Consider the following 142,681-nt stretch of genomic DNA (forward strand, 5'->3'; position numbering starts at 1 on the left):
ACAAAGCACAGTACACTGACAATTGAATGTAAACACAACTCTAATGCTTTATTTTTCTTTGAGTACTTGCATGCGATGGATATGCCCTGAGGAATAGAGTTAGATATGCTCTCGCTAAAATCATCTATAGAGACATTTTCAAACGGGCTGCTAAGTATTTTCATATCTTTCTGAAAGGTGATATGGGGCAGCAGAAGGGAAAATAGTATATAAAATAATGGCTCTGGATACGCTTCAGTTGGGCCATTACAGTATGACTTGAATGAACCGAGCTACATAGATACAGCAACCTCTTCGTGCCTCCTGGGTGCATTTTGCCAAAGAGTAAACCTTTTGACTTCCACAGCAACCCAACAATACCTCTCCCTTACAGCCACTCCAAAGGTCAGCTCCGAATCCTGATTTCAGATACCTCAGATGGCCATTTGCTTTGCTTCAAACGTGGTTACACCCCTTAACATCCAGAACAATCATGCTTTAAAAAAAAAAAAGTAAGCCATTCATGTGTGAACTTAATGCCTGTTACCAGGCTGCGAGGTGAAAAAGCACAACAGTAGGGACTGCAACATTTCCATTGAATTTAAAAACAGAAAAATGTTAGGATAACAAAATCAGTGAATAGCATATAGCTATCATATAACTATACACCTTCCCCCAGGGTGTGAGTTATTGACCACATTATTCACATCACAGAAGACAATAAAAAAAAGCAGTGGAAAGAGTCTGCAGAACAGCATTTTTATAATGCAGATAAAGTCCAGTATCAATATATATCAGAGATTTTAACTGGTTTCTATTAGCATTACATTACATGTACAATGCTGCAGTCAAGAGCCACAGAGACTGTGCTATTTATTTATTTTATTTATTTATTATTTATATTTATTTATCTAACCAGCGTGCACGTGCTGGTGAAATTGTATTATATTATATTATGGTATTATATTTAATTTCTCTTTGAAGATTTGCTAATACAAACTAGAGCCCATATTGTACATAAAAAGGGGTTGGATACACTTAGCATAGCAGGAAAATGCTTCTTTCTGAAGTCATAATGAAAAATGCCATAATGATTCTGTTAACATGTTTTGGGAAATGATAAGTTGCAATAATTGGAGCATATTGTAGCTGCAATGTTAATTTGCTTGAATGTGCCCAGCAATGATTTGGATTTAAGAAGTTTTATGAACTGTTTCCGGTAAATGGAGCATACAATGGTGTACCTTTCAGCCCGACTGTCTTTTTAGTCCCCTTCCGCCTTTGTCCTTATGTTTTTCACTCCTTTGTCATCTTTTCTCTTTTTTTTTAGTTTTCAGCTTGGTTGTATGTCCCACCCAGGGCACTGCAGACACAGGCTCCTTCATAGTCACGCCTACCTTTATAAAGCCAGCTCAGAGAAGGCAGTTGTACTACAATAGGATCGTTGAAACAGGATCGGAGAGATAACTCAATATACAATAACCTCACTGCTAGCAATATACAACTTGCACTTTATTTATACGTTTTTTTCTTGTGTCAGCTGGATTCAGAATTGCATTGTGTGGTGGGAGATTTCTTGGTAAGAGTAGCATTTTTATTTAAAATAGTAGCCTATCTTACAGTTTTTTTTTTAACCTTTTTCAAATTAAATAAATCAAAGATTAATCTTTAAGTAATGTCATTTACTATATCAAAGTTTTTTTAGGCAAGATATTTAAGTGCCTGCTTTAAATATACTGCAACCTGCACCATGTAATATTCACAATTGTGCATATTTAACTACAAATGGACAAAAATGAAAAATACACCTCTGCACTTGTTTTTTATTTTTAAAAAAATGTGAGGCCAGGGGAACCGACAAAAATAATCTAGGTCATATTTCATAGCTTACAGAATTCAAAATGTCATGCATACTTACATAAGATAACTGCAATTAAAAATAACATTATTTACAATCTGAATAAAAAACTTTTTTTTAAGTGCACTTAGAAAGTTTTTTTTCTGTTGTATTCTAGTGCAATTAATGCAAAAAATATATATATTTATATTTTTTTCTACAGAAGGAAGACAATGTCCCCCAAAATTGCATGGCTCCTGTTGCTAATAGGATTTCAGGCAGTTTTTTCACAGGACTATTATGAGGAGAGAGAATTATCCAAAAATCTGAAAAACAAACTGACTTCAAGTACAGTACAAAAGCATAATGGCCAAGGTAAGTTCCATTTTATGAATGTCTTTTTAATAAATTGTCTCTGTAACTTCATTTGTGCTGTCCTAACATGATTAGAAGCAAAGAAAATGAGACTTAGATGATGCCAAGGAATATGGCAATACACCGTGACTGTACTGTGGTTATGTGGCTCAGTCTCAGTGAATTAATACAAAAAAGTGAGATAAAATATTGTTATTAATGCATCCTGGATTCTATTGCAGAGATATCAACCACGTGGAACCTGAATGAACTTCAATTGCACTCCATTACGTGGATCTTTCCATTTCTTTTGGTTGTTTAAGTTATTATAAAATCACACCTGAGGCAAGGACTGTCTAAATCCATTCCTAGGTGTGGTAGGATTCATTTTATAGATTGTAAAGATGCCTGACTTCAGTTTATGTTTCTGAAAATAGTGAAATAAATAATGATAGGTCACACAGACAGATAGGTCTTGTAAGTGCAACATGTACTAAGTATAATTTTAGACATCTTTACATAAACTCCAGTACCAGTACCTTGGTACCCAAGCTTAAAACCTTAAGCCTTTTAGAAGATTTTTTATCATAATTGGCCTATTAATGGTATTACATTGGTATAAACCAATACATACTGGTAATCTGTTTCAGTACTGTGTTACCATATGTTTTAACACAGTTTGCTCCCTGGTTAAGCAAGAATAAGAACAAATATATGAGTTCATAGATTGATAATGTAAAAGTCCATCTGCAGGTATATTGTACGTTTCATACTAGTCTGGTAAAATTGACAATTGGCAAACTTTTTCCTGGAGCAAAACATATTCATTCTGACCCTTAAATGATACATGATGACTGTACTCTGAAAAAGTTCCAGAACACACACACTGAATGAACTTTCCAATAAAATATTGTTGAACTGTTTCAGCTCTTTTAGATGAAGATTGCACAGTAGAGCTGGCTTTCCTGGTGGACAGTTCTGAGAGTGCCAAAGACAACCATGAGCAGGAGAAGAGATTCACCATGGAGGTGGTAGATAAGCTCCACGGCCTGAGACTGAGTTCAGGACGTGGATTGAGTTTGAAGGCGGGCTTGCTCCAATACAGCAGCCATGTCATCATTGAACAAACATTCAGAGAATGGAGAGGGCCTGAGAACTTCAAGTCCCGCATTGCACCTATTGCCTTTATAGGACATGGCACCTACACAACCTATGCCATTACCAATCTCACCCAGATCTACTCAAATGAAGCCACGCAGGGAAGTGTGAAGATTGCAGTGCTTTTGACAGATGGTGTGTCCCACCCTAGGAACCCTGATATTTTCTCTGCCACGGCCGATGCCAAGAACCAGGGAGTCAAATTCTTCACTGTTGGGATCACTAGAACAGCTAAAGAGCCTTCTAACATTGCTAAGCTACGCTTATTAGCCAGCTCTCCAGCATCCAGATTCCTCCTCAATCTCCAAGATACTGGGATTGTGGATAAAATCATCCATGAAGTGGTGAGTGGTGAAACGCTTCTTTTCATAAGGTGTAGTTATGTGAGTTAACCCAAGAAACTATTACAAACAGCGTGCATTTTTATTCCCCTTATTTTTTTAGCAGTTAAATTATCCAAGCTGAGTTGATGAAGATCAAGCCAGTAACCTTGCTGTTGTCAACTAAACATGTTACCAATCATGCAACTCAAAGAGTCACATACTCCTCCCATTTACACCACACCGCCTATGAGGGAATCACCTCAAACACAGGCTGACGTCATTAGAAACTTCAGACATTCCTTTCAGCATATTTTTATAAATGTTTTTGTTTGTTTTGCATTACAATAGTGAAGTGACCATGGACATTTCTGTATGCATTTGAACCTTTTGACCTTTTCCTAAACATATAATTAGATAACTTGTAATCAATACATCATATCTAATACCGTTATGTAGTATATATTATATATATATATATATATATATAACTTGAATATATATTATATATATTCTAAGTACTGGGTAATAATATATATATATATATATATATATACACACAATAAATTCATATATAATATATTCACGACAACAATCAAATCCATTCAGGTGTAGCTCAGAATTTTCTTTTCAAATGAAACAAGATGAATTCACTCAATTTGGCTCCTGTTCCCCCCTGTTTTATAGATGAGGCAGTTAACCAGTAGTAGAAGTGTTCAGGTCCGGGATCTGACGAATGCCAATCCTTAATCATCATCATTATTCTACATTACTTATACTGAAAGTATGCTTTAAAGACCCTCCCTTCCCTAATTTAAATAATATAGTGCAAGGTTATCATTAGATGTTCGATATATGTTTCTAGGGATGATTTTCTTTGTCTGACATACAGTGAGGACTATCTTACTGTAAGTGAATTCAAGAAGACAAATGGTTTACAAGCCAGTGAAATTATTGGCAGGCATTAATGAATATATTATCCAATAATTATTTAATTATCTGCTTGATACCTTTGCCAAGTTGGTGATTTTGTGGTTTTTGCATGCTGTAGGTTGATATTCTAAGCTCTTTAACTTGAGTTACACCTAATTGAAAGTTAAGCTGCTGACCACCTTAATTGTATTCAGATTATTTATTTGTTTGTTTTAAATATAGGAACTTAGAGGTCTAAAGACCATTGCAAGCAGGATTTATTTATCTGATTGTTTTTTACTAATAGTTTATCTTTGACAACTAACTTTAGTTTTTTTTTGGTTTTTAATCATTAACTTACTGCATGGAGGCCAATTAGCATCTAATTTGTTCTCCATTTCTTCAAGTGTTTTGATTAACATACAAAAGAAAATGTTGTCTTGGGGTCTGACCTCCTATATCCTATTGTGACTCATTCTGACCATTAAGTTCTGGTTCCTATTTACTTGTCCATGCATTTTCTCTGGACGTTTAACATTTATAAATATCTGGATAGCAACCAAGAGACTGTATATTTCTAAACGTTTTTACAGCTGTAGCTTTCATAGAGTAGAATCCTTCCACTGAATATGTCATTGACAATGCAGACAAAAGTCAATCTTGGGTGATTAGCCTGGCAATGAAAACTTGGTGACTAGCAATGTCACATCAATCACATTGAAATACTGCTGGTGTAAAACAAAGCTTTACTGTTGGGGTACAAGCTGTTTAATTGCATATGGAATTTCAATATTACATTTCTATACAAATTCTACACTGATATGCAACTGCATTTTTAAATGCAGAAACATGGCATGAAATATTGAAGAATTAGTTCAAATGTTACTGAGTTTGAATTCAGTAACTGGTGAAAGCCCGTGTTATCTATTAGAGGTACATTGACAGATATGCTATTGAGATAAAAATACAGAGTCACACTAGTTTAAGTGTTGCATACAAAGTATAGGTCAGGGATGTCCAATCACAGTCCTGGAGGGTCATTCCACTTCCAACTTGGGCCACCCCTGGTATAGGTAATGCTCAAAAGAGGTACATGGCATTGGTGTTATTACCATCTAGTTAAATATTTGCATTGTGCATTACATTTTAGATTGTACTGTTCATTTATTATTATTTAGTACCCTGTAACTATTCATTTATAAAGCTTGAATTCCATCCTCTGTTTTTTAATCACATAAACAAGTTAAATGTGAAAATCCATCTCCATATCAAACTATCGCTATGTTCTAAAATGGATTCTTTATTTTGGCTAACCAGCAATTTAACACACAGGTTTAGGCACACATTCATCTGCGGTTCTTAGGGTTTTCATTCCATTGTCATTGCCTTGATAAGCTCTGTTAGAATGCCTCCAAAAAATGCTAAGCGAGCACAAAAAACTGCTTAGAAAACTCTTTATTCATCCTAGCCTTTTTTAATAGCCTGCAGTTTCTGAAAATACTAGGAAAGTTGCTTAAACGCATGCTAAGGGTCATGAGTACAGGTCTAAGGCAGAGGAGCATTAGGCATCTTCCAGGTTACTTTTTTGAAGCAGCATGTTGTTAAGAACTTTTCAAATGACTTTCACCTTTCAGCAAATTTTCACAAATATAATCTGTACAATTTATGCTTGGTTTAAGCAGCTTGCTATTTTTTTGACTCTTGACCATTTGTTTTTAGAATCTGTGTCCTCCAGCTGTGTACTTACAGTTTGGACATTGACCCAAAAATCACGTGGCAAGACCACACACGTGTAACACCCATGGGTGTTCTATGTAAAGCATGTTTTAATTGGCCTGGACTACCTTTCTGTACCTTTCTGTTCATTTTGACAATTTAGAAATTCCCTCACACATTACTCTGATTGTGTGGTTTAGGGGGGGATAATATTTTATAATACAACAGATTACACTGTACATTATATACAATTTGACACATTTTGTACACAGAATGTACCTGTGGTATTTCGTTTTTGTTTATATAGCGAATTTAATTTTTAATTTTTTTAAAATTTTTTATAAACGCTCCATTTTAAAGAATATTAAGGCTACCTTATTGAAGGTTGTATCTATTCGTTGTGGGTTATTTTCACAGGATTTCTCTTCCACGAGCTTCCCTGAGGGGATGAGTGTGATCTTTAGGAGACTTTGTAAAGTGGACTGAAAGAAGTTCAGTCCATGAGCAGTCAATTTATAGCAAAGGCTTTACTTAGTAAACCTCAGTACCATATGCATGCTTACGTTCATATCAGAGACATAACGTGGGTCTAACTGTTGGCTACCTCTATTCAAGTTGAAAGAGCACTTTCTCTTGCACTTTTTGTAAACACATGACAAAGCAAAGAGTGAGCAAGATGTGTACTCTCAACTTATTAGAGGTAGCCACTGAACACTTAGAAACAACCTAATAATGATGGTAAATACATTGACCTACATGGCTACATGATTCACTAGTCTTAACACTTCCACTGAAAATCGCTACTGTAGATTGTGAAAACAACACTGGTGATGAAAACAACATCCTTACATTGACTTTAAATGGATGGCAGTGTTTATATCAGCTGTCATTCAGATTAAGTGAACAGACCACAATATTTCAAAATTATACTGTGAGGTACAAGTTTCGGGTCGTTCTTTTTCATCTGTCTGTTGATGAGGTGATGTTCGTATGTATTTCAAAGAAGAGCATCAGATGTTTACATGGTGTGGATATAAAGCTCATGGTTATTGTGCCATGTGACTGGTTTACTTGTTTCTGAGTTCCTTTATGAATTGGGTCACTTTTTAATTAACTTTCTTTTTTATCTTTACAGGTAACAGTAGCTAATGAAGGGGTAAGTTGTATTATCACACTGAACTTTTGTCTTGTACAGTGAGATATCATTATTGTATACTATATTTATGTAAAACTATATCTAACATGTAAATCTGTTTCTTTTTCCTTAGTGCCCACTAGCTCAGAAATGTGCCTGTGATAAGGGAGAGAGAGGCCCAAGTGGTTCACCTGTAAGTGTTTATTTAGTTTCATCGAAATGCATGGATCGTAATGTTTTGTTTGTGCTGATTTGTTATCATTTGTTTCTGTCACAACACAATGCACAATGAACAACTTTAATCATGCAGAGTGCCATGCTTTATTAAATGTTATTTTTAAACATCAGTTGAAAAAACTATAACATGATGAGACTGGCTTTTGTAGGGAGATCGGGTATCTTGTATAATTCATGTCTATTCTTGTGAAGCTTGTATACTGTAGTTTCATTTTATTTGGGAGCATTTTAGGTATATTAGCATTTTGAGGTGAAAACTGTTTCAGAGATAATGACAGTATTTGCAAGCTTCAAATGTTCATAAATCATAATTCCGCTGAATAAAGAATTGTGGCAAAGTGGTTGCAGTGTGCAGGAGTGTCTTAAACACTGTAGTGCATGCAGTGTTTAAGATAATTACAGACAACAAAGTACTGGTGAATGAATTGTCTGGCCAACCAGTCCATGGCCCCTTTACACAGCTCCCTCACAGGTAGGGAGGGAGATTTATCACCAAGAATTATTCTGTCTCTGTCACAAGAATGTATTGCATATAGATGAAGGGTTAAAATATAACTTATCATGTGAAAGAATCCCAAAGCTGGTAATAACAGTCACCTCTGCTCTGGGATTGGTAGTAAAGGATTGACAGTGAGTTCCCAACACAGCTTGTGTACAAAGCAGAGCATTTTTCCAGCCATAAATACCATTTACAGCTAACTGAAGCTGATTCCAGGGATCTCAAATTGTACTTCAGTATGATTTGTAGTATTTGACAAGTTCTGACACATATTTTTGACATTAAAGAGTAAGTTGTTACAACTGTTTAAATAACTTACCTGTAATTTTTTCATTGTTAACATCCTGAAAACTTTTTACAATTATAATTTTAAACCTTGTTTCAAAGCTTTTTTCAAAATGTCCCACTGGGGTTTGAGATCTATCCTCTAAAACTGCAGGAAGAGCAATAAAAAAATAAAAACATAACAAGTCCTCTGTTTTTTTTTTTTCTGTACATCCTTATTGCTGTGTTACCTTTTAGACAATGTGGGCAATAATCCTTACACTATTCATGCACTAGAGCAGACTAGTGCAAATTTTGAAGCACTTTTTCTGAATGGATACATATTACAAAACTATATAAAAGTTAATGTGTGTGTTACTGGCAATTGAAAGATTTTAGTGGAATGTTATAGTTTTAAGAAGCATGCTAACCAAGCATTTAAAAATAGCACAACTTGGTAAAATAATGAATTTGTGGCTTTATAAAACGTGTGTGCATTTAACACTTCAACTTATAATACTAAGCATGGGTTAACACTTTAAAGAACACTACATTACATGTTATCATATGGCCACAGTATTCATTCCAAAAAATGATTACAACTGATTATAAGAACCTATATTGTCTGACTTAATAAAAAGGAATGTGAGAGTAAGGGTTTAAGCAGGGTTTCTCAAACCCAGTCCTGGGGACTCCCTGTGTCTTCTGGTTTTCATTCCAACTGAACTGGCAGTCACTTAACTAAACCCTTAATTGAACTAATAATTTGCTTAATTAAACCTTGTTAATTGTTATCAGCTCCAAAAAAAAAAAAAAAAAAAAAAATGCAGATTTTAAATGTTACAGCTAACTTGAAATCTTCAACTGTTTAAGAGCTGAAAACAAGTTAAAAAAAAAAAAAAAAAAAAGGTTGAATTAAGTAAATTATTAGTTCAATTAAGGGTTCAGTGATTGAGAGGTCGGATGGCATGAAAAGCAGAAGACCAGAAGGACTGAGTTTGGGAAGCCCTGGTTTAGATGTAGCCTCTTATCAGGACAAAAGTCCAATATGGACCAGCAAACCCCTTCAAGTCCTGACAGAATTGCAGTGATCCGTTCTAAATGATTTTCAGCACCCCTGCACTATTAGGAGTCTGGCAAACAGTCCTGTGGTGACATACAACTGTATGATCACAGACCAGATGTGTTTTTTTTTTTTTTTTTTTTTTTTTTGAGAGAGAGGTTAATAAGGGAGTCACACAACAGCTAAAGGATGCACTTTAACGTTTTGCAAAAATATCCCTGTCATTTATTTAACGAGCAGAAACAAAAAGTGAATGACCAGTGAGGGAAGGGGGAATCGCTTCCTTTTCGTTCCAGGGGCTGTTGTATGACTCCCTTATTAACCTCTCCTCTCCCATGTTAGAACATGCTCTACAAGTCAGTTTCACCTGCGCCAAGCAGAACTGTCTGTAATCTCATTCTCGCCTCCAGCCATTGTAACCTCTGTGACTGTGTAATTGTACCCTTGAGATGCTAACACTTCCAGTCGGTAAAGTTTCCAGGTGTACAGAGAACTTTTGTTATTACAGACACACACACACACACACACACACACACACGCTCTGACTGATGATTTTTATATATATATATATATATATATATATATATATATATATATATATATATATATATATATATGTACACTGTAAATATCACAAAACAATAGAACAACCCTCTGTAGTGTAAGTTCTGTAAGTTTATAAAATTAATCATGGATTCAATCACAACGATAACGCCTATTGTTCAGTGGTGATATTCAATCCAACAGTCCAAAGCCTTCTTATGTATATTCCTTTAATAATTAGTTTATGGAACATTGCCATAAATTCTTTACTTGTTCACTTTTGACCTCGTTATGTCATTTCTTAACATTTTCTCATGTTATTTCAGGGGAAAAAAGGTCGACAAGGTGATGATGGAGCCCCAGGTCCAAAAGGACATAAGGTAATTACATTTTTTAAAGTAATAAATGTCTTTGCATTATTATACAGATCTGGAATCTAACGTGATATCTGTTAAAGTTTTCTCTTCCTGTCAGTGATGAACACGAGACCCACAGCACAGTATAAATTATAAAAGATTAAGAATCACATCACATTTGAGGGGAAGCTACGCTGACTGAAACGCATCACTGCCCAATGCTCGTACTCCAAGTCAATGAAGCGCCATGATTTATTGTTGCCTACTAATTATTTTTTTGTTCTTTTAATTTCAGGGTGATGGAGGATTGAGTGGTCTTCCAGGACGAGATGGAGCAGAGGTAATTTACATTAAAAAGACCATTTAAACAACTTGAGTTGACATATTCTCTATTTTAGTGGAAATCTGTCGTATTGCACACTGTGTGCTACTTATAAAGTGTATTAAACACAATTCAGTATAACTAACATTTCTTCCAGCAGTCTGTAGCTGTTCTAGTTGTTCTAACTATTCTTTCAAGAATGCTTTTGTTACCACCAGGGGGGTAACTTCCACATTCTGATACAAATACTCTTCTGAAACATTACATAAGCCTCATTATCAAGATACAAGTCATATAGATGTTTGTTGAGTTGTTTAGTTGCCAGTAGTGGAAGAATTATACTAACCCCCAAGTATATTACATATATTCCAAGTATGTGACATACATTTAACTTGGGGTGGTGGATAAGTAACATGCGCTAACCCTATCCCTAACTAACCCAAATCTGATTAGCTCATTCCAAAATGAACTCAAATCCAGAGGCATGTTTCTACTTGGGATCCTAACAACCCAAGTTGATTGGTGCCCATGCTCAGTAACCCCAGCACTACATGCATGTAAATAGCAAGCTGTTTCCACCAGAGCAGTTTTTCCAGTTTTAATGATGAAAATGAACCCCACTAATAAAGTGTATGTCTTGAATAGTGTAAGTAAGATGAACTCCCCTTTAGTATTATTTATTTCCTTTTTCTAATGAGATTCCGTACTTAGCACAAGTCTGCATTTCAAAAATGATGTATTATAATTCCTAATAACCCTACTTTTCTGTTGCTGAATTGCAGGGCAAACCTGGCTACAAAGGAGAAGCGGTATGTCTTTTCATATTTCTTTGCAAATGTAGTACATTTACTGTGGTACCAAATTAATTTGGTTTATTTTACATTAAAGAAAGATTTATATAGAAATAACTACTGGGATGCCATAGTGTCTCCTTTTTGTCAAGTTGTTTGCCTATATTTAATTTCTGAATTTCACATCTCATATTGTCAGTTTTATATTCATATTTTGTTTTATACTTGCTGCCAATTTCTTCCAGAGCCTGTGTTAGTCATTTTTATAATTAAAACTATAAAATTTTGAAGCATGCCAAAATCAAGGTCCAACAAATGGCAAACCTCGTTGTTGTATTTCTTATTTAGAATGCCATTTAAACAAGTTACTTCCTGTCATGCATTCATTATTTCCAGTCTACTATTTTAAAAACATAATCTTCCCAAGCGCAAGTTAACGAGAACCCATAACTCAATGAAATGCACTTTGTTGTTAAGGGTGAAAGGGGAGAATGTGGAACTCCGGGAATTAAAGGAGACAGGGTATGTATTTTTATTTCATGTAGTTTATACATATTAGTTGCTGTTGTATTGAAGATAATGTGACTGTAAACAACTTAGGTAGCCAGTGAGCACCCATCTTCAATGTGCTGTTTCCTGTTATGTCCCTTTCATTGGGACAGTGTAACTGTCAGCCCCTTTTCTTTAGTGATGAAACTCAGCCAAGTAAAAGGCAAAGCCATATTCCAATGAAATTCAGATTTGTAGTTCATTCTACTTACGTTACGATACTAAAACCCAAAACAAGATTTTTTTGTCTGATTGTGCAAATAAGGTTATCAGTCTATTTGAAAACAGAACAAAAGTGCTGGAGTTGTAGAGACTAAATGTATAGTAGCTGACCATACCAAACCACCCACAGCAGACCTAAATCACTGAGAGCCTAATTTAACTGACAGTCAGTGTGGTTCACTATCCTATACAAATTGTCAAACTTGCAAATGAGAATGAGTTGATACAACGTATTTGGTGAATTAAGCACACATTGGAAATCTAGCAAGTAGCACAGTAATGTGTATTGGCTTAATTAACATGCAGTGTTTATACCTTTTTAGGGACCTGAAGGTTTAGCTGGTCCAATAGGAGTCAGAGGTCTACAGGTAAGCTTACAATATACAAAATGCATTTATCATTCAGACTAAAGAAATCACACGCATTGTTGTTATGTTTCCATGGTTTAGAATAAGATAGAATCTGTGTTCTTTTTCAGTTATTTGTAGTATATTATAGCATAACATCCCCCCCCCCCACACACACACACACCCCCAGTCATTAAGGAGACATTACTTAAGACATTCTTCTTGTTTTAAAGGGACCTCCAGGCCCACTTGGAGATCCAGGACCTGAGGGAATGCTAGGAAGGAAGGTAAGTTCTGTTTTATTATTAAAATGTGATCATCAGGAAAAAAAAGTGATGTAACTGGAATGATAAAGGTAACCTTTCTCTCTTAAATACCAGTATATGAGATGAAGACACATGCTTATCTTACCCGTTGCATGTTCTTTCAAGTATATTGGTACTGAACTGCATATGGGGAAGAAACTTTAGGAACATTTTTATTTTCAAAAACCCTTAATTAGTCATACTGTATCTGAATGTTTAATTTTCAATGCTCTGTTATGTCAAAACTAGAAATTGTGAGAACATTTTAAACTGTCTGTAGCTTGTTTAGTCCAGTTCAGATTAAAAGGAAGTCTATGAAAGACGAAAGGAAAGTGCATTGCATGCGACTGAAACGGAATGGAAAATTACCTATATGGTAACAGGGTACTGGGAGACAGTCAACATGGTTTTAGGAAAGGGAGATCGTGCCTAACTAACTTGCTTGATTTTTTTGAGGATGCAACATCGATAATGGATAATTGCAAAGCATATGACATGGTTTATTTAGATTTCCAGAAAGCTTTTGACAAAGTCCCGCACAAAAGATTAATTCTCAAACTGAACGCAGTTGGGATTCAAGGAAACACATGTACATGGATTAGGGAGTGGTTAACATGTAGAAAACAGAAAGTACTGATTAGAGGAAAAACCTCAGAATGGAGTGTGGTAACCAGTGGTGTACCACAGGGATCAGTATTAGGTCCTCTGCTATTCCTAATCTACATTAATGATTTAGATTCTGGTATAGTAAGCAAACTTGTTAAATTTGCAGACGACACAAAAGTAGGAGGAGTGGCAAACACTGTTGCAGCAGCAAAGGTCATTCAAAATGATCTAGACAAGATTCAGAACTGGGCAGACACATGGCAAATGACATTTAATAGAGAAAAGTGTAAGGTACTGCACGCAGGAAATAAAGATGTACCGTATAAATATCATATGGGAGATATTGAAATTGGAGAAGGAATCTATGAAAAAGACCTAGGAGTTTTTGTTGACTCAGAAATGTCTTCATCTAGACAATGTGGGGAAGCTATAAAAAAGGCTAACAAGATGCTCAGATACATTGTGAAAAGTGTTGAATTTAAATCAAGGGAAGTAATGTTAAAACTGTACAATGCACTAGTAAGACCTCATCTTGAATATTGTGTGCAGTTCTGGTCACCTCGCTATAAAAAAGATATTGCTGCTCTAGAAAGAGTGCAAAGAAGAGCGACCAGAATTATTCCGGGCTTAAAAGGCATGTCATATGCAGACAGGCTAAAAGAATTGAATCTGTTCAGTCTTGAACAAAGAAGACTACGTGGCGACCTAATTCAAGCATTCAAAATTCTAAAAGGTATTGACAGTGTCGACCCAAGGGACTTTCTCAGCCTGAAAAAAGAAACAAGGACCAGGGGTCACAAATGGAGTTTAGAAAAAGGGGCATTCAGAACAGAAAATAGGAGACACTTTTTTACACAGAGAATTGTGAGGGTCTGGAATCAACTCCCCAGTAATGTTGTTGAAGCTGACACCCTGGGATCCTTCAAGAAGCTGCTTGATGAGATTTTGGGATCAATAAGCTACTAACAACCAAACGAGCAAGATGGGCCGAATGGCCTCCTCTCGTTTGTAAACTTTCTTGTGTTCTTCTTATGTTCTTAAACCTGTATTTTCAAAATGGAGCCCAACCGCGTGTGCACCGTTGACTTTGTTGTGTCTTTCGTAGGGTGAGCGGGGTCCTGCTGGGCCGCCAGGAATTCAAGGGGAAACAGGAATCGGATTCCCTGGTCCAAAGGTAAAACCAATATTCATTCACCTAGGTAGTGAGCCTGAATCCCTGTATTAAAAAAGAAGACATATACCAAACTATTGTAACAAGGCCCTGCGTGCTGAGCGTTGCACTCACCCCCAGTTTGGTAGACGTTCCTCTCTGTTTTGTCCTTTTCCTTACAGGGTGATATTGGTTTGCAAGGCCGACCAGGTCCGGTTGGTCCACCTGGCATCGGTGAGCCTGGATTACCAGTAAGTAATCTTTAAACAAACTTTTTTTTTTTTTTTTTTTTTTTTTTTAAATAAACGCATAGTTTAATATACCTAGTTCTTTTTTTACGTTAACACACTTCAATTCTTAAAACTTTCTAAAAAATAAAATATTAAGTAATTTGTTTCATCTGAATCCTGCAAATCAGATTCTGATGGAGGTTTCTGATTGAAATTATAATTGCAATGCAATGGTAATATAGTGTAATTTTACCAGTGCCCTATCATGGGTACTGGCCTGTATGTTCTAGATGTGCAGTGAAAGCAACATCTGATATCCATGCAAACAGAGCACTTGTCTTTTTGTTATTCTTACAATGTTATTGTTATTGGTAATTTTATTTTTATTTTTTGCATCTGTTGTCTTAGCAGTCATATTGCACAAAAAATTGATTAGTTTCTTAAAATTATTAATATGTGGTTTGGAATTGTTGGAGACAATTATATTAAATATTAAATAGTTTGACTTTAAATAGTTTGACTTTTCATTTCTAATGTTGCTTTGCTTGAACCAAGGGACCTCCGGGGCCACAGGGTGTCCAGGGAGAGAGAGGGCAACAAGGAGAGGGCTTACCTGGACCAAAGGTATGAAAACATGCAGGACTTACCAGTTAGGGACACAGTATGACAGGAACACTGTATTCGGATCATTCCTTTTCATTGATGGCTTTTGAAAGCTTCCAGTTAGACGACTGTTCTACCGTTTCAGACACCCAATAGTTAAGTGTCCTTGTTGTTGCACATACAGTAGCAGCCAACACTGGGGCTGTTCAAGTTAGTTTTGCACTTTAAATAACTGTATTTCAAGACAGTTCGCAGAAGAGAAATTGTTTAACAAGATATCAGTGTTATGGTTATGGTTAGGGTGAATGTAATTCTATGAGCTACTTGTGTTATTTTCTATTATTTTTAACTCAAGGAGATGACGGAGGATTAGGGTTAGTGTTAGGGCTAGGATTTGAGTTAGAGTTAGCGTTAGAGTTAGGAAAATTGATATGGGTTAGGGTTAGGGTTAGGGTTAGGGTTAGGGTTAGGGTTAGGGTTAGGATTTGAATTAGAGTTAGTGTTAGAGTTAGGAGTATTGATATGGGTTAGGGTTAGGGAAAGGGTTTTAGTTAGGGTAAGGGTTAGGGTTAGGGTTAGGGTTTGAATTAGAGTTAGTGTTAGAGTTAGGAGTATTGGTATGGGTTAGGGTTAGGGAAAGGGTTTTAGTTAGGGTAAGGGTTAGGGTTAGGGTTAGGGTTTGAATTAGAGTTAGTGTTAGAGTTAGGAGTATTGGTATGGGTTAGGGTTAGGGAAAGGGTTTTGGCTAAGATTAGGATTAGGGTTAGGGTTAGGGTTAGGGTTAGGGCTAGGATTGTCTGATACATTTCTATCCAGTTTATTACCATTCAGGTTTTTGTATTCCTCTTTGAAAATGTGCATGTGTATTATTATATGGCCATTTAAATTTAATACATAACCATCCTTGAAGCTGGCATGTTTATGAAACATGTGGGAATTCATCATTATTGTGTAAAAGGTTCTATTTTAAGATATATAATGTCACAGACAAATTAATCTTTCTAAAATTATCTATATTTACAAGGCAAAACTGCCTATGGGCTATTCAAGTGTAAATATTGTGCATTTTTCTGGCTTTCCTTAATCCGTCGGAATGTACTTCTGTTGCTATGCATTTCCTCCAGCCTTTCATTTCCTGGCAAATCAAGTTAGCCTTCAGACAAACACTACCGTGTTGATTGTTCATTTATAAAGGGTTGCATGTTAATGCAAGCTGACCATTTTGGAGCTGTATAGTTATAGTTTATAGTTTTAAAGACTATATTTAAACACCTGCTTTAGTGAAATGTTACATTTTTCATTTTACAAGCCCTTTGTGGAAAATTATATTTCTAGTAAATATTTTAAACTAGAAAACACAAATCTTTTAAGACAAGGTAACCATGCAGTAATAATATCTGTTTTACTTTTAGTAGAATAATTATTTTACAAACTACTGAAACATGTATTATACATTCTCAACGAATTTCCCATCCAGCTTGTGTGACTATTACCTTGGGAGTTAAGCATCATATTATAATGAAATGCAATTTCATGACAAACATCTCAAAAGCAACTACTGTACTGTGAGGTATATAGTATATTATAGGCGAGCATTTAGAGAATGAAACACCTTTTTACGATAAATATTTCACTGGGTTCAAGTCAGAACCAGAAGATATAATAAATAATAAGAACTGTAGCATTGTCTTGGCAACTAAGGTGCTTTAAACACAACACTAGCTACATAGCCTTGGCACACTTCCTACTTGTTAAACAAGTCTAATCTTAATGCTATTTATACTAAAACATTTCAGCAGCTGCTGCACCTCTCCATCATGTAGGTCTTTCCATGTGGGCTGGGGAACCTCTCTATAATGTGTGGCACACATTATTATATTTAAGTTTCCATTAGAATAGGATTGCAAGACATATAATAAAGATCACTGACAGATATGGTAGCTTACTAAAAAAAAACTGCAACTGGGGAAGCAGTAGCCAATGTAAAAGCCAATGAAAGCCCTAAGCAGACAATATCTCTTGATACAAAAAAAAAAAAAAACGTGATACAATATCCCTTTTGTGTGGAGAGCAACATAACCTGTTTTAATTAAATGGAATGTATTATAATAGACAGCAGCCCCATGTAACAGAGTAATCCCATGTGTTTTTTTTATATATTTAAGCTGTGAACAGGATGAAAGTGTTCTGTTTTGTGCTGCAGGGAGATCGTGGGTTTGAGGGACCAAGGGGAACCCGTGGACAGCCGGGCGTTGGTATCAAAGGAGAAAAGGTAGGGTATAAATACATCAGACTGTGAATGGCGCTCTCGACAATGTGAACAATTGATATTGTCTGTAACAAAAGAGGTAGTGAGGGGAAGGAAAGACTTTAATAGGTTGAATAACTGCATTAGAGTAGCTGTGCGTTATTGGTTTCTCATAGCAACAGGGTTGTTGCTTCTGTTCATGAATGCAGCTGGGAACTGAACACTGTGGGAAAGTTTAAACTTGATAAATGAAAAAAAAAAATCTTCTTTTGCTATCACTCCGCTGATAAATGTTCTCCTTTAAAAAACAAAACTTCAAAAAGGCTTTAAAAATTCGAATTAAAAAAAAAAAACAACTATGCTTGGCTACAAATTTTTGGAGCACAACTTTGTTTCGGAAGACACACGTGTATATTTAAATTTACACTTTTAAAGGGATACTTTATAAAATTTACATTCAAATTCCCTTAAGCGCTCGCAAGGTTTTTAATTATCATTTTGCAACATTAAGATGATTTTTCTCCTTTCAAAAAATAGGAGTTAATTAAAGACTGGAGGATATGCTTTGAAAATATGGCCCTCTGTATACAAAATTACAGGGGGAACAACAATGTACATCTGCACACCCTTAGAGGTCTTTTCAGAAGCAGACCTAGGCATTTATTAAATCAATAGTTTATAGCTATTTTTTATAATAGCACCACCAGTGGTTGAACAAAAATGCTAGAAAGGTTAATAAGCATAATAAGTAATGATCTAAGCAGAAAAAAACAACAGAGAATAATATAAAACACACTTTTTAAATAGGCAAGATTATAAACCTAAAGGGATACTGTATTACATTTTCATAACATTTAATAATGCAATCACGTATAACGTGGACATGTTCATGTAACTGTATCATCCACTTCCCAGGTCCAAAATAACCAATGAAACAATTAACAAGCACAGAGAGAGGCATGCATCCATTTCCTTAGAAATCCCAGTCAGCCCCCTATTTTATTAGTACACATTGAGGAAATTGTACCCACCATCCTCATTCAGCAACATTCCACTACTCTCAGTTTTATTTACAGCCACCATTTCATTCAATAGCCATTCACGAGTCTCTTTTGTTTTCAGGAACACCTTCCCCTGTGTTCTTCAGTTCTTTTGTCTAACCCTTCCATATTTCACGGTTTATTGGAAGTGTTCCCTAATTTGATCCCATTGTGATCCTGTACTCGTATTTTAAAACATTCTTGTGGCTTTGAAATGTATGGATTCGGTATGAGGTTGTTTCAGTTTTTTTTAACCGGTGGCATTTTATGGGTTTAAAAAAATAAATCAAATATAAAAAAGTTAGCATGTTAGATAAAAGATGCATGTTTAACATCAATCTGTTACATACAGACTTCCATTCGAAATTTGTCAAAGTAGTTTACCGGTTTCTTTTACAATTTATACATGTCTAAAACATTTTTGTTTTGTTTTCGTTTTGTTTTATCCAGGAAATTAATTCAAGCTTAAATTTGTAAAATTGAACAGGGTAATTCTCAGTAGAAGTAATTGTATCATGGACAGCCTCAGATAGCTTCCTTTAATGATTTATTTATTTCTTTTCTTTTCTTCTAGGGTGAGTTCGGGCCTTCTGGTTTACCAGGGCCTATTGGTTTACCAGGAGTGGGAATTCAGGGTGAAAAGGTAACCTCCTTCTAAGCTGATTTCCATTTCTGTTAGTTAGGCTGGGTACAGCTTTCTCACTAATGTCACTTCTTCTGGTTCCAGGGGGTTGAAGGGCCAAGGGGGCCTCCTGGTCAGAGGGGTCCTGCAGGGGAGGGCTTTCCTGGATCAAAGGTATGGGTTTTATTTGGATTTATAAATCATTAACCACATTGTTAAACTGCTGATATCAGACCCTAATGTTTAGGATGCTGTGGTTTAAGACATATGTTGGTTTGTAAAGAACTACCTCCTAATCCATGCATTGAACGTTTCGATGATTTATCATGTCTGATGAATATTTTCTAGGGTGATCAAGGTTTGCCAGGAGAAGTTGGGTCTCCAGGAGAAAGGGGGGTTGGAGAGTCTGGACCAAAGGTATTTGTGGTCTTTTCTTATTTAAATGAAGTATGTGTTATGTCACACATGTTTAGCTGTATGGCCTAAACATAAAGACACAAAGACATAGGGAATGAGCATAGGAAAAACTGTATAATGAGGTTAAATAATAAAATTATACTGGAGATAAGAGCAGTGCAGTCTGTAGCTGGGGTACTCTGTGATCTCAAGCACAAATAGAACTCTCTGAGGTGTATCAAGCCCTAAATGGAAACTGGAAGCTTAGCAGATTTATTGCATGCACCCCTTTTCAGCAGAGGGAAGGGTTTAACTAGAATTTGTGTTGTTGCTGTTTTATTAAATATAGAGCCTCTATCTGAACCACCATCTTTTCAGAACTGGAGGTATGACAGTGAACCTCATCATATTCTTGCTTTCTCACTGTGGGTTTGATGTTAACTTCCCTTTATCTGAGTGCCTATTAATGCAATGTCCCACCCTGGAGCAGTAGAGAAATAATGGATTCCGACTATATTTTACAGAGGCCAGGGGACATCAATTTGCTATAATAGCAAATATAGAATTAGTTTTTAAAAGTATTGTCACCAAAGGGTTGTTAACCTTTTTTATGTTATTTTAGGGTGAACCAGGAGCAATGGGATTTGCAGGTGTCCCTGGTCTTCCGGGAGAAGATGGAGCCCCTGGACAAAAGGTATTCTTTAAATGTAAAACAACAGTGAGAGGTGACCTTCTTTGCTGAAGGAAAGTCATATTTGGACCATGTTGTATCATTAGTTTCCTTTGTAATGTTTTAAATTGCACTGTATATAAAACATAATGGGTCATATTTTTAAAGCATTTTTTCCGCTCTTTAATTAACTCCTACTTTTTTAAAGGAGAAAAAAAATCATGTTTGTGTTGCAAAATGAAAAACAGACCACAATAACTGTGCTTAGGGCTTAAAACACACAGCTTAGTAGTTTGGTTCTAGTTTTGTAAAATGAACAGCTGTTTTAACTCTTTCAAAAAATAGGATTTATTTAGACTGGAGTAAAGGCTTTGATAATATGGCTCATTATTGTAAACCACATTATGGCGTCGCAGTATTTTTAAAACATTGGCGCTCTTATAATGTATATCATTCTGAGAGTCACTCTTCCAGTTATGATTAGGCTACTGAATATTGGTCTCCCTAGTACTATGGTATAAGTATCCTTTTGCATTGTGCTTGGACTTTGTAACATACATAAATCATGCACTGGAATTCATTAAATGCTACCACTGGAACTACTTTACATGTTGTGGATATAGGACCACAGTTCCATTTTCACTGTACTGACTCTATTGTCATTTATATCCCTGGTGGTGATATGTAGAATATGCATCAATAGGTCAAATGAAATATTGTTGTAGTGATGACATGTTTGTATAGTTTCCTAAACATGTTGGGTTATTTGATGCAGGGTGAATCGGGTTTGGTTGGCATCAGAGGCCCTGAGGGGAATCCAGGAATTGGAATTCCAGGAGAGAAGGTGAGGATTTATCTTATGAACCCATTAGCATTGTCCTATACCAATATGAAATTGTTAAAATAACTGCTTGCTGCATTTCCTTGTCCGTCCTGAACAGGGCGATCAAGGTCAGAGGGGTGTTCGTGGGTTGCCAGGACCTTCAGGAATTTCTGGTCCAGCAGGCGCTAAGGTAACAACTAGATTCAATATAATCAATGCTTAAATAATATTGTAGGTGAATTAGATCAAATTCAGAATCTTACTAAACTGTATAAATCAGTGGGCAATAACCAAACATGTTTTTAAATTAGTAGAAGTACAGTGCAGTACGTTTACCACACTATGCTCTTTACATACTTTAAACAACCAACCTCTGTGTGTCTCCTTGTAGTGTTGAGCTTTGTATGTGCTTTTAATATGGTACAGTAAATGTATACACCTATGTATATGTAGCATATTAAATATGTAAGCAATTGTACTGTTAAAAGTCCTTTTGACATACAGGAATTACGCCATAAGATTAAGGTTAGGGTTAGGGTTATGGTGATTTAAATATTAAGCTCAGTGTTCTAAATCTCTCAGCTGGCCTCACTGAAAAGCCTGGCACTTCTTTCTGCACCTATGCCGGAATTATAATGAAAAGTGTTTTTGTTAATAATGATAATTTAAAAAATGCTTACAGATTGAATAGAGTGGCTATGTAACATTTTGCTTGTGCTCCTCACAGGGTGAACCAGGTGTGCCGGGACGTCTTGGGATGCCTGGCCAGCCGGGACGTCCTGTTATGGGACCAAAGGTAGTGCAGACCGCTCATTAAACCCTAGTGGAAATTACAGGGTCATATCCAGCAATGTTCCAGCACTCATATGAGGAGAATTTCAGTGAAAACGCGATACTGTGAAAATCTCTCCCCTAGAAGACAAGGAGGACACTGTACTAAAGCACACAGGTCCTCCAGTTTTAGAGCCATGTATTTAGACTCATAATTCCAAAACAGCATCAACATAAATAATAAATAGAGACGGGTGTATATCAACCTTAGATTTATTTAAAGGATATGAAATGGAACAAATACATTTCTTTTCCACACGATTTTATAAAAACTTTAAACGTTGTATGACACTAAGGTATTCTGCTTGCATTGATCATTTGAAACAGCAATTCTCTGCATGCCATATATGGCCATGTATATGATGAAACTTTTAATATACTGAGAACAGGGAGTAATCATATATTCATAACATCTAGGGCAAGCTCTGTATCATTGTTTCTCTTCTTTAACTCTAGGGAGATACAGGCCCACATGGTCCTCCGGGCCCTGTAGGAGAGACAGGATATGGACTTCCTGGTCCCAAGGTAAGAATTGTTTCTGAAAATGTAAGCTCTTACATATCTGACCCTCGTCTCGGCCTGTGTGATACAGTTGTGCCAAATTGAAATGCAAACACCACAGGTTTATTTCTTGTAACTTAACATACTGCTGTTTGATTAGTTTTACCTGCTGTTAAAATGACACTGTAAATGACACTGTTTAATACTGCAAGCACTACAAGTTGAAAATTCTATTTGGGATTTTTTTAGGGTGACCGTGGCAACCCTGGGCCCCTAGGGCCATTTGGACCCAAAGGGGAAGGATACCCAGGCCCAACTGTAAGTATACAGTTTATTCATAGTATTTGGCAGTTTGATATAAAATACACGGCTAAATTTGGTATTAATATTATTTCTTGCAGTGAATAAAGTTTCATTTTACTTTTCCCAGGGCCCCCCAGGGCCACCAGGTCTTCAAGGGGAACATGGACCAGAAGGAATTGGACTACCAGGATCGAAGGTTAGAATATACATTGATTGATTTTTATTGCATTTCTCTCTTTGAAAGGTGCTGTATAACTTACAGTTAATATATCTTTTTTTAGGATATCTTTTTGGTCTACCAATCCACATAGTGAACACAGATTGTGGCCCTTAATATTGTTTGAATGTTCAAGTATTTTAAATATTTCTCTCTAAAATGGATTCCTTTTCTGATGGAATTATCTTTTCTTTTTTACTTGCAGTATTAGACTCTTCTTGACCTATGTGATTTCTGTTTTCTTTTTTTTTCAAAGGGTGATATTGGCTTCAGAGGACTTCCGGGTCTTCCTGGTCCACCAGGTGAAGGACGGCCAGGACCAAAGGTAGGCCTCAAACAATGTGAAGTAAAGCATTAAAACAGAACAATGAAAACGTGGCACAGTATAACACAAGCAAGCATGGTAAACCACAAATACGGCACAGTATTGCACTGTATTGTACCTTTACCGTAGAAACTCTTCCACCATACTGCACACAGACACTGTGCCAGACATAACTCCAGGAACTTGACTGATACCCTATGTTGGTTTTGTTGGTTTCTTTAACATCTTTTTTATTCAGCTCATAATTGCTGTATGTTAATGTTGTAATATGATGTTCACGCTTTTCAATGCTGTTTCTATTGAATAAGTTTCTCTTTTTACTTTTTAGGGTGTTCTTGGACGAACAGGACCACCTGGTCCTCAGGGGCCCCCAGGGGAAGGCATACAGGGACCTAAGGTATGTCAAATAACTTTTGTTTTTGGCTCATTGATGTGAGTCTTATTGTGTGACCCAGAGTGATTCGCTCAATAGAGGAATGTTAGTTTAGTCAGTTTAATACTTCTGCTTTATTAAACATCAAACTCAGCATGCACATTTCAGAGACAACAGAGTGTGCAGTCTTCATTCCTTTGGTCCAACAGGAATCTTTAAACAAGGCTTTTCATACCTAACCTGTGGTGACATCATTCTTCAACAATTCTTTCTTTTGTAACTTTTCTCCATTACAATTTTGGTATCCTCTTGGTCTTTCAATTAAACATACTCACAACTCATGCATTTGACACACACACCCAGCTAATAAGATATATTACTATAGGAGATTACGCAGGGGGAGTACCAGACACCAACAACCTCCATATACTATACCCAAATAGGGAATGAATCCTTATCAGTAACTTATATTTTTCTGCTGATCTGCTTATTTTAAAAGCTGTTTTTTTTATCACTGTAGGGTGAACATGGACCACAGGGAGTCACTGGGCCAAGGGGGCCTCCAGGAGAAGGATTGACTGGGCCTAAGGTAAGTACTCCATAAATATAAATGTCAGTATAGCTACATTTTGGTAGCAATGCATACACACGTGTGAGCTTTAGTGTGAGTCCTTAATGTTTGCTAATGCATTGTGTGTTCTGTTTATCAAATATCAAATCAAACTGAGTTTAGGTACAGCATGTTACAGTAAGTAAGGTGGATTGTCTACTTAAGCCATAATTGAGAAAGGAGCATGTAGTCTCCTCCCTTCAGAATTAAGTCATGAGTGCAACATCCTTTTGCACGTAGGTATACGGTATAGGATGCTAGGACAGGGCAGGATCACATTATCAACATAGAGCAGTGCAGTACAGTACATTTCAATTAATATGAGGCACCATGGTACTGCATGCCGTAAAAAGTATATCTAGTACTGTGATCTGTTTGATTGTTGTGACTACAAGGATGTCAGCGGTCACAGCAAATAGGAAGCGCAATTTAATATGTTTGTTTTCCAGTGTAATCTGTGTTTTTCACCTCTGAACATTTTATTATTCATTATAGGGTGATCGTGGTTCCCAAGGAGAAAGAGGAAGAAGGGGTGATAAAGGAGATGGTGGTGATCCTGGAGTTGCTGGAGAATCTGTATGTATTCACTTTATTAGGGATGTGAATTCATTGTAAAATTAGGCACTTGGCTTATACTTGGGTATTCATTATTTTCTGTGACATTGTGGCAAAGTGGTTAACAGTGTGCAGGTGATCAATAAACAGACAGACAATGATAATCCAGGTGCAATACTGTTTTATTTTTAATCCATGTGTCTGATGACACAAAACACACAGTATATAATAACAATGATAAGCAATACAGTGGCATGTATTGCTTTACTGTAATCTACGGGTTGGTCCCAAAATAATAATATTCCCGATCTTTTACACTTACACGTAACACAGTGTATGCTCTAGTGCTCGTAGTACAAATACAGTTTATTGTGTGAACAAGGTGAAGTGTTGTCAAAGTTTAGTGCTGGCCTTTGCAACAGCTCCGGTTCGTATTTCAGCCATCTAAATAATAACAAACAGTATTTTCAGACAGGACAAGAAACAAACAAAACTCTCAAGATAACAACACAGGTTTCTCCTTCCGGTTCACATTTAACCATTACAAAGGAACAGATCACATCGCTCCGTTCCCTTTTGTACCGTCTATCATGATCCCTTGGTTAATGAATGCAACAGCTCCTCCCATCCGCGGCTGTCACATTGTTTCCCTTCCGGGTCGATGATTTAGTATACCGGTGCTCCGCCCCCTTTCAAGATGACCAACTTCCACCTCACCCTGGGTTGTCTGGCCCTCCAGTCCAGGGTACTTTGTTCCTTTTATACAGCGCCCGTACAGGTTGGGAGGGAGATGTATTACCAAGAATCACTTTGTCTCTGCCACAGACATGTATAAACTCCTTTGGCAAATGCAAGACTTGAATGCTGAGATGTTTATACATTTGTTTTATTCTACGACGGCATGATAAGTTGTGATAGTAAAATGAATTAGTTTTCTAGATGGATTTCTCATCTACAAAGCATGTGTGTTTATCTAGAAATGCTCCCACGTATGTGTATGTCTTATGTGCCCCTTTTAATTTTCAAATAAACGTTGTGAAATTAAAGAGTCAATAAGCCCATAAGTGTGCATGTACACATTATTAATAATTGTGTATGGTTTTTGTAATTTTAGGGCAGACCTGGTGCAAAAGGTGAAGCTGGTCTCACGGTAGGTTTATTCTTTTATTAGAACATGAATGAAACAGCAAACTATGTTCACAAGAAAAAAAATGAATGGGCTTTTAGTTTAACATGCTTCAATGAATCTATGCTCCTATTAAAGTGATACTGAAAACAAATTCAGGTGAATTATTTAGAAGTATTTCCCATGTCACATATTCCTTATTTGTGTATAGGTGTAATTCACAAGCATGTTATCAAATATAAGTGGTAGATACTTTATGATTCATAATGACTTCTATATGCATGCATCCAAGTGTACAGTTCAGCTTTTGGAAACTTTTCAATGTATCATGCTGGCTAGGTAAAAGAAGAGTTTGAAATAAATCCCATGATTGAGAGACACTTTTTTTTAAAATAGGGTTCTAGAACAGCACAAAACTGCCAGCAAAAGTTAAAAACATTCTAATAATGTTAATGTACCATTTGCTTTTCAGAGGGAAGACATCATTAAACTGATTAAAGAGATCTGCGGTAAGTTGAGTTACTTCCTTCTAAATAGGTACTTGGCCCAGTTATGCTTACTGTGATTAACTATGCCTCATAATACTTCAGGATTTACTGTTTTTATTTTATTTATTTTTTAAACAGGCTGTGGTGTGAAATGTAAAGAAAGACCTATGGAACTTGTGTTCGTGATTGACAGTTCAGAAAGTGTGGGACCAGAAAACTTTGAGATCATCAAGGATTTTGTAACCGCCCTCGTCGACAGAGTTACTGTGGGCAGGAATGCAACAAGAATAGGTCTTGTGCTTTACAGCTTGGAAGTCCATTTAGAATTTAACCTTGCCAGGTACATGACAAAACAAGACGTCAAACAAGCAATCCGAAAAATGCTGTACATGGGAGAAGGCACTTACACAGGAACTGCTATCCGCAAAGCCACTCAGGAAGGGTTCCACAGCGCCCGGCCTGGCGTGAGAAAAGTAGCCATCGTCATGACAGACGGACAGACAGATAAGAGAGAATCTGTTAAACTAGATATAGCTGTGCGAGAGGCCCAGGCAGCTAATATTGAGATGTACGCCCTAGGAATTGTGAACACCACAGACCCAACACAAGCTGAATTCTTACGTGAACTGAACCTGATCGCTTCCGATCCTGATAGTGAGCACATGTATCTCATTGATGACTTCAATACTTTGCCAGGTATGTTTAAGAAGAGTAACCATAATGATGAGACATAAACTGCATGGTTTACCCAACAGAGAAATAGACATCGTACAGTTTATACCTGGGATATTTAAGCCAAGATGGAGTCATTTTAATCCAGCTCTTTCTGTGAAATGAATTTTATAAGAAAATTATAACTAAGAAATTCTTATTTTCTGTTTTCTTCTTCTTCTTCTTCTTCTTCTTCTTCTTCTTCTTCTTCTTCTTCTTCTTCTTCTTAATAATAATAATAATAATAATAATAATAATAATAATAATAATAATAATAATAATAATATTGTGTTGTTTTGTTTAGCTTTGGAATCCAAACTTGTCAGCCAGTTCTGTGAAGATGAAAATGGAGCTCTGGTTTACAATCGTATTACAAATGGATATGGCAACGGTGGGGGCTACACTTACGAAGAATATCAAAATAATGTGAATGCAAGAGTTTCCAACCAAGGAGGAGGAGGAGGAGGAGGAGGGGGAGGAGGAGGAGAAAGGGTGCAGCTTGTACCAGTGAACCCCCACCCAGCTGTATCTGTCAACATAGGCAGGCCTCCACCAAGCACAGTACAGGTAACAACACATATGTTATCATAAAGGAGCTTTTTTGAAAATTGATAATCTGATTTAATATAGTCAATAAAAAACTTAAAAGAATAATATTACTGTAATAAAGCAGCAATTTGCTGTGTTCATCAAACTTTTTGCAAAGTGCTACATTTCTTTGTTTTTGAAAAGCAGCAAACCTTTTGTAATTTATAGTCTAAAAAAATACATATGCCCTGTCCTTTCTAAACAGTTGACAGTTGGCGACCATTTGAAATAGTACTATGTTTTGGGAACAGGCCTTAACATTTTGCATTTTATTTACGTAGAACAAAGTGGAAGAAGACTATGAAGAAGACTATGATGAGGAGATTGAACCAGTGCATATACCATCCAGCTCCTTTGTCAATTCAAGAGACAGTGGCATTTCAGCCGTCGATAGACCTCCAGTCCTTCCTGTGAGACAGTCTTTGTCTTCATCTCAGTCCTCCTCCTCATCCTCAACATCTTCTTCTGTTGTCATTTCATCAGGCTCCTCTTCTACTGTGAAAGTTATACCTGCAGTGAAGCCAGTTCTACCTAAAGGTAAGGGCTTTGTTTCATAAAACATGTCAAATAATAATTCTAGTGTGGTCAGTCCAGTTGATTTAAATACAACTGTCCTTCAAATCATTAGATAGAACCTTCTCTGGTGTTTTACATATTTTTTTTACAGACAAAATATATAACGAGACTAACCATTGCTATATGGTTGATTTTCATAACATTTTCATAAAATTTAAAATGTCTCAGTGGCGACCAATGCAACATACCTCAGTATCTAATGAAATAAGTGTATGGTTTATTTGGAGGCAGCATACAGAACTTTTCCAAAGGCTTTCATTAGGTATAAAGGCTATCATTAGGTATATAAAATAAAATACAAAACAAGCAACCTTAAACATCTGTGAAAGAGTAAAACATAACAGTGTAGGCTAGCGCATGTGTGGTACCAGTACCTAAAATGTTAACTATTCATTTTTGTATTAGAGTTTGCAGCTCTGGATCCCCGCTGCGCTTTAGGTTTGGATCAGGGTCCTTGTCGTGAATACAATATCAGATGGTATTATGACAAACAAGCTAATGCCTGTGCTCAGTTTTGGTTTGGTGGGTGCAATGGAAATGGGAATCGTTTCGACACTGAAGATGAATGCAAGAAAACTTGTGTGTTGACACGAGGAGGTATGATTTCAGGATCTTATTATATCTTTTAATGAGCCCATGATTTTACACTACATCTAAACTATCCCTTCTGCAGTACAAGTTGTCCACTGTATTTCTGCTTAGTATTTGTGCACTTTCACCATGCTTTTCTCATGGTTACATTATGCGTTAAACATAGTTTACCATGGTTTGCCATTTTTTATATACTCTACCACATCTCTCTGTGCTTTACAATGCTTGATTTACCATGCTTTCGCTGTGCTTTATTACATTTCTTTATTACTTTTCTTTTACAATGGAAAACCTTTAGAAGGGATCATTTGTGAATTAGTCACTTATGAGCTAATTACTCTTCACATTTATTAATGCCTTAAATAGCATCTCTCATGTGAAATATGTATGCTGTAAAATATAGTGATTATGTATAATGATTATGTGATTTTAATATTATTAAACTACATAGTGTTTGTTATTGGATCTATAAGTGTATCAGACTTTTTTTATTGATTTTGATTTTGAAATAATAAAATCATATATATATATATATAATATTCTCCCTTTGTTATTTAACAGACAACTGAAGTGGATCCACAGATCATGTGAACAGAAATAAAGTGACACACCTGAAGAAAACGTTTTGCTATCAATTTATTTTGCTATAAACAATATTTCACAAGTGTTAAGCATTTAATTATGCATACTTTCAATTTATAGTCTGTGTAACAAACACTTCTCAGGGCTTATTTTCAAAGAAATATTGTAAAACTGTTTTTGTTCAGGTTCAGATATTCATATTTTTAATTCAGGGACCATAACTCAAAGAGGTTGTCAATAAGCTGTATCACGCATATGATTTTCCTGTTACAATTAAGGTCTTAATTAATCTTAACACAAGAAATGTTCTATCAGCTAACATAGTAGCAAGTTCATGGCATATCCACCACATATAGAAGTTTGGTGCATGGTGCCATAGAACAAGGACAATATGTGGTGTTGTAAAGCAGCACTGTAGTTTTTTTTTTTTTATTAATCCACCCCTTACAAATGTTGTTTAAACCAATGGCCTTGTAATTCTGCAGGGTTTATGAAGAAGAAAGATTCTGCTTCTTAAATCTACAGGTAATCCCTGATAATGGCAAATCGCTTCGGGCAAAAAATTAGATTAACAAATACGTAGTTTTGACTGTTTGAATTAGAAATTTGTAAAAAAAAAAAAATATTTCATTAGATGTGATTTCATAAGTTGTTGGCAATGTCAATCGTTAAATCTAAAATTAAATCAATAAATTCAATTTTCTGATTAGTTGTGGATCTTTAAGGGTACAACTAGCTTGCCACAATAAGTTGGTTTTAAAATGTGTGCATACAATATGTATTAGTTTAGTAGGACAGCACATAAATTTGATGTAGATACCACTTCAAAAAACACATTGTGTACTTGCATTCACATATGAATTTTGTCTTATTGTACATGTTGTGATGTTTGTATGGTTCATGAGATTTGTTATGATATTTTTTTTTAATTTTTTTTTTTTTTACCTCATTTTTATAAATAAAATACATGGATTTCTAATTTGTATTGTTTTATTTATTAATGGAAACTTGAATTTGTATAACCCTAAAGGATGAAACTTTAAAACTTAATTTACATTTTAACCAGGAGTCTTTTAATTGTGTTATTTTTCTTCTTGTGTTCTTCTTTTCATTTGGTGAACTTACACTCATAAATTTCTAATCTTCAATGGATTTATTCATTTCTTAAACCCGCTGCTGGGATTAGGCTAAAAAGTGTTCCATTACATTGCAATATAACTGAGACAATGGACAATACAGCAGGTACGATATGAGCACTTTGATAGCCTTTGCTGCAGATTTCTACATCTTTCCTGGGCGCATTAAAGGTAAAGAATCATTGAAGAATGGTCACAAACCTGCCAGGAACCATTTAAACAGCTTTCACACTTGTCACTTTGAATCAGTGGGTGATCTTCCTACTGACAGTGTTCTGGCAGGTGTGCGCACCTCCTGTAAGTAAAGGTTATCAGGAATAACACAATTGCCCATCTATGTTTTAGTTGGTAGCAATTCAATCTCAAGCCAGCCCCAATCAGCACTGAACCATTCCAATGCTGATGACAAGTTTCAGACAGTTGCGAGGGGAGTTGGGGGGGGGGGGGGGGAGCTCTCAAAAAGAAACAAGTAGCTCAGTGAACAGTAGTTCACATAAAAGAACCCCACACAAATTGCTGGGTATATAGCATGCTCACAATGTGAGGCTTGCCACCACTATCCCTTAACTGGGGTGTATTTGATTTCAGTCTCCTTCCAATAAACAGGGTGATTGGAAAGCAAGTTTACCACATCAGCGACATGGTGCATTGAACTTACTTTCTAATCACCTGTACTAGCACATTTCATGGCCAAGAAAAATCAATTACGCAAGGCACATAGCTTATACATTTAAACTAAATATTTTCAAATGTCACAACTGTTAGTTTGTTTGGGCAATATAGCCAGCTTTACATCCATGGACAATTTGGGAATTGTACAACAGGGCAATCTAGACACCCAGAGTAGCACTTGTTGCTGATAATGGACAGTCCTCCAAAATGATGTTACTGCTACTTATAAACTAAAGGGATTTTGTCTGTTGATAAAGTGTCATTCAGTGTTACCAAAAAGTTTAGTTGCAAGAAATCACAGTCTATAAGCATCTTAATGGCTGGGTGGTCATTTATCTTCATTAGTGGTATTTCTGTACATAACTTCACATGCATGTAAGAACATGCTACTTTACATTACTATATTAAAATACAACAATATATTGTACCAGTAATGAACTGTGGGCCAAAATAAAGCACCTGACATGTTTTCCTGGACTGGAGATTCTTGTAATAAAATATATTTTATTATATTCTTTATAAATTATATCCACAGACACTTTGTAAAACACACACGTTGTTTTCGGTCTGTATTACTAATAAATGGTTTGAATACAGGACAATTCTGATGTGAGTAACTGGGTTTATAAATCGCTCCTGTTGATTTGAGCGGATTATTAACTTTGTCCAAGCCTCTTCCCGTTCAGATGTTGCCAGGGTGATGTGCTGACGCTGTGTCAGGAAGATTGACGAAAAAAATCCACGTCTTTTAAGGCGACCAATAATATAAAAATAAACAAACGATACTTATCATGGCGACAGTCTTCGATGCTCTGTGGGAAGATAGGGATGTCAGATTTGACATTTCACTGCAGTAAGTATTGTACTAGTTATAGCCAGCAGAACACAGAAACCGTGCATCATGTTTACACCCCCTGCTAAAGGGATTGTCATTGCATTATAACGTATGCGTGCATTATGTTATATATGTGTGTGTACATAAAGGTCAGTATAATACAATAATTACAGTAGATACACGTTTTGACTTGACTGTTGTTGCAACACTCGATTCCAATGGCGTGTTTTGAAAATTAAAATGAGAATTGATCATATTTCCATTTCCAGAACACATCACGACTAGTACAAGTCTATTTTTGGGCCTGTTTCCTTTCCACAGGCAAATGAAAACGAGACCTGGCGAAGTTCTTATTGATTGCCTGGATTCTATTGAAGATACCAAAGGAAATAATGGTGATCGAGGCAAGTTTTCTCAATTGCTGTTATCCCATACTAAACAGGCATTAACAGTGACGATACCACCAGTAGAAGTTGCAATTTCTCTTGCACGAGACCAGGCGTAACAGTTGAAGAATTCGTTTTTTATGCCACAAACGTCACATTTGTAAACTTGGAATGTAAAATAATAATAATAATAATAATGTTTAAATAATGTTTTGCAGGCAGACTCCTTGTGACAAATTTGAGAATTATCTGGCATTCATTATCTTTGCCACGAGTCAACCTGTGTAAGTATTCATTTCTCAGTCTAAAGTATTAATTTCTCAGTCTAAAGCATAGCCTGATCTTACAATTGCAATACCCCTTAAACTCCTGCCTGATATTAAATCTGTACGTATTAAAGTTTGCCAGTTTCTTAAGTGTTCCAAGCGAGGTTTAAAAATGGTTAATTTCCATTTTTTCCCCAGTTGGTGTTTTGTTATAATTTACAGGAAACAACCTTCTTTTTTTCAGCTGTAGGCTACAATTGTGTCATAAATATTACAACACGGACTGCTAATTCGGTATGTATCACCTGCCTATCACCTGTCTCTTTTTTTCATCATAATGAAAATAAATAAAAATAATAATATTGAGCTTTATGTAGTGATATATACACAGTGTGTGTGTGTGTGTGTGTGTGTGTGTGTGTGTGTATATATATATATATATATATATATATATATATATATATATATATATATGATTTATTATTTAAAGTCAGTCATACCTACATAGTATGTAAGATGTTTAAATATGTTTATGAATAATTATTATTTCGTATATGGATCCCTGTTTATCATGTGTTAAGGCATGCTGTAATAAAACGATTCACACAATATATACATCTGATGTTTTTGCTTTTTGTTTCTTTAAAATATGTATTTTCTTATTTGTGTTGCTTCAGAAACTGAGAGGCCAGACTGAAGCACTTTATATCTTGACTAAATGTAATAACACAAGATTTGAATTCATATTTACCAATGTGGTTCCTGGAAGTCCAAGGCTTTTCACATCTGTCATTGCTGTACACAGGTATTGACATGCTAATTATTACAACTAAATGTATTCAGTAAATTAATCTTGACTTGCTATTTTAATATGTGTGTTTTTATTAAAACTTAATCCTAGTCCATTTTTTTAATGGGGCAAATTCTAAGTCTATCATTCTGTGTACTACAGTACAGGCAATATGAGCGGAACCAAACAGTAAGTACATGTAGTAGTAATGCCGGGGCTCCTTAGCATCAATGTTCTAGTTTTTCATCAAAGTCTAGTTTTTACTGCTTTGTATTGTGTTTATTTTTCAATGTGTTTTTTATTCATAACAGTACAAACGCATAATGGTAGAGTACAGTATGTGAACGTCGTCTTCTTCTTCTTCCATTTTTTAGAGCATATGAAACATCTAAAATGTACCGGGACTTGAAACTAAGAGGGGCACTGATTCAGAACAAGCAGCTTCGGCTTTTGCCTCAGGAGCAAGTGTATGATAAAATTAATGGAGTTTGGAATCTATCCAGTGACCAGGTAATCATTGATTTGGTGATTGATTTTAAACAGGAGTATTTTCGGCCCACTAATATTTTCTTTGTGCCGTTAATTGTATTTCAATTTCTATTTCAGTTCTTGCTATATTACATCTCATGTTACCTGTCGTAAGCCCTCCAAACCTTCATTTTGTCCTTTAACAGCTACATATATATTTTGGTAACTTCAGAAAAAACAATTTACACAATTTACAAATGTACCATTCTTTAAACCAACAGTGCACAACATTACAAAGGGGTTACTGTATTATTGCATTACTGTTCTTCCAATTTAACGTACTGGTAGTTTGGGAATCCAGGGGTCAGAAAACGACTTAATAAATAATAAAATAATACACATTGTTTGTAATTATGCAAACGTTTTGTTTAAAAAAATGTTATTATAAATGTTTACATTAGTATAAGTATTGTATATTACATTGCTAAAATGCATGTTTCTGTTTTTTACAGGGTAATTTGGGAACATTCTTTATTACCAATGTACGAATAGTATGGCATGCCAACATGAATGACAGCTTTAATGTCAGCATACCCTACCTACAAATTGTAAGTATCAATAATATTGTGTTTTATTTGGACAATGTACCTTTTTTATATAACGTGGACTAACTCTTAAGACTGCTTACTTTCAGTCAATACAAAATATAATTATTTGTTAAAACTTTCAGAAACTGTGCTACCAATAATGTTTTCTTATTTGTTTTTCCTCCAGCGCTCAATCAAGATCAGAGATTCAAAGTTTGGACTGGCACTGGTAATAGAAAGTTCCCAGCAGGTAAATAGACTGTTAAACTGACATTTTTAAAAACATACAATCATTTATTTTAATGGACAGGTACTTTACAGAAAGCATTATGACTTGCAATTATATTTTCTCTCCTAGAGTGGAGGATATGTGCTTGGCTTTAAGATAGACCCTCTTGAAAAACTGCAGGATGCTGTGAAAGAAATCAATTCACTGCACAGAGTTTACTCAGCAAGTCCTATCTTTGGAGTGGATTATGAAATGGAAGAAAAGGTCAGTGACTACCATAAGTAATATTTGCCAATTGTATTTAAATGTTTACAAATTGTATATAAGGAGAAAACACTGAAAAGCAATGGGTTAATACTATTGTACCAGGGTTAATACTACTTGTGTCAAAATATATATTCTGTCAACTGAAATCAGTTTACCTGCTGTGTTCCACCCTGCCTGTAATGACCTGTCAGATCAAAATACAGTATTACTATATGTATTGTGAAAATGACAGCCATGCAGTTAAATGAAGTGGTTGCAAATACTGAAACTAATCATTGAATTATACAAGTTTTTCTTATCACCACATTTTCGTTTACTAGAAAAAAAATGATCGTAGTACCGATTTACACAACAGAAATTTTGTTTCTTGCCAACTAAATAAACATGATTGTTTACTTCAATGTAATGCGCTCTTGGCTTTTCAGCCTCAGCCACTTGAAGAGCTGACAGTGGAACAGGCTCAGGATGACATTGAAATAGAGCCTGATGAGCAGACTGATGCTTTTGTGGTGAGTGTCCAGCATAACAAAATGTCACTTTATCCCTGGAGAGCTTTCCAGTCTTTTTCATTCTCTAAAAATAGTGTTGCAGCTTAAATATTGTGCCATAAGCTTCAAGAAACAGGTTCTGACGTACTCTGATGACTGCATAAATAACATTATTGTTATTATTAATTACATATATTCTAATTTATCGACAATAAAACGTTAGAGGCTATGTTTGTTTTACAAAATATTCTGTATCCATCAAGTAATTTCATTTTAATGACTAAAATCATTTTATTTTCATTATAAGAGCAGATATCCAAAAAGGTATATTGTGTTTAAAGGTAAACATTTTATTGTTTGGAAAATAATGTGCTTTTAAAAAATTGAAAACACAAACTCAAAGAACACCTGTTATAGGAGAGCATCTGCCAAATAGACCATTTGTCTTCAAACCAGATTTTAGGTAATTTCATGCTGTTGAATAATCATGTGCTAAAATAGAACACTGATTCTTGATTGTGATAGCTGCTGTTATATTTTCTATATATTATTATTATTATTATTATTATTATTTATTATTATTATTATTATTTTTATTATTTAAATTAAATGTCGAATGAAAACGACTACCGTCGTCCATTAATATACATAAAAAAATACGGTCACACATATGTATCCATGTAAAGATCCCAGGTCCCAGGTAAAAAAAAAAAAAAAAAATCACGTTTTTTGTTTGTTTGTTTTAAAAGCAACAAGATCGCGAGCCTGTGTTTTCGGAAGAACTGGGACTTGCAATAGAAAAACTGAAAGATGGCTTTACTCTTCAGGGGCTCTGGGAAGTCCAAGGTTAATCTTTTCAAGTCACGTCACTGATGTTGGAAAAAATATGTTTTTGACGTTTAGTTCTTTTATTTATGAATCCACCATTGATGTAAGATACTGTACATTAAACTGTAATTCCTGTAAAGATGGAGTAAACAAAACAGTGCAACTATTTGTGCTAGCAAAATTGTGTCCTTTTATGTAGAATCATTTAAAACCTGGTTACATGTTCAAAAATTATATGTATGTATCCTACTTTAGTAGGAGGAAATGATACAATATTGTTTAATTAGCAACTGAACGGTACTATGCAATAGGTAACCATCAAGACGAATAGTATCATACTTATGACATGGTACCATACCTTGTATGAAGTACTTGAAGGGAACACTGAGTCATTTATGTTTATAATGATGCAGCAGCTATTTACATATCAACTAGAATTGTGCTAAAAATGGCTACATAAATGTTTCAGCTGTTGTTTTAGCAGCTGTTCCTTCAATTCACCCCTTGCGTAGAAACAGGCTGCTAAATGTAATGACACGTGAATGTACCTCCTTAAATTAAAATACTTTGTCATATGAATTCAACCTTCAATTTGTGAGTGATATAGCTCCAGGAAAGTTTCTCTAATCAGCAGTGATCGTGTTTTTATTTTTAAACGGATGGTCACAGAAGTAAGCACATACTACACAGCTGTGTCAGTCACCCTCATTCTCAACTGCTATGAACTATAAATCATTTTGAGAGTTGTTATTGTGGATATATCACAATACAATCGGTGGTTTAATATCGGTAAACCCTTCAAACTTATTTTTAACACTGAAAAATGAGGCACTGAAACAAATGAACAAACAAATTGTAGTTTCTGAGACTTGTATGTATTTGTATGATGTAGTTAAGATCCTGTAATGCAAAATAAACTAACATTCCACTATGGTTTTAATCTTGCTGACCATGACATGTTGTTGAATTTTTTTTCTTTTTTAAATAACCTCAGTTCAATTCTTCAGTGTTGATGACTGATGTATATTAAACACATTTAAAATAAAACATGAGTAAATAGTCACAGTTCCAGGGGCTATCCATCACACACACACACACACACACACACACACACACACACACACACACACACACACACAAAATAATTAGAATTAATTTATTCACAAAAAATAGTATACAAAAACAGACTATGTTTTCGTCAACTTGGAACCGTGTCAGAAAACTCTGGACCGCTCGACTGTCTGACACAGACTTGTATATCTATTTCCATAGTGACCAAAGGCAACAGTTGCTGCTTTCACTCTGACAGCTGCTGGAGTGGAACTCCTTTCCAATTTGGCCGACTTGAATTCCAGCATGATGGGGTGTGAATCTATATTTAGAAAGGTGGGATTAAATTGCAGGGGCTTCAGTCTAGGCACAGCACATTGATCTGCCTTTTTCCAGCCAGACCTGTGAGCCGAGAACAGCTACGGCCGCCTTCTTCCTTCCAAAGCCCGCTTTGTCCTCTGAATGGAACCCTCAAAGATCATGATAGAAGAACCTCGCCTGTACCAGAGTACGCTTCTACAAGATGGCCTTAAGGAACTCCTTGATGAGAACAAGTTTGTTGATTGCACACTCAAAGTTGGAGACAGAAGCTTACCCTGCCACAGACTCATCATGGCAGCGTGCAGCCCCTATTTTCGGGAGCTTTTTTTTTCAGAAGGTGGTAAAGAGAATATAAAGGAGGTTGTTCTTGAAAATGTGGATGCCAAAGTAATGGATGTGATCATTAAGTATCTGTATTCTGCAGAAATAGATCTCACTGATGAAAATGTACAGGAAATCTTTGCTGTGGCTAGCCGCTTCCAGATTCCCTCGGTGTTCACTGTATGTGTAAGTTACTTGCAGAAAAAGCTTGCACCTAACAACTGCCTGGCCATTTTCAGGTTAGGCCTTCTTCTGGACTGCCCAAGATTGGCATTGACAGCACGGAATTTTATTTCTGACCGTTTTGAGACCATGTCAAAACAAGAGGACTTCATTGAGCTTGCGTCGCATGAACTTATGACCATTATTGGAAATGACTCCTTAAATGTAGAGAAGGAAGAAATTGTGTTTGAAGCAGTCATGAAGTGGGCAAAACATGACAAAAAGAACAGAGTTAAGAGTCTAAGTGAAGCTTTTGAGTGCATCCGCTTCCGCCTAATGCCAGAGAAATACTTTAAAGAGTATGTTGAAAAGGATGATATTATCAAGGCCAATCCTGACCTTCTTAAAAAAGTCCAAGTCATTAAAGATGCCTTTGCTGGAAAGCTTCCTGAGGCTGGCAAAAAGAAAGATGAATCTGGAGAGGGTGTTGTGAACGGTGATGTTGGAGATGAAGATCTGCTGCCTGGTTACCTGAATGACATTCCTCGATATGGCATGTTTGTCAAAGACTTTGTTCTGATGATCAGTGACACAGCAGCCGTGGCATATGATCCAAATGCTAATGAATGCTATCTGGCAGCCATGACTGAACAAATCCCCAGGAACCATGTCAGCATGGTCTCCAAAAAGAACCAAATCTATGTTATTGGAGGGTTATTTGTGGATGAAGAAAATGAAAAAATCCCTCTGCAGTCATATTTCTACCAGGTAAAAAAACTAATTACACTAACGATTTAACATGCAATACAAATGCAGGATATTTGATGGAAAGTGGGAATATTAATTACCAAAGAGGGACTGGGTTCTTAAATTACAGAATATAATAAAGAAAAAATCCCAATCTGTAATTGATCGCCAGACCATGGGTGGTATAAATTATATATACTCAAAGTGGTTGAATGCATTCACATAAAACTGATTGAAATAGAGACGTCACTGGTGAAGGTCAATGTGTCTCTCCCAGTCATGCCTTCACCTGTCTAAGGGAACTTATTTTCTATATTTAAATAACAGAACAGCTTGTATTGTTAAAAAAAAAAAAAAAAAAAAAAGTTCTTACAAATTCTTCAGCTCTTTCTCAAAGTTAGAATACAGCATTTCTGTCAATACAGTAAGAAATAACAGTCTAGGATATTACAGGCTCACTCATTGCTAACACTGTGTTGTGTTTCAGCTTGAGAGCCTCACTGGTGAATGGATTGCCCTCCCTCCACTGCCTTCTCCAAGATGTCTATTTGGGATGGGTGAAAATGATAACCTAATATATGTAGTTGGCGGCAAAGATCTCCAGACTGAAGAAGCTCTTGATTCAGTGCTGTGCTATGATCCTGAGTAAGTTTACTCATCATTAAAATATTAGTGTGTTGAGAGTCAGAGCTACAAGGTTTAATATATTTGGGTGCAGTAAGAAAAGTCTGTATCAATTGCCTTTATAATGGTGAACGCCAAAATATGTGTGTGAATTATACAGTTGACCACCTTTCTGACCGGCTTGATAAAAGGACTATAAAGCTGCTGTTCCCTTTTTATTTTGGAGACAATATAAGGACTCTCTTAGTCAGTCCCTCTGGTAGCAGAAGATGGATCTCACGCATGGTTTGATTGATTTTATTTTATTTTAGGTCACTCAAATGGAGTGAAAGCAAAAAGTTGCCAACAAAGGTCCATGGTCACTCTGTGGTTTCACACAATGGATTGGTATACTCTGTTGGAGGAAAGACTGATGACAAGTAAGTTTATGGAGATTGTGAATATAATGGGGTTTCCTCATCTGTCTTAGCGAACATTCTGGAAATTTAAGACATTTGTGTAATTATTGATCCTCATTGGTGTTAAATAACACACATGCAACATTTGTTTTAGGTTTTGCATAGTCAGTATTTAATACAGCATGAATCACGATGAAGGAAATATTCTGTAGTATTATGGCCTACAATATGTTCATATAGAGAGAAACTGTTACTTTAAACACAGAAGTAATGCAACATTAATTAATTTTTCCTTAGAAAAACCATCAACAAGTTGTTGGTCTACAATTGCAAGAAGTCTGAGTGGAAGGAGCTGGCTCCCATGAAATCAGCCCGTGCTATGTTTGGAGCGGTAGTTCACAATGGCAGAATCATTGTGGTTGGAGGTGTGAACGAAGAGGGCCTAACTGCTGCTTCTGAAGTTTATGACATCGCCACTAACAAGTAAGGGATTTACAGCCTTTTCACTACCTCAATTTTTGAACTAGATGCCATATTGTAAAGAAACATATAGTATCTCTGTACCAACCTTATCCAGAAAATTATTTGTTTAAAACATGTTTCTAATCAGCATTCTAAAAAGAGAACATATGAATAATGCCTTAAATGTTAAAACAAATGCAGAGAGATATTTTTATGCATACTTCAGAAATTAAACTGTGCACGTAATATCTGACATGTGCTTTTCAGGTGGGAGGCAACAACGGAATTTCCACAGGAGAGAAGCTCCATTAATCTCATTAGCAGTGGTGGGTCACTGTATGCCATTGGAGGATTTGCCATGGTTCAGCTTGAAAACAAAGAATTTGCACCATCAGAAGTTCCTGACGTGTGGAAGTAAGTTTGAGAGGTTGTTTTTGTCAGAATATATCTGAACTGTGTCAGCAAAACCTATCTGCATTTACTGGCAATTTGCATTTGTTTAACCCTGCATCTGAAACAGCCAGCAAATCATGATACTGTATACGTGCAAACAGCTAAACAAACTTCACATATATAACATTGTTTACTGTCTTTTATACAATATGTACCTTTATTTTTTTTAGAGCATGTTTGGGAGATGGCTTTGAAAGTTTCTTTAATCTTACACATACTTCTGAAAAAGCTGACAACCAATCTAAATCAATAATTTGGCACTTCCAGAATAAAGACCAGCAGTACAAGAATATCACAGTAACCACCACCTGCTGGTACAGGGCAGTACTTTAGGTTTGCTGATGATAAGCCACTAGAATGTAACCCTTCAATATGTTTATTTGTATATGACCAACACCCTTTTCCTTTTCACCTCAGGTTTGAAGAGGACAAGAAAGAATGGGCTGGCATGCTGAGAGAGCTCCCCTATGCCTCAGGAGCCTCCTGCCTCTCAACGCGCCTCAATATGTTCAAACTCACCAAATTATAAGAGGCTTCTGATATTTTCAATTAGAATGTAATGATAACGCAGTGTTTTTAAAACAAAATATTTGCAAAAAGATTTTGTTCACACTGGAATTATTTCTGTACTAGCACATTTGTTTAAATGTTACTGTTCATACTAGTTTAGTTTTGGAAGTCTGCCCTTGACATTCATCTTGGTGTTTGTGCTGTGTGATATAATCTCTAGGTTTTAAAAGGACCATCCTTGCTGACACATTGTTTTTAAACTGTAAAAGAAGCATCTCAGTTTAGAAATGAAATAAACGAAATGAACAAATGACTACATTAAGTGGTTTTGATTTGTTCAATTTATTACATTTAGCGTGACGTCCTTTGATTATCTAATTTATGTAATACTTCTGTTGTATTGTATGTTGAATTTAGTTGAAATAAAATAAACATTTTCCCATTTTATACATTCATTTTTGTCAAATGTAAAACAGCCTACTTGCAACTAACAACAGTAATGGGTACCATTCCAAAAAGCAGCACTGCATCATGTTATAATCTGTTTTTTTGGAAAAGAATACACAGAAAAATATTGGAGTACAATACAATTGGCCACTGTGGAAGGGGTGTGGGTAATTCACTGACTAGGAGACAGACAGGTGTACTTGAAAACACCACACAGGTACCCAGTTTTATTTGCAAACAGTTCTTGCTTTTTCTGGCAGAGGGCACTGTTGACCGTGGGCTGCCTATCAACGATGATAGACAGCACCACGGAAATACCACAGCTGGTACACGAACAGCAAGTGCACTCGCAGGTGCTCAAAGAAATAATAATGAAAACAGAAGGCGAAAAGAACAACGGAAAATAAAACAGTAATAAAACTACAAATAAAAGGTGCTGCACTCGGCAGCCCCGGTCGAGCTACCCGCAACCCGGATCACCGTCAGTAGGCTAACTAGCCTGCTCTTTTACAATACGCCTGGGTCTGCCCAAGGGTTCCCCATCTCTCTGTCTCGCTGTGACTCGCCCTCTGGATCACAGCTTCCGCAGCTCGTTGAACTAAGTGGGCGCCAGGAAACAGCAGAGCACAGATCTCTAGCAATCTGCCAAGACCAACACGCCAGCAGTCAGCACAGATCTCTCCCTGTTACAGCCACATATACATTTATTTTATTATTTATGGTTATCTAATATAAATATTAAATAGTTATTTATAATGAAACTTTTTTTTAAATGCCACTCACATTATGAATTATATGTAAATCGCTTCTTTCGTAGGTGTTCCTTCCATGCATCCTGTGTTGAGAGTTCCACTGAGTTCCATTCAAAGTGAGGAATCTGTTGAAACAAAATTATCATAATTTCCTATGATGTGAGAAAATGATGTTGTGGTGCACAGTATTTCAATTAAAACCAATCACTGTGAATATGATGTTATTCCTGATTACACAGAAACCTTATTTGTCTAAAATGTGAAGTACTTTGAACTCTACAATTCTTAACGTCACTGCAGTTCACTACACCTACAACAAATTATGCTGCATTGTTCAGCAGTGTCTATTCCCTACTGCACCTTCTTCTTCTCGCTTATCAGAAGGGGGCTTTGATCCACATATGGGAGAGGATTCTCAAAATGTATCAAGTAAAATGTATCCTGCAGAGCAGAAGCTGCATAATTTAAAAAAATACATCCATGGAAAAAGTCATAGCAGACAGTAAGCTTATTATTAAACTAATGAAGTACAGAAATGCCCCGATAGGTGGAACATTTATAAGTGCATACATACATCACAAGTGCATGAAAATTAAAACTGCATCTTTACAACGTCCCGACTGCTTAGAAATAAGGCGTGAGCAAAGAAACTTTGGCATAGTTAATCCCTCCCAGAATCTCGCCCAACATTTTAGGAATTTGATGCTGGGCTGCACTTGCATTACCACAGCCTGAAAAAGAAGAAAAAGAAACTTGAACATTCAGCTACCATCATAAAACACTGTTATAAGAAAGAACAGCATTTAAGGAAATTACAAAGATGTCATAGCCTTCCAGGATTTATATATCATTAAAACATGTTATCAACACAGTAACAATAAAAAGCAAAGGTAACCAACACCTCAAGGGGGGGAACGTTTGGATTGCTGGACTGATGTTATTACAAAGATGTATATTAATGAGTCCTTCACAGTAACTGTTTTGCACAAATCCTGAACTATCTAATGTTACCCTAGGCAAGTTAGTTCACCTATGACTATAAAACACTCAATGGTAGAATATGTAGTAAAACTAAAATGACAGGGCTATTCAGATTCTGGGGGACCAGTCTCACATAATAATCTGTCTTCTAAAGGCTCTTACTAACCGTTATGTATCATTACTTTATAATTCCAACCCTAGCACTGGCTGATTTATAAATGGACAGACGGTTTTGTATGCTGAGCTGTGCTTTTGCATTTATGCACATTCAAAAAGCATTGTTTGTTTTCTTTTACTACATCACCTACTTACTTTCAAGCTGAGCGTCCAGTTTAGACAGGAAATCCACATTGAAAATGGTTCTTATTTATTCCTCTGGGAAACAGTCTGCAGCAGTCAGAGAGCATGCCAGCAGCACCAATAATTAATCTGATGAAAGAGACAGAATGTGACAAAATACAGTCCTTGATGAACACAACTATACCAGCAATATGTTAAAAGTAATGAAGAGCTCATTTCAAACTTTATCAGTGTGTCCACGCGTAAGGCTGGTGATTTTGTCAAGCAGCGGGGTACAGAGATGGTTGGTTCTTGTTAAGAAAATGGCAAGCCCCGGCTTGCTCCATTAACTTCTGAAAAGTGACTATCGTTTTTTCAAGAAGCATCTCTTCAGACAGTTCTCCGACGGCGTACTTGACACCCCAAGAGCAGGTCCAGACTGTCCAGACCACATCTGTTCAGCTTCTGCAGCAGTTTCACCTAAACGCTAGAGGTGGTGTGCCAGTAGGAGTGGTCGTTCTGAACCCACTTGGTAATGGCCACGGCAAAAGCATTTAAATCGCTCAGGTTACACGGAGGCAAGACAGCGTCCACTCCCTGAATGAAGATGACCACATAACTCAAGTGTACCCTCTGGTGATGAATAGCAGCACTGCACAATTCATCCCTTCATCCAGTACAAACATACTTTGTTCTACAGGAGATAAAAATTAGAACAAAATCCCATTATAGTACCAAGGAACAAACTCTGTTCAGGAGATTCTGCATAAATATGTAGATATTTCAAGAAATCACAAAAAAGGAGGTCCAGTAATAGCTTAATAAAATAAAAATATAAAAAGGATTTTAAAGCATTAGTTAGTTAGAAGCTATTTTAAAACATGCTAAGTCTAGACATACACATGTAAAACATGCACAAGCCCAAGATCTCATTGTAAAGCTGCTTTAATAATATACTTGTTAATTAACTGTGAGTTTCTGCATTCCATTTCCTCCATGGTCTCTACTACTGCTAAAGCCTGCTGACAATTTAGCTCATCAGCCAGTAATAATGCAGTACTTTCCAGTCTGAAAAAAACAAAAAGGAAAACATTTTGGCCCCATTAAGGTAACAAAAATAAATAAATAAATAAAAACAACTGCCCACCAATAATAAAATCTTAAAGCACACTATGGGCTCTTCTCAAATAAATGTTTAACTCACACATTAATCAAGAGCTGTTTTTAAGAGTATTGTATTTGTAAATGCTTGCAGCACAAGAAAAACTAAACTTAATTTGGACCCCATTTATTTATTTTTTCCCCCTTTTAATATTTACACTGCACCTTTCCCTGGTCTCTTGTGCAGCCATAGGCCTAAGTGCAGCGAAGAGTTTGGTAAAACTAACAGGATCAGTGCAGGTGTTGATAAGTTCAGTCAGCCTCTGCTTAGCAGCCAGCTGAAAGTCACAGTTATTGAATTGGAGAGACTGATAGAGGCCGAGGATAATGCTAAAATGTTCTGTGTCCAGCTCTTTCAGATTAAGAAGAAAGACCCTATTGCATTTTTCCAGAAAGGGCCTGTAACTGTACTTGACGTTACAGAGGGACCGGACGACTCCCCGGGTGTTACTGAAGCGGGACTGATCCATGGTGTCTAGGAGGCTTACATCAAACAAGACACCCACATGTGTTTCTTGTGGGTTAGATTCATGTACTGTACACTCATGAATGACTAAACCCACAAAATACTGAAACTCAGTAACACCATACAACTACCACCAAACCACTGACTCTGTAAAATTTAACAAACTCAATATTGTTAAAGTATTTACCAACTTTCGTGTTCTTACCCACACCTCTGTGACCAGCTCTTGAACCAGGGAATCATAAGGTTCCACACGTAACCTTTATTGAAACAAATGTTGAGGTATACATCATGTACCAACAAGTAAATACCAGAAGAGCTACACTATTAATGCAAATGACTGCACGCACATCTTAATTTACTGGTAGGAAACATAACAATAATGATGCTTGGCCAGTATGGCATGCCAAGTTATCATTTAGAGATACCTCGAAATGCATTTCAAGATATCTTAACTTGAATTACAGATAGCTCAAACTAACTTAATTTCAAGATATCTCAAACACATTTTGAGATATCTCAAATTCAATTCAATATATCTCAAATTGAATTTGAGATATTGCAAATTGACTTCCTGTCTAGTTCGAGATATCTCAAATTGACTTCCTGTGAAAATGCTGTGTTTTGAATGGACTTCAAACAATTTCAAACTGGACAGGAAGTCAATTTGAGATATCTCAAAATGAGTTTGAGATATCTGCAATTCAATTTAAGATATCTCTAAATGATTTTGCTTGCCATAGTCCAGTGGAAGCAGCAGTGTTTTTTTATTATTATTTTTTATTTTTTTATTAAATTATGTAGAATACTGCATTTTCTACATCTGATTTAACAGCACACAGCACAGGCCTGGCTGAGTGACTTTCATACTAGTGGAATATGTATGTGTGTGTGTGTACAACCATAGAACCAGGAAGAAAAACATCCTGGCAAAACAACATGGGTCTATAAGCAAGATGGCAGATATCTAGTTGGATTCAGCATTATGGAAAAGTTAATTAGTTTAATATATAAATATTAAAGAATATTCTTGAAACTATTTCTAGTAATTTAAAACATAACAAAAAAACAAACATGATAAACAAATGTGTGTGTGTGTGTGTTAGATTCTGTAATTTAGGTTGTGCTTATGATGGAGAGATACACCAAACTAAAATGTGTAGCTATCTAGTGCATTAATTTAGAAAAAATAAGTACAGAGACGATATTCTGCTGTCGTGTTTATGTTTGTAAGTCTAGTACTCCATCCCACCTCTAATTTACCGGGCACGGGCAAAGCGCGCGTCTACACGTACACATGTATAGAAGAAGCATACAGCAGCGCGCTGACTGGTGGATATTTATCCCAAACGCATTGACGTCTCTCTTAGCGCCATCTTTAGAAATTAGTGAAGGAGAAACAAACTGAATAATCTTCGTCTTCTTTCTTTCGGCCCTGGAGAGCAGCTAGAGGTTACCGTTGGCCACAAAACTATCGACGTAAGTAACAGTCGTAACTACATTGTATTGGGGGGATATATATATATATATATATATATATATATATATATATATATATATATATATAGATATATATATATATATATAGTAATTGTTTTTGCAAGACGACGAGGAGACTGACTGACTGAAAACAAAACGAAACGAAGGCCCAGGCCACGATCCGGGGACTCTAGTGTGAACAGAAACCGCAAACGCTGAATGAGCCCCGAACTGGGTAGCTGGCAAACTCGTGCTGGGTCAAAACGAAGAGATTTTGAAAATGGATTGAAGCATTAACTATCCAGTAGGCCACTGTGCAAAGATACCTCCATTAGTTAGTGCAAAGGCGCGAGTAAGATTGAGTGAACTGGTCGACTGACTCGTCACAGTACAATTTGATGCACAATGTTGCCAGGTACATATGATTTGTGTCGTTAACATCACGATCCACACACATACACATACATATATACGTCAGGAAGATTGCTGTAACTCTACGTTCTGGTCAATCATTTCAAGTTTGGGAGTTTATTATGTACGTCGAGTAACTTACATATTATTTATATAAAGCAATGATTTTGCATTTCGTGAAAAATACGGATAATATTATCACTATACCATACAAACAACACCTGAAGTTCCTCATGTGAACCAATTTGCTTCCACTCAATGAATTATTGTTACTTGTATTTTGAGCAAAGAGAAGTGGCTTAAAGTGAACTGAGAAATATTGCAAATTAAATGAGCGAAATACAGTATCCTTTTGCAACAACCAAGAATTGATTGTTTATTTTTTCAAAACTAGCTTATGTCAAAAACCTTAAATATAATTTTAAAAAGAGTCAAAACACTTAATGTATTTCAATAAAAACGTCTAACTTATGTATGCGATATCCAATATCCTAACTAAAATGTAAAATCATGTTTTTGTTTCGAAATATTCAATCAGTAAGTTTACAGTGCTGCAAAATTCTAAGACTAAACCAAACTGTTCTTTGCCTATTTTAGATGTGTTGGCACTATTTCATGTTGTATCAAAACACACTTTTATTATTACATTAAGTTATTTCAAGGGGGGGGGTAATTTTACCAAGATAAACGTTATTATTTAATGTAACCTTACATACCCCTTCTTTCAGGGCAAAATCTTGCAGTAACCATGGGAGTAAAGGTACAACGCCCTCGCTGTTTTTTCGATATAGCCTTCAACAATGTGCCTGGTAAGGAAAAACAACTTTAAAGATGCTTTTTTTGGTAATGTCTAGTAGCTGGGTGTACTTTTAAAACATTATTGTTGACTTTGTGCAACTTATTTCTTTCCTTACAGTGGGGAGAGTTGTGGTTGAATTATTTTCTGACGTATGTCCTAAAACATGTGAGAACTTTCGCTGCCTCTGTACAGGTACTGTAGTGTTTTGTAGTTGGTAAAGGTATTTAAACAAATTTAAAAAATCACTTTACTGAATTCTTCACATTAATTTATTTTTTGGTTTTTGTTGTAGGTGAAAAGGGAATTGGAAAAGGCACTCAAAAGCCTTTACATTATAAAGGCTGTCTGTTTCACAGAATTGTGAAGGATTTTATGATTCAAGGAGGAGACTTCAGTGAAGGTATAACCAAATCCTCATGTTGTAAAATGTTTCAGAAAGTATTTAGAATTTATTTCTTAACACTGTTTTTTTTTAATTTATTTATTCTATAGGAAATGGCAAAGGCGGTGAATCCATTTACGGAGGCTTTTTTGAAGGTATGGTTTATATGTAAACACAAAACTTTAAAGATCAATACAGATTAATTGACAAAAACATTAACTGCATTGGTACCCAAAATGTTATCCATTTGTCAAAATGCATTTTACACACCCTGTGCTCACTAAATATCTTTATTGTTTTTCAAAGACTACTGCAATTTTTTTTTTCAGTTGTCACAATGGGGAAATTAAAGGTTTGTGTTTTGTGATTCATCTAGATGAAAGTTTTTCTGTCAAACACAACAAGGAGTATCTGCTGTCTATGGCCAACAGGGGCAAAGATACAAATGGTTCACAGTTTTTCATGTAAGTACATTATTGATTGAGTAATGACTAACATAAGCATTAAGTTAGTATCGGGTCTTTATACCCATAACTAGTCCTGTTGATAGCAGTGAAAGCAGAAAAGATTTGTGTTTTATACTAATTTTAAAATCCAAATAACTTTGTATTTATTTTTATAGAACATTTCCCAATAAAAATTGAGACGTGTGTTTTTTTTAATTTGATATTCAATTTGGTTTTAGTTGAATATTTATGTAATGTCATTCAGTATTGATGCACATAATATAAGCTAGTTTTGTAGTAAATAATACAGCGTTTTAATGATTTGATTGTGTAAATAGCAGAATTAATTTAAAATTTCAATAATTGTCTTTTTTCTTTTAGACCTTCTAACTGTTTCTCTAATTCTGTTTTAACCCCCTACCTTTTTGACATGTTAAATTAAAAAGAACAACAAAGCCAACTCCTCATTTAGATGGGTAAGTACTTTATATTTGACTCAACTATTCCCAGTTAGAGGCTATAGTGGAATTATAGTTGTCATTTATAATTGAAACTTGCAATTAGGTCATGGAGATGTTTGTTTGTTTTTTCTGTCGAACCTTTCAACCTTGTTACAGGAGGCCAGATGTTGCAGATGCAGGTCATGGTTGTAATGTGCTTTCTATGTGATCATTTACATAGTTATGTTAGTAAAATGTATAATTGTGTTAAAACAAAATAAAGACAAGAAATAACTTAGGTTTGTTTCTAAGTGTATGATGGAAAATACTGTCTCATCACTTTGATTTCCACTCGGTGACTCATCTAAAGAGCAGTAAAATGCTTGGACGAAGATGCAGCGCTGCAAATAGTGTCATCTTTTTTTGTCCGTTTAGAGTTCATGTGGTTTTTGGTCAAGTGATCTCTGGCCAGGAAGTGATCAAAGACATGGAAAACCAGAAGACAGACGCCAGCAGTAGACCGTATGCTGAAGTAAAAGTTCTCAACTGTGGGGAACTTATTCCAAAATCCAAGGGTAATCTTCAAAACGTTTTATGTTTTTATTGTTTGTTTTATTAAGGAGGTACTTCCTTGCTTTAGTTAAGTCAATAGTGAGAGATGAGGGACTGGCAAGACTTTTCTATATTTTTCTATGGCGGTAAATTAGTTTTATCTAAGCCCTCTAAAACACAAAGGAATCATCTGATAAATAGACCTCTTGTAATAGCTTCAATAATATACAGAATGAATGCCATAAGCAGAGATGCCAACTGCTAGGTTTTGGCTGTAGCAACTATGGTTTTCATGCAGTTGCTACGAGCAAAGCCCTTAAAACTGTGACAGGTGTGCAATTCATATCGCCCGACGCCCGGGACAGCAAGTTTTGCTGTTATACTTTGCAATTTGTTCGTTCTGTTGTTAGAAAAACACTACCGGTATAAGAGCCACGCAAGTTTCTGAAAACTGAATTCAACACACAAACATTTTTAAAAAGTGTTTACGTCCCACCCCTATCACTTCTGATTGGCTAGCTGTTGAAAAAGCTGATCTTATATTGGTTACAAAGAAACACAGAAATGGCTGCCAAGAGAGCCTTTGGCAAGGCACAGACTAATCTTTTAAACTTAAGGTATTGCATTGTTTGTAAATTTAGCAAATAAGTGATACTGCTTTCTTAATACATGAACCTGACATTTAAATGCAGCAATCTATAAAGTTACAAAAAAAAACCCACCATAGTCGCTAAAGTATTAGTGGATTATAGAAAACATTGTGGTGTGTCATTTTTATGAAATTATTCTGGAGTCTACTTTTGTGGTTAAGCGTGTACTTGTTAAGCGTCTACTTTTTTCTCTTAGCAATGTTACTTGTTGGAATTTGAATATATATATATATATATATATATATATATATATATATATATATATATATACATGTAGACACACACACACAAAACAAAAAAAAAAAATAAAGAAACTTACTGAAATCCTTTTTTCTTTCAATTTTAGTGTTGCTAACCTAGTTTGCCATTTACCATATTTACATATTTTTTTTTAGATTTAAAAAACTTAACTAATATTGCTTCTGTTCAAATCTAGTAATTTGTTGGACATGCACAATCCATCGATTTGTGAAACTGTCAACATGAAGATTGACAAATATATTTATAATGATATAAATTAAATGCTTGTATATGAGATGCTTGTCTGTACAATATTTGATTAAAAATAGACTAAATCTCATGGCAATGCGTTTATTTATTAATTCATTTATGTATTTTTTCAGTGAGAGTAGTGCAGTGAAAGAAAATGACCTGAGTGTGCTGTTAAGTAGGTTCTTCCACTGAGCTGTTCGGTTATTTAACACACCCGTTAGGAGTTTTTGAAACTTATTTGTTTCTGTCATCAGCGAAAAAGGAAGAGAAGAAAAGAAAGAAGTTGTCTTCAAGTGATTCCGAGAGCTCCAGTGACTCGCATTCTTCAGAGTCATCATCTGAATCGGAGGGTGATTCAGAAAAGGAATCCAAGAAAAAAAAGAAACACAAGAAAGAATCTAAAAAACAAAAGAAGCAAAAAAAGAAAGACGAAAAGAAAAGGTGAGTGGTTATTTAATTGCCAAGGCTATTGGGGAAACCATCCCTGAAACAGAATGAGTCAGTGTAGGGCTTATCACCTCTTGGACCCCACTAGACCCCTCACTAAATATCTTTGTATCACTGAACAGATAATTGTCACCGCTAATTATAAGCAACACATTTTAATGAGTGCCACCTCGCGTTGTACAAGAAGACATTGATAAAGACTTTATCAAGTATTTTGTTATGGATAAACTGTTACATAACTTTACAAAAATATGAATGTTGGACAGAAAAGTAGAAATATTAACCAGCCATAAGACTGGCAATAGGGTGTAGAGCCTGCTTGGTTTAATTCCTTTAGGGTATTGGAGGGTGGAAATCTGCAGCTGAGCTGGTTCTCCAGAGTAGTCTTTTTGACATTTAGGAATTGTCAATCTGTAGTTTGATACGGAAGAACCTGCTTGCCACGCACCTAGTCAAACTTTGATGTCTGATTGCCATAGTAAAACTGGCTTGCAGCTTTTATAGATGTTATATAGACATTGTACTGTCTTTGTCCAACAGCCACTTTTTTTTTTTTTTTACTAACTAAATGTTTTGTCATAAATAGTTCTGGAGAGGAGAGTGAAGATGAAAAAAATGAAGCCGATCCCCTCTCCACTGTTCGTCCTGAGGAGATCCCTGCAATCCCAGAAAACCGGTTCCTTATGAGAAGGAGCCCTCAACAGAAAGAGGAGACGGAAAATAAAAAAGAAAAAGAAAGAGAGAGGTATGTGTTTGAATCTGCATCCCATGAACTAAAAATGTATATAGCAGAACATCTGGCTGTTGGAATTTAAGTGGTAGGTAGCTGGTCTGTTAAAACAGATTCAAACATTTTTCAAATACACTGCTGCATGACTTAACTATTTTAACATTTCTGTCCAGTAGCTTTTTGTTTAATCCATTTAAAAACAACTAATCGCTGTAATAGAAAAAAGACAATTTCAGGCTTATGTGCAGAATTGAAATCCATATATGGCGCATCCTCTATGAAAACTCTTAACGGATCACTCCTAACTGCATTTGTCTTTGTGCATTATATAATAATTTTAAGTGGGAATTTACATTATGTACCCATTTGTTAATTGGTTGCCAAACTTTGGCCATGATGCTCTAAAAATAAAAATTGCACACTGGAAATAAATAAACCAATAAAGTATGTTTAACAGTTTAAAAAAACCCCAAAAAACACAACTTTATTAGCTTTATATGATCCCATTTCATTAAGCTTGTTCACGTTGGGGCACCCCTGCATTAGTCATTTAGTGGAAGGGAGTAGTTCCTATTCATCTGTAATCTCTTATGCTATGTTCTTTAATCTTCAGAAGTAAAACTGCTTAGGATATAACTGTTGATATATATATTTTTTTCTCTTAGCAATGTTTTAAACTCTCAGCCGTCATCATATCAGAGAAGGCTGTTGGTAACCAGGTCTGGCAGGAAAATTAAAGGACGAGGACCAAGAGTAAGTGTTTACCATTTAAATTCATAACTTTGGAATTATTTTCAACTATAACCTAACAAAACTAAGTATAAAAAACATGTTTTTGGTAGGCTATGGCTAAAATAAATAAATTACTTTACAAAGGCATGTTCATTATTTTAGCGCTACAGAACGCCGTCCAGGTCACGGTCTAGAGATCGGTTCAGACGCAGTGAAACGCCTCCCCATTGGAGGCAAGAGATGCAGCGAGCTCGGAGAATGAGGGCTCCCAGTGGTGAACGATGGATTAAAGGAGACAAGTAAGTTTTAAAACTGATTTGTTATTCCAGGTTTCCCCTTTTAGATTTGTTGGGGTTTTGTTTAGGTCTGTGTTTGTTGTGTACTGGAGCCAAGGTTCATAATGAATTCAATTAAAGTATGCCAACTCTAGAAAATACTGTTCAATAACCTAGTGCTCATTAGGGTGTAATGATACACTAATTTCACAGAACGATATGCAGGTCACAATATGGTGTTCATCTCAATAGATAGCTCCTATTGCAGTATGATTTATTATGTAAAGAATGTGATGCACAGTGAATCGTTACACCCCTTGTGCCCAGAAGAAAACCCCAGTACTTTAACTGGGCTATGCACATGTACAGTAAAAATTGACTACAAATAGATGTTTCCAATATACCCATATTTAAAACCATCAATAACTTAAAGAATGTTCTTGGCAAGTTGTCACACTTGTAGCAGTTCTCCAGATGAGAATTCATCAACAAGTGTGAGATACGGTACATAAGTATGTACGGCTGCCAGTATTATAGCCCTGGCTATGCATCCCTATTGGCGGATAATTACTTTATTAAAAAAAATTAATAAGTAAAAATTGTTAATGTTTAGAACCAAGTTACTCAACTGCTTTTTTATTATTACAGGAGTGACTTAATGGAAGGCAATAAGGAAATGCCAAAGCCTCAAGGAAGAGGAAGGGAAAGAAAGACCTCGGAGAATAAACTCGAGACCTCAGACAGCCCCAGCAAAAGCAGGGAAAGGGATAAGAGAGCTAGGGCACGCAAATCCAGGAGCAAAGACAAGGAGTCGAGGAAAAATGAAGATAAAGAGGACAGACATGACAAACACAAATCTAAAAAGAAAGTAAAACCAAGCCGAAGTAAGAGTAAAGAAAAGAGAGCAAAATCTGGAAGTAAAGAGCGAGAACAAAAATGCAGTAAAGATGATGAAGAGAGAGCCAGATCACAAAGCAAAGGCAGAAATAATACCAAAGGAAAAGAGAAGGAAAAAAACTCTGAATCAGGAGTGAAAGAAATGGAGAGGAGTAAAAGCAAAGAAAGGGATGAAGGCAAAAGTAAAGACAGGTGTGCAAAATCAAGAAGCAAAGAGAGAGATTCCAACAAAGAAAAACATGTAAGATCCAGTAGCAAAACCAGGGAACAAAGCCGAAGCAGAGACAGAGGAAAAAGAGCTCAATCCCAGAGCAAAGACCGGCAGCAAAATAGAGATAAGGAGGCAAAAAGAAGAGGCAGATCAAAAAGCAGGGAGAAAAAGCGATCTCCTGAAAAGGCCAAAACAAGGGACTCGAGGAGGAGCAGAAAATCAAAGAGTTCTGAACATGAAAGAACACGAAGCGCTGATAAAGAAAAGAATCAAAATAAGGAGAGTTCACATCATAAAAGAAATAGAACCAATGATGAAAGTCACCAAAAGAGATCCAAAAGCAGAGACGGCAGCAGTTCTGACAGTAAGGATGAAAGAAAGGCAAGAAATAAACGTGGAAGAAGCCAAAGTCGAAGTCCCAGCTCAAAAAAAAAGGAAAGTAGTAAAGAGAGAGTATCTTCACATAAAAGTAAGGAAAAAGAAAAGAGAAAATCCTCCAGTGAAGAGAGGAATCAAAAGAGCAAGGAAAAAGATAAAAACCATAGTAAGGAAAAGTATGACCGTGAATCAAGCCCAAGTACAGATTAGAGTGATTAACCAAGATGAACTGTGATTTAATGGACCTGTAGTCTGTTGTTGTCTGTAATATAATTGCAGGCGCATTACAGACATGTCATCTTTTTAATATACTTCAGTTGGCTCTTTAGACAATCTGCAGCTTGGAATATTTGTAATACTGACGTTTTAATAAATGTATAAGTTTTAGGGGGAAACTTTTTTTGGTGTGTTACAGTAGATTGAAGTTATTTTTGGTAATGCTTTACCTGGCTACATTTATTTTAAACTATACAGGACTATCTGTGGACATCAAGAAGTGTGCTGATTTACTGGAATTCTTTGAGACCTGATTCTAAATTATAAGGTGTCCATACCTAGATATTTTTGTAACATGAAAAAGTATACTGTAAATACCCAATGTAAAGTCAGAATGTAAGATATGTGACCTAAAAATAATGCATTTTTTTGTTTAAAGCATAGCAATACCAGGGCTTGATGTAACAGAATTTTTTTTTTTTCTTTTTTTTGTGGCCCACGACGTAGTATGTATTGTTAGTCTGTTTCTTTAGAATCCACTTGCAATACTGTTGAGCAGGGCAGCTTTATTGTATTGTTAATTCTTTACAATGTTTGTTGTTGTCTGCTCTGATTGTAAAAAGCACGGTTCTACATCTGGATCTCTAATACTAATACCCATATTCAGCAGAAACCTTCGAGTTCTTAAGCACAAAGTGAGCACTGGCCTGCTAGTTTTTTTATTTTTATTGTTTTCCCTCAGAACAAGGGCATTAAACTATTTTTTTTTTTTTTTTGTGCCATTTCATTGAGGTTCATATAATTACTTTGGGACAGTAATATGATTTTTATTGTATTTTAGCCAGTTCTCAGGACAAGATTTGTAGAAGTACTACACCAATTTGAGATTGAGATATTTTGTAAATGTGCAAATTCATATATTGGTATGAGGCAATTTTCCAAAATGTTTTTAGTACAGTATAATTGATGCTATTAATCCGTTTTGAGAAACTGCTTTTAAATTGGGGAGGGGAGGAGAGAGGGGGGGTTATAAATTAGTTGCAAGGATTGTTCCTTAATTTCCTGATATTAAATGCATATGTGTTTCCGTATCTTGTTATTTTTAGGGGCGATTCATGTGTCATCTCCATACTTGACTGCTTGCATATTTTCAGTTTCTGTATTGGTGATAATATCACCAACAAAAACTAACTTTAATTCATACTTACAAATTGTTTTCTATAAGTGTATTTCTTTATTTCCATTACCAGTATTCTGCAGCTCACTGAAATGAAAAGTGCATTTTGTGACTGATTTCTTTGAAAGAACAGTTTTCAATTTTTTTCATCCATATGAAAACCCGTCTCAAAATAAAGATTTTTTTGTTTTCAATTTTTTAGTATTTCCTAGCATTTGTGCCCTTTAGTCAAAACCTAGGTATAACCCTTGAACTCTCTCAGTACAAGTTTAAACAGGTGGGTTAACATTCATAACTTAAGAACTGATACAGAAGAGAAATACAGCATAATTTAAGACATGTTTTAATAGGTTAGAAGTTGCATTTATATAATTGAGATCCTACCACACAAAAAAAAACAAAAAAAAAACAAGTAAATCAAGATCATGAAGTCGTAGAATATGCTTTCATTAAGGGTGTAATTCCCACAAAAAATAACAGTCTTGTTTTTTTCATCGTAGAAAATATGGACATCGTAAGTCATACTGAAATGAGACATTATTTATTACTAGCCGCGACCCAGTTTTACCAATGTTGTTTGGTCCTAAATGGTACATTCGGCTAGATTTGTGGATCTCATCTGTTATGTCTCCTTTGATGTCTTGAGAACCGAAGCGGTCACGATGATAATTGGGCCGTCAAGTTATCAGTAATGTCCCCCGAGCTCGAACCATTTGGAAATACTTCTCCTATCCTAGGCGGATACAATCCAGATTATGTTTCGCTTCCTACTGAAGTGCAACGTCTACGAAACCTTGACGATGGAAACTTCTCCTACTTCCTCAAAACGAATAGTTACGAGGTGGTTGTGCTTCGAATGCCCAACAGGTACCTTTGAAATGTAATGCTTTCTATTTTTTCTTAATGTTAGTGAGTTACGTAACCGTCAAAGCCTTTGTGTTTATAAAGCATTCAGACTTATAGGCAGGGGTTCACAAAACTGGTATGCAGGTGAACCAATAAAGACAAATGCGTACTTCCACATTGTTCTTTAAGATGCAAAGGCATGCCGTCAGTACATTTAACAGGAAAGCAATTTTCATAAAGGCAGTGAGGGTGCTCACGCTTGCAATGTGAGCCATACCTGCCTGACTGCTGGATTTTTCCCCGAAGCCATGTTCTCCGGGCTCTCAACAATCTCTAACTAGTCCCTCCCAGCTAGTGCTTTTAATTTAAAAAAATGGAGTGATAGGTGGAACCATTCTTTTAATGGGCACTTGAAACAACCAATGATAGCAGGGATCTCTATTAAACCATCCAGTCAAAGAAGAGGGATGCATTTATGGGGAGTGGCGGGGGTGAGAAGAGGTGTTGATATTTGAAAGCTGTTACATGTGAGTTTAAAAAAAATACATTTACTTAACCATTTTACTTAAAATAATATATTTTTTGCCCTCAGTTCTATCCTTACATTAATATTGTTATGTCATTAAGCTATTGTGTTTAACAACAAAGTGTTAGGGTTTTTGCTTTTGAATCCACAGGGCATCAATATGGTGGTAGGACATTGAAATAAATAGAGAATATGTGATGATTTGTTAAAAATGGTAATAACCAGCAATGCGGACTCCTACTTAAACATTCAGAAACTACTGTGGTCTCTGACACTGCCATCCCAGTTGTTTGAACTGTCAGAGGATGAGGTGGAGCTAGACAATGACTTGGATGATGAACACTAATTGCTGCATACCAAACCATTTCTGCTGGTACTCACGTGAGAACATAATGTTAAATGAAACAATCATTCAAATTATTTTTATTTTAGATCTGCCACTGTACATTCAGACAACTAAGCAGCTGCCAAGTAATGTCATTATCTGATCACATTCTAACAATAGTCTTATTAAAATCTTATATAAAAAATAATATATATATATATATATATATATATATATATATATATATATATATATATATATATATATATATTTTTTTATGTGTGAGTTCCTTTACATTGTACCATTTGTTGAACATGAAGGGCTTGAATCTTTCTATTCTTTTCTTTCATATTTTGTTGTTTTTCCCATTGTTTAGCTAAAAAAAGCCTTAGCAGCTTTTTGTTTGGCAAGAAGCAATTCCACAGCCTGCAGTCTCTTCTTTTTGTTAAATCTGTGGATGATTACATGGTTTCAGTCAATTCCAAACAATTTTCAAATTTTACAATGTGAAATCCTAACATCCTGAAAGGCATATTCCCTGAATATGACATGAATACCTGAAAGTGTACTAAAAATGTAACTGGACTAATTAATGCAATCTTTGTCTTGAGAAAGTAGGGCCCCTTTTCTAGCAGACATACTGACCTGTGTGATACTGACTGAACTAGGTGACCAGGGCCAGGTGGCATCTGGACTGGATTAGGCTCGGAGAGGACAGTTGACTTATGTACAGATAAATCACAACTGCAACAATAAGCTGTTTGACGACAAGGAAGACATAAAGCACGTATGTCCTGAGTGGAAGAGGACATCAAACATTAAAGGAGCGTGAGTCTTAAGATGCAAGATATAAATTACCTCATGCAGAGTGCAGAAAAAAAGACTGAATATCCAAGAAAAACTACACATTTTGCACTAAAGGTGCTGTCATTCTGCTAAGCAAAGCCACAACTCAGGGACTCCAACCAAGGACAGACTCAAGAAACAGGAAGAGAACTTAATGCTACCAAAGGCAAAGAAACCAAGGCCAGGTGGGAGAACTTCTACTGCCGTAAAACTAACAGAGACTATATCAAACGAACAAGTCTGAAGCCCCTGTATAAAAAAGTGACTTTGCCTGGCTACCTGCATGGCTAAAGATTAAGCGAAGAGGACAGAGTGGACGGCCGCTGTTTGTTGATCCTATCAGGGATTGAAGACTTTGTTGCAGAGAGGAGAGCCTTTCACTGGACACAGACTGAGAGCCAAACCAGCTGACCAAGAGTCTATGCTTCAAGAAGCCGCCGAGTATAATTCCAGTTGCAATTTCCTCTCACGGGACTAAATTAATTAATTAACTGTAGAACATTCATAGAATGTAACTAATAATTGTTTAATTTACACATCTTATGCGTAAAATAACTTTTTAGTGAAACTTGATAAAGGTTAACTGTAACTAATTTACCCCATTTTCTTTTTTTTATGAAGAACTTCTTGTTCTTACAATGCCAACCACAGAATGAACTGCTACAAGCTAATGTCCAATATTTTGTTTTCATTTTGATTTTTTCTTACTGTATTTTCATGAAAAATATTTACCATTGTTACTCTGTGTGTGGCAATGGATTTCAGTTCAGCTATCCTCTTTTCTTCTTTTTCTTTCAGCTTTCTTTCTTCCTTTGTCTCCTGCTCTGCTACAGCTCTAGCAATGATTTCATCCTGCATCTGTTTAGCTAACAGTTCAATTATCTGATCTCTCTGCTGTAGCTGTTCTCTACAATAAAAAGTAAATTACAATAAGGCAACATATAATTATAGTATAGTGCTCATATATTAATAAAATATAAAACGTAACTAGATTTTGTTCTGTTTTAATTGCAACAAGCCTAAAGTAGGACATTGCTTCCGATATATCATCCATAAGTATCAGTACTGATTCACACTATACTGAAATAAAACACACTAACCTGAATAACTCTGCCTCCTTCTCTTTTCTCATTTTTTTAAAATAATTTTTCCTTTGCTGTGGAAAAAAGATTAATGGACTCTTGTTCTTCCTCATACTTCTGTTTTTCAATTGCCTTGAGGACATCCCTGTTTGACACGTGGTCCTAAAACATTTAAATGAATACTGTTAGACTTGGGCAAAAATCAGCAGTAGACTACATCTCTACAAAGTGGCCCTAGGAGCAGTTTGGACAGACAAACAAACCTTTCCTTGAATTGTCGTAATCAAGTTCTTATTTTAGACAAAACTTTTACCAATTGTTTGTATTTAGTTAAATCATGCTAATACAGAGAAAGCTTAATCATCTTAAAAACAAAACAAAACAATGAAGAACATAACATAAGGAATTGTTTAAATCAAAACTATTTCCAACAAATACAAGGCTGGGGTTGGTATTATTCAGCACCAAGAAGTATTTCAAATATTCCTCACTATTTTAGAAAACAGACATTATGGAAATCCCTGATTAGAAACCGGTATCGCTCTACCCACCATTGTTAATAGGTTTTGAGAGTCTAGGCAGCCACTGACTCACTGTATGCGACCCTGAGCAAGTCACTTAACCTCCTTGTGCTCCGTCCTTCGGATGAGATGTAAAACCAAGGTCCTATTGTAAGTGACTCTGCAGCTGTTGCTGCTGCATAGTTCACCCCCTAGTCTCTGTAAGTCTTTTTGGATAAAAGCATCTGCTAAATGACCAATTAATAATAATAATACTGTTAGTTGGAAACCTACCAAAAAAGCATTCATCAATTGTTTTTTTGTTCATGCTTCTGATCCTCCAGTTTGCTCTTTTGTTTCTCCCTCTTTTTTGCCTTCCAGCTTTTCCATCTCTTTAGCATGCTGGTATTCTTTTACTCTGAAATGAAAATCCAATAATATTTAAACATTTTTCTGTAAATGTGTTTGATTACAAACACATTCTATACATAGCTGCCATTTCATAAAAAAAAAAGTGTCTGCAAATTATAAATTTAAATATATATATATATATTATATATATATATATATATATATATCACACTCAGTATCTGAATTAATGTGTCAGTGACTAATTAACAGTTATTGTAAATATTTGTGTGTTTGGTTTTGAAATATGACTCCGTATATCGTGTGTCGTTCAATGGTTTTGACATCTACAAAAAATAACCGAATTAAAGGTTCTACAATTTTAGTTCAGTATTTAAAAAAATAAATAAATAAATACTGAGTGGAGAGGATTAAAAGTTTGTTAATGAATAAAATTATATATTTTATCTTTCTCTTCTCTTGTTCTTCAATTTCTTCTCGTAGCTTTTTTGCTTTAATTTTCTTTTGCCTTTGACACTGAATAGATTAATTAAAATTAGGACAGCATTATTAAACATTCATCATACAAATCAATAGTAATTAAAGTAATCCTAAAACGCAACTTAACATTACCTAAAGTACAATGATAATGAAAAAAATGGTTGGTAGTATAGTTAAAAGACATTTTTCTTACTGTATTTATAAACTGTTGCATCTTATGTTATAAACTAAATATGCTAGGTAACTGGTCACAAAAAAAAAAAAAAAAAAAAAAAAAACACCAGCAATGGTGTTAAACCAGTGCTTAAGCAATTCCTTAGAACATAAATGCAGCACCTCCTTTTCCATTTTTTTTTTCTTGGATTAACTCTGCCTCTCTGTTCATTTTGTTAAGACTTTCTTGCACCCTTTCCCAGTCTGCTTTTGGAAAAACATGAATCTGGCAAAGATCAGGCAGTTGCATTGGTAAATTTGCCACTTCTGACCTTTTTATTCCTAAAAAAAAAACAAAAACAAAAAATAAAAAGAAAGAATACATAATATCAATACTAAACTTTTTGTTTTGTTTTTTTTTGTCATGCACCTCTGTTAAAATCACACACTGCTGCATCAGTCTTTGTCTGATACCTGTACGTACTGGCTTCTTCCGCAATTCATCTGACAGTCATGTACATTTGTCTCCCCCTTTTTAACTGAATTACTGTATCATGAAAAGAATAACTGTACACATAACAAGTTATTAGCTATTATCAACAAGTTAAATCTATAAATTAAACGGGCGAAGATAACTTGTACAGCTGGTCTTCATTCTATTATCCATAACTATAAGACCCAATCATTGGACATACAATAGTTATAAAAGCAAAACGTATAACACAGGGGGGAAAGACTAAGACATGAATTTGACTTTTTAAACATAGCTCGTCTTTTTTTTTTTTTTTTTTTTGCCAATAGCTTGACAATATTTGTATCCCATTTGTATTTTACAATACGTTACTAACAAAGAGGATATGTGACACATTTCATTGGACTAACTAAATCATACTTAATCACAAGCTTTCCAACACCTCAAAGGTCCCTTCTTCAGGTGAAAGTAGGAAAGAGAGATTAACGTTTACATTAAAAGGTGGCATGGGAACTTTAACAAAAATAACCAATTTTAATAACTTTATTCTAATGTGAGGAAAAATAAAAACTCTGCATCAAAAAAAAAAAACAAAAAAAAAAAAAAAAAAAAAACAGGATGTGCGGCCGCACAATAAACAAAGACAAAATAAGAATTTCAAAGTTTACAATATACTCTTTTTAAGTTCGCTTTTTGTCTACTTACGCGTATTTGTCCTGCTGCTTCCCTTTCGCCTGCCGTACTGCACAATACATGCCGACGCAGTTGCCATTTCAAAATAAACTATTTACATAGTTTAATACTGAATCATAGTTTTAAAATATTTTGATACACAAAAACAAAAAACTGTCGCTTAAGAGAACATCCAGCGTGGCTTTGTGTGGACTGTGTATGATCTCTTAGCAACGTTTGTACCGGAAATTCAATAGACGTATCATTTGTTTAGGAAGCCTCAACTGGACAAAACAGAGGATGGGGCGGAGCTAAGGTTAGGAACAGTCACGTGGTTTATATGTAGGGAGCATACTGTAAGTATCTTTGAGGTAAGCATACTTCGCTTAAAAAACTATATTTCTTAAACGTAATTTATGTTGATGGTTTGCACTATGCATGCTTCTGGGTTTTTTTTTTGTTGTTTTTGTTTTCTGCTGATTTCACTAATGGTTTTACTTGAGTGTGTGTTATTATTTGTAATCTGTTACTCTCACAAAACTGTACCGCTGTCCAGCTGGAATCTGTAATCTAACCGCTAATCCCCAGTTAAAAATAACACAGAAAAATTGGCAGTCGCTTAAACAGGCTTTCCACGTAAAGGTGACCTCTGAAACTGGCACACGCCCATTGCATTTGCAACAGTCTTATGTATCATGCTCAGGTCCTCATATGAGCTATTGATATTGTATCTAACTAACTACAAAATATTATTAACCGGTACAGAGCATTTGCGTGTTAACGAGTCTGTTTAGAGACGACTAGTCTTTCAGATACCTACTGTTACAAAGATGTATACAACATTGGAAATATGTCACATCTATTTTTTTTTTTTTTTGTAGGAAGGATAGTTTCTAAAACAAGAATACTTGCTTCCATCAGACAATGAAAACTCTGTTGGTGTTTGACTTTGACCACACAGTGATAGATGATAATAGTGACACCTGGGTTGTTAAGTGCACTCCTGAGCAGGATTTACCAGACTGGCTCAAAAACACCTATCAGAAAGGGCACTGGACTGAATATATGGGAAGGGTTCTCGCTTACATAGGGGATCAAGGAATCAGAGAAGATGCAATAAGAACTGTTATGGAAACTCTGCCTTATACAGCTGGGATGATTGATCTTTTGAAGTTCATCAGTCAAAACAAAGAAAGAGTGGACTGCATAATAATTTCAGACTCCAACACAATTTTCATTGACTGGATTTTACATGCAGCTGATACTCAGTGTGCAGTCGACAAGGTTTTTACAAATCCTGCACATTTTGATGACCGAGGTTACCTCAATGTCCAGTGCTTTCATTCTCATTCCTGTGCACAATGCCCTGTTAATCTTTGCAAGAGAAAAGTATTGGAAGACTTTTTAGAGAGACAGTTAATGGCGGGTGTGCAATATCAACAAACCGTTTACATTGGTGATGGAGGGAATGACCTTTGCCCCATTAAAAGCTTAAAGAAATCTGATGTTGCTATGCCCAGAAAGGGGTATTCGTTGGAAAGGCTGATTTCTAAGGTAAATGCAGGTAATTCAAGACGCCTTGAAGCTCGTGTTGTAGGCTGGTCATCAGGTCTAGATATCCTCAATGAGATGAATTCACTAATGAAACAGTCATGTTTGTAGTGCAGTTGTAATATTTGTCTGGTTTACAAAGCTTTAGCTCACGGGTCTTCCAAAAAATGTTTTTTTTCAAATAAAGTTTGTTATAAAGAAACTGCTTTAGACAGTTGTTAAGAAGCCCATAACGGTCTACAACAGTTTCATGGATGATAAACTGTATTTATTCATAAATATAACTGGATTTATTCATAAATCAGTTTGCATTTTTAGGCCATAGTAATTCTGGGTTATTAGCTTGTGCATAAAAATATATATTTTTATTTTCAACATAAGCCTTGTCTACTTAAGAATGTGTTCAGGAAATAAATCTGATTTTTCTTTCCACGTTACTTGCAATTCCCAAGAAGCCAGTGGATACAGTGTCTGCAATAGTCACTGGGATTTGCTGTAGTAATTGGGATCTGTGTGTATTCACTCACTATTGAGATTTTTAACTGTGTAAAATCTATATCCGTATATCTCTTTCGCCCTTTCAAACTTTTCTAGCAAATTTTCACAAATGTAATTGAATTGTACCAAATAAGAGATATCACCTTGAAGTGAAGTAATTATAAGATGGCTCTTTTGAGAAACAAGAATAATGATAATGATATTTTGTATTTTAAAACCCTTTTTCTTGAAGAATGTGTTTAAGTCCTATGTCTTGTTCATGAAATGCTTGAATGAGCCTCAGTTTATAACTGACATGTAAAACAAATAAAAATACTGTATAACTTTAAATGTGCAGAGTTCTGTTTATTACAGTATGATATAAACCAACTTTTACAGCCATAGCACTGCCCTAAAAAGGCAACTGACATATCAATCAGTCAATCTTTATTTTATATAGCGCCTTCCATTGTGGACCACCATCACAAAGCGCTTTACAAGATAGTGAGGAACAATGCATAATACATTAAAAACAGTGAAATACAGGGCATAGTACATTAAATACAGTACAAGAAAAAAGAAAATACATTAAATACAAGGCTAGTATTGTGGATGCATGTGTCACACAGAATCATACGAATAAGATGGAGTGAAAAACTTACAATAGCAATTTAGACAACAGCTAAAAACAGATATTGTTGGGAGCTACACGCACTAAAGCTGGGAGAGAGTTCCAGAGAGTCAGGGTCATGAAGCTAAAAGAGCGCTCTCCAAGTGTGGTGCACTTTTGCTTGGGGATAACAAGCAAGCCAGAGTTGAGGGCCTCAGCTTGCGTGCAGGGACATAGTGGGTCAGCAGGTTGGAGAGATACTCTGGACCTGTGTGATGAAGGGCCTTGTAGGCAAGCAGGAACATTTTGAAAGAATTCTGAACTTTACAAGTAGCCAGTGCAGCTGGGCAAGACGGGGTAATGTGATCATGTTTTTTACATCTGGTAAGGATCCTAGCAGCAGCATTTTGAATTTATAGCGTGTGATGAAGGACCACCATTTTCAGTAGTCGAGTCAAGAGGAGGTGAATGCATCACAGAGATCTCTGCATCTGGCAGGGAAAGGTAGGGACTGACCTTTGAGATGTTTTGTAGGTGCCAGAAGGAAGATTTGACTACAGAGAAAATTTGGGCATCAAAGGAGATCCAGAAGTACACCAAGGCTTTGTACAGTGAGGAAAGGCAGCAACAGACAGTTTCCAAGGTTCAAGGAAGCAATATTAAGATTCTTGAGTTGAGTTTTTGATCCTACTAGAAGTTGTTCATATTTGTGTTGAGCTGAAGAAAATTGGCAGACATCCAGGCCTCAATGTCTTGGATGCAAGCTGAGAGCCAGACCATGGCAGAGGGACATCCAGGATCTAGTTTTAGGTAGAGCTGGGAGTCATCTGCATAGGAGTGAAACATGATTAGTATTGTTGGGGATGAATCTGTATGCCACTTGCCATTGTGAGTTTCTTGAGGCAGTATACACATAATGTAAATGTAAAATCAGTGTACATTAATTGTAAATAGAGACATAAGGAACAGATGGTATGCAGTTTAATAAAATGATGTGAATCCAAAATGGGATTTAATGGCAATAAAAAAGTACAATTGGTGTTGCAGGAACTTGTCTATGATAATTCTTTTAAGAATATACATCAATAGTTAGCATAGTTGGCATGGTGTTATTTAAGCAAGGGATCAATGGAAGGTTTGTGGCTAAAAGAACACAAGAAAAGAAAACAAGATAATTGTATTTAATGTAGGCCTACCTTTGTTCACTTCATTACACAGAATATTCTACCACTGGAAGATATCAGCCAGTTGTTTATGTGAGTGTGTTCAAAGCTTTTAAACAAGAGATGAGAGATGCCCCACAATGGTCTACTCTGGTATCTATGGTCCTGAGATCAGGAAGAGGAACAATTTCACCCTACCCTGGGTCTTCACTAGCAAAAATATTTTGTTATAATTTAGCTATTGTTTTACCCTTTAACCCTTTGTCAACCCCATCAGAAAACAAAATAGGGAGTAGTCCATTCTATTTTCTCCATACAAATCCACAAAGTTGTAACATAAGAACGACTCACAGTACTGAGACATCTCTTTTAAAAGTAGTCATATTGACCTGTTGAAATATTGTAGCTTTAAAATAGTGGAGCCCAGTAAGCTTGTGACTACCTTTGTAGGTCTGTACGTGACTACAGGTCATTCATAAGATCCCTAGAAGGTATGAGGGTTGAACAGCCTGCTTTCAAACACATTTTAAAGGCAGCAAAGACCAGAGAGTGACAAAGACCTGGACAAGGAAATGTCACTGGGTACTTTGTACTGAAAAGTAATGGAATCAATGGGAGCTGTGCAGTGTAACGTTTGTCCTATTAAGGTTTTTTTTTATTAAATAATTCCAAAAAATATATATATATATATTATATAATATATATTATATATATATATATATATATATATATATATATATATATATATATATATATATATAATTTAATTGAACTGGTATCATTAAAAAAAGTGACATTAGATTGCACTAAAAAAATCTTTGTAACATGCATGCCCCATAAGTTTGTATACGGATGATGGGCCATTCTGTGATTTCACACAGATATCGCCATTTCTTACAGGGTTCCATCAATGCTTTCCTGAATTATTTAATGTCATTTGAAGGAAATCTGAGATGGTGAATCTTGGTTTTAAATAAAAAAATTATCCGATGGGCGTACATTCTAAATACTTTACCAGATGAGCATTCATTTATTTAAATTCTAAATAATGCCTCGTGAATAAAGCTGAAACTGTTTTCTTAACTAGAAAAAAGCACTGAAAACCCAGTAGCTGGATAGGCGGGGTTATTCCTAATTGAAGGGGTTGTCCTTGCTCACTGGAGTTAGCATCATATGCTGCAAAAATCAGGAGATTCGCGTAGTTCTCCAGTGTTTTGCGTTGAATTACAGAACAAGGAACCTGTTGAAGAGCCCTAAGTTTATTAAAGTTTTTAGTAAAAATAAATAAATAAATAAATAAAATCGCTCTAAAACTAAAAGTTCAGTAAAATGGCTTTGGCAACAGTCCGAAGAATTTTAATAAGTGAAACTGTTGATCCTTGTTGCAAGCAGATTTTGCAAGAAAATGGCATTGCTGTTACGGAGAAACAAAATCTGAGCAAAGACGAGCTGATTGATGAAATGAAGGTGAGATCGGAATTTAAAGTTCACCGTGCTTTGATTAAGACATTAAATATATAAATTGTAAGTACTGAGTGTGTTAACTTTTTAAAATATTTTTTCCCCCTAAGGCCTACCGTAATGGATACCTGCAGCTTTTAAAATATATTCTAATTTGGGCGTGCGTATATATTACAGCAATTGTACATTTCCGCACAATTACAAAAAAAATAAATAAAAAGGGCTTTATAAAGGATCAGATCTGAAGTTCACATCTTTTTAAAACGGCTCCATATTTGCAGTTTTCACGAAGTTTTTTTTTATTTTTTTTAACATGTCGTTTTTAAATACCATTATTAAATTGGGCTGCATGATAAATTTAAATACATTTTGAAAGTTGCTGTTTGCTGCTGTTCAGTTTCCCTGCGACAGCAGTGGAGCCTTGGGATTGGAATCTCCGCCTTTTCCAATCTGATGCAACAATACCTGGATATTTCAGACAGCACATGGAGTCGATATTTACCAGATGCATTAAACTAAAATCGCTACTTGCAATATTTGATACGCTATAAGGTTATACAAATGTACATTTTGAATGCATCACTTAAGAATTTTTTTTTTCGTGTGTATACCTGTAATTATATTTAATGGATTTCTTAAAGAGCAGAGGTAATATTTTCAAGTTTGCACCAACAGTATTATGAGATTTTATGACCGATTGTCCACATCTACTTAATTTTACTAAGGCATAAATGTAACTTGTACAACTGTTAATTGCATCTTGTTTCAGGGCTATGAGGGACTTATAGTTCGTTCTGCCACCAAGGTCACTGCTGATGTCATCAATGCTGCCGAAAACTTGAAGATCATAGGCAGGGCAGGGACCGGTGTAGATAATGTGGATGTGGAGGCAGCAACAAAGAAAGGCATTATTGTGATGAAGTAAGAAAAAACAACGTGTTCCTAACAAGAGAAATTTGATGTTAGAAATTGTAGCGTTGTAATTAATGACAGTAGTTGTAACGGTTTATAATCTCTGCACAGATTTGAAATCTCTCACTTACAAGCAGTTAGCAACTGATATTAAAGTTGCTGTACTTGGCACAATACATTGAATTGTTAATTGAAATTACATTTGCATTATTATCACAATGTTCTCAGACAGTAGTTAAGATGACACAGGGGGCTGGTTTGTTCTTTGTTGAATTGCATGTATTTTATATGCATAGTTAGTATAAACACAGCCTGAACCGTGCACCAAAAATGCTGTCTGATATGCATGTGTCATCTTTTGTCCATTTTGAAGTACTCCCAGTGGCAATACCACCAGTGCTGCTGAGCTGACCTGTGGAATGATCGTAAGTCTGTCCAGGTAAGGCACGTTCATCTTTCAAATCTAGCACCTTTTTGTTAATGCCATGTTTTATTTCCTAAATTTTTTTTCTTTCACCAGTACAAAAATCCTCAATTTCAGTCAAATAAGTTCTATTGAAATGTTTGAGTAGTTTCTGGTAAGCGTGTATTACTACAATATAATGTACTGTGTGTTTTTTAGGCAAATCCCACAAGCTGTTATGTCAATGAAAGCTGGAAACTGGGATCGTAAAAAGGTGAAATTACAGATATTGCTGCCGCTTATGTGAATAAATTCATTTTAAATTCAGAAAATCATTTCTATTGGCTATACTCAGTAATACCCAACTTGACATAAGTATGATTGTTTTGTTCATAGTTCATGGGGGCAGAGCTATATGGCAAAACTCTAGGAATTGTGGGTCTTGGGAGAATTGGAAAGGAAGTAGCTATTCGAATGCAGTCTTTTGGAATGAAGGTAAGAGTGCTGTGCTGCACTGTAGGGAATATCAAGGGAGACTGTATTAAACCTCTGTGCCTTGTCAAAGAAGTACATTACAGGGATGACCTCGATTTGAGACACTTTTTTTATTCTGCGTAGCTTTGGTTCTTCATATGCTTTATGCTATTTTCATTCAGAAGTGTCTGCAGAGACATTAGGAACCTACAATGTACTTCAACATATCTTTTTCATACTGTAGCTTAAGGTCAAAATGCCTATGCACTTGGCCCTGACAGCAGTCATAGTTATATTAAACCATGCCCTACTTCTTAAAACAAATAAGGTGCTAGTATATGGTGATTACAGTTTTACCACATTGTAAACCTTCAGTAATATGCTATAGCGTGTTTGGCTTTTTATTTGTACAGACTGTAGGCTATGATCCTATAATTCCTCCTGAAGTCAGCGCCACATTTGGAGTTGAACAGATGTCCCTTGAGAGACTGTGGCCACTTTGTGATTATATCACTGTTCACACGCCTTTAATGCCATCTACAACAGGTATGTTATCATGGCTTTATAAATGACCGTGCAGCTGCAGTCAAAAGCAGTGGCCATTGCAGGGATGAAAATAAGGCTTTGCATAGCATTTCACCCATTCCAGGTTTTACTTCGAGCTTGATTAGCCCCAGTGTATAGCTAACAAGCTCATGTGTGTCTTATGAAACTCAATAGTAAAACCAAGAATTGATCAAACTGCTATGGAATGGGAGTCTTATTTCCATTCCTGTATTGCGGAATTGTTTAAATATTATTGCCAAACTGGGTTTGATTTAAGAGCAGTTGTTGCTGTGGTGGTTAAGCAAAGAACCAAAAGATCTTCATGACATGAATTATGTATTTTAGTTACTTTTCTGTTAACATCTTATTCTAGTTGCTTGTACATCTCTATCCTCTTTCCAGGGTTGTTAAATGATGAAAGTTTTGCCAAGTGTAGAAAGGGAGTAAAGGTCATTAATTGTGCCCGCGGTGGCATTATAGACGAGGGTGCTCTACTGCGAGCTCTGGAGTCTGGGCAGTGTGGCGGAGCAGGACTGGATGTGTTTATTGACGTGAGTAGAAGAGATTGATGTTGAACATTGTCTTTTTATTCATAAGCACATGTCATTATAAATAAAGTTTACTGTAGCAATATAGCAACAAAAATGTGAGTGTTTATTGAAAGTCGGACCCTGAGGGAAAGTATTATACTGCTATTTCTTTCCCTCTGTTTAATACTGTGAAGGGTCAAATTCAGTAACTTCAAGCTACAAGTTACAGGTACTTGAATGATATTTACAAAATCAAGTTTGACACATTTTCTTTCTACCAAAGCATAAAGTGTCACAATTCTGAAAAGCCACCTGCATCTACCAAGTTATTATTTTTTTCATTAAATACAAATGAACTAAATCGGAAGTTGATGAAAGCATAGAAATGCAGTAGTAAGGACAGAGTCACTTGAGATTTCTCAGTTTAAACATTTTGACATTGATTCAGGTATTTGAACTTGCTCTGTTTTTAACCTGTGCGTGGTGGTTCAGGAACCCCCTAAGGATTGGTCACTTGTAAACCACCCTGGTGTGGTCAGCTGCCCTCACCTCGGGGCCAACACCAAGGAGGCCCAAATACGCTGCGGGAGAGACATTGCAACACAGATTGTCGAAATGTTGCAGGGCAAATCCTTAATTGGGACTGTAAGTATTGCATTTTGTGCACTTTTATATTTTAGTGTGGTTTTACAAGTTGGGAGGAGAACATGCAGTAGCTGAACATCACAGGTGCACCAATTTTCCACCATACATAAATTGTATGTAAACTGACTGACTACATACAAGAAGGTCAAGCTGATCAAAGTATCAGTGTGAGGGCAGATACAGCCAGGATGTGTTGCTTAGGGTTTTATTGTCTTGTTCAATTAATCGGGAACCTTATAAAATGTTGCGCTAAAGTACATAGAACATCCTTGAAAACAGCCCGTAAACACCAAGGACATAGCCTGGTCTTGATTTTGAAATACATAAAATAAATACATTCTTAAATAGTTTTTTTTGTTTTTTGACAGGTGAATGCACAGGTCCTTACAGCTGCTATAGCTCCTGAATCTAGACCTTGGATTAAGCTTGGAGAAGCACTGGGTTCGGTGGCCAAAGCTTGCGCCGGACAAGTGAAAAGCCAAGTTCAGATTACAGCACTGGGTATGTTTTTATTAAGGTTGAAATGGAGAGCTAATGATGTTACTAGAGCTGGGTTCACTTATGACCCATTTATGTGTTTTTTTTTTTCTTTTTTAGTACTGCTATTTATTTGGAAGTTACACTAATCCTTCAAAGAACAATACCTTGCAGTTTGTCTTTGCACACTGTCAGAATATTAAGAAGTTAACAACAATGCACTTAACTGTGGTAGGACTCTGGTCCAAAGCAAGAACTGGCATGTGTTCCTATAGCCTGGTTGAAGGGCTGTAAACCAGTCAGGGTTAGTGATTGCCATGGGATAAAGTCACTCTATTGCCAAAGAATCTAATGCATTGTTATCAGCCCTTCATCTACATATTGGGAAAGAGGATTTATTGTGATGAGGTAAGCTCAGTCCAGAAAAGGGCAACGTGTTGAATTCACTCTCTGTTATACCTTCACAGGACAATCCCTAAAGAATGCGGCTGGCTATCTGAGCGCTGCAGTGGTTGTTGGACTGCTTAAGGATGGCTCAAAGAGTGCTGTTAACCTTGTGAATGCACTACCCCTGGCAAAGGAAGCTGGAGTAACTGTATGTTGTGTGTTTTTCAAATCTTTCCTGAACAAGGTCTGTTTTGAAATTCAGTGGACTGGAGATGTTCCATCCTCAGTTTCCATTTAAGAGACAGTGACGTTGCAGAGGCGTGTTACAAGATGATAACGGAAGTCTGAAGTAATTATTTGAACGAGGGAGTTCCGTTATTACCGGGGAACACGCTGCAACAATGTTGTTATGGCTAGTATGATTCAGCTTGTTAAAATTGTTTATTTATTTGTCCCGTTTGTCTGATTCCACTAGTCCTACTGAAAGAGGCCACGTTTGTGAAGCTTTTCATCAGTAAGCAGTGGTTTCAGAACAGGTATCAGTAATCGGTCTCAACAGTTCTGTTTTGAGCAATAACGGAACGGTAAACCTCCATAGAAAACAATGGGAGAGCAGTGTCTCTTGTTGTATAGTAATGAGTAAATAATAATAGATAGTTTCATACTGTTTAAATGTTTGTAACAGATTTTAAAATAAAACTAGATGGGGGGTGGGGAAGGTGGGAAATCAATTTATTTATTCTTGCCACCTCTGAATATTACCACTCCCCTACTGTAGTTCAACTTTCTAAGCCTCACCCCCCTCCCAGAAAGTGAATTGTTTAAAGGTACCACCTGTTTGACACAGAGGGATATAGTGGAGCCATTGTTTCTACAAGCAAAGCAGGTTTTTAATTGTTGCATATTAATCCATAGAATATAAACTCCTTGAAGTGTACTGTAATTTGTGTTTTAAAACACTGGCAAAATTCATAATTTAAATCTTTTTAGAGTAGTGTCTATGTACTTCATAGTGTTGATGTTTTTCTTGTCTTCTAGTCATAGTCATCACTGAAAATCAGAATCGTAATCAAGTTGTGAGCAGTATAACAGCACTGTTGCCAGGATTCAGCGTTCTCTTTTCTGCTTACAGATTGCCAGTCACCACAGTGATGCAGCACCAATGTTGGCTCAAAGAGCATGTGCAGTAGAAATATCTGCAAACGGTGTCTCTCACAAAGTGGTGGGGTCGGTTCAAGGAGATGTTCCTGTCCTATTGGAGCTCAATGGAGGGCTTTTCAGACACCCAGTCCCTCTCACTGGCAACCTGATCTTTTTTAAGGCCTTGGCAAGCCCTCAGCTTGTGCCTTCTGTTGCAGGTAAGATACTGTTTGAGAAACAACAGTTGTTGTTTTATAATAGTAATGAAAACATAGTTTCTATTCATTATCTACACATTCCTAAAACCCACACAATGTTTTATGATTGGGCAAACATAAAATAAATTGATTTCAACACAAATTTCAATACATGTTGGGCAAACTATATACATACACACTAGTATTTATTAGACAGTTTCTGGACCATAGCTAGAGCCCCGTGTTTTTTGCAAATATGAAATAACATGAAATTGCGCAGATGTATAATTTGGAGTGAGTTGTTTGGGAATTCAAATTGTGGTGGAAGAGAAGAGACATTTGTTTCTGAAATGTCTAAACCATGCATAACAATTAAATAACGACGTGCAGAATATGCAACTGTCGGCTGGGATGGGAGTCAAAAGATACCGTCGTTAAGCGTCATTCGCTGTTTATTGCTTTTGGGGAAAATATGGCTTGTTTGCTTGTACAGTTTTGCATTAATATGCTAATTCTTTGTTTTATTTCAAGTGGTGCAAACTTTGCATTGGAGCAAATGCTGTTTTGGTTTTGAATAGATTTGAATGAATGAATCTTCTTTGCTTGGTGTTTTAAACACTGAGAAACCTCAAGCTTGTTGTATACTGCTTCAGTGCAATGAGGTTGAAATACAAATCCTGTCGTCCTTTTTTATGGATACATTGCTGTATGTGCAATTGATATGACAGCCCCACAATAATAGGGCAGTGTGTGTGTGTGTGTGTGTGTATGTGTGTATGTATATGTATATATATATATAAATATGTAATCATTGTATTTTTATAGAGGGCATGGGCAGTATTTACTGTAAATAGGCAGTTTGATTAAAAAGAGTGGCAGACTGTACATTACCGTTACTGCTGCTAATGAGAAATTATTGTAACAAAGTTATTTTTCTGTGCAAGGCCTGTTTGTCAAAAATATTTAATAAATAATATGTATGCAGTTAAAACGTGATGTATAGTGTTATTGATATACATCTATCTATCTGTAATAACAACATTTGTGAAAAACGAAAAATGATCAGAAATAAATAATAATTTCGCGGGGCTCTAACCATTGCTTACCATACACTTAGCTATGCCATTCTTTTAAGAAAACGTTACCCATTCCAAGCAGATTATGGCAGAGCTGTTCCTCATCTTTATTATCTTTCCTCCCAGGTGTGCTAGCGGCTGCTGGTCTTCAGGTGGAGTTGTTCAGCACCTCTGCAGCAATCGCAGGAGAGCAGTGGTGCAGTGTGGGAGTTTCTTCGTTATTAGGAGACCTGAACACATTGAAAGTGCACGTAAAAGAAGCACTGCAGCTGTCCTTGTAGATTCCAGAGATGCCTTTCACATCATTCCATAGGTGTCCTTAACGTTCTCTGTCACATTGATATTGCTGTTGGATTGACAGATTCCTTGGTTTGCTTCATAATTTAATGTGTATTAACTGTGGCTTTCAAAAACACGTTTTCGTGACACTAGTTAACAAGAAGTCCCTTTAGAGCTTTGCTTTAGTTTTCCAAGCTTCATTTTCACTTTGACTTGGGTGATATCAGTTTTTAGTGTCATCATTTAAAATGTCTGTCACCCCCTGCATGGCAAACTTGATAACTGCCTTAAATTTTCGTCATCTTCTCAGACTTTTATCCTAGACCCCAAGCTTCCTGTAAACTGTTTGAATTTCATTTGGGTATAACCTGATACTATACGTTTCTCTCTCATTGTAAGCTGTGTGGGTTCAGGTGGAGTGAGTAAACAGAGTATTTCCATCAATTTTTTAATAATTTAAATTGGCATGTCTGACTAAAGACACCAAGTTTACAAGTTGGCCGCAGCGATATTTAGATCTGTTTTGGTCTTTGAAATAGGCAAAATAGAGGAAAAAGGACTTTATCTGAAGTAAAGTGAAAATGATGTATGGAAAACAAAAAGACATAGAAACACAATAAAACATAGTGATGCATTTTACATAGTGTTACTGTGACTACCAGTGTTAAATGTTTGAAGAGTAAATGTATTATGTTAAGAGTAAATGCCAAAACATGAATAAAATGAGTTTAGCTTTACTCGAGTTGTGTTCAGAAATTTTTCCCAGATTAACGGCATTCAGACTTGAGAATGCGGCTGTCACATTCCAGCGGGGGGGGGGGGGGGGGCGGCACGCATTGAAGAGTTGCATTTAAATAGTTCAAGAGGGTAATTTAACAGTAAAACGTGTTGTCAAAGGAAATAACTTGAGTGGACCCATGAAGTTTATACAAGCACTATCAATGCAAGCAGATATCAAAGAAGATCAAATACTTATTCTTGGAATGATAAGTGTGTGTGGTTGATACAGAACTATTTTTGAAGAGTTGTGAACACCCTTAACTAGTTTGAGGAAGAACGGAGTAAACTGGAATGGAATGCATCAGTAACATCTACCTGGGGGTAATTTGTGAGAGAATATTGATTGTTATTACCATTTGTAATCAGTTGAGCACCACCAGTTACTTAACAGATCAATTGATATTTGTCTTGACATGACAGAAGCAACATGTGAAGCTGCATCGAAATCCGTTCAGAATTGCATTAAGAAAATGACAAATAAAATTGTTCTTGATGTACCATAATTAATGTAATTTTTTAATACATTTAGTGTCTTAACATAAAATGTAGTGTAGCCCACATGAACATGTCACATTTTTTGTTTGTTTGGAGTCCTGAAGCCTCAAGGATGTATGAGTCTGTGAGAATGTGAACCTGTACAACCAAATAGAGTAAAGTGGGAGTCACCTAGGGTTTCATTTTTAATGGACATGCCTGTTGGACACTGCACATTTAAAATAACATCATAAAAAAAAATATATATATATATATATATATATATATTATATATATATATATATATATATATATAGTACTGTGGAAAAGTTTTAGGTGTGAAAAAATGCTGTAAAGTAAGAATGCTTTCAAAAATAGACGTCAATAGTTTATATTTATCAATTAACTAAATGCAAAGTGAGTGAACAGAAGAAAAATCTAAATCAAATCCATATTTGGTGTGACCACCCTTTGCCTTCAAAACAGCATCAATTCTTCTAGGTACACTTGCACAAAGTCAGGGATTTTGTAGGCATATAGTCAGGTGTATGATTAAACAATTATACCAAACAGGTGCTAATGATCATCAATTCAATACGTACGTTGAAACACAATCATTAACTGAAACAGAAACAGCGGTGTAGGAGGAATAAAACTGGTTGAGGAACAGCCAAACTCAGCTAACAAGGTGAGGTTGCTGAAGACAGTTTACTGTCAAAAGTCATACACCATGGCAAGACTGAGCACAGCAACAAGACACAAGGTAGTTATACTGCATCAGCAAGGTCTCTCCCAGGCAGAAATTTCAAGGCAGACAGGGGTTTCCAGATGTGCTGTCCAAGTTCTTTTGAAGAAGCACAAAGAAACGGGCAATGTTGAGGACCGTAGACGCAGTGGTCGGCCAAGGAAACTTACTGCAGCAGATGAAAGACACATCATGCTTACTTCCCTTTGCAATCGGAAGATGTCCAGCAATCCCATTAGCTCAGAATTGGCAGAAAACAGCGGGACCCTGGTACACCCATCTACTGTCCGGAGAAGTCTGGTCAGAAGTGGCCTTCGTGGAAGACTTGCGGCCAAAAAGCCATACCTCTGACGTGGAAACAAGGCCAAGCGACTCAACTATGCACGAAAACACAGGAACTGGGGTGCAGAAAAATGGCAGCAGGTGCTCTGGACTGATGAGTCAAAATTTGAAATATTTGGCTGTAGCAGAAGGCAGTTTGTTCGCCGAAGGGCTGGAGAGCGGTACACAAATGAATGTCTGCAGGCAACAGTGAAGCATGGTGGAGGTTCCTTGCAAGTTTAGGGCTGCATTTCTGCAAATGGAGTTGGGGATTTGGTCAGAATTAATGGTCTCAATGCTGAGAAGTACAGGCAGATACTTATCCATCATGCAAGACCATCAGGGAGGCATCTGATTGGCCCCAAATTTATTCTGCAGCATGACAACGACCCCAAACATACAGCGAAAGTCATTAAGAACTATCTTCAGCATAAAGAAGAACAAGGAATCCTGGAAGTGATGGTATGGCCCCCACATAGCCCTGATCTCAACATCATCGAGTCTGTCTGGGATTACATGAAGAGAGAGAAGCAATTGAGGCTGCCTAAATCCACAGAAGAACTGTGTTTAGTTCTCCAAGATGTTTGGGCCAACCTACCTGCCAAGTTCCTTCAAAAACTGTGTGCAAGTGTACCCAGAAGAATTGATGTTGTTTTGAAGGCAAAGGGTGGTCACACCAAATATTGATTGATGTAGATTTTTCTTCTGTTCACTCACTTTGCATTTTGTTAATTGATAAATATAAACTATTAACATGTCTATTTTTGAAAGCATTCCTACTTTACAGCATTTTTTTCACACTTGCCTAAAACTTTTGCACAGTACTGTGTGTGTGTGTGTGTGTGTGTGTGTGTGTGTGTGTGTGTGTGTGTGTATATATATAGTATATATAAATTGTTTAGAATTAGTTGATGACATTTTTATATTAAAACTTATTAATAATAATACATAAAGTGGCTTTGTAGACATTTAAATTCTGTCCAATATGAGAACAGAAGAGATGTTGTCTGAAAAAAAAACAAAAAAAAAACAACGTAATTATGGATGATTTGAATCCTAATAGGATTAGGGGAAAATACCATGGCAACGAATGGGAAAGACTGGGATAATAGCAAATGTGAAATGCCACCGACAGTGTGTGCATACTGCATCTATGCACTATGCAACAATTCATATTTTGCCTTAAAAACCTTCGATAATTATTTCACTGTTAGAAACAAGATATTTGCAATTCAATGTATGTAAATTGTAGCAGATTGTAATGTAACCAAAGCAGCTCACTAGATGAATCCTTCTGTGCTTTTGTTTTGTTTGGAACATCCTCTTCTCATATATATGGCAGGATAATCTCTCCCTGGAGGGACTTTTGCAATGACGATGGTGCTTCACTCCAACCTCACACAACCGGCACCAATGAAAGAGGCATAACACTGCCCAGAATACACAGAGAAGAATGACAGCTGAAAGCAGCTCCCAACTATACACAGATACCAAAATAGGACTGCGGTCCTCACATTCTAACGATTAAGTGCACTCCATCTGGCAGACAAAGTCAGGCAGTCCTCGAGAATCGCTGTTCACAACCAAGACGATTGCAAATATTGGAAACAAATTGATGATGATTTATATTATTAAATTCAAGCAGTGAGAATACATCCCTTCAACACGCCGTCTGCCAAGTTACCAGGTAAGGAAGGCTATTGTTGTCTGTGTGTTTTTTAATTATGACCAGGCTGCACACCCCCTTGCTATGGAAAATAACAATATCAATATCAATAGTTGGTTTCTACGTCCAGATGCATATCAATATTACAGTTATCTTGGCGAGAGCCGAGTTCAAATCAGCATGACGTTTTCACATCTGCTTCTCATGTAATGGAAATCGTAATGTTGTAAATTACATAACCTTTTACATGGCTCTCCAGCGACATTGATCCGCTCAGCGAAAATGATCCAGTACTGCTGAAACTAGGTCATGACAACACATTATTTATATAATATATATATATATATATATATATATATATATATATATATATATATATATAGATATATATATACACACACACACACACACACACACACCACACACACACACACACACACACACATATATATATTTGTTTAACAAATTGAATTAGACTTCTACTTTTAAAGTGAGTGATAAAAAAATAAACATTTGTCACCGCTTGTCATTTCTGCTAATTGGTTCTTATCTGCTAATTGGTTACTTTAAATTTCTATATTGTTAATACATATAATATGTAGTCAATCATATTCAAGCACTTATAGATTAAATGGCATTATTCAAATGTGTCAAATTATTTTACATTTTTTTTTATTACATTCATAGTTTTCAAAGTTACTGTTATTCATAATGCATTACATGTATCATTATAATGTATTTTAAAACCAGGGTTATAACCACTCAAGTTTGATTAATCATATTCTGATACCTTATCTTAAGCTAATATTTAATGTATTATTTGTTGGCATGACTGGCTTGGTGATTGAATGCAGCAATTAAATAATTACCATTGATACATTACACCATAAAAGTTTTATTTTTTTATTTTTTTTTATTGAGCGGCAGTTTGTTTAGGTGCTGCTACCATCCATAAGATACTGTTATTGTGACACCCACACCATTAAATACTGATGTACATAAGTAATTCATGTGTGCAATGAGTAAGAACAAATTAGTTAAACCATTTGTAATTTCTTGCAGCCATGTCAATTAAGGAACAAGAATGCTACACGTATGATTTTGCTGACCCAGCTCACCCAGCAGAGTTCTTGGATGCTTTCCAAGAATTTTACCTTGATGGCTTGTTCACAGACATTACTCTCCAGTGTGCTACTGGAAAGAAATTTCAGTGTCACAAAGCAGCTCTGTCTGCGTGCAGCACTTACTTCAAAGCGATGTTCACAGCAGACATGAGAGAGAGATCCAACAACTTGATCAAGCTTTCAGGCATTGACAGTGATGTATTGACTGCTCTGGTGAATTACGTGTATACATCCCAGCTGAGAATAACTGAGAAGAATGTCCAAAGTCTTTTGGAAGCAGCTGATCTACTTCAGTTTGTGTCTGTAAAGAAAGCTTGTGAGGAGTTTCTGGTCAGGCACCTAGATGTTGACAACTGTTTAGGGATGCATTCTTTTGCAGAGTTTCATGTCTGCCCTGAACTGGAGAAAGAGGCCAGGAGGATGATGTTGTGTAGGTTTGAAGAGGTCACAATGCAGGAGGAGTTCCTGGAACTGGACTTTGAGAAATTAAGTTACGTAGTGTCCAGAGAAAACCTCAACGTCTGGAGACAAGAAGTTCTTTTGGAAGCTGTCGTGAAATGGATCACCCATGATGTGCAAGCTCGGACTGGTTATGTGCAGGATTTGCTTTACTGCATCCAACTGGATTTGGATGAAATCTACCTGAGGACGGCCCTCAATCTGCAGAAAAGATGTTTACTGGGCAGTGAGAAAAAAGTCTACTCCTTAATCTGTCATGGTTTACTATCCACTCGGAAAAGGAACTTTGTGAGATCTAAAAAGTTGACCTCTAGCATGTATATTATTGGAGGATATTACTGGCATCCACTCTCAGAGGTAAATGCGTGGGACCCACTTACTAATACCTGGGTCCATGGAACTGACATGCCAGATCACACGAGGGAGAGCTACAGCGTGTCACTTTTGGGACCAAACATTTACGTAACAGGGGGTTACAGAACAGACAATATTGAAGCTCTTGATACAATGTGGGTTTATAATGGAGACACTGATGAGTGGAAAGAGGGGTGCCCTATGCTTCATGCTCGATATTACCACTGCTCGGTCACTTTGCATGGCTGTGTGTATGCTATAGGAGGATACAGAGGGGGAGCGCCTGCACGAGAGGCAGAGTTCTATGATCCTTTGAAGAAGACATGGACCCCTGTTGCAAACATGGTGCAAGGTATTTCGGCATTCTCTCCTTCAATACAAATGTTTCTGAACTAGATGTGAAAATATATAGTAAAATATAGCATTGGGGCCTATTTATGAAACGGTACCTTTTCTAATTTCTATAGGCTTAGCATTTATGAATGTTTACAAACACTTTGAATATATTGTGAGTTTTATAAGTAGCCCACACAGTTACTACCAGCAGTGTTATATATAGGGTTTTAATGATAAAATGCATATAATTACAATAAACTTACAATAAGTGTATAGTTGTGCATTCTTATAGTGGCACTGCATATTGGTATATTGTATGTTAAGATTTTGTGTTGATGTCTATTATCATTTTCCTTTTAGGCAAAGTATTTAGACTGCAACATATTCCTCATCATCCATCATTAAATTAAATTAATTAATCCATCATTAAATTAAATTATATAACCACTCTTTCTGTATGAAAAAAAAAAAAATGTGCTTTTCTGACCAGGTGTTGGAAATGCCACAGCCTGTGTTTTACGTGATGTAATCTATGTAACTGGAGGTCACTATGGCTATCGGGGAAGCTGCACCTATGACAGAATTCAAAGATACAGGTCGGATCTCAATGAATGGAGCATTGTTACAATAAGTCCACATCCAGGTACAGTTTATAGGTTGTTATTAAATGAAAAATGTTTTTCATATTGTTCAATATTGCCTTTTGATTTTTAACTTTCTTTTTCTATATTACACCCCTATTCTAAACCTTATGTAATCTTTATTAATGGAAACGAAGCACATATCAGTATAGTCTCTTTTCTCCTTTATTTTCACTCTCTATTAACTCTGTATACAATGAGTTGCTTGTTAAAATCTAAACGTAAGGCATAATGTACAAGTGTTTCTTTTAAGAAGCTTTTAAGTCCTAAATTGTAATCTGTTTTCAGACCAATGTGCTGTTTTGTCCTGGTATTTAGTTTATGCGCTAGTGGAAAACGATTAAATTATAATTTGCATATTGCTTTTTCCAGAACTGTTGCCTCGTATTAATGGACTTACTACAGTAGCTTCTGTTTAAATCAGTTTTTGCAAAACAAAGTTTAAAGCCATTCACCTAGAATTAATTATTTATGTTATCTTTATGTCAATTCCTTTTAAGATTGTATGCCCACCTAACTCTTCTTTGTCCCTGGCTAAATAGATTTAGTTCTTTCAGCCTATCTTTGTACCTCATTCCTTAAACAGTGGGATTACTACATGTGCAATGCATTTAAAAACACTTAACATTCTGAGTATACATTTTAAAAGAGAAATGTTAATTTATTTCCTTTTAATGTTTTTTTTTTTTTCTGTGTAGCTTTTGACCTAAAAAAAAAAAAAAAAATTAAAGGTCAACGCAATGGGCAAAGCAACCCCCTCATCACCTATCCCTTTAATCCCAGTTTGTAGCTTGTCTCTTCATGGCTGAATGCTTTTTTGTCTGCCCCAATAAGCAGAATAGGTCCTGGGCAGCTTATGCACAGCCACTGTACAAAATATGATGGAGGCACTGCAGAGTTTGAAAGCCTGTGTAAAATTAAGTACTAAAATAAATACCATTATAAAGTGGGTGTATATGCAACATCCTGAATACAGTGTAGTTGTTTATTAACCTGATATATTTTATTTCCCTGGGAAATTGTTGCATTTGTATTTAGTATAACAATTTTACAGTACAGTTATAATGATGGATATTTGACTGTTTAAATGTGAATCAACAGGGTTTATTATTTCATTGAAATACAGGAAGTATTGTAAAATAAGTTATCCTATGGCTGATGAATGCTTAAGGCAAAATAAACACCTACCTCCAATAGACCTCCATAATTGAAAACTGAATTGAAATGGCATACATGCTGGCTCCCTATCATCTGGTACTATACTAGGGGGTTGAAAGACAAAGCCTAAAGGACTTCCAGTGAAGCACAGTGGAAACTCCCACGGGTGCAGTAAATCCAGACTATATGGTAGACACAGGCAGTGCAGCTGAGATTATTCAAATCTTCCAGCATGTAAATGCAACACCCAGCAGGCAGTGTTTTACATGAAATGAGTTGAAAAAGAAGCAGTTTGATAGAATGAGACTCTTGTGGGGTGTTTCTCTACATGTTTCGTACTGTATAAAATAAAGACTTGCAGTTAATTCTGCCCGGTACAATTCAAGATCTTCAGGACCATATTATCATTTTTCTGTTTCTGGAAAATAACATTTTTTTTTTTTTTTTATAATCTTCTCTTCTCAGAGTATGGGCTGTGTTCTGTAGCTTTAAACAACAAACTGCACCTAGTTGGTGGGCAGACTACCATCACTGATTGTTATGACCCAGAAAAGGACGAATGGAGACAGATGGCTCCGATGATGGAGAGGAGGATGGAATGTGGTGCTGTTGCCATGAATGGATGCATTTATGTCACAGGGGGATACTCCTACTCAAAAGGAACCTATCTTCAGAGCATAGAGAAATATGACCCAGAACAAGACAAGTGGGAAATCGTGGGCAGCCTTCCCAGTGCCATGCGATCACACGGTTGTGTTTGTGTTTACAGTGTGTAGACAGGATGCTATGCACTAGTTCTATATTGCTGCCCAATAGGAAATGCTGGCTATGAAGTTCTGGAAGAATCAAACAGGATATGCTGTAAAGAGCAGTGGCTAATGAAATGTTAACTACTGCACTGTTCCTTCTCACTCAGAAGGCACCTGGATAGCATACAGTTGATACAATGCCATCAAATGGATAGCTTCTTTCAGTATGCTAGTGTACATTTTAATTGGAATAAATGTTGCATCAATAAAGAACCCACTTCTCAGGACTCTTTTGATACAAATAACATTTACCGTACCTTAACTAATATTCCTTTTTCATCTCTGCAAGTGCCGATAATATATTTTATAAGTCTCTTTCCCCTTACAATCAGGGCTCAGGAAGAACAAAATAAGTTTTGTATGTTAACATGCTTCATGTCTGAGAAAGAGACCTACCTGCCTTTGGCAAAAAAGTCACAAGAAGACCACAGAGTATAGAAAAAAAAAAAAAAAAAGTGGTGTAAGACCCCATCCATTTCATGCAGTGTGTACAGTCCCGGGGCTGCTTCATTTTTGTAGAAATGTAATAACTTTAACCAACAAACACCCTTAATGTGCACATTTGTAAGGCAAATGAAGATTGAGGTGTTATAGGGGTTTGTGGACAGGCAACACGTCACTTCTTGTTTCCAACCAAAACAGAGGGAAAACTAAAGTAATTGCTTTAAGTCAGCATGTGACGCTTCACACATTTTGCCATATATTTGGAGAACTGCTTATTTAATTGTCATCAATCTTAGTATTAAGCTTATTTAACATATGTTATTGAGAGTTTCAGATTCTAGGAATACAGGGGGTGTCTGTCCATTTATCAATCTGTCTGTGTCACTTGCATGTTTGCTAATATCTGGAGAATCACTTAGCAAATTAAACATGTCAATGCTAATTCGTATTCTGTACTGTTCTGTACACACAGTTGTTATTTCATGGTAACAAATCGTAGTGAAGGCTCTAATGTTGAATTACAGCTGTGGCAAGGGATGAGTGTTACTGACCTACTAGAAGCAAAATTGAGAGGCAAATGCTCTGGGTATTCCATTGTCAATGGAAGTACCAGTAGATCACTTGTTAATTTTCATAGAAACCACAGTACAGCAATTACAATATTTTATATTACTGATTTTATATTTGAATGTAAATACTTTTAAGTTAACTTTAAAAAAAAAAAAAAAAAGCCTATAATATGTTTATTTACAAAATGGACAATCCAAAAGCACCATTTTGTGATCTTGGTAAATTTTAAAATACAGTACTTATTTTCCTCACTAGGGGGATATGACAAGGCATGAATTGGGAGCTACATTTGTTGTGAGTTCAAAGATGATTCTGTAACACTGAAGCATTTTGTCGTAACAGTTGGACACACATATCTGTTTATGATAACTTACTCAGTATGGTATGATATTTGATATGAAGATTTGTATTGGGAATTTTTTTGTAGGATTTTTAAAGAATGTATCTATTAAATGGTAAACTATAATAACTGATAGATTTCATTTTTCTAACCAGGTACGTGAGAACATTTGTAGGGATTTCCTGTTGAAGGAAGTTTGTGACATTGTATCTTTGTAACATATGTTCTGTAGCACATGACAGTTGTAAAGTGAGTGACTTGCCCCAAAGAATAATCTTGCAGTGGAGTAGCAATGGAGTACTGATTCCTTTATTCTTTATTTATTAGGATCGTTCTTGACAAGCTGGGACTGGTATAGCACAGTGTGGGGAAGCTCAATTTGTCAATGTATGTGCCTTCATTGTGGAAACAGAAAGAATTTGGTCTTTTCAGTGTCAGCCTGGTAACCTTCAGCCTTTAAGAAAGAAAAAAACGTTTGGCATGAATAAATGTGTAATAGACTTAGTTCTAATATTGTACATGATGTACAAAGCAATACATTATGACAAGATTATATGTCTACAAACTTTTTATTTACAAGCAAACGTTTACAAGCATTTTATTTTATGAATACAGATATTTTAAGTACATTTGGTCTATACTAATTAATCTATACAGTGGCAGATCTAAGTAAGATCATTGTTTAAATCTTCATAAGAGGGAGACTTTGACAAAACTAACAACATGTGTGAGTCTCCTAGGTATATGTTTGTCTTTAAAAGTAAGTAAAATAACATGTTTGGTTCTAAATGGTGGTAGTATTTAGATATGTAACTGTTTATATCTATTGAATATTCCTCGCTATGTTTTACCATTTTGCTTTTGAATAAGCATTAAAATGCAAAAGAGTTGTGACTTTTTCAATAGTGGAGTATTTCTTCAGACTGTCAGTTCTTTAACATTTACCATCAAAAACATAAAATTAGCTGGTTATACTTTTTTTTTGTTTTTGAATACTTGATCTTGTTACTAATGTTAGTTCTTTTTGATTTCATTCACAAATGATCTATTTAGAATGATTTATTTAGGATTTAACAATATTGTACTATGTATATCATAAGATTAGAACTGTTGCTAATAGATTGTATGGGTTGCTGTTTTAGATAATGTACTTGAAATATGTTTACAACTAACAGTGAAACTTTTGTATAATATTTATATAAGGTGAGCAAGTTTTTAAATGTAATTTTTGTGGGAATGTAGGACTGTATATTAATACAGTGCAAATTAATTTGTAAATCTAAAATGCCTTTTCTTCTGTAAGAAAATAATCCCATGAATTTACTGGGCTGCATGGACATTTATTTACGGTACAGATTGTTACCAATACAATTCAGTTTGAACAACGGAATAAATGATTGCATTTAATAAAACTGTATTTACATGATTTTTACTATGCATTTGAGGTGATGTTCTCTGTCATCTTTTTAATGTTGCATAATAGTTGTTGCGTGTGCAGAGCTCAATTTACCTACTTGTCTTTCAATAAACTGTTTTTCACGTTATGATTTTTTGTATTCATATTTTACCTTCACAATTAGTTACAGGTAAAACAAAAATACTTGTATATTATTAACCTTATTATTTGTTATGTAGGTAGCATTGAAGAAGAAAATAAATATATATATATATGGGGATATTATATCTATATATATATATATTATATATAATATCTCTTATATATTATCCCTATATATCTATATATATAGATAGATAGAGAGAGATAGATAGATAGATAGATCGATAGATAGATAGATATGTATATAATCCTGGTAGGTTAGAAGCGTGGATACAATTTAGTTTTTTTTAGTGGTATGTTAAGAAAAATATTCAGGTTAAATATTCGGTAAAAAAACTTTGTAGGTAAATAGGCTGAAATTCCTGGATGGCATTAAAATGAGCTGAAACAGATTATTATCCACATGTGAGAAAAAAAAACCACTACTTTTTTTTATATTTGTTTGTTTGTTTGTTTTACAAATCACATAGTGTGTTATAAAATGATATATACCCCTTAAAACACCTTAAAACACTTAGAATGTGCAGTTATAACGTTTGATTGAATAGAGGCAAAGAACAGTAGCTACGTTTTGACTGAATTCCTCCCCACCCCACTCAATATATGCGTACCACAGCAATGCCTTCCACATTTCATAGTACACAATTAAAAACATCATCTGTCAACAAAAGAGCTCACTGCCCTCTCCTGCCAAAATCAAACGCAATTGTATATAAAAATAATAATGCCGGTCCGTCCTCAATAAAATGGAATCCAGAGAATACAGTCTGCTGGTTATTTCTAACATCTGATAATATACCCAGTTGCTAAACAGCACAAGCGCAAAGCGTGCATGTACAGCTCTAGTACCGTGTAATGACAGTAGGGGAGGTGGAACTACATTGTCCAGGATACAGTTCTCCGTACCACAGTGGCTGCTGGGTTATGTGTATCCTTTATAAACGTGCTCAGCAACTAGAGGCGTACATGTATGTAAGCTAACAGAAGTGAGAGAAGGGGATAATTAGCACAAATTAAACAGGTAAAGTGGCAGATCTGTTAAGTGTTTGTGTTTATAAAATACTTCTGGTGAAAAACGTGTGCTGCATTCGTACAAATTAAAATGCGATTTTTTAAAATTTTTATTATAATGCACTTTGTTTTGTTATACACATGGCCTGTGAGTCGTCGCCCCCCCTCCCAGATAAAAAAGAAAAAGCTATACTTATATATTCACATTCTTCGCTGTTGAGAAGACGTTTGTCGTAAATACAGTATTGCGTTTATGTAAATTGTAATATATAATTTATTTATTGAAAATTGGTGGTAAATCAGGGTGGTAGTTTCAGCATGACCGGCTAATGTACGTACGACACAAAAACGTGGAGGCCTCATGTTTAGTTCCGGGGAAGTCGGAATGTCCTGTGCACTTTCCTTTTTTATAAATAGGTAGCTGGACTCTTTAAACTTTTATATTTGACCATTTATCAATTAACTGTTAATATAGCGGAATTAGCTAATGAAAAATCTGTATTTTATGGTTATGTTTGAGGCTTAGTAAAAGTGCGCTCAAATGTAAATTTTTGGTGAGGTATTTAAATACTTTTAAGCTTTGCATCTGAATTTTCAGTGTTGCGAATGTGGTTAAGACCACGCCATCTGATGTATTATGTGGTTTGCAAAGAATTAAACTATTTTTTCTTTTGGGCAAACTGAATTCAGTTCTTTGATTCAGAAAATGGCAGAAAACGGTGCCCAGCAAATGTCTCTTCTCGAAAAGAAAATCGGTGATCAAATTGAGGTGAGCACACCTTTTGCTTAGCTTAAACATTCTGTTTAACGTTTTCAGGAAAGCATTTCTATGTACAGCAGCAATGTTTGAGGCATTTTTCCCTTTTTGTTTTCTGTCAGTATTACTTTGGTGACCACAATCTACCTCGAGACAAATTCCTTAAAGAACAGATCCAACTTGACGATGGATGGGTGCCACTAGAAACCATGATCAAATTTAAGAGGTATGAACTTATATATACAGGTACACCACCAGTGAATTAACGCCTTGTGATGCTTGCATTACATTTCTGTGTGAATACTAGACAGAGAAGGAGATGTGATACCTTTTTTGGTGGACAAACTAAACTATTCACTACAAGCTTTCAAGACCATAAGAAGTCTCTTCAGGTGAAACATGACTTTATAAATATAAACTTTTTTGTTTTACAAATTTCAGATTAAGTTGTTTAACAACAGATTTCAAAGTAATCCTGGAAGCCCTGAGCAAATCCAAAACTGGTCTCATAGAAATCAGTGAAGATAAAACCAAGATCAGAAGGTCTCCAAGCAAGCCCTTGCCTGAAATTAATGACCAGTACAAGGATGAAATCAAGCACAGATCGGTCTATGTTGTAAGTATATTTATTACAAATGCAACCAGGGAAAGTAAAAAAAATAAACACATTTTATAGAAGAAATATCAATGTTATTCCTAACCAGATATTTCTTGAAATATCCACCAACACCTGTCAACAAAGCTAAATAAGACTGGTGCCAATGAGATGTGACAACCTGCTTTTTACATTTCAGAAAGGTTTTCCCACAGACATAACCCTTGATGAGTTGAAGGATTGGTTTAGTGATCAAGGCAATGTTGAGAATATTCAAATGAGAAGGACTTTGCAAAGGCAGTTCAAGGTAAGGGTGCTTTTTTTTAAATGTAGTTAAATTTAGTTAAAATCCTGTTAAATGGTCATCCATTAATACTATTTTTTATTTTAGGGCTCTGTTTTTGTTGTGTTTGACACTGATGCTTCCGCCAAGAAGTTTGTGGCGCAAAAGGACCTGAAATATAAAGACGCAGAAATGATTGTACTCCTAAAGTATGTATATATGTACTTTCATTTTGGCTAAACAAATTGCTTGTAATGGATGGATATGTAATAAATGCAACAAGGCAGAGTCAATAATTTAATATGAACACTAATGTTAGTTGTCTAATACAGTAGTTGCAGCTGTCTTATCTAGATCTACCTGCTGAATGAACATTGATACCAATGCTGGATTATCCTGAATGGGTACCATTAATCCCTTAAACTTGAGCCTAATTTTGCCTATTTGTATTATCACTTCTAACTCCTGTTCTACAAGGATTACATCAATTCTCTTTCTTGCTAGAAAAGTTTATACACTGACAAAGTTATTGCTATATATTAAACTCCCCAAACAAAAATGCATAAGTCTTATTTATTTTGTTGCTCACTGAGAACAAAAGACCTGAAGGACAAAATTACACTGCAAAATTAAACTTATTGCTTCTGAACATAAGTGCAAAACTTTAAGAGTTGTGGCACAGAAAACCTTGACATGAATTTCTGAAAAATAGATTACATGTTGGTAAAACAGTCTCAGAAATTGTATTTGCCAGCTGGCAATACCATTTGTGTCCACTGTGAGCCAGTAGAGCGCTGTGCAAGTCCTGTATTGACAAGTATTGTTTCCCTGCTGTGTTTGGAAAAGGAATGCTGTTACAGCACTGAACCCAGATAGACACCGAATGTAGGGATGGGTGTTTCCTGCAAGAACTACACATACGGGCAGCCTTTATGTCAATGGAAGCGCAAAGCATGTGCTTTTAAATGCTGTTAAAAATGGAACGCTTCATCTCTTGAAGCGACAGAGTAATAGTCAAGAAATGAAACTTGGGGGTCGGACTCCTGTCTTGTGACTCAAGCCTGAGATTCGCATTGCTGTAGTTTCGCTTTGGAACTTCTGATACAGACATGTTGTACGTCATTGGAAAGCTCTAAAACTACACTTTCCAGCAAGCCTCATAGGTGCCTATTATGGTTGAGATTCTTTTGAATGTCTTGCCTGCGGGCAGACCCACTAATTGTACAAGCGTAACGGGTTTTAAAAGCAATAGTATTTATTTTCATGTTTTAGTATTTGCTGCTTGACCTCGCCTAATTGAATTTAAATTTCATGATGGTGGGCTTTTTTTTTTTTTTTAAATAAAGTACTGAGAAATGCCCTGGCTTCTAACTTTAAAATTTCATTTTCAGAGAAGATTACTTTACCAAGAAAAATGAAGACAGAAAACATCACAGAGCTGAAGTCAAAGCTAAAGCAAAGCAGTAAGTGTTAAAAAAAAGTCTATCATTAGACTGGCTATCACTACCACTTCTACTGTTAAAGTAAGCCTGTTTTGTCAACGATCCTTTTTAAAGTACATGGCGCTAACAAAATGCTATTTAAAAAAAAAAAAAAAAACGCAGTATATAACAATATATTCCTCCATTTTAGTGAAAAAGAGGAGAAGCAAAAGCAGGCAGAAGATGAAGAGATGGTAAGAATGCATGGAACTGGACATTTTAATTGGGTCGTAGTCAGCTTGTTGAATGTTGGGAGAATGCTGGGTTCCTCCCAGGAAGTTTATGCAAAGGCAGCTTAACAAAATAAATTAACATTAAGGGAATGGCAATTGTGCCCTGTTGGGGAATGCGTGTCCCTGTTGACTGGGATATGGGGTAGACTGCGTAAGCAAGAACACACAGACGTTGGTTGTACTGACAGAACCAACGCCTCGGGTGTGTAGTGAGGCACGAGGCTCAACTGAATCCAAGAGTGTGGCGTAGGTGTTTTTCTGCACCAAAGTGACCTCAGAATATCAGTTTGTTCTGTAAAAACTACAGTATCCTACTCATAACTTTTTAATCACCAACTTGTTTGTAATTTCTCTGCAAGACAAACTACATCCATATCATAGATAATAAGCACATTGTTTTTATTTGTATGGGAATTACAGTTGAACTAAAAACAAAACCACCTATATGAACTTCAAGGACTGCTGTTCTGTACATAGTTTATCTTGCATTTTCTTTTGGAACTGTACCATAAAATGTTCTTACTATGTGTACATTTAGTTTGTAAATTACGTGCTAGATTGAAGCGCCTGTCTCTTCAGGGACGTTACATGTACGTAGTCAGCGTTGCATGTCTTGGCTGGGGTTTTTTTTTTTTTTTTTAAAGTAGGGGCAGAAAAAACCTTAATGTTTCTTTGATGGCGGCGTTTATTCGAGGGCGGCCTCTATTATAAAGCTGACATGACGAGGGCGTCTTTAGAGGGCGGTGCCAAATTGAAGTAATACTAATATGAAGTAAACTTGTTTCCTACATAACATTATGTAAATTTGACTACCCATTGGTTGTACTGTCCAAAAGTTTCACATAAATAGCTATCCAAGATCACATTATTTGTGAATTCATTAGCTTATTTAATGGTCCACTTTTTTTTTTTACTAGTACTGTACATACATGAGTGGCTAGCTCAAACAGGTTGCCTGCATTTCAGAAGTTTTTCATTTTGAAATTATTGAACATACTGTATGCCCACCCCCATTACAGAAATCATTGGATGAACAGACTGGCTGCCTGCTGAAGTTTTCTGGTGAACTTGAGGATCAGACTTCCAGAGAAGACCTTCAGGAATTATTTTCTGGTCATGGAATGATCAAATGGATTGACTTCACCAGGGGTGCTAAAGAGGTGAAACCAAAATTTTGTTGCAAAACAATTTAAATAACCAGAGCTCGGCTTAACCTTCGAATTACCGTACTGTTTTGTGTGTGCAAGGATTACTTCCCCACATATCCTTGGTGATGGGTATAGTGAAGGTAGCAGTATTAACCTTTTGTATATCTAGCTGTGTGCTTGTATAATTAAGCACTGTATTATTGATTTTCATCTGAGATTATATAGAACCTGTGTGAGTTGTAATTAAATGTGGCTTTGTTATTTGGTTTTACTTATTTAGTGCAGTGGAAGTAAAATGTAATGCTTTACTAACTCTACTCCTCCCCCAAATGCAGGGTACCATTCTTTTTAAATCCAATGCCAAAGAAGCACTTGATAAGGCCAAAGCAGCTCATGGAGCCAACTTGCAAATAAACAAGAAGGATGTGACCTGGGAGCTGCTGGAAGGTGATGATGAGAAAGAGACTTTAAAGAAAATAATTGAAGACCAGCAACAATCATTGAACAGAAAAAAAGGCAGAGGTAATGAGATTGATTTATAGAGGTGGTGGTATTAAACAGTGCGTGTGAAAATAAATTGGACCTGATGCGCCTGACAAGCTCTGAATAAATGGACTGCAAAGGGTTAAACGCCTTTGTCTTGCAGAAAAAAAGTTTTTGCTTCTGTCCTGAACTGTTTACTAGTTCAGATTGGATGTATAATATTTAATGCCTTTTAATGATAAATTTAATTTGTCCCCAACACTCTTACTCAAAGAAAGTAAATATTATCGGTGTCGATAGAGTAAGATCAGAAGCTTTCACGTGACTTTTTTTTTTTTGTTGTCGGACAGACTGTAGAAACGTTAGAAATGCGTTCATCACAGACATGGGTTGCTCTAAATGCACAAGATCAGTTTACACTTATGTCCAGTAGATTAGTTGCTCTTCTTGGGTCATGTTTCAGTGCAACTCTGGGTAATAGCATTTGATGTTGAAATTATGAGATGGTTTTTTTTTTTTTTTTTTTTTTTTTTTTTCCTAAAATATAAATAGGAGGCCGGAAGTTTGGAGGAAGGGGTGGCCGACGAGAGAGGGGTGGAAGAGATCAGGGAAAATTGCAGTACCAAGGCAAGAAGACAAAATTTGAAAGTGAAGATGAATGTGATCCAGGTACACCAACTTTTTTTACTTGCATCCTGTTTTAATTGTTTTAATAATCATTGAAAAGGCACATTCTTGTTGAACATTGGACCTAATTGATTAAAACTTTCTTCTGCTTCTCATCCCCAGAAACGGCAAATGTAGAGAAGAAAGTAAAGGATGAGGAAGCTGAGGCACCAGTCTTGGAACAACCAAAAACAGGTGACTTTCTATTGCTGGATCAATTGTACATCACTTTCCGACCCCCCCCCCCCCCCCCCCCCCCCCCCCCCCCCCCCCCCCCCCCCCCCCCCCCCCCCCCCCAGTTTACTTTTTTATACTTTTATGTTTCAGGCCAGGCTAATGCATTTCATAACTAGTCACCTTTTTGAAACTATATTGGAGTATTTATTTATTTATTTATTTATTTTTTTTTAGAAGAAAAGGAAAATTGAGTGATGTGGCTTATGCAGGCAAAATTGAACTTGAGTCTTTCGGTTTTGTTTTGAACTTCACTTTTGCAGTTATTTTTTTATATATTGCACACCTTTTGAGCTGTGAAGTCGTCTCTTTTTTTTTTTTCCTCCTAGAACCTGCAAGTCCAAAGAAGCGAGCTCTGGATGATGTGAAGGCCGAAGGGGTTGGTGAACCAGCTTCAAAACAAATGAAAACAGAAAATGGCTCTGGGAAGCAGTAATTCCAGTGTAAAGAAATAAGGATTTTATTTTATTTGTTTTAATCCATTCCATCTGGGCTTTATTTCATAAATTGTATGAAGTCCACCTCAATGTCAACCTGCAACAATAAAGACGACTGTGGTTAAAACACTTTAGAAAGAAACAAAGAAATAGTCTTTGCAATGTACTGGAGCAGAAATAACAGTTGCTAAATGTGCACTCCAGGTTTCCATGGCACTTGGTATTTTCTTTAACCAGAAATGGGTGCCTGGCTAACCTGTAGCATTTGTGAAATCTATAGCCTGTGAAGTTAGGTGCAGCACAAAGTGCCCAAGTCTTTTGTAAAACTTAGGAAGTGCTGTTTTGTGTGAACACATTTAATGCTATGAGTTATTTAATGAGCCTTGCATTAAACTGCAGGACTGTAAAAGATATGTTCTTACTAAAGCGCTTTTTTTTTTTTTTTTTTTTTTTTTTTTTTTGTGCCACTAGTACCTATTTCAATATGCATGTGTTTGGAGTGTACTGTAGTGTGTGTGGTTGGGGGTTTTTTTTTTTTTTTTAAATAAAGCCTTGTGTGACCATATAACATGTTTTGAATCTTGGTCAAACAGATGTAATGTGTTGCATAAATAGCTCTCCTTACGAAATATTTCTGCATGCAGCTTTTTTTTTTTTTTTTTTTTTTTTTTTTTTTTTTTTTTTTTTTTAAAACCATTGGTTATACTGTACAGGTAGATCCTAAATAAAACTGTTACCAATTGCTTATCTTTCAAGCAAAATATCTTTTGGTGTGTAAATACCACGGGACTAGATTAGTGTGTGTATATGGCAAACGCTATAATGCAGCCTTACAGACTACTTTTTATGGAACTGGTATGACGTTGGTAAGTCGTATCTGAGCTGTAGTTTCTTTCAGTATTGAAGTTAGTGTACTCCTGGTAAATTGAAGTTATTTTACATTTAAAAATCAACCACACAGACTGTAGCTTTCTCACCTGCTATTACTTGCATCATCTGCTTTTTTTTTTTTCTGTATATGCTGAAAACATGTATACCGGTTAAGGATAGCATTGTAAGTATCTTCAACATTAAAACCTTCTCATGTAAGTGAGTGTACAACAGACTTCTCGTGTTGAAGTTTTGTGTAGGGAGTACACAACACCTGTTGCCATGTTTAATGCTGTCTTGAGAAACTGCATGTCCAAACCTATCAATTACAAAATTAAACAATTACATCTCCTAATAAACATCCACCATTATGTCCCTTTTCAGAAACATTTTTGGAACAGCTCTTTAAAAATACAATTTTACTAATTTAAACAAAATGATGTGATCAGTTTTAAGAACTATACCAGATTTGTAATTGAGAATATGGAGAAAATAAAACAAGTCGGTAAAAATGTGTTTTACTGTTCAGAATTAAGTTACATAGGAAAATGAACACACATCACCCAGTACCTTAAATGTTGAATTTCCTGTTCAATTAGTTGGCAATTATACCAGTTTTTCAGAAAGACATTTCTTTTTTTTTTCAGCAACAGATTATTACAACTGTCCCTTTATTTAATGATCTGAATTCATTGATTTATACAAATCACTTTTAGGCCATGTTGACTAAGACGCACCTACACTACTTTGCTATCATTTAAAAAAAACTAACTAAAGTTTTTATGAAGTTTCCATACTTTGTGTTTGGTTCCAAAAGGAGGGTTCATTATTACTGTATCAAACCTTTTTGAGAATCTATTCGACTGTAATAAACATACATTGCAATGAATCACATCTACGTTTGGAAGGTCAAATTGTTCAGTGCTGCTGCTAAATATTTCTAATGCATCTTTATCAATGTGAACTCCAACACACAGCCTAAGAGGAAAAAAAGAACACATTACCATCTTGTTTGGAATATACAACTTCTGTATTTGTAAAACCCTTTGCAGTCCATTTATTCAGAGCTTGTCAGGCACGTCAGGTCCGATTTATTTTCACACTCGCTGTTTAAAATATATATTTTCAGAGTAAAACAGGTTTAAAAGGCAAAAGCACACTGAGTACTGCATCTCCATCCAAGCCCCGCCCCTTGTTCGATGTTTTCAAATACCTCTTTATAGATGTGCATACTGATAAATCCTTTCATTTTATCACCAAACTCTTCGATAATGCGGTCCAAGTCATTATTTTATTACTATAACATAAAAAAATATCCTCTGCAAATGTCCATGATATTCTTTGAGTGCTGGATGCAGAATCAGCTATCTCCTTTGTTTATGTCCGTGTTATCTATGTGGTGCATGTGGCTATCAGACACGCCGTACAGCATACTGGCTTCAGTACCTCGGTGCATGCTCAGCCCTTGGTACTTAGGTGCCTCGGTGCACTTGGTGCACACGGTACCAGCTGTGCACGGTGCTCGGAATGCACATGTCTAGTACCTCGGTGTGCTTAGCAACCTCGATGCGCGGTACATTTGGTACTCTGAGCATAGTGCGCATAGCACCCGCAGTGCTTGGTGCACGCTTCGGTGCCTCTGTGCAGGACGGTGTGCAGCACCTACAGTTTAAATACCATGGCGACACTGCAAGGATGGGCATTCATTATGTGCACGGTGCTTGGGTGTCCAGCATGCCACTTCGACCCTCGGGATGAGACTTTCTGCGACATCTGTGTGGCTTTTCAGCCCCAGTTGTTTCGAAATAGGCTTGCCAGGGCCAAGGTGGTGGAGTGTCCATCCCCTGTGGCTGAAACGTCACCGATCATGGGGCCCAGGTCCCAATGACCGCCTCCAATTGTCCCAGAGCCCCTCACAGGATATTCCCTGCACACAGGCTCAGTTGCCACCTCCTCGTAGTCGCTGCCCATCTCCGCAAGTGAAGCAGGTTAAGCACTCGAGACAGGAGAGGGACATGATGGACCTTATGGCACAGATGGCCCAGGTCTTGGAGTTATTGGAGCAGCAGCAGGCTCCTGCTGCTCCGGCCGCAACTCCAGTTCCGCCAGTGCCAGCCACAGTACCAGCTCCTGTCTTCCCCAGGAGAGCTCAGGTTGAGCTTTCGATAGTGGCCTCCTGGGGCGAGGACTCTTTCCCCCACACTCTCTGCTGAGGCAGAGCCTAGCTTTGAGGTTGCCTCAGAGGCTAGTGTCCCCCGCTTTCGAGCTCCATTTGGGCTGAGCCATGCCGGTCCGTGTTCCGGACTCAGCCCTTCCCATTGTTCCCGGATTTAATGAAGGAGGTGCGTTCCTCCTGGAATCATCCGGCCTCAGCGCAGAGTGTGCTGAAGCAAGCTTCCTTGGAAGGTGCGGAGAAGCTGGGCCTGGCAGGTTTTCCCCCTGTGGATTCCACCATTGCAGCCTTGGTTAACTCTCTGCCTGTGGTAGGCTGACGCAAGGACCCTGCATGCCCAAACCCACCGTGCAGGGTCATCGAGACGCACCTGAAGCAGGCTTATGCAGCGGAGGTACAGGTGACCTGCCTAGCAAACACGGCGGGTATCCTGACCACCTATATATAATATATACTATGGGAAGCCCTGCTTGACCCTGTGGCTTCCGAGTTACGCCAGCGTGCTCCACCCCAACCTCAGCAGCCCCAGCAAGGTCCCTGAAGGCTTGTGGCCTCAGACCCATCCTTTAACAAAACATCAGCTGCAATATTGGTGCGCTTGCACCTCAAACACCTGGGTGTTCCCCGGTTACGCGCTACAATTCTGCATAGGGCCTCCTCCTTTCTGAGGGGTCACAAATACATCTGTGACAGACCCTCTCCAGGTCTTAGTACATCAGCAGAAAATGGCTGCCTTGCTGTGCAAACGAGCCATTCGTCTCGCAGACCCCATCTCCCACAGAGAGGGGTTCTACTCGAGATACTTCCTGGTACCCAAGAAGGATGGCGACTTTTGCCCCACCCCTGATGACCAAATGACCAATTTTAATTACCTTTGACCTAATTTGTCTATGTGGGGAATGACCTAGACAAATAATTTCACTAAAGCTTGTATCAAGCGCTTTGCAACAAGAAATAATAAAACGACATGCCCTTGACTCCAGCTCGTTGCGCACTTACGCTGGAATGACCCTTGACTGCACAATCGCTTCTTCATTTATTGATGCTTTTTTTTCCCCCCAAAGACACGATTATTATTTTTTTTTATTTTTTTTTTACCATGCTTTTTTAATCAATGATTTATGAAATACATGTTATTAGGTTCTTACCTGCAATATGTGGTCTTGTTGGACACTGTTCTAAAAGCAATTTTGGTTCCTCAAAAACATCTACCTGTTGTAAGCAACTTTCCAGCTCTTTCAATTTCATCTTTTTCATTGTTGAAGCAGGATTTAGTTATTGCTCAGTTAGAAATACTGTCATTTAAACACTATTAGCAGCTGCGAGCCTAAAAGAGAGAGACTAATAACAATTATGTCAGGCACGCACACACATTCACCTGCAATGGCTGTACATTCAAAATCAGTGCTATCAGTACTATATAAAAAATAACTGATGACTATGACATACAATCGTATTTACAGAATAAGAATTAGCAATGAAATGTTTAATCACAATGTTGATAAGTGGTTCTCCAGCGGTATGCAAACGTGTACAATAAGCGAGACACACAGACAGAGGGATGTCTATAGCCCCAAAATATGATAGTCACAATGACTTAGACTACATGATGTTACTACCAAGTTTCATGGCAACTGGATAAGCGATTCTTCAAATACACTGTATATGGAAAACTCATCCCAAGCAGAAGATAATAATCTGATTCAGCTTCAAAAGATTAGAGAGAAGGGTCCTCCATGGTTAATGAACTTCTCAGTATTTATTTTTCAGTAGATTCAATTTTTTACTTTTAAATCGCCAGCAATAAATTAGCGTAGCAGAATCTGTAAGTCAAACTGGGGTTCCAAGAAAATGCCTAGCCCCACCCCCCCACCGGGCTGTACAAAATACTCGAAACCCTGTTGTGAATTCAGTCGTGTGTAAAATATGCATTGCGACAGTTACAGATAATATATCACAACAGTAAGTTATAGTTTATTTTTCTTGTTTACGATTTATAAAGATGTTATATCTTACGTCGATTTGAAAACTTCACGAAACCGGGTTGTATATTTTCACGTATAATGATGGCTTTTGCTGTCTTCAATCCTTTGCCATACACAATTATGTCTTTGAGTGCATCGATTTCGAATACACTATTTAAAATAAAAAGGTTCTATCTTATCGATAATAAATACCAATGTATTTTATCAATACTAAGCCCCATATAGAAATACAGAAATATGACGCGCTCCCTCAACAAACCAATACAGGGTGTAATACGAAAACATTCCCGAGTCAAACGAAGAATTGCAGAAACCAGTTCCTGACTTTGTTTTTGGTCACCAGGTGTGCACATGTAACTAAGTAAGGTTTTTATTTTGTGTTTTAACATTTTCCTTGCGATTAAATCAATTTCGCTAACCGGTCTATATGTTTAAAAAGCACATGTTTCCACGTTATGCTTTTGACAGATAAAAACGGTGTTAAGGCCAAGTACATATATTTTAAGCAAAGGTGTTGTGAGGAAAACTGGTAATGGATGCGTTATTTATAAGCGGCAACAAAATGATTTTTGAGTAAAACTTTTTCGCTTCTTTCCATTATCTTTGGGACAGCTGCGCATATTTAAGCAGTCCGTCTTGCTTTCTTTTCTGAACAAAGTACCATTCGTTTAGAATTCACTGTTTTCTTTTTTGTGTTTACTTTTTGGTACAGCAACCACGTGTATTTACCACTGTACATTAGTAACATTGTATGCAAATTACAAGTAAAGCTGAGGGGTCGGGTTAGGCTTAACTGTGCTATTTACTGAAAAGTTATGCCCAGTAAAGACGACATTATTTCTGCTGAAGAATGGGCAACTCTGAACTACAGGAGTGCTTGTATATAAAATTATGTATGTTTCATTTTATACCCGCTTACCCTGTGAAAGAAAGGCACACATTAAAGTCACGCTGTCACATTAGGTGAGTGTCCTTCAATTTTATTAATTTGTTCTGTTTTGTGAAAATGTCATTATCTTTTAATTAATTTTAGGTCTTCTATTTCCGTAGGCGTTGCAATCGCTAAACCAGCGTATTTTTCTTACAGAATCGTTGAGTTAATCTGGGAGACGCCGGTTTAACAATGCAAATGAGTTGCAATTTTCAATTTCATATTGACATGACAAGAAGCAGAATGCATCCTCACTTGACTAAAATGACCAGTAGGCTAGTGTCTGGCCATTTAATTTAGATGAAAATGTTTGCTTATATAGAGGAAAACGTGACACGTATCACAGGAACTGAATGATAACAACATGCTTACCGAATGACTGTTTCCTTGCTAAACACACCACAGTCTCCAGGCATGACATTACCTCGGTGAGATACCGCGAGAAAGGCCGAGAACTTAGCAACAAGACAACAAAAATAAAACCTGGACAACAATCCGGAGTACATGATGGCGGCATCGCTGCAGCGCCGGGACAAGAAATCCACAGCCTCCTATCTAAAGGCCGAGCTTAACCGGACAGACAACAGCTCAGGGGTCCACCAGCTCCAAGAGCTGCTGGACAGCGTATTGAATCCAGAGAGGCCGGCAGGAGATACCGAGGCCTTAGAATGGTGCAAATCCCTGCTGGCCGGAGGAGAAGGTTTCGAGGAGTTCTGCAAGACTGTTCGGTCCTATGATAACGCCACCTTGTGCGGGTTGGTGTGGACAGCCAATTTTGTGGCGTACCGGTGTCGGACCTGTGGCATTTCCCCATGCATGTCCTTATGCGCCGAGTGTTTCAACAACGGGGACCACACAGGACATGATTTCAATATGTTCAGAAGCCAGGCTGGTGGGGCCTGTGATTGTGGTGACAGCAATGTCATGCGTGAAAGTGGGTAAGTACAGTAAGTTAATTGGTACATATAATACTAATTACAGCAACCCCGTATCGGGTTGACAGCTAGTTAGTAGTTATGCACTAGCACCCCCACTTCACAGCACCGTGCTGGTACAGCTGAGTTAAGGGTATATGCAGTCTGAGTGACTAGGCTATATTCGGGAGTTGAACATGAGTGTTCTTGCGTTTCTGTGTCGCACCCAGTTTATTTTTAACGATCACATACACGCGTGATATTTAAATGACATGTGGTCCTGTCACGGCCAAATCCAAGCATACTTACTAGGAGCCACAGAGACGGTATTTTATAGTTTTGTTTTTGAGTTGGACGATTTCATTATACTGCATAACATCCTTCCAGGAAGTACATGATATAATTTTTTTCCTATTTGTTATATACTGGCCGCATGTCAGGGAGCTACAGCTGTTTGTGTGTTGAGCAACTACAGAACTGTGGCAATCCGTGGTTACACACACAAACACTACCAGTTGCAGGGTTGTGTTTGTAAGCAAGATTGCTTCATTGGTCAATTGCCAACTGTATTGAATTGGAGCTGAAGCCCACAGTGCACTGTGAAAAGTTACTGTGTATTTTAGGGGCAGTCGACAATTCATCTCCTTGTTTAATGCTTAAATTAGATGATGGTGACAATTTATGCATTGTCACCTAATGTGAGTGAGGGAGACTAATAACACAACTGACTGGAAGTTAAGATCTCCAGTCCCATTTCCTGACTGCTACAGTTCTGTCACTGGTAAATCTGTAGTTTCTGATTCTGTATGTGTGGTCTGCAAATAAGTGACATATTCCTGACCTGAGTAATATTATGCTTCTTTAGCAACTTCAGTTCAGAATGTTTTTTTTTTTTTTTTTTTTTTTTTAACATTGAAATGATAGAGCATTGAGTATTCATTTGCATGCTGTAATGGCCTATGCTTCAGACAGCCTATCACAACAAAGTTGACTGTGATCAGATGTGTATGTAACTCTAACTTGTTTGGCTTTTTTCTAATCAAGCCAGTTGATTGCGGAAATAAGTGTTTTGATAGTTTCATAAAGGTATTTTTCATATCGAATATTGGAATTCATAGCAAGCTATCATGTAGGCTGGCTAACAGGTTTTTGAATTGAAGAGTTTGTTTTTAGTATTGGGAGAGACTTTACTGTGCAAGAATAACTCAATTTTAGTGCTTGATATTACTATTGTATTGGCAAACTAGTTATAGCCTTGATCGTATTTTGTACAACATTGTAGCATATTCCGATGTGGACTGGCATTTTGGGATTATGTCAAGGATTTCTTTTTTTTTTTTTGGTAAACGGATTGCATGTACTGTAGTTAGCTTACAGGTTGACTTTATGGGCTGTGCACGAGATTACAGTTTAACCCATCCCATTTGCAGTGTTGTTTTTTCCCTCTTTCCTATTGTTCCATTCGTAATAAGACCTGTCTGCCCTTGGAGCTCAGCCTCGAGGTCCCCTGTGATCAGGGCATGGCAATACCAGCTGAGCTGTTGATTGTAAGAAAACGTGCGATTTTCCTGGTCTCATCTCCCCTTGAGTAAAACTCAGGCTCCTGGCTGCATGCCCTCATTTTGGATCATAACTTTTTGTTCCCCTTACCAAGTGTTCACCTTTTTTTCCCCCTGTGGTTCTGTCGGTTATCAAAATTTTTACAAATTCCTTTAGACAAAGAAAAGCAACCTCAACTTATTTTATTTTATTTCTTATTTTTTTATTTAGGTTTTGTAGACGACACAGATCAAAAACTGGGACAAATGTTCCTTCAGTCCCCAGAGAGCTGTTGTTTATGTCAGAAATGGTTCTTCCTCAATTCATCATATATATCATTCAATATTTGAGGGACGGATACAGTGAACCAGGTAAGGAATTAACTTGGCAAAAACACATGTTTTCAGATGCACGCCTCTGCTGTTTTGAAATTTGTCCTTGCATCACTGTTTACTTACTCAGATGCCTTACACTTTGGTGCGTTTTACCTCTTGTCCTTAATAATTGTGCAATTTGATACTACAGTATATTAAGGAAGCATACTGTAAATTGAGTTATTGAGTAGCAGAGCCCAGTAATTTTGAGGTTTACAGCATGAGGATCCTCTCCATATTTGATATTATTAATATTAAATGGCGTTTAGGAGACTTCAGGTCTGCAACAGTAAATGATTAAACAGTATCTAAGACTTTAAGATGTAGCATTTTAGGCCAACCCCCCCCCCCCCAAAAAAAATCTTTAGGCATTAAAGCTCAGCATAAGTGATGTTAAAGTAATATTATATGTTTTTGTGTGTCCATACATAACATCAGGTACAGCATCAGAGAGGGATCTTCAGAAGGTTCTTCAGCAGCTGGAACCACAGATTTCATTTTTGGAAGAATTAACCAAGATGGGAGGAGCCATGCGAACAGTACTTACAAAGATCTTAACAAACCAGCAAAGCTACAAAGACTTGACCATGGGTAACTTTATTAGTTGCTTTTCATTAGGTTTCCTTTTCCACATACCCAGTGTTGTGTAAGTTGATATGAGTCTGTGCAAAGGGCAAAGTATAGGAACTGTATAAGATCTGTAGAATATCAGTTTTGTCTGCAAGTGACGTCCAAAAATCAAATGCAGTACTCCTTATTTATTTTAGTATCTGACTAACACATACATAAAAAAAAAAAAAGTCTTTTGCCATTTTTTTTGTTCATGTATGTCCCACTTTTTAATGTAATATTTGCTACTTTGCATACATTTTTTTATGTGAGTGACATCTTCATGATGATATTTTTAGACCCTGCCGTTTTGAGAACTTGAGTTCTACTACTCTGTTGTTCAGGGATTGTGACTTTGCTGAAATTACTAGAAATATACAGTATATGGGTGGAAAACTGTAAAGCAGGCATTGAGACTGCTGTTATAATTTACATTGTCTATTTAGTACAAATCCCAGACAAAATCACAACAGTAAACTTCATTGCAATTTACTGATCTAATACCAAACAACTGGGAACGTTTGTCTGACCTATCTGTGTTTTTGCTGATGTTGTTCTTTGAATAGAAAAAAAGCTTCTTAAGAAGTTAGATAACAACATTTCTGACCACTAATGGTTGAAAAAATGCATTTTCTCTGAAGGACAAGAAGAAAATGTGCATGCAAAGAAAAATTATGACAAGTACCTTTCAGCCCTTAAAAGCTCTGGATTGGTGTCATCAGATGAAAAGAATGTGTCGGGTGTAATCGAGCTAGCTGCAGGCGCTGGTGCCCTAAGTATTTTAGGTAAGGTTTTATTTATTTATTTCTCTTAACGTTTATATTTAAAGATGGTTTTTTAAGCTTTCAGTTAAGCACCAACTTCTCATGTTTGGGACAGCGTTATTGCTTTACTTAATGTATTTTACATGTTTATCATGTAGCAAAACATATAAAGGTCTCATAGTAAAGTGACCACTTTTTAATGTTATATTTTTCAATGTGAACAATAGTAAAATCTTTAAAGCCATGGTAAAATGATTTTTAACCAAACTACTGCCCCAGATTTTCTGCAGATCTGTTTGTTTAGTATCAGGATGGAAAGCATAATTTTAGAACAGATTATTCCAACAGTGAAGGCTGAAGATAACAATTTAAAGAAACAATGCAGAATGGTTTAATGACTTCCTAAACTTGTTGTTTTAGGTTCAGCAGCAGTAGTCAGAGACCCCATTGAGTCTTCTATAGAGGTCAGTTTCAGTAATCTGCGCTAAACTGTGAAAGAAAAAAATATAAAATGACAATGGATACTTATAATTGTTAAAAAAAAAAATCTGACTAACATACACGTGCGATATGAATAATACACACACAACATGAACATCAGTTGATTACTGTAGTTATTTTGACTAGTGTATTTTTTCAGAGTGTTACAGAAAATTGGTCAGTGTTTTGTGTTTCAGTTTGAAATTTGCATTTGTGAAAGGAAAATAAAATTGGAAATGTTACAAACTGTTAAATAACTTAATCATTTAAGGAATTGTTTGTTTCTTTTTTTTTTTTTTACTTTGACAGGTTTATTTTCCTTTTACAAAAAATGATTGTATTTTTTTCTGATGTGTGGTATGTAACACAGGAAAACAGACATCAAAGATTGAATGGAAGCAAATGTAAATTATTGATTTATTATAGGTAGGCACTATACTCTGCATCATTGTAATAATCTCTTTTTGCAGTTATGCATGTAAAATAATTGGCAACAGATAATGACAAGAAAATAGTTGGTTGTTATATTTCCTTCCCCTGGGACACATTTTTTGTTTAATTTGCTTTCAGGTTTACTTAGTGTCTGTATTTACTGAAGTTTACACACACTGTACTACCAGTATTGTAATTTTTACATTTCAGGATGACCCAGATGGCAGCCAAGGAGCTGGACAAAGAAAGAGGGTGAAACTAAGCAGCAGTACCAAAGGTACCAAATTCCCCAAATCAGGGAATACTTTTCTTCTATTTACTGTAGTAGGGAGATGTTTAAGAAAACACACTTGTAGTATTCCACCACTTTTTTTTTTTTGCAGATCCATCCATCATGGATGTCCTGAAACACAAATGTTTTTTAGAAGAGTTGTTGTTTTGGACAATAAAATATGAGTTCCCACAAAAGATGGTTACTTTTCTACTGAACATGTTGCCAGATCAAGACTACAAGGTACTGTAACAGCTTTTGGGTAACATGATGGAAGACTTTACTTGATGGTTCATTTTCTGCTTACTTTTTACCTTTTTTGAAGTACTAATTTTTTATCACTGGCAATTACAAATGTTGATCCTTAGATTTTTTAAATTTATTTTTTTAATACTGTGGTATATAAGGGGCTTCTGATTGGCGCATCCAGTAAAGGCGCTCCATGTGGAGTGCAAGATGCACCCTATAGCCTGGAGATCACAGATTAGAATCCAGGCTGTCACTGCTGACAGTGACCGGAGGTTCCTAGGAGGTGGCGCACAATTGGCTGAGCACCGCCCGGGTAGGGAGGGCTTAGGTTGGCAGGGCAATCCATGGTTTACCACACACCAGTGACCCTTGTGGCTGACAGGACGCCTACAAATCTGCAGTGGAGCCATTCAGATATGTGTTGTCCTCCGGCACTAGAGATCTCGTGGCTTATCTGTGCATTCTGCAGTGTGAAAAATGATGGATTTGCAGGAACACGTTTTGGAGGACGTGTGTTTCAGCCTCTGTCTCCCTAGTTGCCTCGGTGGTAAGCTCGGTTAAAACATAATAATTGGGCATTCCATATTGGGGAGAAAACCAGGGTAAAAATAAAATACTGCGATATATGTTGTGATGGAGTATTTGATGATGATTAAATCTGGTGTTTTGTACTATAGTTCTTTCTAATATGTTTTTGTTTTCTTTTTGCAGATTTCTTTTACAAGGACTTTCGTTCAACATTATGCATTCATTATGAAAACTTTAATGAAAAGCCATGAATCAGATACCATGTCCAACAGAATTGTACATATTAGTGTGCAGTTATTTAGCAATGAAGAGTTAGCTCGTCATGTAACAGAGGAATGTCAGCTACTGGACATAATGGTGACAGTTCTTCTTTATATGATGGAAAGTTGCCTTGTAAAGAGTGAACTTCAAGGTAAGTCAGTCTATGTACAGTGAAGGCCAGGGCTTACCAACTCAGTTTGTGTTTTTCTTTTTCTTTTTTGCATGTACTGTAGTTCTGAGTAATAGGCATCAAAATGGGAGGAATTACAGGTTGACAAAGAGGTGTGGTCAGCTAAACAAGAATTATTTGTTTTACTTGTATGATTGTTCAATGTTTGTTTTCTTTAAGAAAGTGAAATGCAATTTTTTTAATGTCTTTTTTTCAGATGAAGAAAATAATCGCCATGTGGTGGTTAACTGTGGAGAACCTCTGCTGAAGAACAACACATACTGGCCTTTAGTTAGCGATTTTATTAATATTCTCTCACACCAAAGTGTAGCAAAGAAATTCTTGGAGGATCAGTCGTTGCTAATGTTGTGGATGAGTTTCGTTTCCTTCTTTCAAGGTGAGCTAAGTCTACTCAAGACAGGCCAAAGGAAAAAAAAAAGAAAGAAAAAATAAACTGGACAATTAATTCTTCTGGTGTGATTTATTTTTTAGTATGTTTTAAAGAAAAGTGTAATTGTTGTTTAAACATTTTTTGATTACAGTTGTCCCATTTCATTGATCATATGACTTGTTTGCTGTGTGAAAAGAAGAATAAACTGGAACATTTTGTCTTATTGGATTTTTAACATAAAATGAACAATGAAACCGGAAGATAAATACTGTTAAAAACAAATGTCTTCGCAAAATTCACCTAGAGAGGTGTTATGCATGATAAATTGTTTCTTTTTTTAATAGGAATGAATTTAAACAAGCGAGAAATAAATGAACACGTGGAGTTTGAATCGCAAACATATTATGCAGCATTTGCAGCAGAGTTGGAAGCATGTGCTCAACCAATGTGGGGACTCTTAACGCATTGCAAAGTGAAGGTAAGGATGTTGGGTTGGACTTTCCACTTTCCCTCAGAGTTCTTTCTTTATGTTATTAATCCCAGTTTAAGGGACGTGTAATAAGAAAATAAATGTTATTGAAGAGTAAAAGGATATTGCACAGGTGTAGTTAAAGTGTGATCATATCCTTAAATAAGTTGTGCCATATTTATAGCATGGTTGAAAATAGGTCTTACTGCATTTCAGGTAGACTAAATGCTTCACTATAAATATTGTTTTCTTTTTTTTTAATTAACGCTGTATATAAATTGGCTTAAAGATAATATATATATATATTTATATATATATATTATAGATATATATATATATATATATATATATCTATATATATATATAGATTTATATTCATTTTTTTTTTGTATGCAAGTTAAAAAAAAAAGAAATAGAAAAAAAAAAAAGTTACAATATTAATTGGATTAGGAGTCAACAGAATTGTCACAATAGAGATGAACAATCATTGAAATCTTGATAATACACACAATAAAGGAATTGACGTAATGGTATTTCCTAGAAAAAGATTGTAGGTCTATTGTTTTGTCCAATCGTATACAGCAGACATTTGTTCTAATTGTACACTATGATGGTAGTGTAAAAACCTATCCAGCAAAGGAGGAGGAAACACTACAGCTCTGGTTTGATTCTGTCAACTTTGTGGATGAGGTATTTTCTCTTTGGTTAGCACATTGGTGTAGATAATAGGCAATGGGTTTGAAGTACAATAGGCATGCACTTGTAAAGATGGTATCTTTTTTGCTTGAGATTATTTTAAATGTAGACATTTATTTATTTATTTTTTGTTGCATATAACAAATTTGTTTTCTTTTTTCCAGCCGGCTCCTCACCAAGTGTCATTTCACTTGCCCCTTCATCGCTATTATGCTATGTTTTTGAGCAAGGTAAGTTGACTTGCACGTGTAACACCTTGATTTTACAAAAAACTGGCTGACCTGTCAAGAAAAGAAAAACAGTAGCTTGTCAAAAAAGTGCATTTTGTGAACCGTTGCTTTTACTTCTAACAAAGTTTATGCATCTAAACAAAGTACATGCCAAGTTGATTTGCAGGTTTCTTATGAACTTTATTAACTTACATTTTTAAATTTGTTTGCAACATGCTAGTCACACCCATTTGACACCGAATTGGCTCATACTTTTTTTACTGGTTATTAATAGAATTCTTGTAACAATTTTGTAGAATGACTTGTAAATTTTACTGACTGCATGATGAGATTCAGTTTTTGAATTTTTGTATATGAAGCAGTAGTTGGCTAAATTTGATGTCTAAGAATTTTTTTTTTTTTACTTTTTTAATAGGCTGTGAAGTGCCAGGGACTGGACTTGGACAGCCTTTTACCAGATCAAGAAATGCTTATGAAGATAATGATTCATCCACTTCAGATTCAGGTATTGTGATTGTTGATTAAGCAGGAGATGGAGTTATTGTTTGCAAAGTGGCATACATGCACATGTCCTGTATACATTAACCCTTCTCCAGCAGCAAGGGGTGCTAATGTACTTCATTCTGCTTAAATTGAACATATTTGATAACTGTTTGAAGAACCTGGGATATCGTGACTTGTTAAAATGCTTACTTTTTTTTTTTTTATACTAACCATATTCTTTAGGGGAAAATTGTTTTTCAAAGAGAACGCGGCAGTGGCGTAGGTACTTGCCACTTGCGACACTGTAAACCTCAGTCCCAACCAATGTAAGCTCTGATCCGTGAGCTGTTTGCTTTGCTGCCCGCCTAAGCACACTTAAAAAAAAATAAAAAGTCAAACAAATATCTAGTTATGATTGGGCAGAGTCCTGCCGTTTTTACACCAGATTCAGCCTTCGACTCCTTTTGATTGGACAACGAGTGTTCATGTACTGTTCAAACCGATGTGCGATGACACGTCAAAGATTAACATCGAAATTGTGGCCTCAGGAGGCAGGCGAAAATGCAAAACATAATTGGCTTTTATGGTGCATTTGAAGATTTTTATGGAAATACAAATCACTCAAAGGACAAAAATGGTTATTGTAGCTTTTGAAAAGTAAGGCACAACGAAATTAGTTATTGAAACCTGGTTCATTGTTTAAAATATCATGAACAAAAGACCACAACAGCGCATTTCTCTCTGGCCACAACATCGCATTTCATTTTTAATTGACCAACTTTCGTTAATAAAAGGTAATCCACGTCTGGGAGGTTGCTAGACGTCCTCTGAGGGCACATGGTTTTTAGTCCCGTGCAAATCATGACTTTAAACGGCAGAGATCTATAAAACTGAGATCTGTATATACTCGACAAGTTTACAGTGAAAAACAGGATGATGGATTTGGGGATCTAAACATCAGGAAAGTTAGGTTATTATTTCTGTTATTTAATTTGTACTGCAAAGTAGCGGTTCTAAATAAGATTATTGATGTGAAAAATCACGGTTCTTAATAGGGCGATTACTTTAGTTCATTTTTACCTACAGAAACCTTTTTATAAATTATTACACATCTGCAAAAATCCCCCCCCCCCCCCCCCGAAGCAATCCAGGCTACACTGCTGGCACATGTTACATGTTTCTGCCTTCCAAGGTTGGCAAAAAACATACATTGTTCATATAACACAATCACTACTACCTCCTGGCAGAATAGATTGTTGAGAGTTGCAGGGTTGCCAAGGGAGAAACACTGTATTGATTCTAAAATTTTTGATTTAGACCTACATATTTATTTTTTTAAGCCAATAGTCAGTTTTCATTTACTTCGAACACTGCAGTATTGAAAAAATATGATTTTATTATTTTTGTCTGCCTTCAGGGATTTGCAAAAATGGCTTGTCTTTCATACCGTACTGTATAGGCTACCATGAGCGCTCCTATTGACTTGCAGAATAGTGGTGAGAGTTGCAGGGAAGCTTGGATAAATGTATAAAAGGTATTACTTCTAAAAATATTGATTTAGCCCTGCAGACTTATTTTTTTTTAGCCCTGTGTAGTAATGTTCAATCTTAGAGTGAGTGTTTCCTTCCTGTCTGCTCGGTTGATTAGTTTCCAGCGCTGTATTTGATTACAGCATTCTTTACAGTGCACTGCTTATTACCTCCAACAGGGTTTTAAAAAAGATGTCTTCCATATACCAGACTACCACTAATGTGCAGCCCCTGTAATCCCTGAGTGATATAACAGGCAATTCAGAGTAGGCTAAATGTGCTTCTAGCTATAGGACTTTAAAACTTGTATGCATAATACAACTTCATATTGGTGCACATGTATGTGTTGACAAACTGTGTTTTATTTTTTAAACTAGATTTTCTACATGTTGAGTCCCCCACTACAATATAATACATTTATCTGTGCAGTTTGTGATATTTTAAAGACATTACTGTTTAGCACTTCATGTTATTTAAACATTTTTTTTATTTTAACTAGTTTTTTTACTGTTTTTGTTTTTTGGTTTAAATTATAAGTTAACCGCATTTATTTATGGGGTGCACTTAACACTTTCTGTAAACTACTATGTTTCACTATTCTGCATTCCACCAAGACTTATTTTTGATTCACAGAGGTGTTACAGCTATGCTGATCATGACACATAGGATCTGTTTTAAATTCTACTAAGGGCTGCATTTCCTTTGTCATATGGTGCTTTGGCACTCCAGTTAAAACCCCACTCTTCGTGGGAGCATCACTTACATGTGTAATGTTTTTGCCATTTAAGGGTGGTGTTTGATCAACTGATAGAGATGGATTCAGAACAAAAGTTTTGAGCCCCTAGCTGGCCAACAAGTAGCTGCGTTTTGGAAAACTTTGGAGTGTGAACACTACATTTAAAAATGTGCCATTTTCATTATTACTGGCTGATGGTCAAAAAAACTTTTTTTTACCTGTTCCCTGTGTGAAGTATCCTGCTTTTTTTTTCCCTCAGGCAAGCCTTTCAGAAATCCATAGTAATATGTGGGTCCGGAATGGCTTACAAATTAAAGGTCAGGCCATGACTTACGTACAGTCCCATTTTTGTAACTCTATGATTGACCCGGACATCTATCTCCTCCAGGTAACGACTAGTAGTTAATTGATAAATATATTTTTCACAAAATAGAAAAAATCCTTTGGTTTTACAACTTTATTCTTTATTCTAGATTTGTGCATCACGGTTAGATCCAGATTACTTCATTTCTTCAGTCTTTGAAAGGTAAAAACAGTATTTTATCGATTTTAGTTTCATTATAATTTTAGTTTTTGTTTCTACTTTTGTATTTTTTATTTATTTATTTTTTCACTCATCATGGTGCAGAATTTAGTTTTTAGCAAATGCTGTTCTGTGTTACCAAATAACCTTTTGTATTTTCAATGTAGATTTAAAGTTGTGGACTTACTGACAATGGCTTCACAACATCAAAACACAGCGCTTGATCCTGAACATGAAAAACCAATGTTGGAGGGAGCCCTAACATTTCTTGTGCTATTGTTGAGCCTTCGCATTCACTTGGGTAAGGACAATAAATCTAACTGATACACAAGTAGAGGGTCAAGTGGTCTAAAGAACAAGCCTTGCAATATAAAAGCAATGTGTGCTTATTTATTGTTTTTAATTGGCAGATCAAACTTTTCCCAATCGATCATAAAGCGCAAGAACATTAATTGATTAATATCTGCTAAGACCTTTTAGAAACTGTATTATGAAGGCTGGTTTGCAATTTATTCTTCACGGCTGTTGACCTACATTGTTACAAGAAACTTGCATGCAGGGTAAGATGCTTTCATAACCTTGGTATATATATCTAAAGTGGTTGTATTTCAATCTGATCACAGCAAAAGCTCTCATGACATCCTCTTTGTTGAGGGATAGCCCTTCAACCTTAAAGTAAGTGTTCCATGTGAATACAGGCTTGATTTCTTTCGACCTTTGTTCTTAAGCTGCATCCATCCATTTGACTGCAGTGACTTTCAAATTATTCGCTCACGGACAGTGTGGATGCAGTACTTTATGCATATGCAGTATGTATTTGCCCCCTAGTACCACAAATGCTTTTTTATAGACTATGATATTGAACAGTGAATTGGAACGCAATGTTAATGCAAAGATTTGAATGTATTTGTTTTCGTCATATCTTAGTTCACACTGCCTATTACTGTATAGTCTGATAAGGACATTGTATTTATAATGACTGTTTTGCTTTCCGTTTTGGTATCGTAGGAATGGCAGATGATGATATTCTCAGGGCAGAGATGGTATCCCAGCTGTGCATGAATGATCGGACACACAGCTCCTTATTGGATCTCATATCCTTTTCATAATTTTCTTTAGATTTTAAAATTTGTATTCTATATTTTAGAAGTTTTATTTTTAAATGCAGTATAACAGTGCACTAAACATCAGTGTTTACTTTCACTCGCTTTATAAAGAGCATTTACAGTAAGTGTCTCAAATAATATACGGTTTAATTACAAAAAAAAAAAAATAATAATTAAACCCAGCATTGCCATTTGGTGCGCCCACTTCCAGAAAATCAAAGACACGTCTAGACCTCAACATCCCCTCCCTCCACTGTAACCTCCTAACATTGTTCAGTAAAGGTCTCTGGTATATTTGCAATAAAGGTAAAGTCCTTAACAATGTTTTCACATTCCTGAAAATCCAAATCCAAAAAGTGGTACTGTTCCCGGCAGTTCTAGCTTTGAAGTCATGCTTTCAGCTGTTGCTGATTTTAAGGCTCCCGTTTTTGAACCTGGAGGTTCTATGCAACAAGGAATGTACACACCTAAAGGTAGGGTATGAAAGACAGTGAATACAATCGGGGGGGGGGGGGGGGGGGGGATCCAATGTATAAGTATCTAACTACTATTTCAATTAAATGTTTTTTAAACACATTATTCAGAGGAACTGTAATGCCTCAAGCAGTCTGCAGATGGAGCCAAGTGTCTGTATTATTTCTTGGCTTGCCATTTAGCTTTGAAAAATAACTGACTATGTATGCATTTGCACAGGAGCCTGGTTTCTTCTGTCAGGAGTTTTATAACATGTATTCTTGTATATGTTTTAAAGCTGTTTCATGGCATCAAATATAACAAGAAAACATCTTAAGGGCCCTAGGGCTAATGCCCTTGTATGCTCGAAATTGGAAACACTTCTGTGTGCTTACGCTTATTTTTCTGTAAATGCACATTTATTTGTGTCTTTTTAAATTGAAAAACATGTCAGACCTAGTTAGTTAATGACCATGCTTTTTGGGTAACATTTATATGATCAAATCATCTTTTAAAAATGCATAATTTCCTAAAAAATAAACAAACTGGAATATAAGGGGTGTTTTTTTTTTTTTTTCCTCACTTGTTTTTGTCATGTAGTTCCCAATAGGACTACTTTTTTGTATTAGTTAATTGAATCTACAATTAAAACAGTAATCCTCATTAGAGTAATTGGAAATAAGGCACTGTGCTTTACAATGCATCATATAATTTAACATTACATTAAATAAAGTGTCAGTTCACCATTCCCGCAGCACAGCCAAAAGGGGGCAGGCATTGGTTAGATTTCAGTGTTCAGATTTATTATCATAATAACGTTTAGTATTATAATAATTAATATTACCATGATTTTAAGGTCTATGCTTAAGATTTTTTCCAATTTATTTTAAGCTGAAGTCTGGGAAAAAGAATTTGACCCGATCATGGTAATTCTACGAACAGTTTACCGCAGAGACGTACAGACGGCAATGGACAGATACACAGCATTGTAAGTGTTCAAAAACACACTAGCAACTAGCAAGAAAAATTTAAGGTTAATTTCCTGAATATCAGAGTAACTCCAAGATTTTTCTGGGAAGTACATGTGCTTCTACTACAGATCTGTGAAGAGAATTGCTTTCCTGTCTCTAAGGGTGTACTGTTCTAATATTGTTCCTCACATTTGATATGGTTTGGATTTCACAGCATTGTCCCTATTCCTGAAGGAACACGACAAATCCTGTGTAGTTGGACATACAGTTTAGCTGCTCAACGTATTTATTCCGTCCTTCCTGATTTAACAGAATAAGGCTTTTTGGAACATGTAAAGAAATAGAATATGCAAGTGTCTTCTTGAAGTGCACTTAACCTTATTAGGAAAAACCCAGATTGAATATAGCAGGTTGGAGGGCTGCTAGTCAAGAAATGTACCTGGCATTTTTGTGTTAGTTTGTGACTGCTCACTTAAAGCACATTAAACACACTGGCATGTGATATATGACCTGCCAGCCTGGCTAAATATTACATAACCTGTTTTCAGGAACAATTTAATTGCAAATGGAGCAGTCTTATCCCTTGGGCCATAAATGGCTATTAACTCTGGGTAAAAAAAAATAAAAAATCTGTGGGCTGTGCTCTCTGAACGTTTTCTAATATTGAACCGGTAATTGTTTATTAATGCAAAGAAAAACTATTAAGATGGAATTTTGGAAGGTCATACTTTTACTTTATTACAAATATTTCATTTTTCAATATTTTAGTTTATGGGTAATATAATATTTCAAGAAAATGCATCAAGATTATAAACTGTAGCTGTTAGTTTAAAACTGTTACCCATCCAAAATACATAGATATAGATCTAGACAGATACTGTATCAAAAAATATATATCTTCTTTAAGAATACATTTTCTGCAGGAAAGAATCCATTGGTTTACACATGCATTTTTCTTTTTCTTTAACAGTTTGAAAGAGTCTGGAATTTTTTCTGGAAACCCATGGCCACCCTATAAGGAGAGAACACCTTTACATCCATGTTATAAAGGTCTTGTTAGGCTGTTGCACTGTAAAACATTACACATTGTGCTCTTCACCCTTTTGTATAAGGTAATTCCAAAACTTGAAATATTTAATATTAATCTGTGTCTTTACAAAACAATTAAATAATACTGTGGTGAAACGGGAGACCACAAATCTGACTTGTATTTGTATTTTTTAATTGGATGCTTTGACATGTCTATATCCAAGTTCTTTTTATTTATTATCTTTTACTTTTAGATCTCAATGGATCATCAAAACATGTCTGAACATGTGCTTTGCATGGTCTTATACTTGATTGAATTGGGTCTTGATAATGTGCTACAAGAGGAACCTGAAGAAGAGGTATGATGTTCTTAAAATCTAATACTAAGAATAAAATTGCTATCTCAATTAGTGAAGGGCTCTTTTTCAGCGAAGTATAGTTCTGTCAGCATGGCTTAACTAAATGATCTAGTCATGAATATGTGTATGCTGATCTGAACACAATGTATTAAATATAATTTTTCACCTTAGAAGTGCTCCTATGTAAATCATAGTGTGGCTTTGTATGTTGTGGCAGTTAGGAAATTGGTAAATATTGGTTACTTGTGATAAAAAGAAAGAACACAGAAATGAAAGTATTTTTAAATGCACAATTGTGGAATGGCAGAATAAAGAAAAATGAAGTCACCAGACCATTATTATCATCCTTTTTTTCTTGGGAAATGGGTACAGGCTTGTGTATGGCATCAGCAGGTTTTGAATAGAGGCAGGTGCAGCCCACAAGCTATTTTACCAATGGAGCTTGCAACTATCTGGCTCTTTACAAGCTAGTGCAATGAAATTGAACAGTACAGCTGATCAATGTTCCCGACAGCTTGTAGACTTTCGTAACAGTGTTAAAGATTTGTAGCTGTTAGATGAGAACTGTCTGCATTTTAAGTAGTTAATATTTGGGATATAGACAATAAGTGAACAACATTAATATACATTTAATAAAACTGCTCTATGTAAAACAAAATAAAACCGGTAATATATACTGTATGCAGCAAATATCCAGCAATTGCATGTTTAGCATTAACCAGGTTGCCCTGGCAACTTGCTGTGTGTGTGTGTGTGTCTGTTGCACAAACTGTGCCTTTTCAAGTCTTTTAGTAGGTTTGTGGCTGCTATTTTGTTTATAAGAAAAGTATTTGGTTTTTGTCATATTTCTAGAATCCCTTAAATTTGAGCTGGTTCTTTTAGTTTTAATTGTTATTATTTTTTTAAATAATTGTATACACTTTCCAGTCTGTACGACTTCGACCCATGTGTAAATAATTGCTTTCAGAACACATCAGATGATTGCAATGATGGGCATCAGTAATTTGCATGCATAAAATGTTAGTTATGCAATTGAAATTATTTATCATCGCGATTGGTTATCAGGCAGCTGTAACTTTGAGGATTGCACTGTTTTACATATTTTTTAATAGGTAAACACAACAGAAATACATTCATCTGGGTTTTAATTCAAAACATAGTTTTAGTCAAATGTTTACATACCCCAATGGAAATTTTATAATTTCCAGAAATTTCTCAAACAAAGAATTTTAGAAAAAATCTTTTGTAGCAAAAATGCTGCTTTTGTGGATGAGGAAAACAAGTTACAAGACATTTATTTCAGCATTTTTTTTTTTTTTTTTTTTTTTTTTTTTGTAAAACTCCAAAAATGCTAATTCAGAAGTATTCATAACTGTGTACAATGTGTTAGAAAATTCAATATGATAGTGCAGAACGTAATTCTAGAAAGTGCAGGATTGTAAGTGGGCATTCTTAGAGTATAAAAGGGTTAGGCATAGGATGATTGCTGTCATTACCAAAAAGTCAATACGGGGGGAAAGGTAAAGAGCTATTTGAAGACCTTAGGCAGAAAATGGTTTATTGTCATAAAGCTTTGGAAAGATAAAAGAAGATTTCCAAGCATTTGAGTATCCCAATTTTAACTATTGGTTCTATTATTAAGAAGTACAAGACTCGTGGTCCTGTCACGACGCTCCCTTGGTCTGGAAGAAAGAAGGTTCTTTCACCAAGAACAAGTAGAAGAATTGTGAGGAAGGTTAATAACAATCTGAGATTGACTGCCAGAGATATTCAAAGTGAATTGGCTGTAAGGGGGACTGGGGTTTCCATTTCAAGCATAGGTAGAGTATTGCATGGTGAAGGTCTCAATGGTTGCAGGCCAAGGAAAAAGACACTCTTAGGAAAACATCAGAAGGACAATCGCTTAAAGTTTGCAAAACAGCATTCAAATGATGGCTATGAGTTCTGGTCAAAGGTTTTGTGAAGTTGGGCTCCCGAGTGGCACATCCAGTAAAGGCGCTCTGCGTGAGTGCAGGATATGCGCCCTATAGCCTCAACTAGCTATTCATTTCATTCGCCTTGTCAGGGTATGAATACTTAAGAATTAGCAATTTGCAAATCGAGATCGAGCTATTTGGTAATGCTGACAGTCGTTACGTTTGGAGAAAGTCTGGTGAGGCGTACAAAGAAAAGAACAGCATACCTACTGTCAAGCATGGAGGTGGAAATGGGGCTGTTTTTCCTCTAATGGCACAGGAAATTTAGTTCCAATACATGGTAAACTAAAAGATATTGCCAATCATCTGAAACCCTCTGCTATAAAACTTGCTTTAAAGTGCAACTAGACATTCCAACACGAAAAGGATCCAAAAGAAAACAAAATCTACTTCAGAATGGTTAAAGAAGAATAAAATCAAGGTTCTGGAAGGACCTAGTCAAAGTCCCGATCTAAATCTGATGGAGAATCTTTGAGAATAGTCAAAAATCACTAAAGAATCATGCCAGAATCTCATTGACAAATTGTTTAAAAGAGGATATTATTGCTAAAGGTGCCTCAACTAGCTATTAATTTAATTTTCCTTGTCGGTGTATAAATACTATTGAATTAGCATTTTTTGAGTTTTTCTAAAAAAAATTGCTAAAATAAATTAATTGTAGACATCTCTTTCTTGTAACTATTTTCCTAATCCACAAAAGCAAAACTTTTAGAAATTTCCATTGGGGTATGAAAACTTTTGACAACAACTGTACTTTTAATAGTTGTAACACTTATTGTAAAAGCCATAACATTGCTTTTTTCTTCACGTTTTGTCTAATATATTAAAATACTGTAAAGTAAAAGTTATGGATTCAGTTTGCTTTGCATGCATTAGATAATTAATTTCAACAAAATGCAATACAAAAATGTAAATGCATTTTGTTCTTTGGCAATGTGCAAATCAAAAACAAACCACATACATTTGGTCTCCATTTACTGTGTAATATCAGGTTTGTTTTAAAACCATTCAAGAGAATTTTATTGGGTGTTGTTTAATAAAAAATATTAGTTCTGGCCAGAATAATGGTCTTTTACAAAAGCACTTGGAAGATTACAGGAGAAAACCAAAACCATGGTTCTTGTATCACTGCATTTACTGAACTGTACTTGCAGATATTCTTTTATGTAGAGGTTTCCATTCATGTTTTGATTATTGACTTATATCATCTTAGGAACCTTGCATTGAAGAACACTGCCATGATAGCTGGTTTCCTGGCACTAACTTGCTATCCAACTTGCATCATGTTATTGACTTTGTGAGAGTGAGGGTACCAGAGACGGCCCCGGAGGTAAAAAGGGAGCCGCCTGCAAGTACAAGCACAGACTCCTCTTCCTTTGCTCAGGTTAGTATGTGCAATCGTCAAACTGATTTTGAAAGTAGCTTTTGCAAATCTTAAGAAATTAGAGGGTTTGTTTTAAAATTCATCATTGTTTGAGGAAGTGAATTACACTGAATACTTTAAAAGTTCATAGTAAGCCATGCCTTTTATGTATATTGCCTTGCTTTTTGTATCACAGACTTCCAGGCGATTTTCTGGTCTCCAAAAACAGGTAGTTGTCTGTTTTTTGAAAGTTGCAGCAGCATCGGGAATGGCTTTAAAAACCATTTTGCATGATTCTACAGTATTCATGAAATCAGGCATTCTAGAATAGTTATTAGGAAGATAGTCTTTCAAGACATTCGTGCTAAACAATGGGGTGGTGTATTTTGCTGCTGCATTTATAGCAGTCCACTAGATGTACAGTCTAACATTGGAATACATGTCCTTTCTAAATGTTAAAACTAGTTAAGTATTATTTATTACTTTTTATATGTGCATTTCTAATCTTTATCAGCATGTCAGAATGATTAATATTGCCTTGAAATTTGCCATGTTGTGATTTGATATTTATTTTATGGTGCCATTTTTTTTTTTTTTTTGAAAGCTGTACAGCAAACACATCTGTGTAATCTACATTATGCTATTGATTTGTACTTAAATTCATGTCAGCATTACATATGAGTTTTAATAAAAGCTTCAGTTACCTGTAATGATGATTTAATTTTAAACTGCTGGCTTTATATATATGTGTATATACAAGATATATACAAGATATATATATAATCTTGCCCATGTCTGTCTGAGCTGGTAGTATGGGTTTCTGGTACAATGTTATAATTTGACATTGAACCCACTGCAGTAGTTTGTTCTGTTTTTCTCCTCAGTTCTATGTCCTTGCTTTAAGGCTATTGCATGACATCGCCACCACCACAGTTGTCACTAATTAAAGTGTAATTTTATGTTTCAGCTGGTAGGATTTATATGGCAGCAAAACTATGACGCTGCTGGTGCAGCAGACGATAGCATTTTTTTGTAAACCGGTGTGTACTTTTGTAATCAATGACTATTATTAAAATAATTACAAGCACCTACAATTTCATGACTCTATACTGAGCCCCTGCACCTCTTCCCCCCTGTCCCCATCCCCACCAGTTATACAAGAAAATCCTTATGGTATCCATTACATTTGCATTGGTTGTTACTGGCTCCTTTCAAAGACCATAAGTAATTTAATAGTAAAATTAACACATTTTGAAGGTTATATCATTTTGTTTAATTGATATGAACGATTCAGATACTGCATATCTCTTTTTATATAGCCATGATATTATATTGTGTTTTACTAGTGTTTTTAAAGATTTCACACAATAAATTTTTTTTTTTTTTTTCCAGAATTCTGGGACAGCTCAGGTCTTTAGCTTAGTTGCTGAACGCAGAAGGAAGTTTCAGGAGATCATCAATCGCAGTAGTGGAGAAGCCAGTCAAGCTGTTCGACCAAAATCCTCAGCGACAAAGTGGATACCCCATGGCTCAACTCCCCAGCTAACCACTGCGATTCTGGAAATCAGAGAAAGCATGATATCCCTGCTAATCAAGCTGCATCACAAACTGTCAGCAAAACAAAACTCTTTCTGCCCCCCTTGGATGGAAAACTCAGAGGGTTCTGTGAGACTTGATTCAGTAAAGTACTCCCATGGCGATGGTATTAGTGCAATTGAACGCATCTTGACAAAAGCCGCCCTCCGAGCTCGACAGAATAAGCGCTGTATACAAGAAATTTGTATGAAGATTTCACCACCTGTACCTCCTAAGAAAAACGGTCCAGCAGACAAAAAAACAATGGACAAAGAGGAAAGGTATGTACTGAGCTGTTGAACAACTTACTTCCCTTCTCTTCATTGCCTTTGTGTGTATTGGTGTGTGAAATGTATGTACAAATTGAATATGATAGTATGTAGTGGTTTGTTAAACATTTAATTGCCACTTTTGTTGTGTGTGGTTGTATGTGCTAAAATGTTTACTTTTGGCCCTTCTTTGGTTCAACTGCAATCTTTTCCACAATTGCCAAGGCAGTCTTTACCAGAAGGGGTCAACTATGTGATTTCCACTTTACAGCAATACTAATAAACTAGTCAAATTATTTGACAGATGTTTTCAGTGTCTTCATTGAAAGTGTTTCTAGTAGAAACATTTGCAATCGGGACAGCTTACAGTGTACATTGAGTAAACTGATAGCAATACTACTTTTTTTGTAGCTGCGCTCTGATAATTTTCATTGTGATGTAGTGTTCTGGCGAATCATTTGGGGTTGAGGTTTTAAAATGTACGTCATACAGCAAGTCGAATCTAACGTTGTTATATTTAGAAATCAATATTTTTTGGCCAATTACCTAGAAATGGAAACTACTCTAATACTTTCTAGGACAGGCTCGTTTTCTTTCTTTCGACAGTATGAATCTAGAATTATTTATATTAAGCGAAACTTTAAAAAAAAAAATGTTCAAAGAAGGATGGAGTTGCAAGTTATGGTAATCAAAAATGCAGAATTAGTTAATCTGATGAACTATCCCAAATATTTCAACAACTAAAGCTGCAGCACATGTTAATGTTTTCTTAGGCCCGTCAAATAATTCCTGGCACTTCAACATGTTGTTGTGCTATTTTTTGCCTCTGATGCAACATTATGTTTTAAATGATCTGAGGCACTTTGAGAATTGAAGTGAGACATGCAATGCATTTATAATACACACCAGGGAATGTAAAAAAAAAAAAAAATCACATGGCATATTATGGCAGCAACTGGGATTTTTTTTATATATATATTACAGTAGAACTGACTGGGATTTGTAAGGCATCCTTACGAACATGTCTTTGTTTCCAAAATTTATAAAAATCCAGATTTATAAATTAATACTGGGACTAATCCCATTAGGCACCTGAGCTATAATTTTCTGGGTTTAATAGTTGTTTAAAAACAATTGTGGCAAGCTCAATTTACTTTAAACATTACAAGAAATGATGATGTATAGTCCGCAAATTCATTTACCAACAGCCTAAAATGAAGATGTATCTATTCTGATAAATGAATGCTGCTCACAAGCCAGTTTCAGTTCTTATTTTGTTTAAGTCCTGGTCTGTAGTAATGAAGATCGAATAGGCTATAAGCACTCAATGATGACCTATTTTTGGTAAACTCGACCTGCAGACAAAGACAAACGTAGCATCTCCCACTAGATATGCTGTTGCTATAGAAACGACAGTCCAGTGATAGAAGAGAATCAGACTCGCTTGTGATATTTTTCAGACTTAGTGTCTGTGCCCCTTAATCTGTCATTGAAAATTACAGAGCTGCACTGGACCTGTCAGAGTTTGTTTATGTCTTCTTATTAGGGATCTCTATTTACAGTCAAGTCTGGTTTGTTTGAGCCATCGCTAGGGCCAAACAGTGAGACACTTGGAAAAGCAGAGCAGACAAAAGTAATATCTTATTTTGGTGAAATTTAGCTTTTGTTTCCCCAAAAGTTGTAGGTTTTCAGAGAATAGATAAGCAAGTTTGGTTGCTGACACTGTCTCAAGATGCAGTATAATTTAGATATTTCACTAGGGTGCAGATGAGGGTCAGTGTTGTATTTGATCATGTACTTACAAAGCTAGTGAGTGCATCAGTTCCAAATTCACTGGAAGGTTGGTAGAAACCTCATAATGAGACTACTAAGTAAATAAATAGAATGCAGTCTATACTGGATACACTAAACAATTGAAGTCTTTGTTTATTCAGAAAGATGTCGTTTCAGAACACTATATTGTAACAGACGGTTTAAAAAAACAAAAAAACAAAGGCTTTTTGGAAGCAGAGAAGTGTCCAGCATGTAAAAATATTGCTGTGTGTGCATCTTTTTTACGTAACCCGAAGGCACTGCTGCTCTTTGGAGATATTGTGAAATGCAAACTGACTTGCAGGTTTATTTAAAATTATGCTCTGCAAGTATTCACACAGATGACATAACTGGAAACTATCACCTTGGGAAGGGTAAAGCTAATTCTTCCACAGTGATTAATTACACTGAATTTTAAGTGTTCTTTAGTGCACCATTTTAAATTTTAGATTTTTCATCTTGTTGTTAATTTCGTAATAAAAAGTATTATGAGTGTAGTATCAATCTGTAGGCACGGATTATAGTATAATGCTGCATAAGCTCATCAAGGCGTTATTTTTTGTAATATGCAGTGCCGATAGAAAGTCTACACCCCCTTTCAAAATTTTCACCTTTTGTTGCCTTATAGCCTGGAATTAAAATGCATTAAAACATTTTTTTTTTCATTTATCTACACATCCTACCCCACAACTTCCAAGTGAAAAAAAATATTCTAGAAATTTGTAAAAAAATTAATAAAAATAAAAACTGAAATAGCTTGGTTGGAAAAGTGTCCACACCCCTAATAGGAATCAGGTGTAAACAGTAGCCTTCAAAATCACACACCAAGTTAAATGGCCTCCACCTGTGTTAAATTATAGTGATTCACATGATTTCAGGATAAATTCAGCAGTTCCTGTAGGTTCCCTCTGCTGGGTAGTGCATTTCAAAGCAAAGTCTCAACCATGAGCACCAAGACGATTTGAGTGGCCCAGTCTGAGCCCTGACCTAAATCCAATCGAAAATGTGTGGCATAACTTGAAGATTGCTGTCCATCAACGCTCCCCAAGGAACTTGACAGAGCTTGAACAGGCTTGTAAAGAAGAATGGTCAAATATTGCCAAATCTAGGTGTGCAAAGTTGGTAGAGACCTATCCCAACAGACTCACAGCTGTAATTGCTGCCAAAGGTGCTTCCACCAGGTATTAACTCAGAGGGGTGGGGACTTATCCAATTATGATCTTTTCAGTTTTGTATTTATAATGTATATATATATATATTTTTAATTTTTTTCTCAATCAAAACTTTTTTCTCACTAAGTGTGGAGTATGGTGTGTAGATAAGTGGGAAATGCATGAAACTGAGGCACTGACACAACAAAATGTGAAAAAAGTTCAAGGGGATGTAGACTTTCTATAGGCACTGTGCATGTGCGTGTGTGTGTGTGTGTGTGTGTGTGTCAATATAAATTACGAATAAAAGTATCAAAGTAGAGAGCTGCTACATATAAGCACGGTATACATTTTTGCAAAGTTTATACCGTGATAAAGCTTCAGTTGTGTGTCTTTTGCTAACATCATATTTTCTTATTCATTCTGTATAATGCAGGCGACAAAAAGCCAGAGAGAGACAGCAGAAGTTACTTGCTGAATTTGCTTCAAGGCAGAAGAGTTTTATGGAAACTGCAATGGATGTTGGTAAGTCGAGAAATATTTCTTTAATTTAGAAGATCAAAAGAATGAAGTGCATACAATATATTTCTTCATTTTGTTTTCTGTTAACCTGTTGGAATCTTGTCATGTAAACTGCATGCATTGATAATGTGAAGTTTGAAATCAAAGCCTTATTTATAACACCATAAACTCTTGTTGAACCCTAAATGTGTATTTAAAAAGACCTTGGATTACTACCAGCTGGGATGTAACAAAGGAATAAATCGCAGTCTCAATCAAATCTCTACATTCCATCGCATTAAAACTGAAACCACAATTGTAACAGTGTTATAATTGCACATGTAAATTTCTAGCAATACTGTAGCTTTCTAAAGTTGTGCAATTCATTCTTACAAAGAAATATGCTTGTGTGTAGCAGGAGAGGCATTTCAATATTCAATCAAACAAATAAATATCAGTGCTGAATTGTGTATGTTATATTGTGTATGTTCCAGACATCTTGTAAATATAGTTATATAACTGTTCACAAACCATGCTTCTCAGTAGGACGCCTTGCACTCTGTAGAGTCCTTGAAATAGTAATGCCTCAGGCCAGGCCAAACACCCATTGTGGGAAATATATTATATATATATAGATATATTATATATATATCTATATTATATATATAGACACACCAAGCATTTTTATAGTGCCATAAATATTTAAATATCTTATCTTCCTCTCAGTAGAAAGGAGACGTCTTGGGAGAAATCTTCTTCTTAATCAAAGTTTACGCTGGGAGGACCATTATAGCTCTCCTGGGAGTATGCATGCTGGTTCAGGGCAAATGATATTGGGCCGCTAATAGCTGATTTGACTCCAGGGGACCACCCTGACACATATTGGTTAGTAAATGAAAAATGTTGTCCACAATTAGAAATTTTAAAGCAGCATTCAGCAGTATTCTGGTATTCTAAGAGAATGAATTCATGTAGCAATGGTTTTACTATCAAGAGAATACATTGTTGACCGTTAAATACATATGAATAAACGCCTGGAGTAAGAAACCTCATTAAAATGGACTTTGTTTATTATTACTTAAATAATAATAGTCTTGCCAGACCTGTGCCTTTTGTGTTGAACTTATTATAGTGATACATTCTGAACACAGGCCTTGTGAACTTGTTTTTTCCTCTGTGTGCATTTTCATTTTAATGATCTAAAAATGTTAATAGAATCTGGAGGCTTGCTGTTGTCTTTTAGATTGAACCAAAGGTTACAGAGATTACAGATATTTGTCTGGTGTTAATTGTGTGAATATGTGAAATAGGAAAGTGTTTGGGAACATCTGTTCAAATATTAATTTCCCTGCATGACATGTTAGAAAGAAGTTTATTGCAATGTAGAATTTATTCAAAGTTCACAATGCAAAAAAACTAAACGGTTCACAATAATTGCAGGAGATACCACGGGGAATTGCACTTATTAATTCACGTGCAGTTGTACCGCGACTCCAATTAAATGATTGATTAGCCATCGAGTCTCGGTACAGCTGCACGAAAGCAGCATGTTTTTACTCACTCGGGTTGTGTGTTCGGTGAGTGGAGAATGGGATTGGAGACAAAGGTTATAATAATAATAATAATATTAATAATAATAATAATAATAATTAAATATCAGCTCACCGTGTTTGTTTGTGTAGTCCGTTTTGTTTGTCTCTATTTTGGCAAAAGTGCCGTGTCCTGTGTGTTTTGTCTTTACAACCTTTTATTTTCTGTCTGTTTCGTTATTAAACACTGAGCAAAACCAATCACTCGGCTTCACCAAACTCCACCGCTCTGTTGTTTATTTCCTGGTTCCTGTTTCTGGTCTGACGTCACCCACTGCAGACGTCTTTGTGACAGTGTGTTTTTGAAATTTATCATAAGTTGACTTTAGGTATTATTTAAGTCTGTCTTTTGACCTTTGTCTTTGTAATACCTCTAGTTCCTACTAGCCTGAAGTTGGGTAACGTAACCCTGAAAAACTGATGTTTCAACTTTTACCTTGATGAACAAGGCTTGGATGAACAGTAATTGGGTGCTTTGTTCTTAAGCGTTTCCAATTTTGTATTCTTGGTCCAACATTTACTTGTGGCCTGGAGCTAGTGCTGTTACAGTGGCTTTATAATGAAAGATTGTATTATTTAATACATTTTATTTACTTTTGAATAATAATGTCATTTATATGTGACCTTAAGGGGGGATAGAAGATGGAAGATGGAAATGTCTGTAGTCATTTACCAAAGTCTTATTATCACAGCTTAATGGATTGTCTACCAAAGCTTTTTTCTATAGTGTGTAAGTTTTTATGTGCATTTGGCTAAATTTGCAGCCTCCACAGAATGCTTAAATTGGCTCTTTGTTTGTAGGCTAAGCACTCCAGTTTACTGGTGCAGCGAAGGGAAAGAAAATAAACATAGATTGGTTATTTATGCAGTGGGCTCAATCCAATGTTGATTAGGAAGACTTTCTCTGAAATGATGGGAAGCGTATATGAAAATGTCTATGTCTATATCAGGATTTGGAAGATTAGGCATTGAAGGGATTCCATAAAACTGATTTTGTGAAAAGATCATGCTTCCCATGTTTAGTATGTGTTGTACGTGTTGGAGATTTTTATGATGCAGCCAGACCATTGTAGGCCAACAGCTAGCCTTTTGGTTACCATGGAAACTTTTAGCCGAATGGCTGGTTAATATATGCCTCCTGGTGTTCAGTGTGCTGCTGTGGTGTCTGTGAGACAAAGCAGGGATGATGGGAAGCAAGCAAATTGCTTAGTATAGAACCAGAGGGAAGAAAAAGACAACTTTAACAAAGTCTGTTGCAGTGCCATAATATATAGAGGGGTGATCTGTGTAAATTAGACAGGAATTCAGATTTAAGTGCATGTAAGCCAAACTCCAGATAGTTTGGTGCCATCTTTCGATCAGTTTGTCCCAATACTAGCTATGTATTTTAAACTCAACCTTTTTACCTTATGACTTGATTGCATTTACTTTTTACTTTTTTCTAATGATTTTCTTTAATGTTTAGTTTTTTCTCTGCTTTATGGTTCAACACCACGAAACAATTAGTCTGTCCATGTACTCTACCTCGCCTTGTTATGGCTTTTTATATCCACATATTTTGCATTATTGGCATTGAAATATGCATCTACATTATATCACAAAATAATAGTAATGTAAGCAGTTTCGCAATATGCAATATTCTTAATACTTAACCTGTTGTATGGTGTATGTCTCTCCTTCATTAAAAATAATTACTTCAGACCAACTATTAACATAATACATTGGCAAGTGTAAAAGTGTTTTTGTTTGTGTTTTTTTGTTTTTTATCAAGAATAAATGACAGAATTTCAGTCCAGTCATTTATTCTATCGTTAAGTATTTCTAGGATGTTTCATTACCTCTAGCAATTGCTGATTGTTTTCCGTTGGGCCTTGAACCTTAACATGATTAAAGTGAAAGCTGTCAACAGTAGTTTAAATACTAGCATGTTTCCAAGCTATTTTCAATGTGGTCACAAGAGCAAGGGCGCAGGTGTTTGGCTGAAGAGAAATTATAATAATAAATACACATTCCTCTAATTTTTATGTTTCTCTAAGCATTGCTTTGGTAGTACATGTAATAATTAAGTTAATAACATGTGTAACTCTGGAGTGGGGAGTGCTTTCTAACAAATTTGTTTCGGGTAAATCTCTGAAATCTCTTCATGTATGCATTTTACCATTATTTGCAATCCATTTCTTAATATCAAGTACAGTGCGTTTCATTTAATGTTAATTGTATATCGGATTTTTTGTATAAATGCCAGATAAAGAACTGCTCAAACTGACTCAAGAATTGGTCATAGAGGTAGAACTGAGCGTAATTTCAAATTGAATGTGTGTGCCAAGAACTTTCATAGGTTTTAAAAAGTAAAGTATTGAGATTTATTTTTGTGAAAATGGTTGTGAAGATGATGTGCTCAAAGTCCAGGTGCTTCTATAAGGGTTACTTGGGGCTATTAGGGCTTCACTTTGTCAGTTTCTTTCTCTGTAGTGCTTCCAGTTGATGTTAATGTGTTTATGTTGTGCTCAGCATTAAAAAAAATTACCGTATTTTCTCGAGTATAAGTCGCTAACCAGTTAATTTTATTCATTTTGAATTAATTTTTTCTTGTGGTTGTTGCATTGGGTTATGCTGCCTGTACAAGTGCTGTGTTTTTTTTTTTTTTTGTTTGTTTTGCAAGCTTGATTTCATGGCCTTATTGGAGTGAAAACAGTTATTGTGTAAAGCAAGTAGGGCAAGTTTTTTTTTTTTTTTTTTTTTTTCTCCCCACTGTCAATCAATTCTTATCCTTATATTTGGCACAGTAACTAGTTCTAATTTCTGGGAACATATATAGTGGGCTATAGGCTAAGCACCGATTGTTACAGCGTGACCCTGCAGCAGAGTGCTTCTGTGGAAACGGCACACCTCCATTGACACTGTTGTGGGCAAATCCTTGTTGCCCTCGTTGCCAGAGCAAATGCTTCTAGTTTCTCTCAAGTCAAAACGCAAACATCTCAAGATTTGGCGAAAATGATTCCGAAACATTGTCTGTTTACATCCAGGAGCTGTCACGTAAAACGTAGAGGTAGTTTCATTGAATTGCACAGCCAGACCACACCACCCACCACATTCCATTGAAATACATACTTCCGTGTGGGCTAGGAAGGAAGTGGGGGTGGGGATTGTTTGCTAAAATAGTACTACTGTAGGCTATACAAATAAATTAATAAAAAAAAAGTACTGTATTGTAATATGCATCAAAATGATGCGTCCTGTGGTTCTAGGTAGAAGTGCTTAGCAAAAATAACAATTTTATAATCTGCCGCTCAAACGCCATCAGGATATCGAAATACATATATTTAGGAAAACTAACTCACTAAAGTGCACTCTAACAACAGTTTCAATTTCAGGAGTTAATTTTTGTTTTCTGTTTCGCTAAACTTGCCATTTCTTTCAATAACAAATAAAAAAATAAATAATAATTATACCCGAATCTCGCCCTCACAATGGGGGGCTCGACTTTTACTTGAGTAAATACAGTAAGTTCTTTATCATATGGAAGAACTGTATATTATAAACCATCATAAATAAAGAAAAAAAACTTGTGTAGTGTTTTTTTTTTTTTTTTTTTAATAAAATGTTTTGTTACAAATACATACATATTTTGATTTAAAGAGTCACCTGATGCTGATGTTGCCATGGACCTTGGATCATCAGAGCAGCAGGATTCTGAGATCCTTTATGACTGTGTCATTTGTGGGCAGAGTGGTCCATCTACAGAAGACCGGCCTACTGGCTTAGTGGTTCTGTTACAAGCCTCGTCCGGTAAGTAAAAAAGAAACTTGATCTTCAGGTTTGACTGAAAATTTTTTTTTGTTTTGTTTTAAAGCTCAGGTTCATCAAAAACACAACCTATTAAGCTAAAACATATTTCTTGGAATCTGAACTCCATATTGAATATTTTCATGTGTTGGTTTTAAATATAATACATGTTTTAAAAGTAGATTTTTTGTTTGTTTTTACTATTATTATTTAATAAAAAAAAGGCATGAATATGTACAAAAATGTTGGTTATATAATTTCTAGGTTCAATTCTGTAAATCCATTTTGTTCCCTTTTTCCTGCACTACAGGTCAGGACAATGTCTCATACTTGGCAGTAGTCTGAGTAGTTTGACATCCAGGCTGAAATAATAACTTCAGATTGTGTACAGTACTGTGCAGAAGTTTTAGGCAGGTGTGAAAAAATGCTGTAAAGTAAGAATGCTTTCAAAAATAGAGATATTAATAGATTATATTTATCAATTAACAAAATGCAAAGTGAGTGAACAGAAGAAAAATGTACATCAAATCAATATTTGGTTGCCTTCAAAACAGCATCAGTTCTTCTAGATACACTTGTACACCGTTTTTAAAGGAACTCAGCAGGTAGGGTGGCCCAAACATCTTGGAGAACTAACCACAGTTCTTCTGTGGATTTAGGCAGCCTCAGTTGCTTCTCTCTCTTCATGTAATCCCAGACAGACTCGATGATGTTGATCAGGGCTTTGTGGGGCCCATACCATCACTTCCAGGACTCCTTGTTGTTCTTTACACTGAAGATAGTTCTTAATGACTTTCGCTGTATGTTTGGGGTCGTTGTCTTTCTGCAGAATAAATTTGGGGCCAATCAGATGCCTCCCTGATGGTATTGCATGATGGATAAGTATCTGCCTGTACTTCTCAGCATTGAGGAGACCATTAATTCTGACCAAATCCCCAACTCCATTTGCAGAAATGCAGCCCCAAACTTGCAAGGAACCTCCACCATGCTTCACTGTTGCCTGCAGACACTCATTCATGTACCGCTCTCCAGCCCTTCGGCGAACAAACTGCCTTCTGCTATGGCCAAATATTTCAAATTTTGACTCATCAGTACAGAGAACCTGCTGCCATTTTTCTGTACCCCAGTTCCTGTGTTTTCGTGCATAGTTGAGTCGCTTGGCCTTGTTTCCACGTCGGAGGTATGGCTTTTTGGCCGCAAGTCTTCCATGAAGGCCACTTCTGACCAGACTTCTCCGGACAGTAGATGGGTGTACCAGGGTCCCACTGTTTTCTTCCGATTGCGAAGGGAAGTAAGCATGATGTGTCTTTCATCTGCTGCAGTAAGTTTCCTTGGCCGACCACAGCGTCTACGGTCCTCAGCGTTGCCCGTTTCTTTGTGCTTCTTCAAAAGAACTTGGACAGCACATCTGGAAACCTCTGTCTGCCTTGAAATTTCTGCCTGGGAGAGACCTTGCTGATGCAGTATAACGACCTTGTGTCTTGTTGCTGTGCTCAGTCTTGCCATGGTGTATGACTTTTGACAGTAAACTGTCTTCAGAAACCTCACCTTGTTAGCTGAGTTTGGCTGTTCCTCACCCAGTTTTATTCCACCTGCACAGCTGTTTCTGTTTCAGTTAATGTGTTGTGTTTCAGCCTACATATTGAATTGATGATCATTAGCACCTGTTTGGTATAATTGTTTAATCATACACCTGACTATATGCCTACAAAATCCCTGACTTTGTGCAGGTGTACCTAGAAGAATTGATGCTGTTTTGAAGGCAAAGGGTGGTCACACCAAATATGGATTTGATTTAGATTTTTCTTCTGTTCACTCACTTTGCATTTAGTTAATTGATAAATATAATCTATTAACATGTCTATTTTTGAAAGCATTCTTACTTTACAGCATTTTTTTCACACCTGCCTAAAACTTTTGCACAGTACTGTATATATTCACTCTGCACACAAATGTTAAACACAAGTCTTATTATTGTAGTAGCAATAGTAACTAATTTCATTGCTGTCTATTTCTTACAAATAAGTCAGTTACATTTTTACAGTTTTTTAATAACTTTTTTTATCTAATTTATCAGTTCTGCATATTTGCTTAGTTATCTAGTAAAGAGTTGTCACTATTCCAGTATATCTTATCTGGTGCACAGATGTCATTCCGTGCATAGAACATACCACACTATTGGAAAGGTTTGTTTGATAGTAATTCCTGGGTAGAATATCTGTTTTTGTGGGTTGTACAGTCCATACAGTGTGTGTAGGGTGTCACTTATTACGATACAACAGTTGGCACAGTTTGAGCAGCCAGCATCCAAATTGCACAAACTAATGTTTGTTATACATGTATTAGCTTATAATACAATGTTTTAGAAGTTGCAAAATATGCATAATACCTCTATCTATATTCTTAGTATGTATGTCATTTCTGGTCAGTGTCTGTACTTCATTATTTTATGTAAATATTGTGTCAGAAGAGTAAGACGTTAAATAGAAATGATGATGGCTCATTACCATGTCCTTGTCATCCGCTCAAGCTTTTGCTTATATAATGTATTTTAGTCCTGGGGCACCGTTGCAAGAGCACTGAGCCAAAGAAGCTGCCAACCAGTGATGAGGAGCACATTTACTCCGTGGATACATGTGGAGCTACACATGACGTCAGGCTGACAACATTGCAGCGTTTCTTTAATGACGTAAGTCATTTGTGTAAGATGCAAATCCCCTTCTTGGGCCATTTTGTCACAGTATGATGGTCACTTCTGCTGATCCATGATCTAAGTTTTTGATGTGTGTGCACATAGATTTAACCCTTTAATCCCTACATTTCTGTGGCTGCTAATTGTTGAGATCCTTTTAAAGAAGGAAAGTAAAAAATGGTGTATCTGTTCATTGAAGAAAGGTGTGTGTTATTGTTGACTAAAATTAGAAACATTTGACTGTTTTGAGAACATGAAAATTGCTATTTTGAATTTGTTTTTCAGAAGAATTCCGTTCATTCAGTAAAAAACAGCTAAGCTTGATTTAACATGGGTGCTCAAGGGACCATATAAATGTGATCTTTAAACACAGATGGTTGATGTGCAGATCATTTAACATGTGAATTATACAGGGCCCAGGGATTAATCAGAGTAGTCTGCATACAAGTGGTCTTTTTGCATGATTTAAAACTAGTTTTTAGATATTTTTTTTTCTATTTTGTGCATTCAGCATTTTCTTCTGAACCCATTTCAATAGCTGTCTCATTACTTTATTATTGTTTTATGTTTGACAAGTTCCAGAAAGCAAAGCATTCTGACTGCACCAGCAAAAATTCCTTTGAAGCGCAGATTTATGTAGTTTTGATGTTCTCTTGGCATACGCTGTTCGATTTTATATGTTTCTATAGCGAGAGCTTAGCCAAGTGTTTCATAGTTTTGCTGTGTTGTCCTTGTGCTTTCTTGTCAACCAACCATTTAATAAATATTTTTAGGAATTAAGTTTGGTAAGCACATCTGGATATTTAGTTTTTTTTCTGACAGTTAACTGGAGACAGACTAATCAGTATTGTGCATTAAACTTCTACATCTACGTATATTCTATATGATCTGTAATGTAACACTTTTGAAATCAGATGTGTAGTTAACCAAAATAATATTTGAAAAAACATGACATTTGTTTGGATCAAAATACATTCAGTTATGGTCAAGTTTGGTCAACTATGCCTAGTTTTTCAGTATTTTTAGAATTTTAGATGCTTGTCTGTATTGTGCCAAGTCTTTCCCTTCAATATCTGAAATGGATGAACCCCCTCTTAAATTTCCTAGTAAGCTGTGCCAGGAACTGGCACCCACATGAGCACATTCCTCTACTGAAGCTGTTTTAGAAACCCAGGGGAAAGATGTAGTGGTGCCGCAAAGACAAACTTCTCTCAGGAAGCTTTCTAATTTCTAATTGTTCTATTGAAATATATAAATTAAAGTAGAGATTCAGCTTCATAATAAAATATATATATATATATATATATATATATATATATATATATATATATATATATATATATATATATATATATATATATATATATATATATATTACATAACATGCATAAAATGAAAAATAACATGCAAAAACTAATTTCATACTTTGACAAACATACTTTGTATGAAACCCATTTGTTGCTAATTATTGACAATTATGATTGAAAATCAGCACCTATTGTTAATTATAGAATAAATAAATAATAATCATCAAGTGCATAAAAATAAATTGGAAATTTGTGATTTCAAAAATAGTTTAAACTAAAGAGTACAGCAACGATCTCAAAATGGCAGTGATACAACTAAACAAAAAAGGAGAAACTACCAGAAAAATAGCAGAATGACTCGGTTTAACGAAAAGCACTGTGTGGTCTGTTATTGACAAGCACGGGAGAACAGGAACTACTGCAACTAGCTCCAGGTGTGAAAGACCAAGAAAGGTTTCTACACAATTTGGAAGAAGAATCGTTCAAGCAGCCTGGCAAAACCCTCGGGTTAATGCAAAAGATTTGATACAAAAATTTGAGAGAAGATGGTCAAGAAATTTAGAGCAAACAGTTCGATACCTTAACAAGATGAATGTCAGTAGGCAAAAAACCAAGATGCAAACCTTTGATAAAAACAGTACACAAAAGAAAGCGATTGGTGTTTTCCATTGAATACTTGAAGAAGACTGATGATTTCTTCAACCAAATTTTATGGTCAGACAAATCCAAAATATAACTTTTTTTTTATCAAGAAAGCAACAGTATATTTGGAGGAAGAGAGGAGAAGAATTTAAAGAAAAGTTCATGATGTCCAGTGTTAAACATGGTGGAGGTTGTCTGTTGGCATGGGCTTTTTTTTCTTTCTCAGGCACTGGTGACCTTTGTATTGTAGAAGGATTAATTAACGCTGCAAAATATCAAGAAATTTTGCACTCATTTGTTACCCAATGCTACAATGCTTATTGGACGGAAGTTTGTATTCCAGGATAATGACCCTAAGCATTCTGCGAAGTCTACAAAGGTTAAAGTTATGGATTGGCCATCTCAGTCCCAAGACTTGAATCCCATCGAGATATTGTGGTTTGACTTGAAGGCTTCTGTTGCAAAAAGGAAACCAAAGTCGATTGCAGAACTCAAAGCTGTATGTGTTGAAGAATGGGCAAAAATGTCTCTGGAAAGATACCAGGAACAGGTTTCAAAATACGATAAAAGACTACAAGCTGTAAAGGAAGCAAAGGGTTTCAGAATTGATGTTTTTCAGTAGTCTAATCTTTGTGATATGTGTATAAACTTTCAAGAGTCTTTTACAGTTATAATCTATTTTCTTCTGTCTGTGTAGTCAGCTTCATGTTTATGCTTACTTTTGATGTTGCTTGGACATTTTTTGTGCTTTTCTCATTTAGAGTTCGTGCCTGCAGTCAGTATCAATTGGGTGGGAAGGAGGTGTGTATGTGCAAACCTGTGGCCATACTTTGCACATAGATTGTCACAAGTCTTACATGGAGTCATTGCGGGTAAGTTGTTTTTTGAACATGAGAAAGTCAATGGGTGGGGGGGGTGGAGAGTTTTATTCCAGCATAGATGGCAGTACATGTCTGACACTGTTAGTGTTCTTTTGTCTGTGGTGGAGTAATATCTGTATTTGATGAGGCATAGGTAGAGTTACACATTTATTTATTTTTACATGTACGTAATGCAATTAAAACTGCTCAATTTTTGGGGTTATAGACACCTGCAGTATACATGTTAGACCTTCAAGAATGGTAGAACATGTGTCTATCCTCTATTGACCTTCCTGTTTCCTGCAACCTGCTGGTAACCCCTTGCAGCAATATACATACATGCACCTTGACAGGGTATACGTACTTCTTTTGTTTTTGCTTCAGTATTGTAAAACATGCTCTTCTACATACACTGATTGGACAATTGTTTTACTTAACTGTTTCATCAAGCAATGACTAACTTATAGGCCTACAAGCACAAATGACAAGAACCTATTGTAGTAGTGTTTTTTTTTTTTTTTTTTTTTTTTTTTTTTTTAAATACATACAGTACTGTGAAGTAAAGCTTTGAGCAATGTCATCAGTTGACAGATTTGCTGAGACAGTGAGAATAAAAACTTTGGAAAGTAGCTTCACTCCCTTCCTGTTTTAAAATACAGTGTACTTTTTATGTTTAAAAATGGATAGGATTTCCAGAATTTAATGCAGTAATCCAGTTTTCTGTGTTTACATCTTTCTTTGACTATGTTGTGTATTATAGTGTTCTAGATTTTTTTCTGTAACTTTCATTTTTTAATGGGGGGGGTGTTTTTAGAAGTGTCACCCGTCAAAATATAAACTTTATTAGATGAAAAGTACTGTAAATGTCATAGATGATGACAGGTAATTTGTAATATGTCAATCAAAACTGCACTATAAATTTATAATAAGGAGTTTAATCACAAAATTACCATATATAATGTCAGAATGGTTTGATGTAGTGTTTGGCATTGACAGCAATATTTGTGTATTGTGTTTCTTTCTTTCTTTTTATTTATTTATTTAAAATAGCAATTTTATTGTTCAACATAAATAAGGGGATTATTAAGAGGAACAGTAGTAATCAGCGAAGCGCGAGAACTGCTAGATTCTCTAAACAGCAAGGATAGTTTACATGTTTTCAGGGAATTAGCGCAGCAAAAATAAATCAGTCATAAGCACCATTTCACTTTTAATTAGTATTTCCCAACACAGAGATCTAGACTAGGAAACGCACTTATTGTGACATCTATATCATTTCTATAAAATAATTTTTCTGTTTTAAAATGGAACATAACTTTTAATGTGCACATATGTACAATGCTCACCCATTATATTGCTATAGTGGGGAGCCATAGTTACAAGACCATGCTATTCATAAATTGTGTCTTTCTTCAGAGTGACCAGGTCCTTCAGGGCTTCTCTGTGGACAAAGGGGAGTTCACATGCCCCCTCTGCAGACAGTTTGCAAACAGTGTCCTCCCCTGTTACCCAGGAAGGGGGGTGGAGAAAACCCACTGGCAGACCCCCAGCAACAAGAACTTGTCAGTTCTTGTAAAAGAGGTGGAAGAATTGCAAGACCAGCTGGGAACATTCTCAGTAAGCACCAGTGTAAGGCAGAGAGATCTCTATTAATTTGATTTCATATTCCTCATCCCATCTGTGTCCCTGCCCGCATGATGCAAATATGATAACTGTAGAGAAACCGCTCCTTTACTTTTGGGTTTTGTACGTGGGTGCACTAATAGATGTACTGTATTTGGTTCTTCTAATCAAATAATCAATGTTGACTGTTATTTGTTCCAGTTTCGCTTCATTACTTCAAAAGGAATTTGTTAAATCAGACAAGGCTGTGTTTTCTTTTTACATTTGTCATATGTTTTGAGAAGGTTACTATTGATTGCTAGTTCACAAATATTGAAAATATATAAGATCGTCGATAGGTGAAATGGTAGGCATATCAGTCCAGAGACGAGACTAAACAGGAATTAATCACAAGCTTTCAAGACCTCAGAGGTCTCTCTTCAGATGATGGTAGAAAAGACCTCTGAGGTCTTGACAGTTTGTGATTTAATTATGGTTTAGTTAATCCAATAAAAGGCATTGCCTCTGAAAATATATATGAAATTCTTTATTCTCTATATATTCTTTTTTTATATTTTCTCAATATAATTATTTTCTGGATTGAAATTTCCAATTCATAACATATTGCTTGGGTTGGGAAGTTTTATATAAAATGGTTGTGAAGATTGTGAAATGCACTGTTTATGTAAGAACAATTGCTTGCATAACAAATAAGTGCGTGTACTGTACAACATAAGTATACTAACTGTATTTTTACCATGTTTATGCAGTCGGAAACCAACCTTAGTAGAGAGATGGAGTCTGTGATAAAGGATATAAAGAACACTACACAGAAGAAATACATGGACTACAGCAAAACCCCTGGTTCCCCTGACAATGATTTTCTCTTCATGTACTCTGTAGCTAGGTAAGTACATTGCCTCTCATACACTGGCAATTATTTAGAATAGATTTATAGTTAAACAAGTTGTAACTCTTAAAAAAGCAGTGGTCATAAGTAGTCAAAATGTTTGTTTTCATAGCTCAATGAAAGGTACTGCAAAAGATCATAGTTGTATTTCCTGCAGATTCATCAAGCACATATATTTTATTAATGTGTCCAAAATGCAAATTTGAATGCCTCATAAGATAAGTAATTTAAAGTTATTATTATTTATTTACACAACAGTATTCAGTTATAATCGATCACTAGGCACAGCCCTACTATTTTATGTATTGTATAGTACAGTTTTCTGTATTAAAGTGCAAACAAGTGCATCTTTTAAGATCCTTGAGAACAGAGACTTTGCCTCCAACGTCCCTATAGTTCGGTCTCCCAAGTTTGCAGTATTGCAATCTAAGGGTGCAAGTAGTACAGTGTGAAAGCAGCATTCATCATTTATTACAAATTGACTCAACTTTTTTTTTTTTGCCGTGTGATTAACTGCATTGGGATTTCTACAGGACACCTTGTATTCCGCGTCTCCTTCAACATTACAGCAGCCAGTGTTAAAGGACGGACATTAGCATGCATGTTCTCTGAAAGCCAGTTTTGAACCTGTACCTTCTAGTGCTTCCTACAGAGGATCCTGTATCTCAGTGCGCAGCCAGTGGTTCAGTTATTCATACCATCTGTTTTTAAAGTTGTGATTTCAGCTTTGAGTAATTCAGTAGTATACTGGTGCATACATTATGAAAATAAAATACTTGGGACAGATTGGGTGACTTTGCAGATATGTTACCTCCCAACATGGGGTGTCCAGTTTTAGCATCTAAAGGGAGAATCTCCAGGATTTCTTTTTGAACCCAACTATCCAAGAACTAAAAACTAACATTTTATCAGCAGACATAAATTGCTATCTATGGCAAACTTAAAATCTGATTAAGCATTATGAGTACCCAGGCATTGTTGTTCTCCTTGAGGTATGTAGAGCTTGAAAGCTGATTTTCTTGTACTGCTTTCTTCTCAGACCACAACTCTTAAAATGATATTGATTTTCGTATTCGCACGTAAGACAGCCTGTTAGCCTATGCAGATTAAGGACACTTAACATAAGAGTAAAACAGTATGCTGTTGATGAGCTGTAAAGATCTATAGTTTTGGTTTGACCAAGTTTTTTTGTTATTCTTCTCTTCTGTATTTGATTAGTCTTATCATTGTAAGTGGCAGAGCTGTTCCCAACATGTACAAATGTAAGGATATATGAAAAAAACTTTACATCTAGGGGGTCAATTGAGCCATTCCTTTTTGTCTAAAATTGCTGCCTCATTTATATTCCCTTGATGAACTAAGGCATGGTGATGTATGTTTGTATTCTGCCCACTGGTGTGAAATCCCAGGCCTCTTCCTCCATGCTGGTGGGTTTTAGACGTTCAGTGAGCACTGCAAATCGCCTGAAGAGTGGAAAATTCCCGTCACACAGATGCCCTTATCAGCAGCAACCAGATGGAGCCCTGTGCAGGAACATTATCAATGTTAAATTGCTTTTTCTTTGAGCAAGGGAGAGGATTAAAGCACTGCTTCAGAGCCTGATGGCATAAGCTGCTAACTTTGGGATAATAGCATTTCTGATTTTCTTATTTTTAGAATCACATGAAACACACGCACATTGTATTTGAATTATCTAAAAATATATCTTTGAGTCAAAGATTCTCAGCCATGTATCCAATTAATAAGTAAATTAAGTGTCCATGCAGCCATAAGAGAAATATTTGTATGTGTGTGTGTGTGTGTGTGTATATATGTGTATATATATATATATATATATATATATATATATATATATATATATATATATATATATATATATATATATATATATATATTATAACCACAAATGACGCTTCAGTCTTTTGCATGCCAAACGTATGCACTGGACTTTTTTTTTTTTTTTTTTTTTTTTTTTTTTTAAATGCATCCTTCACGTGATGGTATGAATAATCTAATTTAAACTATTACCGTACTATGCCTGACATACGTATCTGGTTCTGTGAAACTTGATAATAGTTTATCCAGTGTGCAGTGTTTTCTAACACATAGTAGATATTTCAAACTACCATGTTTAAGAGTAAGTATTTTTAAATTATGATTTTTCTGTCCTCCTACCTGACATACTAATATTACTGAGAAGTAGGAGTTTACTGAATTTCTCATTTGAATACACAAGGAAATTGTTGTCCTGCGTGTTGGTTGTGATCTCTTGGCGAAATGTCATTGGTTTGATTTGAGCAGCTTAAAAGAAAAAATATATATAATGAGCATGGTGGTTTGTCTTTACTGTTTTGAATCTGTTACAGAAAATTGACCACTGTTCTTTGGAACTTCCACTTGCTTGTGCATAAACCTTAGCAAATAATTCACTAAAATGTAATCACATTGAATTGGACTAGTATAAACCTTTTGAAACTGATGCTCTCCAGCATAGTAAAAGCCTAAAATATTTATCTTTGAGTGTCTCAGCTTATGTAAATCATTGAACACAACAGTATAGTATTACAATAAAGAAATACATAATGCTGCAGTTATGAAATTGTTTTTTATCTATCTATCTATCTATCTATCTATAGATAGATAGATAGATAGATAGATAGATATAAAATTTGTATTCCGGTTATCAAATGTATTTATTTTTTTATTTGGTATATTAGCATTGAAATCCTCTTTCTGTTTTTAGGACAAATCTAGAATTGGAGCTGGTGCACCGAGGAGGAGATTTGTGTTGTGGTGGAGCAAGTGCCGCTGCCAAACGATCCTGCTTGAGTAAGTCTGTACTGTTTCTCATCAACCTCTTCAACCTCAAAAAGGACAGATTTAATTATTTAAAAAAAAAAAAAAAAATAAAAAAAGCTTATACCATGGAATTCTAGATTTAATATACAAATGTAATCTAAAACAAGTAAAATAACAAATAAGTGAGGAACACATAAAATATCAAGCTGGGATTACACACCAATGTTAAACATTTATAAAAAGAAAATGTATTTTTAATTGTTTCATCCCTTTTTTTTTCTAGTGAATATAATTTTAGAAATAAGTCTTGTAGCTTTGAAATAGTTATTATGCATCATGCTGGTATTTAATCTGTTTAGCTATTTAGTGTTTAGAGTTTTGTCCATGTGAGCTGGTGTCTCACGTGTATTTATCCCACTGGATCGTAACAATCTGCATGAACCTAATAGAGCATTGAGTGCTACATTAACCAATCCGCTTGCTGCATTTGAGGTCCTAACTCTCTAGAAATATTGCTAATGTAAACCAAAAATTGTTTTCAGCTCTCTCTTGGTATCCCTGTGTCTGTCTAACATATAAAGAGGCATGTAATTCTCCTCCTGTGAATGTTGCTGGGAGTTCTTTTCCTCCCCCAGTTAACCATTAACTAACTGTTTAAAGACCAGAATGTCAGTCGTTACTACTAAATGTGGTTATAGCGAACAAAATAAGTTGATAAATCTTACCTGTCTTACACTTTGGTTCTCTACCTAGGTCTGAGTATTCAGTTTTGAAAGGTTTGATATAAAATGAATTAATTATACTAGGTTGAAGAAAGTTATTAGTTTGCTTACCTTACTTTGAGGTAGTTTGTTACTGATTCTCTTCCTAGTGTTTAACCTCAGCAATGTGTTTTGGGGTCAAAGCATGTCACTGGCTGTAAAGCATGGTGGTCTTTGGAGGAAGCAAGTAGTTGGTTGAAGACAGGAATTAGTGTTGTGGACAGTTTCACTCTCCAGGTGAAATGACAAATGAAGCGCAAGACTAACTGAAAGTAATGGTTGCTGCAACCAGCTTTCTTTTGACCTAGTAAGATCAGATATAATTTAAAAAAAATTAACTGCGTTTGCTATAATTGTGTTTTTTTTCTGGAAAAAAATGTGTTTTTTAGAACCAGTATAAGCGAATAAGTGAACCAGAGATTTATTATGCAAATATTTTTTGTTAGACATAGTCACTTTTAAATATTATTGACAAGTTACCAGTTTCTACTGAGGCTAAAATTTCTAACTATATAGATGCGGATGCGGATAATGTTATTAATAGCAGTATTCAAAAAATAGAAAAGTTCTTGGAGCAGTGTCCGTGGTTTAATAAGTTTTATAGTGAATCCTGTGAAATGTTACTTGAACAATAATTCACATACTGTTATCACTATATTATAAAACAGTGCTGGAGAACATATTCAGTATATTTTATTCAAACTGTTTTCATAAAATGTAGTTCAATGTTCAAACAAGAAGTGGTGGTGGGATTCTTCAGTTGTTCTGTCTCTACCTGGTTAATGAGGTGTCTTTTGTGTGATTAAACACACCTGTCCATATTGCCCTTGTAACAGTGGTAAAGTTTGTCGATTTTTTTTTTAGATATTGCTGAAAATGGAAAGTAGTGTCCCAGGTGAGCTGTTACAGCAACAAGCGTCGAGGGAGACGACGGGAACAAATAGGTCAAGTGCTGTTTTAGTAGATTGCGTTGTGAGGGCAGCTGCTCCTGGGGAATGGAAATTAGGGATGATTGATGTTCCTGTCTGTACAAGTGACTGGGCTAGTGTGACAAGAACACTAAAGACTGGAAGCTTTGTTAATAGTAGAATAGGAAACTTTAAATTCAACGTGTAAAAGAGAAACTTGCTAGATTCATCTGCACATGACTGAAATGGTACATCTGGAAATGCATATTTTAAGAATCGAAATGTTTCTATGTGTTTCGAAATGTCTCTGTTTTCCCCGCTCTCATTGTGTGGTCAGGATCTAGAACCAAATAAAAGTGCTGGGTTGTAAGCCATTAATTTGAAGCTCAATTTGGAATAACAAGTAAGCTGGACAGGGTTTTTTTTTTTACCCACCCATTTTAACATGACCCATGAGCAACACTGCGTTGGCCG

At 35.9% G+C, this 142,681-nt stretch overlaps 10 protein-coding genes and 1 pseudogene across 13 annotated transcripts in view; 9 read left to right on the forward strand and 2 right to left on the reverse strand.

The window, feature by feature from the left end:
- The first annotated feature begins 1,428 nt into the window (after positions 1-1,428).
- On the forward strand, positions 1,429-30,608 carry col28a2a (collagen, type XXVIII, alpha 2a). Its single transcript, XM_041262788.1, has 36 exons — positions 1,429-1,558; positions 2,040-2,191; positions 3,098-3,672; positions 7,412-7,432; positions 7,545-7,604; positions 10,344-10,397; positions 10,669-10,713; positions 11,478-11,504; positions 11,964-12,008; positions 12,581-12,625; positions 12,838-12,891; positions 14,621-14,689; positions 14,848-14,916; positions 15,451-15,519; positions 17,702-17,770; positions 19,361-19,429; positions 19,514-19,582; positions 19,757-19,825; positions 20,427-20,498; positions 21,250-21,318; positions 21,416-21,487; positions 22,025-22,093; positions 22,585-22,653; positions 22,879-22,947; positions 23,060-23,128; positions 23,406-23,474; positions 23,803-23,871; positions 24,368-24,436; positions 24,953-25,033; positions 26,127-26,162; positions 26,611-26,647; positions 26,765-27,322; positions 27,642-27,904; positions 28,207-28,462; positions 28,907-29,098; positions 29,654-30,608. Exons 2-36 carry the CDS (start codon positions 2,050-2,052, stop codon positions 29,659-29,661), a joined length of 3,678 nt encoding a protein of 1,225 aa, XP_041118722.1. The 5' UTR covers positions 1,429-1,558; positions 2,040-2,049; the 3' UTR covers positions 29,662-30,608.
- Positions 30,609-32,173: 1,565 nt separating this feature from the next.
- On the forward strand, positions 32,174-37,271 carry LOC121322702 (Bardet-Biedl syndrome 5 protein homolog). Its single transcript, XM_041262909.1, has 11 exons — positions 32,174-32,335; positions 32,639-32,721; positions 32,922-32,987; positions 33,214-33,263; positions 33,647-33,774; positions 34,134-34,269; positions 34,740-34,835; positions 35,002-35,064; positions 35,173-35,307; positions 35,736-35,825; positions 36,548-37,271. The coding sequence occupies exons 1-11, from the start codon at positions 32,274-32,276 to the stop codon at positions 36,647-36,649; spliced, it is 1,011 nt and encodes a 336-aa protein (XP_041118843.1). The 5' UTR covers positions 32,174-32,273; the 3' UTR covers positions 36,650-37,271.
- A 773-nt stretch (positions 37,272-38,044) lies between these two features.
- Positions 38,045-42,121, forward strand: LOC121323584 (kelch-like protein 41). The gene is made up of 6 exons (XM_041264724.1): positions 38,045-39,248; positions 39,715-39,872; positions 40,163-40,270; positions 40,547-40,732; positions 40,979-41,125; positions 41,582-42,121. The coding sequence occupies exons 1-6, from the start codon at positions 38,139-38,141 to the stop codon at positions 41,691-41,693; spliced, it is 1,821 nt and encodes a 606-aa protein (XP_041120658.1). The 5' UTR covers positions 38,045-38,138; the 3' UTR covers positions 41,694-42,121.
- A 1,376-nt stretch (positions 42,122-43,497) lies between these two features.
- Positions 43,498-46,574, reverse strand: LOC121323033 (annotated as a pseudogene).
- A 513-nt stretch (positions 46,575-47,087) lies between these two features.
- On the forward strand, positions 47,088-56,661 carry LOC121323249 (peptidyl-prolyl cis-trans isomerase G-like). Its single transcript, XM_041264194.1, has 13 exons — positions 47,088-47,239; positions 48,379-48,459; positions 48,567-48,641; positions 48,742-48,849; positions 48,942-48,986; positions 49,208-49,295; positions 49,724-49,753; positions 50,153-50,292; positions 51,666-51,852; positions 52,445-52,603; positions 53,254-53,341; positions 53,483-53,619; positions 54,244-56,661. The coding sequence occupies exons 2-13, from the start codon at positions 48,399-48,401 to the stop codon at positions 55,289-55,291; spliced, it is 2,166 nt and encodes a 721-aa protein (XP_041120128.1). The 5' UTR covers positions 47,088-47,239; positions 48,379-48,398; the 3' UTR covers positions 55,292-56,661.
- A 1,797-nt stretch (positions 56,662-58,458) lies between these two features.
- On the reverse strand, positions 58,459-63,007 carry LOC121322617 (coiled-coil domain-containing protein 173-like). 4 transcript variants are annotated; one of them, XM_041262784.1, is made up of 6 exons: positions 62,779-63,007; positions 61,934-61,943; positions 60,894-61,017; positions 60,118-60,261; positions 59,750-59,924; positions 58,459-58,928 (listed from the first exon to the last, which is right to left on the reverse strand). In XM_041262784.1, the coding sequence occupies exons 3-6, from the start codon at positions 60,902-60,904 to the stop codon at positions 58,836-58,838; spliced, it is 423 nt and encodes a 140-aa protein (XP_041118718.1). In that variant the 5' UTR covers positions 60,905-61,017; positions 61,934-61,943; positions 62,779-63,007; the 3' UTR covers positions 58,459-58,835. The 4 variants fall into 4 exon arrangements, with proteins under 4 accessions (XP_041118718.1, XP_041118716.1, XP_041118719.1 ...); XM_041262782.1 differs by having other exon boundaries at positions 61,785-61,943; XM_041262785.1 differs by lacking the exon at positions 61,934-61,943.
- Positions 63,008-63,051: 44 nt separating this feature from the next.
- On the forward strand, positions 63,052-65,083 carry LOC121322616 (pyridoxal phosphate phosphatase PHOSPHO2-like). Its single transcript, XM_041262781.1, has 2 exons — positions 63,052-63,116; positions 63,627-65,083. Exon 2 carries the CDS (start codon positions 63,670-63,672, stop codon positions 64,405-64,407), a length of 738 nt encoding a protein of 245 aa, XP_041118715.1. The 5' UTR covers positions 63,052-63,116; positions 63,627-63,669; the 3' UTR covers positions 64,408-65,083.
- Positions 65,084-67,725: 2,642 nt separating this feature from the next.
- Positions 67,726-75,810, forward strand: LOC121323376 (D-3-phosphoglycerate dehydrogenase-like). The gene is made up of 12 exons (XM_041264407.1): positions 67,726-68,013; positions 68,777-68,928; positions 69,293-69,358; positions 69,542-69,596; positions 69,719-69,817; positions 70,210-70,342; positions 70,745-70,893; positions 71,365-71,517; positions 71,886-72,018; positions 72,462-72,589; positions 73,514-73,739; positions 74,921-75,810. The coding sequence occupies exons 1-12, from the start codon at positions 67,876-67,878 to the stop codon at positions 75,073-75,075; spliced, it is 1,587 nt and encodes a 528-aa protein (XP_041120341.1). The 5' UTR covers positions 67,726-67,875; the 3' UTR covers positions 75,076-75,810.
- A 3,025-nt stretch (positions 75,811-78,835) lies between these two features.
- LOC121322788 (kelch-like protein 23) lies at positions 78,836-85,024 on the forward strand. The gene is made up of 4 exons (XM_041263081.1): positions 78,836-79,080; positions 80,122-81,348; positions 81,823-81,975; positions 83,597-85,024. The coding sequence occupies exons 2-4, from the start codon at positions 80,124-80,126 to the stop codon at positions 83,905-83,907; spliced, it is 1,689 nt and encodes a 562-aa protein (XP_041119015.1). The 5' UTR covers positions 78,836-79,080; positions 80,122-80,123; the 3' UTR covers positions 83,908-85,024.
- A 2,755-nt stretch (positions 85,025-87,779) lies between these two features.
- Positions 87,780-94,844, forward strand: LOC121323607 (lupus La protein homolog). Its single transcript, XM_041264757.1, has 13 exons — positions 87,780-87,873; positions 88,554-88,632; positions 88,743-88,846; positions 89,062-89,236; positions 89,415-89,522; positions 89,607-89,707; positions 90,890-90,961; positions 91,131-91,173; positions 92,232-92,372; positions 92,696-92,882; positions 93,396-93,512; positions 93,633-93,704; positions 94,073-94,844. The coding sequence occupies exons 2-13, from the start codon at positions 88,570-88,572 to the stop codon at positions 94,177-94,179; spliced, it is 1,290 nt and encodes a 429-aa protein (XP_041120691.1). The 5' UTR covers positions 87,780-87,873; positions 88,554-88,569; the 3' UTR covers positions 94,180-94,844.
- Positions 94,845-100,566: 5,722 nt separating this feature from the next.
- Positions 100,567-142,681, forward strand: part of LOC121323034 (E3 ubiquitin-protein ligase ubr3-like) — a 66,712-nt gene continuing 24,597 nt past the window's right edge. The window contains exons 1-30 of the mRNA XM_041263753.1: positions 100,567-101,077; positions 102,824-102,963; positions 103,405-103,557; positions 104,217-104,360; positions 104,760-104,803; positions 105,462-105,528; positions 105,635-105,765; positions 106,483-106,711; positions 106,947-107,126; positions 107,465-107,598; positions 108,172-108,279; positions 108,450-108,515; positions 108,931-109,020; positions 111,523-111,651; positions 111,737-111,789; positions 111,954-112,087; positions 112,795-112,880; positions 113,224-113,365; positions 114,237-114,333; positions 115,287-115,428; positions 115,600-115,704; positions 118,894-119,064; positions 120,436-120,899; positions 124,287-124,375; positions 129,580-129,729; positions 132,282-132,415; positions 135,129-135,239; positions 136,644-136,844; positions 137,600-137,736; positions 140,483-140,568. Coding sequence (XP_041119687.1) covers positions 100,644-101,077; positions 102,824-102,963; positions 103,405-103,557; positions 104,217-104,360; positions 104,760-104,803; positions 105,462-105,528; positions 105,635-105,765; positions 106,483-106,711; positions 106,947-107,126; positions 107,465-107,598; positions 108,172-108,279; positions 108,450-108,515; positions 108,931-109,020; positions 111,523-111,651; positions 111,737-111,789; positions 111,954-112,087; positions 112,795-112,880; positions 113,224-113,365; positions 114,237-114,333; positions 115,287-115,428; positions 115,600-115,704; positions 118,894-119,064; positions 120,436-120,899; positions 124,287-124,375; positions 129,580-129,729; positions 132,282-132,415; positions 135,129-135,239; positions 136,644-136,844; positions 137,600-137,736; positions 140,483-140,568 — 4,351 coding nt within the window. The 5' untranslated portion in view covers positions 100,567-100,643. The remainder of the gene's footprint in view (positions 101,078-102,823; positions 102,964-103,404; positions 103,558-104,216; positions 104,361-104,759; positions 104,804-105,461; positions 105,529-105,634; positions 105,766-106,482; positions 106,712-106,946; positions 107,127-107,464; positions 107,599-108,171; positions 108,280-108,449; positions 108,516-108,930; positions 109,021-111,522; positions 111,652-111,736; positions 111,790-111,953; positions 112,088-112,794; positions 112,881-113,223; positions 113,366-114,236; positions 114,334-115,286; positions 115,429-115,599; positions 115,705-118,893; positions 119,065-120,435; positions 120,900-124,286; positions 124,376-129,579; positions 129,730-132,281; positions 132,416-135,128; positions 135,240-136,643; positions 136,845-137,599; positions 137,737-140,482; positions 140,569-142,681) is intronic.

Source organism: Polyodon spathula, chromosome 11 (assembly GCF_017654505.1).
Source record: "Polyodon spathula isolate WHYD16114869_AA chromosome 11, ASM1765450v1, whole genome shotgun sequence".
Classification (NCBI taxonomy): domain Eukaryota; kingdom Metazoa; phylum Chordata; class Actinopteri; order Acipenseriformes; family Polyodontidae; genus Polyodon; species Polyodon spathula.

What these genes read in the sequence shown, in the direction of transcription:
- col28a2a (XM_041262788.1), top strand. Translation starts at nt 2,050, where the DNA reads ATGTCCCCCAAAATTGCATGGCTCCTGTTGCTAATAGGATTTCAGGCA. An exon ending in TAGGAGTCAGAGGTCTACAG is followed by an intron (nt 12,626 to 12,837) that starts GTAAGCTTACAA and finishes CTTGTTTTAAAG; the next exon opens with GGACCTCCAGGCCCACTTGG. An exon ending in AAGGTGAAGCTGGTCTCACG is followed by an intron (nt 26,163 to 26,610) that starts GTAGGTTTATTC and finishes TTTGCTTTTCAG; the next exon opens with AGGGAAGACATCATTAAACT.
- LOC121322702 (XM_041262909.1), top strand. Translation starts at nt 32,274, where the DNA reads ATGGCGACAGTCTTCGATGCTCTGTGGGAAGATAGGGATGTCAGATTT. An exon ending in TTTGCCACGAGTCAACCTGT is followed by an intron (nt 32,988 to 33,213) that starts GTAAGTATTCAT and finishes TCTTTTTTTCAG; the next exon opens with CTGTAGGCTACAATTGTGTC. An exon ending in TCTGTCATTGCTGTACACAG is followed by an intron (nt 33,775 to 34,133) that starts GTATTGACATGC and finishes TCCATTTTTTAG; the next exon opens with AGCATATGAAACATCTAAAA.
- LOC121323584 (XM_041264724.1), top strand. Translation starts at nt 38,139, where the DNA reads ATGGAACCCTCAAAGATCATGATAGAAGAACCTCGCCTGTACCAGAGT. An exon ending in GGAGGAAAGACTGATGACAA is followed by an intron (nt 40,271 to 40,546) that starts GTAAGTTTATGG and finishes ATTTTTCCTTAG; the next exon opens with AAAAACCATCAACAAGTTGT. An exon ending in TATGACATCGCCACTAACAA is followed by an intron (nt 40,733 to 40,978) that starts GTAAGGGATTTA and finishes TGTGCTTTTCAG; the next exon opens with GTGGGAGGCAACAACGGAAT.
- LOC121323249 (XM_041264194.1), top strand. Translation starts at nt 48,399, where the DNA reads ATGGGAGTAAAGGTACAACGCCCTCGCTGTTTTTTCGATATAGCCTTC. An exon ending in AGGAGGAGACTTCAGTGAAG is followed by an intron (nt 48,850 to 48,941) that starts GTATAACCAAAT and finishes TTTATTCTATAG; the next exon opens with GAAATGGCAAAGGCGGTGAA. An exon ending in AATGGTTCACAGTTTTTCAT is followed by an intron (nt 49,296 to 49,723) that starts GTAAGTACATTA and finishes TAAATTAAAAAG; the next exon opens with AACAACAAAGCCAACTCCTC.
- LOC121322617 (XM_041262785.1), bottom strand. An exon ending in AAGGAGGCAGAGTTATTCAG is followed by an intron (nt 59,925 to 60,117) that starts GTTAGTGTGTTT and finishes TTTTTATTGTAG; the next exon opens with AGAACAGCTACAGCAGAGAG. An exon ending in CCACACACAGAGTAACAATG is followed by an intron (nt 58,929 to 59,749) that starts GTAAATATTTTT and finishes GTCGTCAAACAG; the next exon opens with CTTATTGTTGCAGTTGTGAT.
- LOC121322616 (XM_041262781.1), top strand. Translation starts at nt 63,670, where the DNA reads ATGAAAACTCTGTTGGTGTTTGACTTTGACCACACAGTGATAGATGAT.
- LOC121323376 (XM_041264407.1), top strand. Translation starts at nt 67,876, where the DNA reads ATGGCTTTGGCAACAGTCCGAAGAATTTTAATAAGTGAAACTGTTGAT. An exon ending in AGCTGATTGATGAAATGAAG is followed by an intron (nt 68,014 to 68,776) that starts GTGAGATCGGAA and finishes ATCTTGTTTCAG; the next exon opens with GGCTATGAGGGACTTATAGT. An exon ending in TTTAATGCCATCTACAACAG is followed by an intron (nt 70,343 to 70,744) that starts GTATGTTATCAT and finishes TCCTCTTTCCAG; the next exon opens with GGTTGTTAAATGATGAAAGT.
- LOC121322788 (XM_041263081.1), top strand. Translation starts at nt 80,124, where the DNA reads ATGTCAATTAAGGAACAAGAATGCTACACGTATGATTTTGCTGACCCA. An exon ending in TGTTGCAAACATGGTGCAAG is followed by an intron (nt 81,349 to 81,822) that starts GTATTTCGGCAT and finishes TTTTCTGACCAG; the next exon opens with GTGTTGGAAATGCCACAGCC. An exon ending in TACAATAAGTCCACATCCAG is followed by an intron (nt 81,976 to 83,596) that starts GTACAGTTTATA and finishes TTCTCTTCTCAG; the next exon opens with AGTATGGGCTGTGTTCTGTA.
- LOC121323607 (XM_041264757.1), top strand. Translation starts at nt 88,570, where the DNA reads ATGGCAGAAAACGGTGCCCAGCAAATGTCTCTTCTCGAAAAGAAAATC. An exon ending in GTCAAAGCTAAAGCAAAGCA is followed by an intron (nt 90,962 to 91,130) that starts GTAAGTGTTAAA and finishes CCTCCATTTTAG; the next exon opens with TGAAAAAGAGGAGAAGCAAA. An exon ending in TCACCAGGGGTGCTAAAGAG is followed by an intron (nt 92,373 to 92,695) that starts GTGAAACCAAAA and finishes CCCCAAATGCAG; the next exon opens with GGTACCATTCTTTTTAAATC.